General features: G+C 40.9%; 1 protein-coding gene and 1 pseudogene across 2 annotated transcripts; one reads left to right on the forward strand and one right to left on the reverse strand.

Moving 5' to 3' along the window:
- The first annotated feature begins 302 nt into the window (after positions 1 to 302).
- On the forward strand, positions 303 to 85,404 carry MSRB3 (methionine sulfoxide reductase B3). Of its 2 annotated transcripts, none has more exons than XM_056847208.1 (7): positions 303 to 351; positions 11,874 to 11,994; positions 28,125 to 28,233; positions 29,918 to 29,995; positions 49,286 to 49,314; positions 82,230 to 82,327; positions 85,225 to 85,404. In XM_056847208.1, the coding sequence occupies exons 2-7, from the start codon at positions 11,919 to 11,921 to the stop codon at positions 85,387 to 85,389; spliced, it is 555 nt and encodes a 184-aa protein (XP_056703186.1). In that variant the 5' UTR covers positions 303 to 351; positions 11,874 to 11,918; the 3' UTR covers positions 85,390 to 85,404. The 2 variants fall into 2 exon arrangements, with proteins under 2 accessions (XP_056703186.1, XP_056703187.1); XM_056847209.1 differs by lacking the exon at positions 303 to 351 and adding an exon at positions 9,210 to 9,331.
- A 20,122-nt stretch (positions 85,405 to 105,526) lies between these two features.
- LOC130474804 (uncharacterized protein K02A2.6-like) lies at positions 105,527 to 108,360 on the reverse strand (annotated as a pseudogene).
- Between the last annotated feature and the right edge of the window lie 35,819 nt (positions 108,361 to 144,179).

The following is a 144,179-nucleotide window of genomic DNA, read 5'->3' on the forward strand; positions in this document are numbered from 1 at the left end:
CGGCTCGCCCCGTCGGGCAGCGGTCCGGGCGCTGCCAAGCGGCGGGGCGGGCGCGGAGCTGGCCGGCTTCTCCGCCGCGGACTCCATGCTCATATTTGGAGCTGCCTGGGCAGCCGGTGCCCAGGAATGTCCCGTCATGCCTCCCTGGGAGGCTGCCGGCCCTGCCACGCCGCTGGGGCGCCGGACGGGGCTGCTGCTGCTGCCGGCCTCGCCGCCACTCCCCTCCCCTCCCCGCCCTGCCCTCCCCAGCCCTCCCCAGGCGCCGCCACCTCCCCCTCCCCGTCCCCCTGCTGCCGCTGCTGCTGCTGCTGCTCACCTCGCGCTTTCCGGCGGCCGCTGCGCTGGCAGCAGGTAAGAGGCGCCCTCGCCCGTCCTGCCAGGCAGGCCCTTGGCCCACTTGGCCCACCGGCGTCTTCCCCTCCGGCCCGCCTCGCTCGACGCCTCCTTCGCCTCCGACGCCAGGGGTGGGGTGGGGTGGGGCGGGAAGCGACAGAGGCGCCCCCGGGGCAGCGCCCTCCCCTTCCTGGCGAGGCTCCCGGCAGGGGAGTTTGGCCTCGGGGGGTTTGGGGGGCGGCGGGGTTGCCAGGGGTCGGGTCCCGCGCAGCCCCGCCTGCCGCTCGCCTCTGCCGGCGCCGGCGGGGGGCGGCCAGGGGGTCGCGGCGCTTGGTGGGGCTGGCTCGCTGGACGGCGCGGCGCTGGCGGAGGCGCCTGGGCAGAAGCCCCCGCTGCGCTGGGCCGCGCTTTGCGCCCGGGGGTGCCTCGGGAGCCTCTCTGCAAGCAGCCGGCTACTTACGGGAGGAGCTCGCCTTCCCTCCTGCCAGTGGGGCGGTGGGGGGCTTCCCCCCACCAAATAGTTGAACAGCACAGAGAGCGAATATGGCATCCCAGGGGGCAGAAAGAAGGTCGCTGACTTCGTTTGCCCCGGATCTGGAATGTCCAGGATTCTTTCCAGCTGACCCTGGAGCTCCCCCTCCCCTCCCCCCTCTTTCTCCCCCCTCCCCTCCCCCTCCATCCCCCTCTCCCCTCCCCCTTCCCTCCCTCTCTCTCCCCCTTTCCCTCTCCCCTCCCCCTCCCTCCCTCCCTCTCCCCCTTTTCCTCTCCCCCTTTTCCTCTCCCTCCCCCTCCCTCCCTCTCCCCCTCCGTCCCTCCCTCCCTCTTTCCCCCCTCTCCCCTCTCCCTCGCCCTCTGGCTAAATAATTTTATTTGTGGATGTTGAAGGTTATGTGATTTCAGTCTGTGGAACTGTTAAGGTCTTGGCCTCCTCTTCCCCTCTGGGTGTCCTGATTTGTGCTGTTGCATCCTGACACCAGGGAGATTGTGGCATTGCATAAGATGAGTGGGAAAACTGGGTCAGGGAATATATGTTGAAATCCCCTCCCCATCCTTTTCATGATATTGAAGCAAGGAGACAAGTATAGAGTGGCAAGAAAATGTTGTGTAGATTAACATTTCCATAACGTTTGTATTACAAAGCAAAACCGAAACAGACATCTTTAACTACAAGACAGGCCAAATAATCTTGCCTCCTAGACCCCTCTTTTCCCAAACAGTCAACATTAAGACACTACAACCTGGTGAATAGTGATATTCCAGGGGATCCCAATGTTCCTTTACTCCTTCCCTAGGAATAATGTCACTGCCTATATGCTTCCCAGTTGTGGGGGGCACGGAATGATAGATGCTTGTTTTTTAAAGTCACATTTGAAGGCTTTTTTCCCACTATACTACAGCGCATGGTTGAAGAGTACAGTTTGAAGGCTGGTATCATTAAGTAAATCATGCTGCTAATGTTAAAATATCTACTTGATTATCAATGTTGGACCCTGTCAGTCGGAGAACTGCCCTTAATATCACTAACAGTGAACTGTTTCTTGCTAGGAAATAGCAGCTACTGAAGGGATAGATCCAAAGTGCAGTGCATTATTATTCACCATCCAAGTTATAACTTCATAGTCATGGAAATACGCCAAAAATATAACAGTTTTATAAACAGTCATTGAAATAGTTGTTTTACTGCAAAAAAATTCAGGTTAGTTAAATTATGTTCAGATGACGTGGAGTGTGAGGTGATAGGCATGTTGGCGTGGAAGTATGTCCCACATATTAAAATGGGGCCTATTCAAAGGTTAGTGTACAATCATTGGAGGTTATGGTGAAGATCCAGGCTAAAATTCCATCTTGGTCATGGATGACATTCATAGCATGATAGGATACAGGCATCTCTCTCTCACACACACACATACTCTCTTCTTACCCATTGGTCATAGCAAGTTTGTTAGGAAGCTAAAATAATGCCAAGACCTCCTTAGAGAAACAGTAGAATAAAAATGTAACCATTTTAAAATGACCCATGTTAACCTGATCTCATCAGATCAGATCTTGGTAACTAAGCAGGATCGTCCTGGTTAGTACTTGAATGAAAGACTGCTATGGAAGTCCGGAGTTGTTATGCAGAGGCAGGCAATGGCAAAACACCTGTGAACATCCCTTGCCTTGAAAACCCTGCAGGGATTGCCATAAGTTGGCTGTGACTTGATGGCACTTCCCACCACCAAAATTGTAAGAAGCTGTTGCCCTGACTGAAAACGCAGTGTGTGTACATGGATCTCCTGCAAGAGTGCGCTGCTTTGTTCTGGGTTTGTGAAGTATTGTCCAAATAAAGCAGTTTTTTTTATAGGCGTTGCCTTGGTTTGTCAGTTGCATAAAACCTGTTCCTTATTATTATGACACTTTTAAATGGCCAAAGCTCTTGGGTACTGCCTATAGAGGATGATGATGAGATGGTGTGCTTTATCTAGCATGCATTTGTGTGCGTTTGATTTTCTCAGTAGTGATGGCCTGCAATCCACCTCTCCACAGTGGAAGTGGATTCATAGCCAGGATTTCATCCATATAAGGAAAATAGGAATCCTGCTGGGTGGTGGCATAATGTCAACTACTTTGACTCCAGGTCAAAGCCAAGGAACTTCTCGGAGTGCATTCTGTTGGTGCTGACTTATGGGACAGATAGTGTATTTGACTACTGCATATTTTCTGTTTGGCAGTGCTTTTCTGCCAATTATTTGCCTCCCTAGAAGAACACTTTGAGGTTTGACTCTGGGTTGTCATAAAGATAAAAAAGCATCTGAAATCTCTAGGATGCAGTTCAACCAGTTTAAGAAAACATATCTGGGTTATTTTCCACAGATCTGCCCATAGTCTTCATACATTATTATTGATCTTTTCCTTTAGGGGTTGAGTCCCTTGTACTTTAATATCTGAAGTGGCATGTTTATATCTAACCAGCAAAATGCTAGTTGTGATGGAGACCCTTGAAGTGGAGAAGGTACAAAACATCGCTGGGTGCTCTGTGTACAGATCTGCATTGTGCGTATGCCCCCACTGGGATTACTATCAATGAGGACAGGCCACCAAGTTTCACAAAAGTAGGGCAGGTTTTTGCTCTCGTCCTCAAGTGCAGTGCTTTGTTCTTCCTTGCAGCAGTGAATCGAACCATTTGTTTGTATGGGCGAAATTGAAACAGGCTCATTCAGGGACACTGTTGAAATGAGCCTAGCTCTGTTTTCTGACCTCAGCCCATGAAACTCAAGCCTACTGCTGTTCTGTCTGCACAGCCCCAGTTTGGATTCTTTTGCAAACTGCCCTCTACTGTGTTGCAAAGGGCATCATACCTAGAATATCTTTTCTATTTTGTTATGGTCATTTACCAACGCAGGCCACAAATCATTGCATGCTTATTTATACTGCATTAATTGTACTGGTTAAACTTAAAGAGTAGAATTAGTTTTGTGTATGATTGTTTAAATCAGTTTTACTCTAATCCTGTTTAAAATGGTAAGTAATTAGATTAAGTAAACCAATTAAGGCAGCTTCAAAGCAAGATAATCACCACTAACTTTGTACAAACAAACAAACAAACAAACAAACCCTTATTTAATCATTTGAGATTCCAAAAAGATATTGGTTTAATCTAGGCTATAACCATTGCTTTATACATAGCACGGGTCCATGCCTTCAGTTATAGAAGCAGACTTCCAGAAGATCAGAAATTGATCTTGTGTGGCCATGTAGCAGCTCCTATTATTAAATGACATTGAGCAAGTAGGGAGTTTCCCATACCACTGATTTATTGCATTCAAATGAGTGCACAATTGGACTAATATCCCCAGCACACTTTGTGTAATTTCTTCTATCGTCCACTCCATGTTTCTGCAACAAAACACATTTGCAAGTTGCTGCCACAGATCCTTTCTACAGTTGTAACTTCGCTGTGCCTTTTCTCCTCGTCGTGTATCTGCCCTCTGCCAACAAATGTGCTTCTTCTTGAGCCTCAGCAAGAACTTTTAATATCTTCTGCTCTTCCTATATCAGGGGTCCTGCACCATGAAAGATAGGTAGAATAGGGATTGAAGCCTTGGTCTACCAGATCCTTGTCCAGCACTCTTATCACTACAACACTTTGGCTCCATTGAAATCAATGGGGTTAGACTGGAGTAACTCTGCATAGGATTGCATAGTTTGATGCTTTGTGTCAAGTGGAAAGCCTGAACATTGGGCCAAATTAGATGTAACAGCATCCACGGGTTCGATTCATGGTTGCTGCCACCATTTTAGAGGTAAACTTGGGCCATTTAAAAATGCTGCAAGCGCCCTCAGCACAGTGGAACCCCGCAACCTGCGGCTTTTTGAATGCTGCAGCAGTTCCCTGTGGCTGTTTCAGCAATTGAAAAGGCACAGGGGAACAAGACTGCCTGGTCCCATTGCACTGTGGGTCTGATCAGGATTGGGCCATCATGGCATTTTTAAATGTCTCCAGTTCATCTCTAAAATGGTGGCAACATCAGTGGGTCAGACATGGTGGATGCCATAGTGTCTACTTTGGCCCACTGAGGGAGAAGCAGGAAAGAAAAGCTAGAAGAAGACTCAGTAAATCATCTGCTTCCTTTCCTACAATTTAATTTTAGTTGAAACGTACTGTTAGAAAACTCCTTCCTGAGCTTTACAATGAATTTGTTATTTCTTGGGAAACTTCAGATGCAGCTGGAGTTCAATCTTTCCTCATGGTAAGAGGATATGAAATCAATAATTAGGCTTTAAAAATATCCTTCAAGAATTGCAATGTCATTAGAAGACAAAAACAACATTTCTTATGCATGAGTTTATACTTTAGTATGCGGTTTTAAATCCCGTGGTGGAAGACATGACTTCTGACATTAGGGAAAAATTAGACAAGACTATCAAAGAGAACTGGTTTAGAGCATTGCCTAAGAGTGTGAACTTTTCTTAGTGCAAATCCTTCTTCAGACACACTTTGCCAGGCAACCCTAGAACTGTTCTCCTAGTCCCATCTTCAAAATGAGGATAATATTAATTATCTGCCCTAAGGCAGCATTGCTGGGAAAGTTTCTAAGATACCAAATGCTTTATACTAGTAGTTCCCAACCTTTTTTTGACCAGGGACCACTAGGACTTTTTTGTTCGGTGCAGGGACCCCAAGGTTCAAAATAAAAATTCTGAGAATTTGAAAATAAACTGTAATCATAACTGTTAGTTAAACATTAAACTTAGAATAATATTTGAATATATATATATATATATATATATATATATATATATATATATATATATTAGAGAACTTTTAATTGAAAATATTAATTTATTATTGGTTTATAACTTTGTTTCGTGGACCTTAATTTAGTTCTCGCGGACCCCTGGGGGTCCATGGACCCCCGGTTGGGAACCAGTGCTTTATACTAACTTCAAAATACTACATAAACGCTAAGTAGTATTATCATCATTATGAAGGTTTTTAATGCAGTTGCTTGCCAGAGTTGGCACTGTGAGCAGGAATTTTCCAGAATGTTTCTGCACCTAAAATTCGGACAAGTATTTTTTTTTGTGTGGAAATGTTATGGGCTGTTGGCTCCTAATATGTTGCCTCGGCACTTTCATTGACTTGATAGTTTGCTACAGCTTTGGGCGATGGTCGTTTTTTTACTGTGCTAATCGTTCACCAACAAGGACATCTAAAAAGTTCAGAACTGAGCATAACCTATTCCACTCTCAAAGACAATTTTCCATGCTGACATAAGCATATCTTCTGCAGACGTCTGCAGACTCTGTGTGTCTTCCCGTATAACTACTTGATGTGGTGGATGACTTGACAAAGGCTGTTACCGCACTAGGTATTCCCAGCAATGTATCAAGAGCTTGGAAATGTTATAAAAAATTCTGTTCGCACTTTCAATGTATTCCCACCGATGTATTAAGAGTTTGAAACTGTTATAAAAAATGCTGTTCACACTTTGTTTGGCCCCTTTAGCTGTGAAGACGTCTTCCAACCATTTTTTAGCCGTGGCATCCAAAAACCCTTTTAAAGCGATGTTTTTTATAACATTTCCAAACTCTTGATACATCGCTGGGAATACCTAGTGCGGTAACAGCCAATGCATGCTAAATAGCAAAACTGCATAGGGACTTAATCCACCTTTTCATGTTAATTCACCGGTCTCCTTTAAATAACACATCTGCAATTTTGACCATTCCATCACTTTAACACAGTGCTTAACTCAAAGTCTAAAGCAGAGTAACTGGCGCCAAAGAGGTTGGAGGAAGGAAGCAATCCATAAGAGAAGCTTATGCCACAATAAGTCTGTTAGTCTTTGAGGTGTCACTGAGATTCCTTTTTGTCTTTACTAAAGTAGAAGGGCTTCCTGAAGGTAGAGCCTCAGTCAGATAGAGCCTCTTCCCATTACATGTTCCCAGCATTCCTTGTAACACTGTTTGCTCTTTAGAAATGAGTGGAAAGTGCTCTAGTCCCAGGGATAGGCAGAAGGTCACTTGGGAGTGACTAGTTTCTGACCTGGATAGCTCCAGGCTAGCCTGATCTCATCAGATCTCAGAAGCTAAGCAGGGTGGTACTGGTTAGTATTTGAATGGGCAACCTTGTGATGCGAAGGCAAGCAATGGCAAACCACCTCCAGATGTCTCTTGCCTTCAAAACCCTACAGGGTCACCATAAGTAAGCTGTGACTTGACAGCACACACACACACACACACACACACACACACACAAAGCCACAGTCCAAGTCGTAAGTGCAGCTTTCCAACCATCCTGCAGAGCTGTTGTAACAATTTTCTTATTGTTCCCTTTCAAGCTACAGCAGCAGCTTTCCTCTTTCTCTTTCATGTGGAGGAAAAGGCGGCACAGGCAAGCACACACCTTTGCTCTGGGTAGGAAAATGACAGCATCCTTTCCCATATGCCTCTCCTCCTGCACGCACAGCACTCCCCCTTTGCTTTGGATGGGAAAGGAGTGTTCTTTTTATTATTTTCCCCTGTTTCAAAGCTGCTGTTTCCCTCTTCATAGAGACAACTGCATATTTTTCTCCTGTGGGACAAATTATAGTTTGGTGTGGTGGTTGTGGTTTGCTTTGAGAAAATAGCAGAGGAAAGGTTTGCCCACCTAGGCACCACAGACATGCCCTGTGTGTGTGCATGTGTGTGTATAAATTTTTGTACAAGCTGCCATTTCGTGATTGGCTCTACCCACTGAGCTGCCATCTCTAGACTACAGTGATCATTTTTCCTGGAGAAAATGGATGCTTTGGAGGGTAGAGTCTATGGCATTGTTACCCCACTGATGTCCAGGCTCCATCCCCAAATCTCCAGGAGTTTCCCTACTGGATCTGACAACGTGACACACACACCCCGGTGGCCTGACAGGACCTGGCAACTCTACTCCTGGGGATAATATCAGATCAGAAAAATGGTACTGGGGAAAGGCTGGAGTCCCTTCTGCATGAGTACCTGAGTCCCAATCCAAATCAGCCATCATACATGGAGGAACTGATGAGAACCTTCAGCTCTTGCTGACTGTTACACAGGTTGGGGTCCCAAAACCCAATATGTGTAATGTGTGTCAGCTACTGTGGGCTGGGCTTGATCCTTTCTTCCTGATGAGTTAAGTTTTTTTATATTTAACTTTACTGGCAGGTAGTTTTTTCAAATAGGACCCATTCAAAATGGTATGACCCACTAGTAGTCTGAATGGTAGATTTCCTCCCATTCTAACTCATTCTGCTTCATATGTTGATTATGCCTTAGATGTACCATGAGGTTGCTAGGCATGGCAGACCTGGCAACCAGTGGGAGATGGGGGGCAGGGAAATGCTGGCCCTGTCAGTGATGGTATGACATCATTTCTAGGGGGAAAACATGGAAGTGATGTCACACCTTTCTAGCAATTTCTGGCAAATCTGTGGTGTTGACAGTGACAGTGGTTATGTGGTGCTCCTGCTATCCAGGGTCATGTTTACCTGAAAATGGAGAGGGCTGAGCAATCCAATTCTGAATAAGTATCCTATCAGGAACTTCTGCCACTCTCTGTTGTTTTTGCAATGCAGGATACCATTTGGTCTGCAGAACAAAAGAGGGCATTGGTGTGTTATGAAAAACGTTTTCATTTTCTGAGCTAGAAGTATTTCTTTGGGTCTTCTAACTGGAATGGGAAGTATGGTAAAATAGCAATAAGGACTGACCCATATTCCTTAGAAAACCTGCAATCTTATTAGGCAACACTGTTCACTGCCCATATGAACCCTACATACACACTACACACATGTGCTTTTTCCCTTCTTTTTTCTTTTGTAACATCTGGTCCAGTGAAGAGTTCTGGGTAATTTGAAAGCTTGTACATTGTTATGTGTCATTGGGTTGGTCGTAATAAAATGTATTAAACAGATTGTGTTCTTGGTTTTTTGAATTTTTTCTTTTTGGACCAAAATAACTTGCACTACAGACATATGTTATTGCCAAATAATTGATATAATTATTTGGCAATAAAGTGTTCAGTTGTTTCCTGAAGGCAAAGGCCTACCTTTGTTTTAATTCTTCTTACAACTTTGGAAAGTTAAATAGTTTATTGTCCAGTTTTTGCAACACAAGCTGAACTCTCTTTTTGCTCACTCCTGATTTTTCTTGTAACCTTTTTGCTGAGCTATCCACACGGTGGTGCTCTGCTACTTAGCTAACAGGAAGAATCACATTATCTGTAAATTGCCAAGCAAAAAGCATGCGTGAGGCCTCTGTGGCTGGGGCACCTGGCTTTTTAAATGGTAGAATGCATCTTTGTTCTTTGCCTGACCTGAAGAGTGACATCACTGCCTTTCTTCCTGTTGTACTGTAGCTGCCTGACTCTCAGGCTCTGACACAAGCCAGATGGCTGCGATTGGTAGGCGCACAGGCTCCCTGGTACTACAGTTGATGAAACAGACTAGGAAGACGTTTTATGATCAGCTGCAGGAGCACAATAAGTCTGCAGCTTTGCTAGGTAATTACATTTTCACTGCACACTTTTGTTCCTTGAGGTAAAGGTTGCTAGGGGAGAAAATATCAATTTTTTTATTTGTGGTGTTGAGTATGCATAGGCCTTTGATCTTTTTATTAGTCAGTAGTCTGCTCCAGAGGAATGTTCTTTCCCTTTTTCCTTTTTTAAAAAAAAAGGAAACAAAAATGCTGCTCTGCAGTCACTCGTGAAAATGACATGTTTATTTATGTTTAATGGTTCTTTGAGTAGTGCTTACCCCCCCTTTGTCTCCATTTAGTAACTTGCAAATGTTTTGGTTTTGTAGTTGGATGAAGTCAGTGTTCCGGCATGTTAATACAACCAGTTTTTCTCTCCGACATATTCAAAATGATTTAATAACACATGTACTGATGCTTGCTATGGCGTAGCGTTCAGGGGACCAGAAGAGAGAACTCATGACTTCCTCTCTGCTTGAGGGGAGAAAAATGCAAGAAGTAATTATCTTTGTATCCTTTTACATGCATTTACATTGCATCTCACACATGTACATCTGTGCGCCAGTGCACACATTCTGATAGTTTTTCCAGAAGGGCCACAAAAATCTACTACTACCTATTAGGATCTTGTTTTTCACTTAGTTTAGCAGAAGTTCCACTGCAAAAACAAGTCTGGAACAAACTCAGTTATCTGATTACTATTCTTCTCTCCATAATTTCTTTGAATGTAGTGAGATAATCAGGTTTGTTGAAAGCCATACTCTCTTGTTATGTCAGATGCTGATGATCAGAATCAGCAAACTGTGGTTTGTGCTTACCCGACAAACCAGGATGTCAAGTTATGAGTTATTTACTGTTTGTAATTGTGATTTACAGGGCACACACCAAACGCAGGTTGCTAGCTTAAGTATAAACACAAGCTGTGTTTTCTATAAATCTGGTAATATTTAGTTGTCTTGCTGCATGAGAAGGGAGAGGAGGAATTATGTAAGAGCCAGGTCACTGCCATTCTCATTCTTATAGTAGCAAAGCATGGCTTGTTTAGTCTGAACCAAACATAGCATATAGGTGCTTGCAGGTGGCACATTTCTGGGTGGGGGCACATAGATTTAGTGCAGCTGGAACCCAGAAGCCACATGGTTGCTGCATCTATTCCCATGCCGATCGTTTTTGGCCAAAAGGCAAAAATTTAGCAAGATTATTATGATGGCACATTCCAAAAGGGGGGGGGGGTATTGCCCAGATCCTTGTACAAACCAATGAGAAAATTTGTACTTGTTTACATTGTTTCCTGAAATTCTGGTTTGGCTTTAAATCCTGCAGAAAGCTTTATAGAAAATTTCTTCATAAAATTTTCTGCTGCTTTCAGGAAAATATGTGAGATATGTGTGCATGAATGATCTAATGCAAATATGTAGACAAGCATATTAATACAGAAGCAGTACAAGAAAATGGATGTGGTCTTGCACAGCTCATTAATTTTGATTATTAGTGGTTGGATCCTATGACTCCCCATCTCCTGGGTTGGATCCTATGACTCCTTCCACCAAGACTTCCTCCATCAGATCCTTTCTCTGGCAGAAAAAGTCATTCTCTACCCTGTTGAGAGAAGACTTAGCAGAACAGAGTCATAGGATCCAATTTAATGAAAGGGAGTTGTTATAGGATTGCCAGCCAGGAGTCTTTTCAGGGCAGAAGCATTAGGGAGTGGGAACTGGGGGAAATCGGGGGAATTGCTAGAGTGTAGAACCCATGGAGATTAGGAGAATTCCTAGAGTGTCATGTGACTCCCCCCCCCCCCCGCAGTTTTACTCCCTCTTTTCCACTGAGCGGCGGCGGGGGGGTGGGTGAAGCTGTGGCAGCCAGACTCTAGACTCCAAAAGATCTAATGCTAGATTTCTGGTGTACTTCAGTGGCTGTGTTGTCTGTCTGAAGCAATGAATGGTTATCATGTGAAGCAGCTGCATTTCATCTACTTTGCTACTTCAACAATTTCTGTGATCTTGAATAACTTTCTACCTTGTATCCTTCTCTTCCCCCTTTTCCATGAACTCAGGGCAATAAACATGGTGTGAGTCCACTTGCATTTGAAGATGCATCTTGCTACACAGCTATTCTGTATTAGGGGGAAAATAAAATAATCCACAGTTAAGCTACCACTTGTCCGTGCAATGCTAGCTGCTCCATTATTTTGACAGTATCTTTCGTGGGACTCACATGCTATAATAAATAAAAACGACAGTTCCTTTGTTTACTTTCTGGGTTTTTCATGTAGTCCATTTCAGTCATCGATCGGCTGCCATTTTTTGGTTGTCCTGTTTTGAGTAAGATATGTCCTTGTTGGGTATAGTTCATATTTGTTGACTGTTTCAAACCATTGCATGTTGTATTAATTTAGTAAAGCATAAAGTTAATGACAGTTAAGTGAACTTGGTTACAAATGTGTGTATGAAACATTAGTTTTGTATTTTTCTTTCAATAAAAAAACCATAACCATCAGTTTTGCTATGAATTTGTCTAACATTTTTGGTGTTTTAATTTGTTTTCATCTTTTTTTTCTTCCTACTCAGCTCTTGCCCCTGTTCTTTGCCTCTGTTGGTGAGGACATTACAGTGATGTCTGCATTCAACTTACTGCATTTGGTGACCAAGAGCCAGCCAGTGGCCCTGCGAGCCTGTGGGCTTCCCTCAGGTTGAAGGGGGACTGCTTGTTGTGGTCATGCATACGGAAGGCCCGTTGAGTAAAGGGGGGTGTTTCTGCTACAGGAAATGAAATGTTACAGTTTGCTAAAATTTAAAAAAAAAATTAAACAATTTTTGAGCAGAAAGCCCTTGTTTGTTTACTGTATTAACAAATTAAGTTTTGTTAACTGAAAGAAAGAAAGATAGAAAGAGAGAGAGAGAGAAACTTGGGAGGCCTTTTTAAAAAAGTTATCAACCCTAGTACCTTTCTTAAATTTGATGCTATCTTTCATTCTCCAAATGGAAAACAAAGTGGTTAATCAGTAATTAATAACTGTTTAGATTATATCCCAAAATGCTATATTTATGTTAATATTATATTTCAGTAAAAACCAAAGGGGCGCCACAGTAGCCTGAGGGCCACAACATAAGATTGGGGGGGGGGGGGGAGAAGAAGAACTGCGAGGGGATCTAGAAAGGTTATCTGTTTGTTTACTGCTTTTATCCTGCTTTTGCTCATGGAGCTGAAGGCCCTGTACTTCAGGGTCCAAAGTAGTCTAGCATCCAGAGTCAGGTTGCCTCCACATGGCAACAGCTCTCCTTGGAGCTTTCATTGCTGCAAATGCAGAGGCCTTTGCTGTGGCAACAAAGCATCCACATGACGGTTTTCTGCTTACTTTGCTTGACTCGGCCCCCTCAACTCCTCAGAGGACTTTTTCAGGCTTGTGAAAAAAATTATCATTTACCGGATATGTCAGTTCCTCAGTTTCCGGTTAAACTTGGTTGTCAACATGTCTCTGTAGTCTAGAGCTCATCCTTACAGTTTAAACAGAGGCCCTTTTCAGGCCTCCGGTGCCATGTGGGGGAGAATGGAAGCCATGGGGGGAGTTGCTGGGGCAAGGAGAATGGTGCTGGGTTGGGTGGGACCTGCAAAAATGTGCACCTTCCTACTCCCACAGTAGGCAGGCACATGTTGACTGTGGCCTTTCTTGAAAGTTGATATCAAATAATGTTTGGGAAGAATCAGAGCAAAGCTGGGGAAAACCTGGACTGTGGACAATTAGGAGATGATACCATCTGGACACTAACACACAGTCAGACAGACAAACAAAAAACACTCCAGTTTGAATATGGAAGCGACCCCACTCTCCTTAGCTTCAGTATGGTTTCAGTTTCACATGTCGTCACACCATGCCCTGTGATTTGAAAGAATATAAAGGTTTACATAGGAATTAATAATAAAAGGAATAGGGAAATTGTTGTGTCATTGATCTTTTTGGAGAGAAAAGTTGGAAGAAAGTTTAATCAGTTCATCTTAGAACAGCTAGTAATTGTTTTACTAGAGATGTGCCTGTGTGGGATGGCAAAACCTCTAAATGAAGAATAGCATTGGATTGGATCCTGCCAAGGATTTCTGTCTGCAAAAGTCCAACTTCCTCCCTCCTGCCTTTAGATATTTAACTAGCCCACCTTTCTCCCCAGTGGGAACCCTCTCCTCCATTTTATCCTCACAGTAACCCTGTGAGGTAGATTAGACTGAGAATGTGTGACTGGCCCAAGGTCACCCAGCAAGCTTCCATAGCCCAAGAGGGAATTCAAACTTGAGTCTCCCAGATAATAGTCCAACACTCTTAACCACTGCGCCACGCTGGCTCTCCTTTGTGGTAGGTGAGCTCCAACCCTTCTGGATAACATAGTTACAGCTATTACAATATCAGGTCTTGTAGTCATATTGCTAAATATAGAAGCTTGCCTATTGCAGCTCTGTATGTATTGTTCCATCTTTGTGTCTGTTGTGAAGACAGGGATCAGCCTGGCCCTGTTTGAATCCCTGTCTGAGTAGCATTTTGTTTCATTTGGCATTCCAGGGCTCACTTAGCTTAAGTCCATAAAGCCCTTTCTGAAGTTTGCAGACTAGACGTTGATTCTTTTAATTTACAACCCCCTGTGATTGTCACATATATAATTCTTCCTGTTTCACTGAGTAGAGTAGAAATGCAGTCTTTATATCTAAAGGCTCTGGATGTTTCTTGATGCTGCTATGCTTAGGAGCATCCAGATTATGGAGTATTTTACAACTGGTGCAAAAGTTTGGTTCTAATCTGATGCCTTCCCCCATGCTGGTCCTGGGAAAGAGGTAATACCCCAGGAATAGCTTGGGGGGTGTTGAGAACCTCTAGTCCAAGGGGTGGTTCTGCAAGGCACAGAATTACAAAGCCTGGGCTATAAGTCCTTACACCTCAGTCTTGGTAGCTGCCACCAGCCACTTTGCACTACCCAAACAGCCAGAAGCCAAGGGGCAAGCTTCCACCTTCCTGGGATTAAAGTAAGAAAGTCACCCCTGCAAGGGGTGTTTCACAAAACAACCTGGTATGTGTGGCCATGTTGGCCTAGGAACTGGAATTAGATTGAAGCCACCTGAAGACAAAATACCACAAGATATAATTAAAGTGATTTAATAAAATAGTTGAAGAATATTACTAAAAGGAGAACAGTGAGCAGTGAGGAAGTAAACAACAAAACTAGATCAAAATGACTAACTACACAGTAAAAACATTAGTTCAATTTATCAGATGTTACCCTTCCAGCTGAAATCCTCCAGCAGTCAAAGTCCACTCTTTCCAGAGGCAGTATGGACAGACCGGGTATCTGAACCATAAAGCAAGCATGAAATCAAGAGATCCAAAGTTAGATCAAGGAGCCATGAATATAGCACCAACAAAATCAGAATGGAAATGCTAATCTTTTATGGCCATAGGCCAGGGTCTGAATTGGCCTGAGCTTATTGACCAATCAGATCTGTGGTTGAGGACCTCAATTAACAATGTTACCGTGTTACTAGCCAGGTGACCATGAGGATCAGCCAGCCCACTTCAGGCTAAGCCCTCCCATTTCTCACATGGCTCATAATTTTCTACTAATTAGATGGAATGTGGCTCCGCTGTTCTCAACCTTGGAGACCAAAAAGGGAGTCAGGATAGAAACTGTGCCCTCAGAGCACCTGGACTCTTATCTCGGTTGCAAAAAGTCACAGCTTTCTACATGCCAGGCACCTGCACAATTACAGTGAGGGAAAAAAGTATTTGATCCCCTGCTGAATTTGCCCATTTGCCCTCTGACAAAGAAATGACCAGTCCATAATTTTAATGGTAGGTTTATTGTAGCTGTGAGAGACAGAATAACAACAGGAAAACCCCCAGAAACCCAGAAGACAAAAGTCAGAGATTGATGTGCATTATAATGAGTGAAATAAGTATTTGATCCCTTTGCAAAAGATGACTTAGTACTTGGTGGCAAAACCCTTGTTGGCAATTACAGAGGTCAGACGTTTCTTGTAGGTGGCCACCAGGTTTGCACACATCTCAGGAGGTATTTTGTCCCACTCTTTGCAGATCCTCTCCAAGTCAGTAAGATTTCGAGGCTGATGTGTAGCTACTCGAACCTTCAGCTCCCTCCACAGATTTTCGATGGGATTAAGGTCTGGAGACTGGCTAGGCCACTCCAGGACCTTAATGTGCTTCTTCTTGAGCCACTCCTTGCCTTGGCCATGTGTTTTGGGTCATTGTCATGCTGGAATACCCATCCTCGACCCATTTTCAATGCCCTGGCTGAGGGAAGGAGGTGCTCACCCAAGATTTGACGATACATGGTCCCGTCCATCATCCCTTCGATGTGGTGAAGGTGTCCGGTCTCCTTAGCAGAAAAACACCCCCAAAGCATAATATGTCCCCCTCCATGTTTGACGGTGGGGATGGACCCCATGTTTGGGGTCGTAGGCAGCATTCCTCCTCCTCCAAACACAGCGAGTTGAGTTGATGCCAAAGAGCTCGATTTTGATCTCATCTGACCACAACACTTTCACCCAGTTCTCCTCTGGGTCATTCAGATGTGCATTGGCAAACTGCAGACGGGTCTGTACATGTGCTGTCTTGAGCAGGGGGACCTTGCGGGCTCTGCAAGATCTCAGTCCTTCACGGCGGTGTGTGTTACCAACTGTTTTCATGGTGGCTATGGTCCCAGCTGCCCTGAGATCATTGACAAGTTCCCCCCGTGTAGTTGTGGGCTGCTTCATCATCGTTCTCATTATCATTGCAACTCCACGAGATGAGATCTTGCATGGAGCCCCAGACCGAGGGCGGCTGACAGTTAGGGTTAGGGTTGTCACCTTCTCACCAAGCTGCTTGGCAGTAGTCTTGTAGCCCAGTCCAGCCTTGTGCAGGTCTACAATCTTGTCCCTGACATCCTTGGGCAGCTCTTTGGCCTTGGTCATGGTGGCTAGTTTGGAATCTGATGGATTGATTGCTTCTGTCGACAGTAGAACCCTAACCCTAACCCTAATCTGGCTGGTTGATAGCGGATCAAATATTTATTTCACTCATTATAATGCACATCAATCTCTGACTTTTGTCTTGTGGGTTTCTGGGGGTTTTCCTGTTGTTATTCTGTCTCTCACAGCTACAATAAACCTACCATTAAAATTATGGGCTGGTCGTTTCTTCGTCAGAGGGCAAACGGGCAAATTTAGCAGGGGATCAAATACTTTTTCCCCTCACTGTATATGCCAACTTAAATTTCTCTGTTTTTAGGCCTGAAGCCTAAACCAATGTTGTAAAAAACCAAGAAACTGTACTAAGAGACTCAGTTTCTTGACAGAGGGAATCAAGATATGTGTTGTGGGATGGGGGAAGTGGTACCCCCCCCTTGCACAGGCAGAAATTTTAGAAGCAATTCCGCCTAATATTTTTTAAAATATTTCAAGCTTAAATTCAATACAGCTTTACAAACTATTCTAAAATCTAAAAAGTGCAGAAATGGTCTAAATGATTATGCTAGAAATGATTGAATGACCATATTAAATCCATATTCCAATTGGCATAAACACTGGTTTCCTAAATGTTTACAAGACATCTTAACCTGTTTACTACAATCCTAGTGAGCTTTTTGTTTTTTTCTTCACTGCAAAATGTCCGAAGTCAGGAGCTTGCTGCTAGACAAAATGAAGGTGGGTATATGAATTCACTAGCTGCAGGAAGACCATAAGAAGTGCAAGGGCAGACTAGGATGCTAAAACACCCCTGGGGCAGGCTGAACTAAGTGCTGCCTGCAGTACTGGCAGCACTGTAGGGGCTGTTGGGATTGGACAATGCATTCAGGCTTATACTGCAGTGGTTGACTAGCATATCCTACTACTGGTGGCTGTTAGTCCTCCAGGGTGGCAGCTTTCCAGAATTTCCCCAGTTATTTAAAGGACAGTGTACCCCTAAAGAAGCAGCTTACTACACTTTACATTGTCATGCTTGGACCTCTACAGTCTCCTGTAGAGATGCACTTGTAACTGAATTATAAGTGCATATTAATTATATAATTAATAATATCATATGCCTAGTCTGTAAAGTTGGTTTACTTAAGAACAAGGCAGTTTGAGTATATACTAATTTTTATTGGGCAAGTAAGTCACAAATGCCTTTTTTGTCCTTTAATTTTTTATAGAGTTACAGTTTTGATAGCATATACTTCAGAACTATATGCTTTATGGCCTTTTATGCATGGGTTGTTCCCGTCATGGTCACCCCCAACTACTTGGGGGCTTTGTTTTAATTATGCATGTATTTTCTGACCTTCAGAAGTTGCCTTGCTGTCCCCTCAAGTTTTCCCTGCGTTTTCAGGATGCTGTTTTACCCTGCCTCGATCCCAAATCAAAAGCTGATCTTGTGCATACTTGTCACTATGAGTTTTTCTCCCCATTCCCGCTTTCCCCTCCCACATGTCGGTTCCCCTCATCCAACCCCTCTCCTCGAAGCCATTATGAAATGCACTAGCGAGAGAATAATGCTGGAATACCACGAGGCTGCTTATTTGTTCAGTTTTACAGCAAGTGTGGGTCAGTTTCAGATCAAACAGTTGAGGAAAAAGCTGAAATAATCACAAACAACCAATGCAGCTGCTTATTTGGTCAATTTCACAGTGAGTGTGGGTCAGTTTCAGTCAGCAGGATGGAACAGAGCTGGGCTGATTTGCTGCCCTCCCCTTAACCTCTTATAGGTATGAAAGACTACTGATGGAACTATGAATGTCACAAATGACCATGCAAATGTTTTTATGTTCTTATGACCCCTACATTGAGTTGTGCAGAAACAAATTGGTTGGTGTGTGTGTGTGTGTGTGTGTGTTGTTTGGACCCTTCTTTGTTTTGGCTGTAAAATGGCCACTTAGTTCAGATTAAATGAAAGAATCCCACTGCGGCGCTAGTGGGGGCTGGTAACATATATTTTTTAAAAAAATACACCATAACCAATTACAAAGCAGCCTTTTCGTGGGGAGGGATACACCTATGTCTTAGATGCATTCCCTAAATTCAGCCTTATGAACCACTGTGAGATGGCATTGAAAGTGTTGGAGACTCAAGTTCAAATCCCTACGCAAAAGTTTCTGATTTTTTTAGTCTAACCTACTTTACAGGGTGGTTTGACAATGGAAGGGTAGAAAGGCTATGTGAAACCCACCCCCAAGCTCCTTGGAAGAAGAGCAGGGTATAAAATAGAGGAAACATTTTTAGAACAGCAGTCTATGCTCCTTCTAACCCCTCCAGTGTTGCAGGTCATCTGCATTATATATGATTATTTCTGTACTAAATATTAGTGGTTATTTACACATGCACTTTATTCTTTATATGATTTTGATATGTAATTTTTAAATATAAATTAATTTGTTTTGAATGAAGGCACGATCTGCAGTTTTGCAGCCTAATAGTGAAATAAAACCATTATTCTGAATTTCCAGTAGGTGGCACTAACCATATATTCTTCTTAAAATCAGCTACCCCTGCAAACTAGGAAGCAGTCATGTGTAGGGAAAATGATATTTAGCTGAACTCTTAGACAACCTGATATGAAAAGGAAATTATTATAAAAATAATATCAATCTCTGGCACTTCTTTAAAATAATTTCTAATTATATTTGTAAATTCACTGTAGTTTTTTGCTTTAACCTTTTCTTGAAAATGTTAGATAAATGTTTTCAAAATTTTACATATGTATGGGAGAAGACAACTCTTAATTCTCCTTGCCAGCAAATATTTAATGCAGACCGTATTTATACAAAATTGGAAATATATTTTCTGTAGCAGAGCACCAACTTGTGTATTGGGGGTGGGGGACTTTGCTTTGCTGTGAGTTTGCATTGTATGAGCTCACATCTCTGAGAAACGTACTTTTTCCTTTAACACTTTGACTCCTGTTGGGTTGCTTGCATCACTGTTTTGCATGTGGTAGAAAGCTCTTTCTCTTCTGCTCTGTCTAGAAAAGTAGCATTGTGTGATTTTAATTATATTAATGCTCAAGGTTGTAAAAATATGGATGCTGTTAATGCTGAAGTGTTTGTTTTCCAAATAAAGTTTTAGATAAAATATTGTGCAGCATTTTATTATTGGGGTACTTAAATAACATTCATACAAATATTTTACTAACTTCAGAATTGTAATTACAGCACATCTATATGAAGGCATTGGGCATATCATGTTTATTATTTGTGTATATTTAATTCTAAATGTTGTTTAATTGTAGTAATAGTTTAATGTTAACTATGCAGTTTTAATGTGAAAATTTGGTATAATAATGAATGCCATGAAAATAATAATGGATTACTCTAATCTGGTTCAAATGTATGATATAATGTTTCTTCCTGACCTCTGAATACTGGAAATAATAATAGTGTCAATATGAACAGCGACTACACATAATCTTAAACAGATATATGTTCATTTACGAAGAACAGGTGCACATGAACATTGTGACGCCCTCTTGAGCATTCAACTAGCTGGATGTATCTTGTGATGCAAAGTGGGATGTGCATTCCTATCTGGATTGATTATTTGTTATGTCCAACTCTTTTCTGTCATAAGAGCTGGGTAGCTTCCATTGGTTTTGATGTTCCTTACCTAAATCATGTTTCATTTATATAGATTGTTCCTATTTAGATATTTTATAAATGCATAATATTGCATGGAATCTGCTAGAAATTGAAATTGTTTACCATTTAAGAATGTGCTGTGTTTTTTAAAATCAAGATATGGCTCATAATATTTCTAGCAATCAAACCGGTGTGCTCCTTATTTATAGATCATTTGAATGAGTTTCTCATTCACCTCACTGTAAATATCTCTGTAAGGGCTTAGAGCTGTCTCATATTTTAAGTTGCACATGATACCTGTTTTGTACCAGAGACCATAGAGCAAGGTCTGCTTGCAAAATTATTTAGATTAATGATACAAATATTTGGTGTTCTCCATTGCAACCAATTATGATGCCCCTTAGTTCACAGAATGTGTCCTATCATTACTCTCCTTTCCTTAAATTTAAAGTTGTACACTGTTGTATTTAGAATAAAATTTAACTTTCTCCTAGGCCTAGGTGCTGAGAGTTATATGGAGATTCCAGTATTTAAAAAAATTCAGTTATCAAGTGCATGGGCCCCAATTCTTCTCAGACTGTGTGGGAGAAAGGTTTTAAGCCCTTCCCTTCTGTGCCATTTTCCTAATGTAAAATGGTCCTGAGGAGCTGCTGTTTGCCTCATTGGGCAGGTACCCATATGGTTCCCAATGGGCAACTTGCAGTTCCCCAGGGCTGTTTTAGATTGGAAAATAGCACAGGCAAGAAGGCTTAACCCATCCCTTGCACCATAGTCCCAATTGGGATTGATACATGAAATGGAAAACTGTTGGCTCTAAAATATAAACTATTCTTCAGTAACCTTACTATATAAAGTGTATGGAACAAATACACCTGATCAACCTGGGGCAGAAGTGTGCATTTAGCTGTCCTCCTTCAGAAAAATGTAGTTGATGACGGGGTGATAGAACAGAACAATAGAAAGTTAGAAAGTGTCACAAAATTGTCATGTGCAGTTCATGTGCAGTGTCTTGCAACCATGCAGAATGGGACAGCTGAAGCTATAATACTGTTCCTTCTGTGACAATTTTTCAGTGCTGGATGAAGTAGCAGCCTCTAATGCTATCCATGCAATGCACAGGAATCCTCTGTCTTATTCAATATATCTTACTCCGCTCTCCCAAACAATTGGAATTCATACCACAGGTTGTTGTGATGATCATTAATTTAGCTGGCTTTAAGAGGGCATTAGACAAATTTCTTAGAGGCCAGGTCTATCAGTGGTGACTAAGCTATGGTGACTAACTGGATCTCCATGTTCAGAGGCAGTATCCTGGGAGAGACCTTGACCTCTATGCCTTGCTTATAGGCCTTCAGGAAGTTCTGAGTGACAAATTTTATTTTTTATTTAAAGTATTTATGTAATCCCATATCTCACTTTAGATTCCAGTGCGGTATCATTAAAGCATAGTGTAGTTATTAGAGTGTTGGATTAGGGTATGGGAGACCACTCTGCCACAGAAGGTTGCTGGGTGACCTTGGGCCAATCACTCTCTCTTAGATTAAACTATCTCACAGGGATGCTGTAAGGATAAAATAGAGAATGGTAGACTGATGTAAGCTGCTTTGGGTCCCAATTGGGAAGAAAATGTGTGGTATAAGTATTTAAATAAATACACAATCATTTGCTGGTACAACACAACGATGATTTTACAAAAGCTATACTGGTTAATTTACCAAGAATGTTGCCTCAAATCAACTTTCCAGGTTCTTTGTACTTCCCCCATTTTTGTTAGTCATGCTGATAGTATAGAGAGGTTGCCCCCCCCCCCCAATATCTGCCTGCATAAAAACTGTTTCTGGGAATTAGTGGAGGAAGCTGAAAGCAGGCTACCAGAGGGGAGAGAATAATGGCAGGGAAGTTTGGCTAGCAGCCCTTTTCAGTCTGCGGTCAACCACTCAACAGAATATCTAAAGATGATCTATCCATCTCTGAAATCTGCAATGCCTTCCAAAGGCTGGATTTGGTTTGTACCTGCAAGATAAAAATGGTCAAATGTACCACCCACAAGGTCAGAACTACAGTTTTGTCCCTACTCCAGAAATCTTATGCTGGATGTCTACTGCAAGTCCGGCTGCCATCCTTTCTCCTTTTTATTTTCTTGTGGAAAGTGATTGAATGAGGTGTCTTTTTGCAGCTCATGATACTTCTGAGTAATATCCCCAGATCCATACGATTCTGGTTTATGATCCAGAAATGATACTAGTTCTCTTTTTAATTTTCTGTTAACTGCAGACTCGGGTTCTCCATGATGCCTTGAAGCATCTCCCTCCACCTTCTTAGTTGTGAACATCTAGCCTGAGGAAAAGTTCTGAGGAAAATAAAAAATATGGTATTTTCAATGAACCTGATGAAAGAGTCTTATATGGAGGTGACATTTGGAATCCATGTGGTGAAAATATGGTGCCTTTCTCCAGCTACAAATACCTAGTAGGCATTATTCACGATTTTATCCATGAATTTGGTCTGGTGTGACTAGGGTTGTGCATATCGATATACCTGAACCAAAAATAAACCCTAAATTAGCGGTTTTGGTAATTTTTGGGTTTCAGGTTTATAGAACACCAAAACTTGGGGATCTGCCTGAAGCTCTGTGCTTTCTCCCATTTTTCTTTTTTTGACTGGTTTTGTTAGGGCCGCATAGTTGGGGCCTTTTTGAGGTAGGGGTCGTGTAATCAGAGCCAACTTGATCTGACCAACCTGTTGGTGGGCTGATTTGCACTTAAAAGACGGGGCTCACCCAGTCCCGTCCAGAGGGATATACCCTCTAACTAAAAAACACCAGCTTCTACAATTACTTATTGAGCTTCTGAAGAAGACTCTTCACCCACGCAAATGAGCAATCTCCTTCACAAGAGCAGCTTTGGTCATGACTTTGGCTGGCTCCGATATCGCAGCCCCCTGAAAACCTGCTCTTAAACTGAAGGTCGCCACGAGTAGAGGCTTTGTTTCCCCGCACTGTGACCATCTCTTGAAATAAAATTTTTGATTACTACAACGAAGAACTGTTCACAGGATGTCATTTCCCACCAAAATAAATGTTTTCCAGGCCTTATTTTTCTTGCATTTAAGCTGTTTCCCTCAGTTTGGAAGCTAATTTGCATGGACATCATGCAATGTGCCCCAAATACGAATGGAGCCCCCAGACTTTGAAGTGCCAGCCTGCCAATTGGCTCTTTCTGCCAGTCCTTGGCAATGCTGAACTTCTGAACTTGAAAACCGATTGACAGTTCAGTTCTCAAATGTCTGGAGGATGGGGGTGACCCCTTTGTAGGGCTATTAAATTGGACCCCCTGTCCCAACGTTCACCAAACTTTGGTGTCTGTCTCCTTAGACAGAGTCCCTTGCAGCTACACTGCAAATATGGGGACTCTAAAAATCCCCGTAGACTATAATGGGCCCGAAATTTCTGGTAAACTCAGAAATAAAGCTGAAATACAAATTTACCATTATGGGTATTCGGCTAATTCTGGGTCTACTGAACCCGAACCCGAAACCTGAACCCGAAACCTGAACCCGAAATTTACCGAAAATTTTTTTTGCCCAACCCTAGCTGTGACACACTTTATATGAAGTTCAGAAACTTCACCTGACTAGTAGTGTTCTTCCAAATTCACCATATATGTACCAGCTCAGGGCTTGCACAGATGTGGTCTTGATTATAGAATTCCTTTCTCCAGGAAATTTGGCAAATGTAAATGGATTTGGTTTCTAGAGATAAGGAGGGATAACACAGAGAAGAGGGATTTGTTCACTGGAATTCAATGTGTGTGCTACCTATCCTGACCCTCAGATGGGCAATGAATAGCCTAAAAATAGTAAATTCTCCTTTTCTTGCTAGTGGACTTACAGCACATGCCTAAGGACACTTTAGGGAGTAAATGGACCAGTCAATAGACCAGATTCTGGATAGAACTGCCTTGAAAATGGAAACACATTTGGGGTCTATAACAACTTAAATTCTAATTATTTAAAGTTTATATAGGAATATACTAAAATATTTTGTGGCTTTAAAGAAAAGACTTCAGATGAATGCTGCATTGCAATAGCTATGCACGTACAAATTAATGCAGCGTCTTCTTTTGCTTCTGGCATAAAGTGAAAGACTTATTAGTGCAAGAAAATAGCATAGCCTGAGAATATAAACCTTCATCACTTGACTTCTTAAAATAAGCAACAGAATGTTATAAACACAAACCTCACTTACAGTTTGGAAACAATATTTATATTTAAGGTTGAGAAGCCAGGATGTAGGAAAATCTTGCTAATTTGGGAGGTGACCTTTAAGTGCACCAAAGCCAAATAATTTGTCGGTTATGACACGGGGCACATTCCTGCAAAATTTGTGTGAGTACTCCTTTAGTGATTCTTGAAAGACAAACAAAGAAACCCTGAAATGAAATCTTTATCCCCCTCCAAAATAAGGTCTAATAATGGGGGAGTGACCATAATCTTTCAAAGCCTCCTATTAAAATGAGGGCTCTGCCACAGTTAATGAGAGAGCTCGCAGCAGAAAACAGTGGTTTTTAAGAATGTTTAGATCAAAAGTAATTTCTAATCTGTGCAATAGAAGTTTTTTTCAGTACCTTGCATTCGACAGCTAAGTTTTTAATGTCTGCAGTATTTATTTCAATCATGTGTTTTTGATTTTGCTTTTTTGGCCTGCAAATACTTATCAGGGTTAGTTGGTAGTGACCAGCAGTATGTTTTTTCCTTAAATAAGAAGATGGAGTTGGAATAAAGGGGAACATCTTGGGTTAAATTATTTTCAAGCATCTGTTATTTAAGCTACTTTTTATGAACACTCTGTAGTAATGACTGAAGGTAAAAAAGCAGAAAAACATCCAATGTTAGGAAATTGCAATCCAATACCATGTAATTTAAACCTGCCGTTTCTTCTCTTGTACTAAATGACATACAGATGGATAGCTCTACCTTGATGGTCACTCTACCTTGATATATGTCTATTTTTACCAAACTTTTAAAGATAAGACTGTTTATTTCTAATCAAGGATGATTCCATCAGTATTTTTAAAAAACCCTCACTTCTGAAAAATACTAATTTTTCAGATCTAGACAAACATAGTAATCTGCAGATAATCCTAAACAGAGTTATATCCTTCTCAGTTCATTGACTTCAATGGACTGAGAAGGAGGTAACTGTGCTTAGAATGGTGCTGTTGGGGAATCTGACTCTTCTGCATGCATTTCCATCCCCCCCCCCCAAATTTGTAACATCTGTTTTACACTGTGCAAAATTAATAAAATTTATACATTTTGCTTTGCTTCCTTATTCTTTATACTTGCCTATTTGTATCAATAGTAATTTTAAAATATCTTTGTCAGATTTTTTTTAAAATGGGACCAGTTCTTGCAGTGTGATCAGTGATGAGTGTTTGAAAGAGAAATGTCTGGAGTAAGATTTTAAAATATGGTCTACTTAGTACCAAGAGCCAAGACATAAATGATGTTCCAATCACCTTTTAGCCTGAGCACAACAGCCTGCAAATGTGGTGTGGTGGTCACCTTCAGCCCCCTCCCCTCAAAAGGTGGATATGAGGCCCAGTTTTCAAGAAAAGGACTAGGCAGTTAAAGAACGAAGTTATTTTTTTAAAGGCAAAACTTATTTGTTTACTTAAAGCACTTATAACTCCATGAGCTCGAGGGCAGTTTACAGTGAGCTAAGAACAGTTACTGGAAAAATCAGTACAAACCTAAAACAACAGATCCAGAGGATTATGTTTGTGAAATGTTTGGGTGCTGCTGATGATCAGGCCACCACTTGGGTGCGCTCTCTTATGTGAAAGAATGGTGCTGTATGGGAGCCCTCATTCTGTAAAACAAATCACATTTGAAGGTGCTAAGCCTTGTTCAGATTTTGGTATTCCAGTTATACATAATGAAACACCACACAATCCGACCAATATGCGCAGTAAATGGAGCAATGAGCATGTTTTCCAGCTTCAGTATGCACAAACATGTACCTTCAAAAGTCTGGGAATCTGATTGCTTAGGTGGCTGTATCAACAAAATCATAACAACTGACAAAGGCTATGAGGAGTAGGTACCACTCGTGATGTGTCAGAGAGATGCACTGTTTTATTAGTCCTTCATGGAGTAAAAAAAAACCCAGTATTTTATTATTTGTCTTTTATGGGAACTCAAGTGACATACATTGGATTTATAAGAGGGTTTGCCATCCAGGTGCTGACCAGATGAAGACCTGCCTAAGCAGCTTGGGAATGCATCATGTGCCTTCATAACTTGGTTATCCAATTCATGCACCAGTTGCTCACTATATTCCTGTACAGCAGTTGCAATAGAAATGGGTGCACTAGCTCCCACATTATGAAATAATCTGCCTGAGGCTATTAGGAAGGCCCCCCACACTTCAATTGTTTCTCAAAATGTGCAATACAGAAATGTTCAGGAGGGCATTTTTATAGAGCTGTGAGCTGTGGTGTAATGCATCAGTTCAGGAGGTGACATCTATTAGCGATAAAGTGTTTATTTCCCTCTTCTAGTCCTCTTTCCCTCTTCTAATTCCAACTCCACTGAATTATGTTGTTTTACTAGGAATATTGCTGGTAGACTCAAACATTATCATATTTTGTAATCTGTTTGATGACTGACTGAACAGCTTTGTTTTAAAAGGTAAAGGTCCCCTGTGCAAGCACTGGGTCATTCCTGACCCATGGGATGACGTCACATCCCGACGTTTTCTAGGCAGACTGTGTTTACGGGGTGGTTTGCCAGTGCCTTCCCCAGTCATCTTCCCTTTACCCCCAAGCAAGCTGGGTACTCATTTTACCAACCTCGGAAGGATGGAAGGCTGAGTCAACCTTGAGCCGGCTACCTGAAACCAACGTCCGTTGGGATTGAACTCAGGTCATGAGCAGAGCTTGGACTGCAGTACTGCAGCTTACCACTCTGCGCCATGGGGCTCTTAGCTTTGTTTTACTTGCTGTTAGATTCAGCTGTTGTTATCGTGCTAATGTTATCCTGCTTTGGTTTTTTGATTGACTGAATAATTCTATTGTACTTGTAATCCGCCTTGAGTCTTAGTGAGAAAGGTGGACTATAAATGAAAATAAAATATTTAGGATAAAAATTCTGGTTCCTCAAGTATTGATATTTAGTGCTGATAAAATGCTGATGGCCCTGATCCAGCTATAATTGCAGGTTAATTTGTAATTACTTATGCAAGAATGTCAGTGGCTGTAACGAAGATTAATAACATCATCACTCAGATGTGTATACAATGTGTATACAATTCCTGCCTATTCTTTCCCCTCTAAAAAGTTATAAGCACCATTTACAGTGATAAGAATGCATTCAGGGTTCCTATGTTGTTTTAAATATTTTTACTTAAGAATTTTGTGCACCTTAAATAAAAAAAGTTGGACAAATAATAATAATTTGAAAGTGGATATTTATGCTGACTTGTTATTTTAAAAATTCACAAGATCTGTAAAATGGCACGTTTGTTAGGACTGTCATCTTTTGTTTCTCAGGATGTTCTTTGACACAGTCTTCTAAATGTAGAAAATTCCAATTTTTAATTAATTTATTTTGGTGTAAATGCTGATTCTCAGAAGCATACATTCTGAGGAATGACAAAGTTCAAACGACTGTTTGCTTTTAAATGAACAACAATCAATTTACAAAGTTTTCTGTTCAGTGTTTGTTTTTCAAAGATTATTTTCTTATTTTGGTTAAACATCATATGCCCATTACCTTATGTCTGCAATATAGATGTCTTGTAAGTGTTAAATCCTAAACATATTTACAGAGAAGGTATGATTAAACATGTTTAGGATTACGACCACAACTTACTGTGATCATGTGAATTCTGAAAGTGGTTTTCATTTTTTTCTGTGTAGAAAAGGGTTTGGCTGTATCACATTATCGCTATGCCTGCAAGGTCACGTGCTTTGTGAACCTTTGTGAACCGCCCTGAGCCTGACTGCAGTCAGGAAAGGGCGGGGTATAAATCTAATAAAATAAAAAATAAAACAAAAAGACTTGCTGGATCTGAAGAAGCAATCAGCTGAGCCACTCTAATGCATTAGAATCGGATCTTGTCTTTGGAAAAGTTAGTGCAGAAGTTGTGCTTAGTCTGTCCGCCAAAGTGATGATTTAGGTTTTGAGCTTTTAAAAAGTTCCTTCTTCCATTATCCTCTCCTTTTGCAGGATCATGTAGGGATAAAAAGACCTGTAAGGTGGTCTTCTCCCAACAGGATTTGAAGAAGCGGCTGACACCCCTGCAGTACCATGTTACCCAGGAAAAAGGGACTGAAAGGTAAGGCAAGATGAGAGAAATATGGTCAGTATCCAGTAGATAAGTCTTCCCAGTGCTGCTGTTTCATCTCCTCTCCAGACACAGTTTTGAGGAGCTCGGTACTTGTTGACTAAGTCACACAAATTAACACCACTGAACAGACAGGAATTTGCTGCACGGAAGGTCATGGACTTTATAAATCGACTCTTCTGTTCTGAAACCTCCCAGCTTATGTTTAGGGTCTGTTTTCAGTTTGCCACAAAGTGTGTGGAAGTAATGGCAGTTAGAAAATTCTGGGTTTTTTGTTTGTTTATTTGTTTATTTTTTTTTTTTTGGGAAGACACCACATTAATCAGAACCATAAGGGAAATAAGCTGAAATTTTAAACATCGTCATTGCAAGTATAGATGTTTTGTTTGCATGAAGAAGGTAGCTGAGTTTAGCTCCTTACAATTCAGTTTCTTTTCTTTTTAAAGTACATGTGGAGAAAGTATTTATTAGCTCATTTGTGCCTGGAATGTCAAATATTTTCAATAACTGCCCTCACATGGCTTTAGCCCTTGGATGTGAGCTCTAAATCCTGGAGGAGGGTGAAAAGAAGACAGGACAGCTCACCAAGGCTGCTCTAGTGAACATAACTTTTCTCAGCTGTTCTTAGCTGCATCTTTGTCTAACGCCGTTTGGAGTTTTACTCAGGCCATGGAGGTTGGCATCAGACTGTTGCTTCCACTTCTGAGCCAACAGTATTAATGATGTAACTGCTTGGTTCCCTTCCAGACTCCAGAAGGCATCTTACCACATGTGGGGCCCAAGTTAATCAGCAACACTCTTCCTAAGACTTGACTTTTAACTGGACTTTGTCAATGGGGATCACTTGCACTAAGCTTATACCCTGACAAGGAACTGGTGGTGAACTACTCCTCACAACTCAAGAGGCCTTCCAGCCAAACAGTTATTTAACTGTTGTGTACAAGATTAGCAAAAAAGATTTAATGCACACAAACAACCATAGATTAGGTCATTTTAAAAAACCCTGTTTATAAAAAAAATTGGATCCCATAAAAAGGGTGAAAGGATAATAAAAACAAGCTGCAGAACACACGGACTTTTTGTTGGAGTAGCACAGCTGATTTGTATTAGATATATGACCTCCTAGCCTTTAAGATTGTTAACTGAGAAAAATATTCCCTTAAAGCAGTAATATTCCTCTTCAAATACAAATGCAGAGCTCACACAGCTTGAAATCAGAGGCCACTTATTTCAATTTCAGTTGGATTCTTTCAGTATTCAAATATATTTTGGTGCCCTGTCCAGGACCAACAAGCAAATACGAACACCATGATCTTGCACTTGTATTTTACCTGGGGTTATATGTAAGAAATCAGGAGGACTAACAAATAGGGTCTGAAAATGTAAAGTAAGAAAGATGTTTAGGTTGGAAAGCATTCTAAAGTAAAGCCTTAACAGCAGCTGCTAATTGAAGGGTTGAATTGGGGAACAAAATCTAAAATGTCCATAAGAGATTTTGTATTTTGACACTTTGTATTTTCCCAGACTGTTTATGTGGATTGTTTTGGTTTTATTTTATAAAGAGCAATGATGCCTACATTGCGAAATGTAGAAAATGCTAAGCCCTAGTCAAACCAATTCAGAGTTAGAAGAATCATGACTCAGTAGTGCTCATTGCTTTATTATTTTTCTCCAGTGCCTTTGAGGGAGAATACACATATCACAAAGCTCATGGAGTATACAAATGTGTGGTTTGCGGAACCCCTTTGTTCAAGTGAGTAGATCAAATAAGTTGCAAAGTAATGGCTTCTCTTGGGTTTTGAGCATTGCTTAAGGGCTAGACAGGCATGTGAAGATTTTAAAAGTTTTTTTTAATTACTTGTATCTATAAACAAAAAATACAGTCCAGTAAAATAGAATCTATAGAATACCATAAACAGAGGGTTTAATTTGAAAGTAAAATGTGTTACAAGAGGTAAGTTTAGGACTCCTTACTGATAGTCCATAAGCCCCAGATTTGGATATGAATTAACTGACATGTATCTATGAACTTGCAAAATCTATTCCATCTAGGCACTCATGTCACAGAGAGAAGAAGGAGGAAGAGAGAAATTAGTGTCCTGCCTGCTCTCACCCGCTATCTCTTCTCTGTGTGTAAAATGCTGTCAAGTCACACCCAACTTATGGCGACCCCTTTTTGGGGTTTTCATGGCAAGAGACTAACAGAGGTGGTTTGCCAGAGACTTCCTCTGCACAGCAACCCTGGTATTCCTTGGTGGTCTCCATTCAAATACTAACCAGGGCTGACCCTGCTTAGCTTCTGAGATCTGATGAGATCAGGCTAGCCTGGGCCATCCAGGTCAGGGCACTATTTTAACCCTCCAGAAAGGACAACCTTCCCCCCTCCTCAGATTTACTGGTCATGTCTAATTTGGCTCCTACTCAGGAAGAGATATCTTAACGCTTACATTAATTCTAAAATCTCTCTTACACACATACACATTTTGAGACCTTTTCAAATTAGGTCGCTCTTTCAGGGCTGCCACACAAAAATTGTAGTTGGAGGTTCTGTTTTGTTTGGTTCTTCCTTCATCATTTACTGTTCCTTCTTTCTGTGTATTCCACTATCTCTGCTGGGTAGAGGACGTATACATAAAGCTGCTTCATATCATCCCATTATTCCACCTGGCTCTGACTATCTGCTTTGAGTGGCAGTGGCAGTCCAGGCTACCAGGCCGAGAAGGTCTTTCCCTGCACATAGTACCAGAGATCTTTTTAACTAGATATGTCAAGTATTGAACTGGGTTCATGCAAAGTATACTTACTACTATTGAGGGCCTAACCATGCAATATACTTTTCCAGGTTGGGTCAACAGTAGGGTTGCCAGGTCCATCTTCGTTATCCGCGGGAGACTTTTGGGGTGGAGCTTGAGGAGGGCAGGGTTTGGGAGGGGAAGGACTTAAATGCCATAGAGTCCAATTGCCAAAGCGGCCATTTTCTCCAGGTGAACTGATCTCTATCGGCTGGAGATCAGTTGTAATATCAGGAGATCTTCTGCTATTACCTAGAGGTTATACTAACAAGAACTCACAAGAACTTATATACTATAAATCAAGTTTAAGCAAAGTAATAGTACTAGGCTGTAGGTATAATAATTCAAGTTCAAACAAATAAGTGTGTGTCAAAAACACGTTTAACTAAACATAACAACAACAAACAATAAGTGTGAAACAACAACTATGTACAGGGTATACACTAAAACAATACAAGCAAGACAAAGTGTGAAATATAACGAAATTATAAGGTGAGTATGAATACTTTTCTTTCTTTGTACTTAATTATTTCTTCTTCGTTACAGGTATTTCCAATTCATCACAGCTTATTCAATATCAGTCCTAAGACTTTTTGACATGGAACAAGAAGGGAACGTTGTCCGGATTAACTATCACGCTTTCACTACTATAGCGTAGCTTCATCAGCTAAAGTTCCAGTTCAGTGTTTCTTTCAAACTATAAATATACAAATAAATAAATTTAATAAGCCATTTAGTTTTGTCGGTGTCATTATTATTATATTTATACAATGAAAATATCTGTTGAAAAGTAGTGAGCATACCTTCAAATTAATGAATTTTTTCATAGATTTATCCTTTCACTTGTAAATAAAAATCTTGGCCGTAGCGAAATATGTTGTTCTAAAAAATACTGTCAGTGAGGTCCAAAAGGAAATGTGTAGGGGGTTGTGATGTAAAGCGTTGGTCTAGGCTGTCTGCAATAATGTTTCTAGCAGAATCCAAAGGGACATTTGTGTATAAGGCTATCACGTCTAATGTTGCCAGTACTGCGTTTGTTGGCAAAATTTGTCCCTCTATATATTGTATTAAATCTCTAGAATCTAATAGATATGATGGGGTATTTCTAGAAAAGGGTTTTAGATAAAAATCTATCATCTGAGAGATAGATTCTAATAGGCTATTATGGGATGATACTATAGGACGACCTGGTGGATTATTGGCATTTTTATGAATTTTTGGCAAAGTTTAAAAGACAGGTATTTTAGAATATGGTACTGTTAAAAAATCAGCTGTGTGTTGATCTATATAGCCAAGTGATAGGCCTTCTGAGATGACTGTCCTAATGATTTTTGTTATTTTGCTAGTGGGGTTACCTGGTAGCTTTTTGTAGAAAGACTCATTGCTGAGTTGTCTTAAATTCTCTGCGTGGTAGGATGCAAAATCAACACACACAGGCGCCTTCGAGGTAGCAGCAAAACAATTAACCACTGACTTAACACAGAGAGGTTATCCCACGTACGTTGTAAGAGAGGCTAAGCTAAAAGCAGACCGAACTGCTAAAAGCAGTTAGAACGAAGCACTATGTTGCAGAATAAAAATAAACGCAATTCTAACAATACTAGTTTGTTTTGTTCCTTGTCTTACTGCCAACATTCAGGAACGATACAAAAGATTATTAACAAACACTGGCACATTCTTTCCAGCATTCCAGGCTGTGCTGACAAACCTACCTTTGGCTTACGCAGGAGTAGCTCCATAAGACATTCATTGGTGCACTCTGATATTTTACCCCTCTGTTACCACAGTTGGACATTTTCCCTGTGGTTCCTGCACAGTATGCGCACTAAGCTTGCCATTCAAGGAATTTAGTTCCACTACCTCGACTTTTAGTTTCAAATTAACACATTTTTCTAACTGTTCAACTAGTAGGGTGGTTTATGCAATTCCTTGCAAATGTGCTAAACTTTACATTGGGAGTACGATTCAACCGGTGAAGCTCCGTATTGGGGAGCACAGATCCCGGATCAGGGCCCGGGTACTTGACGTGCCCCTGGTCACCCATTTTATTGAAAATAAACATAACAAGAATGATCTTCGTTTTTTCGTAGTCTGGGTGTATAAAGGAAACCAGTTTGAAATTAACAATGTTCAAAAAATTCTATTAAGACAGGAAATGAGATTCATACACCTGTTTAAACCATATGCCCCTTTTGGCTTGAATAATGAGTTAGACTTGTCTTACCTTCTTTGATTTCTTTTGTTCAGATCCTCTGGTTGTTTTCCTTGCATATTGGATAAGCTTAACATCATTCTGAGAATATACCTTTAGAGCCATTTTGAGCCTAGCACGCAGATCACCATTAGGTAGATTGACCAGTTACATAGCACACACCTGCGTCTCATTAAGCACACATCATGAGATGCAGAGGAGTAATGAACAGCAGCAGAGGCGCTTTGAGATCTCCAAATAACCTTGGATAAATCTATGGAAAAATTCATTAATTTGAAGGTATGCTCACTACTTTTCAACAGATATTTTCATTGTATAAATATAATAATAATGGCACCAACAACAAAACTAAATGGCTTATTAAATTTATTTATTTGTATATTTATAGTTTGAACGAAACACTGAATTGGAACTTTGGCTGATGAAGCTATGCTATAGTAGCGAAAGCGTGATAGTTAATCCGGACAATGTTCCCTTCTTGTTCCATGTTCCATTTCAAAAAGTCTTAGGACTGATATTGAATAAGCTGTGATGAATTGGAAATACCTGTAACGAAGAAGAAATAATTAAGTACAAAGAAAGAAAAGTATTCATACTCACCTTATAATTTCGTTATATTTCACACTTGTCTTGCTTGTATTGTTTTAGTGTATACCTGTACATAGTTGTTGTTTCACACTTATTGTTGGTTGTTGTTATGTTTAGTTAAACATGTTTTTGACACACACTTATTTGTTTGAACTTGAATTATTATACCTAGAGCCTAGTACTATTACTTTAATTACCTAGAGGTTGGCAACTCTAGTCAGCAGAGATGGTCTAGTTCCATGGTTCCCTGGTACATGGGGTGCGTGATTTGGATTGGGGTTATTGGACTGGAAGGCTTAAGTTTCCCTCCTGCACCATTTTCCTGACTTGAAACAGCCACAGGGAACTGCTACTTGCTCTGCTCAGGAAACTTATACAGATGGGCCAAATAGTGGCTGCCCAGGGCTATTTCTGGTCAGAAAATGAATTGGGGGAAGCCCCCTCTCCCTGGCTTCTCCAGTTCTGATCTGAATTGCACCCTCACATGCCTGGGAAACACAGAACATATCCAGGAAAAATGTACCATGTAGTTAGATTCTGACTCTGAGCTATTGCTCCCCCCCCTTTAACCATCAATCAAAAGCTTTACATTCTTTGCTTCCTGTATGCCCAGCTGAACTCCCATTTACAATCCTGTAGGATGAGAAATGGCTAAGTGGGCTGAAAGTTAATTGAGATGTTTTGTTTGTGGTGATGGGCCTGTTTTAAGAACTCAAATACTAGCCACATAAATTCAGTTCATGGCTGTAGCATGGGGGTGGGGAGAGAAAGGGTTTAATCCTTCCATCCTTTCCTGCTTTCATCAGTTATATTACAACCCCCTTCCCCCCACCCACCTTTTTTCCTCCCTCTAGGGCAAATAGACTGGGGGAAGGAGGAATTTGTTTGCTGAAACCATGCAGTGTGGGAATGGTTAAACTTCTTTTCTCTCCTAAAATGCAGCCCTGGTATAAAGTGGGGCCCTACACAGCTGCTCTTTGACTTTAAAAAAGTGCTCTGAAGATCCAGCCATGGATCTCCCTGCATCTCTTTCTATTTAGTCCCCCAGATATCTGGAATACATATGATCTTCCATCATGAAGATCTATACTGCATGTTCCTCTGTGGATATGGCATTTAGGTGTTTACTGGAATTGTAGACATTTAACACCTGTATTAAATTGAATTTCACACCTTGTAAACAGGGGCTCATATAGCAGTTGGTGAAACAGTATCTCTTTAAATTTCAAGAACATTCTCTTTTGCCTCAAATGCTGGGTAGCTGTAGCAACAGCTTGTGACCCTAAATAAATTTGTCAAAACTGTGTGTGGTGATGCATTTACCGGTATTTATTTATTTAAACTCTAGACTGGATCCTGTCCCTCCGCTCTGCTAGTGGTGGTGCTTTCCTCTGGTGCAAGGCACTTCCCCTTGTGTAAAAAGTTCGTCTGCTAACCTTGTACTAGAGGACCATGCCAATGTTAGCAGAACGGATCTGTGACTCAAGGTGTGTATAATTCTTTCAGCATTTTTGAAGGCAGGGTTTTTGCTGGCTCTTTGTGAATGTTTAAGGATACAGCATTAGAGTATATGAGTTAAACAGTAAGACAGAATTCTTACAGAGAGAATTGTGTCGTATAAAAGAGTGTTACATGTATGTTCAATGTTGTTAAACTTGGATCTGTTAATAGATTTGTGAAAAAATAGGGAAATGATATGGATGAAGTGAAACCACAGTTGAATGGGTCTGAATTTGGGAAAATGTCTGGTTAAGATTGATACTGAAGGACCTGAGGGAAAGTTTTATACAAATATAGTTCTAGTGGTACCTCCCTGCTCATCAAGGATTTATTCCAATTTATCAGGCATATGTTAGAGCTGCCTACTGATTAGGAAATTTTGGTCTATGATTATTGAGGCGATTCATAATATGACAGTATGTTTATCATCTAATTCTAAAGAAATAGTAATACGTTAAGTCAAAGGGAGAGCCACAGAGTTATATTTTGAAATTATTTTTATTTTACTAACAACAATGAAACTTTGCATAGTGACAAGACAGTAAAAATGAAATCCACCAAAAAATGAAAGAGTGCTATCTGAGATTATGAAAATACTCTTAATGATAAAATTAACATATTATACAAAGTCTAATGGCTCAGCTACCTCTGATAGATTTGTGGAGAAATGGTGCATGTTTGTTACATATTGGTTGTACCTTTTGTGTATTTGGGTCAAATATAATGGACTGAGATAATGGTATGGGTATGTGGAATAGAATGACTGGCTGTTCTGGTATATCTACTGTATGAATCACAAATCATTAGACAGAAGTATTGGTATTTTCTTTTTGATAGTTCTAAATGTATATATTATGGTATTGTTTTTTGTAAGTAGATTTATATAAAAATTAAATGTAAATTATTTTTAAAAGAATGAGAGAATATAGAGACTTACCTTGTCCCCCTGCTGTCCCTTCACTGGGCATTCCTGTCATACCATGGTAGCTATCATCACAAGGAGGCGCTGCAGCCCCTTGCTGAGATCCTAGATTGCAAAGAGTTTCTGTCTGTGGTGAAACAATTATTTTTAGACTTTCCACAGCCTGGCCAATGCCTTGTATAAGTTGCTGTGAGTGCTCCTGTGGGGTTGGGGAAGTGATTCATACATTTTAGAAATAAATAAAATTTGAGAGCTTTGTATAGGTAGCTGGATCCCTTATAAAGGGATTCAGGTAAGCGGCTTTTAGTTCCCCCCCAATTTCTTGGAGGAGGCTCTGCGGAGGCTTCAGTTTGTCTTTTCAGATACTTTTTTTGGTGTACCCCCTCTGATGGATTCCTAAAGGTGCTTGGCTCTTCATTCTCTCTTGTGATAAGGGTCCACATTGCTGTTTTGGTTTACATTGCCTACAATGCATTGCCCCAGTTTACTTTACGCATCCCATTCTCATATTTTTAACTCTATTTACCCAGCATCACTAGGGTTTACATCATTTATATGCCACCTTCCTCGACTGACTTCTGTGTTGGTGTTGTTTTAACTTTAAATCTAAGGTAATTTAACTCTGTCCAGAGGGACTTGATTTTTCTCTCCACTGAACAGCAGATTATTATGTCATATCATAAACAGCATTTTGAGATACCCAAGCCAAATGTAAATCTCAAATTAGCTGGTTTGGGTCAGTTTGGGGATATCCAAAATGATCTAAAATACTCCACTGCCATTGAAACTAATGGACCATTATTCACTATGGGCTGTAGAGAGACCATGTCTACCTTTAGAAAATAATAGCCCTATTATGTCTAACAGCGGGTAGACCTGCAGGAAAGTATGGCCTTATTAGTTCCAATGGCAGTAGACTGGGCCTCTGGTTTACCCAACTATCAGCTAGTACTTTTAAAATTTAAAGAGATGGGAGAAACTAACAGCTGTTGGATGGTGCCAGCTTCCTCTCCCCTCCCTCCCTGTTCCTGCTGCCTTGTGGGGTATAGGAAAAATATCTTCAGTTTTTGGAACCCCAAAAAGTACTTCCCCCCCAAAAAATCCCCAAACAGTCACAAGGTTCCAGAAACGTAGGTATAATGAACAGCATGGTCTCTTTGAGATCTGGATCTGTAGTTAATATGAAATTTTTTGAAGTGCAGATTTTTTTAAGTGGCAGAAAGGCAGGGTGTAAATATTGTAAATAATTCCTCATGCTCTAAATGGAAATACTATACTTGTTGCTGACATGGATTTTAGGAAGGATAACTCAAGCAATGCCAGTCGAGATGTAACTTGCACAAGTAAGATGTGTAATATATATTCAGTCCAATTGAGATTAATGCAAAGCAGTAGATCACTGTTGCTCTTAGAAGACATGATATTTCTAGAGCAGTGTTGCACAAACAAAAATGTTCAACATTTTAGACCTGAAGAACAAAACAAACAATATCAGCTCATTAATCTAACGGTAAAACTAAAAACAGAAGTTCAAGTCAACATTTGGCAAGTTTTTCCAACTCCAAGTCAGCATCATCAGTACAGCCTCTGAAATGTTAAATGCAACATAACTTGAAATTCAGGTAACAGAATTTAGGGCTCCCCCCCCCCCCAAGTCCATATGTTTCTATTAGTTTCTGCTGGGTGTTAGACGGGCATCCATTGATTTTTTCTCTCTGCATCACTGCTATGTGTAAATATATAATCGTGACCTGTGAACTAGTTAGTTTTGCCAGGAAGGGGAGAATGGAACTTCAGCACTAAGATTAACAAACTTCAAGTTTTAATAGGTCTGATTTATGCTGTTTCATTACCATGTGACATGTAAGGTCAAGGAACACATGAATTTTGCTCTGCTGATGAAAGACCAGAGGTATTTTGGGTACATAGTTAAGTCAGAACTCTATCTTTATCAGCTAGACAGATAAAAAAACCCATTGAAACCAAACATTGCTCTTCTTTTAACCTTCTCAGGGCATCCATTTGCAAAGCTACCAAGACTTAATGGGAGAACATGCCTCCCCCCCCCCCATTTTTTATGGTGGAATGTCGCACAGTCTTTAAAATATTACTAGTTGAATCCCGGTTTTTCCTTTGCCACAATACAATGGAACTGTTGCTAAGAAAAATTCCTCATGTGTGGCAATAAAAAAAAATAAGGTCATCCTTTTATTCTGCAGCTGGCCACTCCTTACTGTAGGTGTTATGTGTCTCACTCCTGAAATTCTTGATGTTTTGTTTCCTACCCACCAAGTTTGCAGAAAAATCTAAAACAAAACAAAACAAAAAAGCCAAGTGGAACATAAAAGTTAAATATAAAAGATTTCACAACATAAACTCATGAGATCTCAGCCACCATTATGGTCCAGGTGCTTTTTTTGGGGGGGGGGCACAGTCCTGTTGAGCGGGTGGTGGCTATGCAGGTTCAGGTGGTTTTGGAGGAGATAGATTATCTAGACCTATTTTAGCCCAGATTCAGGCCTGAGTTTGGGATGGAAATGGCCTTAGTCACTCTGACGGATGATCTTCACTGGGGCAGTGCATTCATGTTGATTCTCCTGGATCTCTCTGTGGCGTTCAGTACCATTGACCATGATTTCCTTCAGGACAGGCTGGTTGAGTTGGGAGTGGAGGGGGGGAACTGTGCTTCAGTGGTTCCACCCTTACTTGACTGATCAATTCCAGAAGGTGGTGCTGGGGTACTGCCATGCGGTTCCACAGGGTTGCATCTTGTCTCCCATGCTGTTTGACTTCTACATGAAACTGCTGGGAGAGATCATCAGGAGATTTGGAATAAGACACCATCAATTTCTTTTACAAAAATTATATCCCACCTTCCCCCCCCCCCACAATGGCCACCAAGGGGGCTAACAGATTAAAACACACATAACATTACATTTTAAAACCATTAAAATCAACCAAACAACACCACATCATTAAAACAATTAAAACCAAAGCTAAAAAACATACAAAGACATCAGAACAACAATTAAAATATTTAAAACAAAATATTGGGCAGGAAGGAGAGAACACCAAGGGAACATCAAATGTAACAAAAAAGTCTTCACCAGCTGGCAGAAGATGGCAACATAAAGGAATATGTGGAAGATACCCAGCTCTGTTTCTTAATAGCTGAGTCAGGTGAGTTTGTGGAAGTCCTGAACAGTTGCCTCAAGGTGTTAATGGGCTGGGTGACGAATGATAATCTGAAACTCAGTCCAGGCAAGACTGGGGTACTTTTCCTTGAAGGAACAGGGTTCGTAGCCTGGGGGTACTGCTGGATCTTGGCCTACAGTTGGAGGCCTAGAACTCCTCCATAGCATGTAGTGCCTTTTATCAGCTTCAGCTGATACACCAGCTATGGCCATTCCTTGAGAAACATGATCTGGTCATGGTGATTCATGCTGTGATTATATCCAGGTTCTGTTTTGTGCTTTACCTGAAGCTGCCTTTGAAAATGGTCCTTCAAGCTATATGTTTTTGGCTCAAGCTAATCCATCTGGATTATCTCCCTTAATTCTTTCGGATAGCTACTGCTCAGGTTGGGTGGATATGGTTGAGAATAAAATACAACTTCTCAACTTCTTCATCTTAGCAATATGCCATTTTGGGTTCTTAGGAGCTAAAGAAATACTTAAACAATGGATGCAGGATACAGCTCTTCAAGCTAATAGAGCTCAGGCATATCTCTATCTGACAGTAGGGAATCATAGCTAAAACAATGTGCCGGTGAACTATCTTTATGCTTTAGAATTTTCCATATGCAGCAGAGCTTTCACCTAGCCTATTTTAATTGCCTGCCCTCAGTGCTATTGGAAGGGAGACACTTAGATAATCCCTACCCTCAACCTTTTTGTTCCTGCCAATTGAATGCAGTCAAAACAATTATATTGTCCATTTTATAAGGACATCCGTTCCACATATCTCACCCCTACTCTATCCAAGTTCCCAGGAAGATCTGAAAAATTCTACATATATCTCCTCCTTGAAGATTGCGCCAATGAGACCTCCTCTAAACTGGCCAAATTCTGTGCTGAGGCTTTCTCCATAAGAAAGTAGATATTCCAAACTTTTAAATAACCTTTATGTATAATTAATTGCAGCACAGTAAAGACTATGAATTTTAATCTCTGTATATTAATTTTCAGTTAAGAGCCAGCGTGGTATAGTGGTTAAGAGCGGCAGACTCCAATCTGGAGAATTGGGTTCGATTCCCCACTTATCCACATGAAGCCTGCTGAGTGACCTTGGGCCAGTCACAGTTCTCTAAGAACTCTCTCAGCCCAGAGGAGGCAGGTAATGGCAAATCACCTCTGAACATCTCTTGCCTTGAAAACCCTACAGGGTCACCATAAGTCTGCTGTGACTTGACGGCACTTTCCACCATTACCTCATATTAGTTTTACATTTGTACGTAAACTATGCTGTTAAATTGTTATTGACTGATCTCTTGACCGTAATAAATTTTGATTGATTGAAAATGGTCCAGAAACTTCACCTAATTCAAAATGCAGCAGCCAGGCTATTGTTAGTGGTGGGATACAGGGGTTGTATTACCCTAGTTCTGAAAGATCTTCACTGGCTGCCTGTTTGTTTCTGGGCACTGGCTAGGGTTGCCAGGTCCCTCCTTGCAACCAGCAGGAGGTTTAGGGAGGCAGGGTTGGGAGCAGAGATCAGCGTCATCTATGTGATGACATCACGTCCGGTTTGTTGGGGTAGCCCCAACTGGGTTGCCAGAGAAAAAAAAGCAGCCCCAGATGATCACCCCAACGCGGGGAGTAACAAAAGCAAAACAGTCTGGCAAGCCGTGCCCCATCCTCCTGCCTTGCGCCAAATTGGGGGAAACAGCTGATCAGTGGTGAGGCTCTGGGAGGAGTGGGGAGGATAGCTAAAGGGGGGGGGAAAGGCGACTCGTTGCAGCAGCCACCTGGGATAGAGGTGTTTTGCGAATGCTGGAGCATCCCTCCAGCATGATGTTAAAGCTTCTGCATAAACCACTGGCGTCGGGAGCCACATGGAGGGCTGGGACGAGTTCTCCTGCCTTAGCAGCAAGCAGAGCTCCCTCGAGGTGTCTTTGCTTGCGGCAGGTAAGCACTTGCGCCTTGGGCATGGGCCTGGGTCTCCCCGGGAGGAGGACCCAGGACTGTGCTGGCTCATCAGGCTTCCTGGGCTGCTGCTGCTACGAGTCACCTTGTTTTCTCCCTTCCAGCTACCCTCCTTGCTCCTCCCAGAGCCTCACCACTGATCAGCTGTTTTTCCCAATCAGCTGTTTGGCATGAGGCAGGAGGATGGGGTGCTGCTTGGCAGCCTGTTTTGCCTTAGTTGCTCCCCTCATTGGGTTGGTCATGTGGGGCTGCTATTTTTCTCTGGTGCCCCAGTTGGGCCCATGATGTCATTGCGTGGATGATGCCAATGACTCCCCCTCCCTTCCCCAGCCTGCTGACCAACTGAGAGTCAGTGAGCAACAGGAGCAATGGGCGGTAGCTTGCCTGCCATAAGCAGGCAGTTGGGAACCCTAGCACTGGCTGCCCATTTGTTTCTGTCCATTCTTACCTTTAAATCCCTAAATGGCAAGTCCAGGGTATTTTGAGGACAGCCTCCTCCCAAATAGTTCAGCCCAGCAGTTAAGATCTTCCTCACAAACCCTTCTCTCTGTGCCCCCGTCTGCAGAGACAGAGAGCCTTAACGCACCAACAATTTGCAGCAGAGTATCATCGTGCTCGGTGTGTGTGTTTTGGATGCGTATTCTTCATTTCCGATTGCAAAGTGCCTGGGAAGACTGCTCCCAAGACGGTTTATCGTCATATCGTCACATCGTTATCACACCGTTGAGAGGAGCATGGGGTATAAAAACCAGCTCCTCCTCCTCCTCCTCCCTGGGACACGAGTCTCGTGCAGCCAAAGCCCCAGGGCGAGAGAAAGGTCTTTTTTTGGGGGGGGGGGGCTTAGCGAGTACCCGGGGTGTCCGCTCTGTTCCTGGCCGAGGCTGCCCGCTGCGCCCCTGTGCGCTCTCCCGTCCGGCTCCAGGCGCGCACGTGGCCGGGTGAGCGCCGCTCCCGCAGCTGCTGCTGCTGCGTCTGCAGGGTTCTGCCCGGCTGGCAGCCGTGGAGCCCCCACCCTGAGGCAGAGCGCCCTGGCCGGTTGGCCTGACCCAGTCCAGCCACCCAGCTGCCGAGGCGCGGGGAACGGCGTAGCGGGGAGCAGGATGAGCGGCGGGCAGCGGCTGGCCCTGCGCGGCCTGGGGCCCTGGGGCTTCCGCCTGGTGGGCGGCAAGGACTTTGAGTAGCCCCTCACTGTCTCCAGTGTAAGCAGTGGGGAGACCCCTGCCCTGCCCCGCAGCCCCGCAGGGGCATGCCGCCTCGCACCCCCCTCCGCTCTGCCGCCTTGCTGCTGGGGGACCCCCCCGGCAGAGGCTGCAAGAGACCCCCCCAGTTGCAAATGCCAGGCTTCGGCTTTGTGGGGGGGAGTGTCTCCTGTTTTGAAACGACATAAGGAAATACATCGTGGTATAGGCGTTTTGGGGAAAAACAGATGTCTGGCGCTTCCAAAGCATTTCCAAGCCAAATGGGAGGTCTGAGGTGCGATCTAACCGGGATAACACTTTTTTAAAACGTAGTATATACTGAGTGCGTTAGGCCCCAGAGTTTATTTTAGTGGTGGTACCCTTCTTATGGAATGCCCTTCTTTTGGGGCTCACCTTGAACCTACGTTGTTTTCTTTCAGATGCTGGGCCAAACCATTTCTGTTCACCAAGGCTTTTCATTAAGGGGTTGATCTTTCAACACTATTTTAGCTGGGAAACTATTACTTTACGCTATCAGTTTTTATGGTTATGTTTTTACACTGGCCTGGGTTTTTAATCCTGGATTTTAATTAATACATTTAATTGTTTTATTTTAATTATTTTTATTTTGTAAGCTGTTACAGGCAGGTTCCTGGAAAGGCAACATAATTTTTTTCTAAATAAATCAATAAGCAATACCACAACACATGCCAGCAGCAATGGAGAACAGGCTGTAGGCAGCTTCCTAACCCCTTTCGGCCCAGGAATGCCCCCTCATGTTGTGGCTTTGTTACACTAGCTATTTTGCTGGTGTAGCCTCGCTAAAGTGAATGGGGCTTATCCCTAGAGTTTTCTTTTTAAGAGCATTTATTTTTCTTTATTCTGGCCGAGAAGCCTCTATTGTGGTGGCATGGCTGCAACACTCCTGGCCGCTGCCTAACTGCCACCCCTTCTGGAATGGGCTGTAAGAGTAGCTATGATTGTAAGAGAGCTGACCCAAGATTGAAGAGGTCCTGGGTCAAATCCCCATGAAGCTCAATGGATCCTTTTGACCTAGTTGTTCTCCTTCAGCCTAACATTTCCCAGAGAGTTGTGTTGTGAGGATAAAATGGAAGGGGACAGAATCTTGTATGCTCCCCTGAATGAGGTCCCTCAAGAATAATGCTAAAAAGTAATAGTCATTAAATGTTCCCTTGACACTCATTGGTCACCTCCCAGTAATTCAAGGCAACCCAAGTAGATTAAATTTAATCCCTTGCATTGATATATATTTACCTGTCTTCTGGGCATCATAAATCATTCTATACTTTGCTTCTTGGCTACATCTATGCAAATATTAGAATGCTTTCTTTTCAGCGTGCTGTCCCAAAAAGCCTGGTACAAGGTTTCCCTCAGTCTTCATGTAAATAAAAGTTGTTAGCTGTTTATCATCCAAGTATGTTTAGTAAAGTGGTTGGTCTCTGTGAATATGATGAAAGCTGAAGAACTGGACTGCCCACATTCAAGGTCTCTGCATAAACAAGGGTTGCCCATGTACAGAAAAAAATTACTTTCCAAGCAGGGAATTGCAAGGACTTGCGCATGGTATCTCATCCCCCCCCACAATTCCCGTTGTTCCTTGCCTGAAAGTACCATAGCCTCACCCCTTTTCTTGCTTCTGTCTCTCCTTCCCACTCACCAGCCAACCTACCTTTTTTTCTCCCCACATTCTTCCACAATGGGGACTGAAACAAGCTCATCTCCTCCATTTTATTCTCATAACAATGATATGTGGTAAATTAGGCTAAGAATGTTCAATTGGCCCAAGGTCAACCAGTGGGCTTCCTTGGTCAAGTGGTGATTCAAATTTGGATCTCCCAGATCCTAATTTACAATATTTACAAATTTTATAACCCACCATTTTACTCTAACAAGGGCCACCGACATGGCTAACAGTTTAAAAATATAAGCATACATCATCCTAAAATGAAACTCTAACCACTACACAAACTGGCTTTCATGGGGTGGCTGCTGTTCAACAGTAGCAAACAGTCAAGCATGGGCGAGTCATGCCAGTTGGGTGGTAGTAAGTCAGTTCAGCTAGTTTAGCTGGGGCAGGGGTCATGCTGCCTCCTGAGGCCATTCACCCGCCCCCCCATCGAGGATTGCTCTGCCTGTGTACACTGAATAAGGTCCAAATTAGATGAAATTTTAGATCATGAGCTGGGTTGAGGTCCTCCTGACCAACTCACTTTCCCCACAGCCAGATGGTAACGGCAGGGAACTTTCCCCTTAAGCATTGCAGGACCCAGTTTGGACTGGGACCATAGTGCTGGAGGGGTAGAGAGAGGAGGGGCCAGGAAAATGGCATGGGGGAGTCAGAATCTCTTCCTTTACCCGTGAGGTGGTGCCAATGCTGTGGGTCCTGCAGCACTTGGGAAATAAGTTACCCAGCGCTGCTGTCTGGCTGTGGGGAAGACAAGTCAGGTCAGTAGAATCTTGACCCAACTTGATGACTAAAATCTCCCCTTCTCATCTAGTTTGGGCCTCAGTCTGGACAGTCTGTCTGTCTGATCCAGGGGCTGGATCTTGGTACTGTTGAAGGCTTTGATGACTTCCTAGTACCTATGTCAGCTCTCCAATGATAAATGTATGCACGGCATGTTGCATAGTGGCACAAGAAAGAACATACTTACTATTTGATCATATTTGTGTAAAGTTATCAAATAACATACAATGTGCCATTATTTAAATCAGAATTACAAACCATATTTATCTGGAAACTATAGGCACAATCCAGTCGCCCTTTGCTTCTTCCTTCCTCTCTCCCCATCTACAGCTCTGCATTTAAGACTTCTGTGCTGTCAGTCCCCTCTCCCTTCCAGATGTTTTGAGGGGAGCGCTATGCTCATGGGAGAGCTGTGTATGCCTAAGGGCACAAGTACAAATCTGACAAGATCAGGCCATATGTATGCTTAAAAGTGTATCCTCCTGGGTATGATAAATGCTCTTTTTAGTTGTCAGTCAACCTGGTTTAATCATTACAGCAATCAGTTAGTATGCATTTTCATTTAGGAAATGTCTGAGGCACAAATAGGAAACTTGATTTAAATAGCATTCATTTAGATCAATCCACCGTGCTCATCAGAGAGAGACTAGAAAATGGTCTTTCAGTGAGGCTTGTGCCAAGAGAACTTGCTGAAGGATCGTTCCTAAAACAAGCAGGGGTGGCAACAAAATGGGTAAGATGTTCAGGGCCCTTGTATTCACACTCCCTCTGCCTCTTTTGAGGCTCCATTTATACCTTACAAAATCTTCATGTTTCCTGGGCAACAACATGAGGGTTTTGAATCACACATGCAATGTGAGTTTTTTTGCTTCCCAGATGCATATACCAGCTCTTTTCTGTTTATGACCACATGCAAACAGAAGCAGTTTTAGTGTCCCTCTCCTTGTTGTTTTAGTAGCCACAAACATACCCAAGGAACCGCTGTTGGTCTGTTGTGAAACTTATGCGTAGCCATGTAAGTAACATGATTTTTACAGCGAAGCCAATAGCGGAACTATGGGGTGATTTGCTAGGATTGCCAACGTCTGGGTGGCACCTGGAGATCTCCCACTATTACAATTGATCTTCAGATCACCAAGATCAGTTCCCCTGGAGAAAATGGCTGCTTTGGAGGGTGGACTCTATGGCATGATACCCTACTGAGGTCCCTCCCCTCCCTATACCCTGCCCTCCACCCCCACCCCCCAAATCTCCAGGTATTCCCCAACTGCAACCCTGTGATTTGCAGATGGGAAAACAGCATTGGCAAGGAGGCTAAAGTGGCTCCGAGTGGCGGCAGGCAACAAAGGGTGCTGGTGGGAGGCCTCCTGGCAACCCTACCATCATCTGCTGCCCCTGGTGGCGGCGGCAGGCAGTACTTCTTTGGAGCAAGCCATTCCAAGTAGTGAAGCTGAACTGTGTCATTTGAGTGGTAGGATCATCAGGCTGGTGACTCAGGAATATTTCCTCCTCACCCCCCCCCTCATTTTAACATGTTGGGATTTCACTTTAAGAAGTGTTTTAAAACAAGGAAGCAACAAAGAGGAGAGATGTCTTTTCTCATATGAACTTTCTTCTTTCTCTTGTGCTTGTTGGGTTAGATTCTGCAATCCACTTGCCCAACGATTGAGGCTCTTCCCTTCTTTTTCCTTCCCCAGCAGGCCCTTTTGACCTAATGTTGATGCCTGGACTTATGGCACCTGGGTGGAGCCATGTGAGTTGAGGGCTCCCCTAAGCTGCTAGCATGTAACATCATGAGATGTAATATGACAGGAAAAGAGGTAGCCAGAGATGCAAGACCAGGACTATTTACAAATCCAAGCTGAGCAATAGCAGGTGTAATGTAATGAGGTACAAGCCTGCACAGGCAGGTTCAGGGATTTCCCCCTCCCCCAACAAAAGCAATCACCTTGCTTTTAGTTCCCACTAGAACAGCAACCCATTACCTAGCATTGTCAGGTTCCCCCTGGCTACTGGTGGGGGATGGGGGGTAAGGTTGCCAGATCCAGGTTGGAAAACTCCTGGAGATTTGAGGGTGGAGACTGGGGAGGACAGGGACCTCAGTGGGTTACAATGCCATAGAGTCTACCCTCCCAGCCATCCATTTTCTCCAGGGAAACTGATCTCTGCACAGAGAGCCAGCGTGGTGTGAGAGCCAGTGTGGTATAGTGGTTAAGAGCGGTGGTTTGGAGTGGTGGAGTCTGATCTGGAGAACCGGGTTTGATTCCCCACTCTTCCACATGAGGGGTGAAGGCTAATCTGGTGGACTGGGTTTGTTTCCCCACTCCTACACACGAAGCCAGCTGGTGACGTTGGGTGAGTCACGCTCTCTCAGCCCCACCTACCTCACAGGGAGTCTGTTGTGGGGAGGGGAGGGGAAGGTGGTTGTAAGCCGGTTTGAGTCCCCCTTAAGTGGTAGAGAAAGTCGGCATATAAAAACCAAGTCTTCTTCCTCTGTAGATGAGGTGTAATTCTAGGGGATCCCTTGGAGGCTGGCATCCCCACCCTTACCTCCCCCAGTTGTCCAGTACTTCTCACATAGGGTTATCAGGTCCCTCTTCGCAACTGGCGGGAGGTTTTTGGGGCGGAGCCTGAGGAGGGCAGGGTTTGAAGAGGGGAGCGTCTTCAATGCCAAAGAGTCCAATGGACAAAGCGGCCATTTTCAACAGGTGAACTGATTTCTGTCGGCTGGAGATCAGCTGTATTAGCAGGAGATCTCCAGCTAGTACCTGGAGGTTGGCAACCCTATTCTCACCCCTGCTTGCAGCACAGAGCCTTACTTACCTTCAGCTTTATCTGGAAGAGGTGGGTCCTTTTGTCTCAGGCCTGTGCACAGAGCCTCTTGCAGCACTAATTGGCAGGAATGGGAGGTGTGTGTGTGTAGGGGGGGGCTGGGCCAGGATGTGTCAGAAGGGAGAGAGAGAAGGCACGGGACAGCGTTGCAGGGAAGGGGTCTCTGAACCTGCCTGTACTCAACAAAGAATCCTCTCCCCCACGGAAAGGCCTGCCGTGCCTCTCAGCGTGTGAGCAGATCGAGGCTGCAGCCGAGGTGTCCCTTGCTTGCGTGCCAGCAGCATCTCCTTCCAAAAAGCAGAAACCCCCCTCCTCCCACCCAAAAAATCCCAACAGGCTCTTTCGAGACTCATTACCCAGCAAGGAGGAATCCATGCGCGGAAAACCACTGTCCTAGAAAATACAACTAACTAATGTAACATCCCTCATGAAGACTGTAGATTATTTATTGTTGGCAGCTGTGAAATATGATATATAATGAACACACACATACACTCTCATTGTTAATTTGTGATTATAAATCTGTCTGGAACATGACTACTAATTGGTTTGAGAGCTAGGTCGAAACAATGCTGTCTTATAGCCATTTGTCCGGGTAGGCCTAGTCGTAGGGTTAATTCTGCTTGACAGAACTTCAGCAGCATCTTGAAAGTAATTACCCAACTTAACGTTTTCCCACAGCTGAATTGAGAGCTTCAAAGGCTTCTCAGTTTAGAGCCATTATTAACCTATATCTGAAACATAATGTTCCCACAAAGGCTAATTTTCCCTTCCCCTTTCTCCCTTTTCTGCCTGTTATTAAATGTACAGCCCACTTGGGTTCATGGGTGATATGCTAAATACTTAAAACACCACTTATTAAACAGACAAAAAAAATGGTAGTATACAATGAATGTGATAATTGTATGTTTTGTATGTACTATTCCTTTGTTCAGTAAGAATTCACATGGAGGCTGGATCTCCTTCAGTTCTTAAGGGAAAGCCATTTATCGCTGAAAAAAAATATGAACACTCAAGCACCCATCCCATGATGGTGTTGAAGCATCTTAAAAAGAAAGTATAATAAAAAGGGGGAAAACTATGCTGCTGATTTGTTTGATTTAAATATAAATATACTTAACTAAAAGTGTTGTTTGAAATTGTATAGTTGTGTTTCTGTTTATAACTTTTCCTAGGCTTTTCCTCTGCCTTTGTCAGTATTGTAAACTAAAATGATTATTGATAAAGTTGTTAATGTAAAAATGCACTGGGGATTAAAATGTGTTTGTAGACCAGGTACATATATGGATGCTGGTTGCAATTAGATCATAGGTTTCTTATGGCAGTAAAAAATAAAGAATTCTCTCTTTTCTTTTCTTTTCTGTTCTTTTCTTTTCTTTGTTTTTAGGTCAGAGACAAAGTTTGACTCCGGTTCAGGTATGTTTAGGTTTACAATATGTTGAATATACTGTTTTCATGTTACTCTCTAAAGAGTAATTTATCAGCTCAAGTGCAATCTTAACTTTAAACAGTCTGGAACAGGCCAATCTTGAAAGGCATCTCAGGTTTCAGAATGCCTTAAACAGTGCTATTATTGTTAATGGCATTGCTTTTATTCCTTTCATTGGCTCAAATCTTTTTAATTTTACTCTTTCATGTTATGATGATTACAAGGAAACCATGTCAGTTCTGTATTAGGTTTTGAATGATCTGAGGAGAAGGGAAGTGGACTTTGGAAATATTGGTCACTTTAAAAGGATATTTTTCTTCCTGGAGGACAAAGCTGTTTCACGGCCTTGAAGCCGGAGCAGCCAATACATCAGGAAACTGGTTATTTGTCATCAGATTTTCATGACATGCGCATGTAGACTTGCATGCCAGACAAGGCGGTATTTTTCTCTTCAGATGGTTAACTTTGAATGTCAATTTCTTTCAGATTTATAAGAAATATTGATGCCACAGACTCCAAAAAGGAGAAACATTCAAAGGTTTATTTAAATCCAGCCAGGGGAAATATACATTATGGCAAACAAGCTGGCATTCTTAAATGGGGATGGAAGAAACTTATTGTTTTAACCACCTATACTTTCATGTTTAATGAAGTTAACTTTATGTTTTTCTATTACTGAAACATTCTTTTCATGTTGGGACATGAAGTGACTTCCCTAGAGCTAGTGTTGTTTGGCAGATGTTGTCTAGATAAAACCTTCTCAGGCATACCAGCAGCCTCCCATCTGTGCATAGATCCTCCCAACACATGTGATTGCCATGTTGTCTGAACAGGGACAACATGTGTGTAGCTTCAATATTCACAAACTAACCACTGGATATTTTTTTCAAGGTTATGGGTTGTACATACTGAACAGGGTGACAGTGCATGTTGAGAACATTGCAGGTAGTGCATGATCCTGATGCATGCGGTTATCAGGCTTCCAGTAGACATGGGTCTAACATCTGAAAAGGACTACAGTATCCCAGTAATGGGGTTCAGCTTTGCACAAGCTTCTTCCAGGCACATTCTGTTGGGGCCCACACACACTCATTTCAACTGATAACTTGCATATAGAATGCAGTACAGACCTTGCACCAATGCAGTCTAAATTCCTTCTAAAATGTCCCAGATATGTTGTTGGATTCAGAGAGTAGGCATAGAAAATGTTTGTAGGTACAAAATGCATAAATTCAAGAGAAGGCCTCAGGATTTTTGGGAGACGTAAACATTACTCACAGCTGGCCATTCTATCATTATGAAGATATTGCTTCAGTGGCCGCCTTGTTCCACAAACAGCAGCCTAGGAGACCAAGTCATTTTAACAAGAAATGTTTTTGAATATAGAGACGAATGCTTGATTTTGTATTCAGTTATTGTCCTCCTCTGGAAGTGTTACATCCAAAAGACTAGGTATTGTTGCCAGCCGGTACAGCAACCTTCCAATATTACTCTTCTGCAGTGTTAGTGCTGGGTCTAGGCTTCCCAACCTATGTTGTGAGTGTGATTTTTCCAACCTGAAACAGTCCCCAGGGGCAGTATTTGGGGATACTCACATGTATCCCTACAGGCCCAATAACACACATGCACATATCCCAGCTATGAAAATGGCTTCAGTGGAAGGCTGAGGTTTCTTTTCCATGTGCACCCTCATCCTGAACCTAATTGGGCACTGCAGGCATACACACTAATTAAGGAGAACCCACAATTCATGTGTGATTGTATTATATCTAACTTAAAGTACTAAACATGTGTTGTGTAGCCCCTCCCCCGCTGCCCATATAATGTAACAAGGCAGCCACAGAATACCTTGTGGTTTTAATATGGGTTAAGGAATCAACCAGATCCTGTGAAATTCTACTGATGGAGGTCTGTTTTCCTTTTCCTGCGCATGATGTCAGTGTCATAGAAGGCTCTCTAAACTTTTGGATACGTTACTTAGTCTGGTATCAAAGCCTTGCAGATAATTTAATTCATGAAAAAGACTCATGAGAGAATATGGCTTTGTCTTCTCCATTTCTGCACCCTATTCAAGAATGAACTTTGTCTCCTTCCTTGTACAAATGCTGCATGTGTGGAGAGGAAATGTACATGAAATCTACTTGCAAAGCACAAAAACCTTGAAGAGATCTTAAAGGTTCAAAAACTCTGAAGAAATCTTGATCTTTTCAGTGCATTTTTGAAAGAGAATAACATAGATCCATTTCCTGCAATAAAAGTAGAGCCTGGCATGTAGTGAGTTTTGAAAAGCCCGATTTATTAATTTTTAACTATAAAATCTGGAAACATCATATAGAACTGAAATACTGAGAAAGACATTGTCCAAACAACATGACTTTGAACCTGAACATTATGTTCAAAGTGAAACTAAAATGTAAATTAATGCTCAATATTCATCATGCAGATGGCTATAACATCTGTACAGAATGTACATTCTTCACCCTAATGATGGGAAGTTTACTTATTTTAGTCTGGTAATGGCTAGTTCTTTGGCTGAAAGAAATTCCCTTACTGCAGGTACTCCTATGTGAAAAAACAGTTATACTTTTTATATTTGCAACTTGATTACCGCAAAATAAAGTGCTCAAGTAATAGAATAGCACTTTTGACTAAAAGGCTATTGTAAGAAATTGGATTAATTGGTGTTACACAAACAGCTGGTTCTAGAAAAAGAAATTCTTCCATGGAAATCCAGGCTCTTGCGGGGAGAATGGTGAATTACTGTAGGTGAACAAAGAATGTTTGTTGCCTAACAGGAATTGTACAAATGGACTCTTGTTAAAAGGTCTGCATTTCATATAGGTGTATCCATGCATTTTGTAATATTATATTACTAAGATTTTACTGTTTATTACAATTTTCATAACAGTATAACTAAAAAGAATCTCTTGTATCAAATCCCTTCTGACCACATAGCCTGGCTCAGTATAGGCTATTATGGTTTTATTTTCTCTGTCTGTGTTGGAGTGGGTAAACTATGAATGCATGAAGCTTATACTGACTCAGACCATTGGTCTATCAAAGTCAGTATTGTCTGTTGGGACTGGCAGCTTCTCTTCAGACAGTGTATTCCTGAGGTGTGGGGCTGAAAGCTCTCTGGAGTGGTGTGACCCCGCCGCCAGTGTATGTGGCCTCTTATCACGGAATAAGAGGCACTTATGCTGGTGGTGGGGGCAGTTCTGTTGGCACCTGGGCACCACCCCTCTAATGCCGCAGAAGAGATATGCGGTGCTGGCGTGGGAGGGGGTCCCCTGGGGCGGAGCAGACGGTAGTCAGCTTCCAAAGCCCCTCCAGCCTGGGAACGCCCCCTCTAGCAACAGTGTTGCTGTGCCAGGTATTACTTAAGACAACCCCTCATGGGGTTTTTGAGGCAAGAGACAAGCAGAGGTGCTTTGCCATTGCCTTACTCTGAGTAGCAACCCTGGTCTTCTTTGTAGCTATATGGTTATGAGGTGAAGAGAGAGAGGAGCCTCAACAGCCATGGAAATGGTGGCTTTTTAGATCTAGCTCCTTGTGAAGTTAATATATATCTTGCTAGCTTAATAGTGTACACCTACAGGCTTGGTAAAAATACATAGATGCGCTTCTATGCATCTGAGGAAGTGAGCTCTCACTCATGAAAGCGCATGCCGAATTTTTTGTTAGTCTTAGGATGCTGCTAGACTTCTGTGTATTTCAAGAAGGCTGGTGGAATTTCTTACCACAGACTATTGCAAGATTACGAGGTTAAAATATATAGAGGAGATAGAGACAGAAGAGACTGTGGAGTAGGGTAGTCCTATACGACTGTGCATGGCTCATTAGATGACTTGCAAATTAATCAATTTAAAAAAAACTAATCAATTTTCAGAAGTCTGGTAATTTTTCCATATTAAGTACCATCCCTCTGAATGTTCTGCACTTCTCTGGGTGCCCACAGACATTAAGGTCCGTTAATGTTGGTGTATGGTATTGTTCCCAAATCTGAAAAATCAAGAACATGAATGGAGGAGATAGTTAATAGCCAATGCCTTTTTGGTTACTGCTACTTTTATTCTGGGATGCAGATGAAGATCTGTTGAAATAATATATGGTCTGGATTTTTGAGGTCCCTAGCCCTTTCATGTATTTTTAGAGCACAGAGATGATGTATTGCACAAGGTGGAGAAATGTTGACTCTTAGAGGCCTTGTTTGATACCTGCAAGGTCACAAGGTGTTCTGAGTGCTTTCTATGACATCTTTTCCTTGATGGTATACAGTGGCTTCTCTCTATGAAACAGCTTGCCTCGATGGCTCCTTTTGTTCCCTGCAGAGATATATGGACTTTATATTATCTCTTCAGGACTTTTATAGGAAGAATTATACTGAGGACACCTGGAGCTATAGACAATTACAACAGGAGCATGTGCAAAGCTTTTGGCAGACTCTGTGTTTTCAAGGGAGGGACAGGGAAAGAAGTGCTGTTTTAAGTGGATGCAGAAGTTTGTGGTTAAGAAATCCTTTCTCAGAGTGGACACAAGTGAAGAGCAGAATCAAACCCTGAGAAGGAACAAAGAAGGCTTAAAAAATAAGTGGTAATGATGAGCCTGTTGACCAAGAACTGGACCAAAATGCAATGGCGTTCAAGTTGGTTAGAGGTATCTAGTATTGTTTTCAAGACATCTTACCTAATTTTAGCACAGTATGGCTTATGATTGCTTTAGTTCTGCAGCAGAAGGAGTAAACACCTTCTAGTACAGGGGGAAATGACTCTATTTTATGATAATTTCAGAACAATGCTACAAATGTACTAAGTACAACGTCTGTAGGTTATATGTAGACTTTACTTCTGGAATAATAAACTAAAAATAATGTATGGCTGTGTCTTGCAGTGCAGAAAATTATTTTACACTTCATTAAACCTATTTTTCTTACCTGGGTACAAGTGATGATTGTAAAAGTTAAAAAAAACACAGATGAGGTGAAACACAGTATATTCTGAGCGTGAACATGCCACATACCTATTTTTAAAAGGTGACATTTTAAATAATGTATATGGCAGAAGTCGGCACTTCCACAGGGGATTTTAACTTATGCTATGACTTCTGAGGAATTATTTCCCTAGTGAAACCTGAACCTTTGGAAGTACCAGGCAGGCCCTAATGTTAGTCCCTATGAGCTGCCTGTTGTGATTTGCTCATCCTTGTGTATTTGCAGGTAACAGCAGTATGTTGTTTGTGCACAGTAACCTTTAAACAGAGTTCTCATGACCAAAATTTCAATGTGTTCTCTAATCTCTGTAGAGATGAGAACAGTGTGATGATGCCCCATGCCTCACACCTTAATGTCTGAGATGTGTTCTTTGGCAGGATCTTATATACACTTTGCAGTATGTGTGATTGCAGAGATAGCTGGAACTCTACCCTCCACTAAGGTGGTGGTTGTGTATTGAGTGTGTGTGAAGGGCAGACACAGAGGTTAACTGAGTTCAGTTCACAGACTTTCTACATTCAGACATCAAAGCAAATGTCTTCATTTATAAACCTGTGCAGATATTATGTTCATACGAACTGGCTGTCCACCAACTGTGTTTATAGGGAGTGTGCACTCCCCGCAATGCACCCAATACATGTAGTTGCTTTGTTGTGCAAATTGGGCAACGTGTAAATAACATGGTAAATAGCAATTACTGTCAAGTAAATGATGAGAAAAATGTCCTACAGCAAAACTCATGTTGACTTCCTATGTAGAAAACTTCACGCGACAGTCCACACAGCTGAGTTCTTTTTTCACCTTCCCACCCATGCGACACCTATTATTTTATAGAGATTTGGCCTGAGACATGATTCTACACACAGGCTTGCTGTTGTCATGTCTGCAAAGTGTTACTCCCTTTATGTTGGAAAGTCTCCTTTAATGAATGGTGGAAGTGAAGATAGTTGTTGATGAGAGAAATCTTGAGGATAACTGGAGGGAATTAAACAGCCTTCTCCCAGCTGCTGTTCTTCACAACATTTCTGGCAGTTAATATACATCACACATTCTTATGTCTGTATAATCTAAACATTACTGTTTTAAGAGGAGTCCAGAACTGGACCAAAATGCAACAGTATCGACAGTCAGAGAGGAAGTCAAGTTACAGATTAACACCTCTCTCCTAAAAATATTTGTTCACAAGCAAGCAACATGTCTAGATTTCAGTGAAACCTGTTTCCAAGTATATGGTCTCAGGATTCTGATGTAATGTGATACATTTTATGTCCTATGCACACTGTGGCCTAGTTCTTATAGATGTAGGAAACATATTTTTAGGCTCCTTTAATGAATCTGGGCTGTATCACTTCAGACTGTAGATGGGGTTCACATTGTTGAATGCTCCTCCTAACGAAAGAAAACTCCTCCATATATGTAGGACCACAGGCCTCGGCCATCATTCACCTGTACATGTTGAGCACCACCCTATTCCACCTTCTTTCATTCTACTTCCTTCTGAGTTCAGAGCTAGAACTGCTCTGCCCTCCTTTGCCTCCTCCATTAAGCCCAGGACATGCCCTGTGGCCTCCCTCTACCCAAAAGCCCTATGGGACATGGCCAAAGGACCAATAGGGCCTTCTGAGCAATTTCTGCCCCATCACTCTCTTTCCCTGTCCCCAGGGTGGAGCTTCCCAACAACTGATAGTCATACAAAGCTGTCAAAGGGCCAGCTGTCAGTAGCTGCCTGACTCTTAAAGGACCAGCCACCATTGATCAGCTGGCTGGTGTGAGGGTCTTTACAAGGTGTGTCTGTGATCCCACTTGGCATGGTGGATGCTGGGTTTGCCAATGTGGAGAGGCTGGGAGGGCTGGTGTTGTGTTCACCCCTGCCCCAGACAATATAGATAATTACAGGAAGACGTTCTAGCCTAGAAGATGTTCTAGCCTAGCCTTTGCCCTGACACTAGTTTTCTATGTGCAGATTTTTTTTTTAATAAAGTAATATCCAGTCATGTGTGCTTTCCCCCCCTGCAGACAGGCGTGTGACAAGCATTTTGACTGCATGGTAACTTGCCTGCTTGGTACGAAGGTTGTAGACATCATGTGCTATCTAGCTAGGTTGATAGATAGTGCTGGGGAAGAGCCAGCAGTTCTGGTAAACACTGGCACTAATGAAATTGGGAAATGTAATTGTCTGGTCTTGGAGGAAAAAAAATAGGTTACGAGGCAGAAAATTAAAGGCCAGAACCATTCTCACAATTGCTACCAGTTCAGCGCATGGGGACAGCTAAACAGGCACAGATGAGGGGTCTCAATGTGTGGATGATAAAGTGGTGCCAGGAGGAAGAGTTTAGATTTGTTAGGCACTGGGGAACTTTCTGGGACAAGCTGAACCTGTACAAAAAAGATGGGCTTCACTTGAACCAAAAGGGAACCAGGCTGCTGGCAATTAATATCAGAAAGGTGGCAGAGTAGCTTTTAAACTAATCCCAGGGAGGGAGCTGACAGGAGCTGGGGAGCCTCTGGTTCAGGTCAAGTCAGTCCAAAGGGACAATTGTGTAGACACGCAGGGTAATATCGATAGGAGTAGAATAGAACTTGGGAGTGAGGGTAAGATGGTGAAGGAGGGCCATGTATGGTGGCAAAGGGGCCAAGGGAGGCAAGGGTTGCTGGAGAAGGAAACATGTTATATGTGTCTATATGCCAATGCTAGAAGGCTTAGAGCCGAGATGGGGGAGCTGGAATACTTGGTGCTAAATAACAATTTAGATGTGGTGGATATCCCAGAAACATGGTGGAATGGAGAAAATATATGGGATACAGTCATCCCTGGGTATAAGCTCTGTAGGCAGGACAAGGGAGGGATGGGTTGGAGGAGGTGTTGCATTGTACATCAAAGAGGACGTAGAATGAAATAAATTGGAAAACATTAGGACTGGAGAATGAACTCCCCAACAGAAGCAATATGGGTGGAAATACTGGGCCCTAAGGGTTACTTAAAACTGGGGGTGTACTATTTTTAACCTGATCAAACTCTTGAGGCTGTTCTTGAGATGGAGAAAAAATAAGGGAGGTAACTAAAGCAGATAATGTTGTGATACTGGGAGACTTCCCTCGCATTTACTGGGTAAACATGTGCTCGAATCATGCTACAGAAATGAGATTCCCAGACATCGTAAATAACTGTGCACTGAAACAGTTGGTCACAGCCAATGAAAGAGGAAGTGATCTTGTACTTGGTTCTGAGCGGGTCTCAAGACCTGGTGAGAGAGGTAGAGGTTGTTGCATCAATTGGGAACAGAGACCACTATGATATTAAATTCAGCATTCATGTCAATGGACAGTTACCCCTAAAGTCCAAAATTGTAACATTTGATCTCAAAAGAGAGAACTTTACAAAAATGAGAATAGTTAAAAGGAAGCTGAAAGGGAAACACAAGGGAGTCAGATCCCCAGATAATGCTTGTAAGCTATTTAAAACCACACTAATTGAAGGCCAGTTAGAATGCATTCCCCAGGTTAGGAAAGGCACTGCCAAGTCTAAAAGAATGCCTGCATGGTTAACAACACAAATGAAGGCAGGCATAAAAAGTAGAGGCTTCTTATCAAAAGTGGAAGGTCTGACCCAATGAATTAAACAGAAGGGACCATAGGCTCTGGCAAAAGAAATTTAAGTCAATAATTAGTCATGCAAAAAGAAAATTTAAGAAGCAGGTAGCTAAAAGCATCAAGACAAACAATAAAAATTTCTTTAAATATATCCGAAGCAGGAAACCAGCCAGAGAAGCAGTTGGGCCTGGGAATAAAGGGATTGCTAAAGGAAGATAAGGAGATGGCAGAGAAGCTCAATGAAGTTCTATACCTACTGGGGAAATTAAAAATCAGTCTCCAGGTCATGATGGCATATATCCAAGAAATCTCAGGGGATTCAAATGTGAGATGGTTTATCTACTAACCTGAATTCAGCTACTGTACCAGAAGACTGAAGAGTAGCAAATGTTACACCGATTTTTAAAAAGGGGTCCAGAGGGGAACTAGGAAATTACAGTTCAATTAGCCTAATGTCTGTCCTAGGCAAATTAGTAGAAACTGTAATTAAAGATATTGGGCACATAGAGGAACAAAGCTTGCTGAGGGAAAATCAGCATGGTTTCTGCAAAGGGAAAGCCTACCTCAACCTTTTGGAGTCACCTGAGAAAGAAAACAAGCAGGTAGACAACAATGACCTGAATAGAGGTTATATACTTGGATGTTTAGAAGGCTTTTGACAAGTTACCTCACTAAAGATTACTGAGTAAACTTTGGAGTCATGGGATAAGAGGATGGGTTCTTTTTGGATTAAAAATTAGTTACATGACAAGAAGCAAAGAGTAGGAATAAATGGATAGTTCTCACAATGGATGGAAGTAAGCAGTGGGGTCCCACAAGGATCGGTATTGGGGCCAGTACTATTTAATTTGTTCATAAATTATCTGGAACTAGGGGTGAGTAGTGTAGTGGCCAAGTTTGCAGATGACACAAAACTATTCAGGATGCTGAAAACCAAGGATGACTGTGAAGAGCTCCAGAAGGATCTCTACAAATTGGGAGAGTGGGCAGCAATGTAGCAGATGAAGTTCAGTGTTGGTAAGTGTAACGTGATATATATTGGAACAAAAGATCCCAGCTTCAAGTATTGGCTAATGGAGTCTGAACTTGCTGATACAGAGAGGGGGAAAGATCTTGGGGTCATAGTAGATAGCTCAATGAAAGTGTCAACCCAGTGTGCTGCAGTGATGAAAACTGAAAACTATATTAGGGATAATTAGGGATTGCAAAATAAAGCAGCCAATATTTTAATGCCCCTGTATAGATCTATAGTATGGCCTCATTTGGAATACTGTGTGCAGTTCTGGTCACTGCAGAAGAGGGCAACTAAGATGATCAGGGGGTTGGAGCACCTTCTATAAGAGGAAAGGCTGAAGAGTCTGGGACTTTTCTGTTTGGAAAAGAGACAACTAAGGGGGGACATGATGAAGGTTTGTAAAATTATGCATAGGGTGGAGAGCTGACAAAGAGAACTTTTTCTCCCTCTTCCAAAATACTAGAACTCAAAGACATCCAGTGAAGCTGATAGGCAGTAGATTCAGGATGGACAAAAGGAAATACTTCTTTACACAGCGAGTGATTAAAATGTGGACTTCGCTTCCAGAGGATATAGTCATGGCTCAGGCATGTACAGCTTTAAAAGGAAATTAGACAGATTCATGGATGATAGGTCTATGTGGCTTCTAGCCATGGTGACTAAAGGGAACATCCATGTTCAGAGGCAGCCAACCTCTAAATCCCAGTGCCAGGAGGCAACATCAGAGGAAGGCCCCAGCCTCTATGCCCTATTGTTGGACCTCCAGAGGAACTGGTTGGCCGCTGTGTGAAACAGTATGCTGGACTAGATGGACCACAGGTCTGATCCAGCAGGAATGTTCTGTTTTTGTTCTGAAGTGATACATGCCAGACACAGATTTACCACCTTAGTGACAGCCAAGTCTTATGTATAAGCAAATCCATTGAACTCAGTGTGACTTATTTCAGAGTAAATGTAATAGGATCAAGCAGATAAGTTAACAGAAGTTAGTTATTTCTTTCCCTAAGTATTATTTTTATTATTTATGAATGATAATTATTTTTCTTTCTAAAATGACTTAGGTGCTTTCCTTGTTTTTAATATCACTTATTCTGTTTATGTACCTCTTCATTTTGCTGTAGCATGATTTAATATTTAAAACTGCCATGTTAAAAATTGTTCCAAAATATGCACTTTTCTGTTTAAAATTGCTAAGCATGGCATGTGAATTAATAAACACATACTGACAGTCATTAGAGTCAAATGCCCTCATTAAAGAATTGCTTTGATGATGTGTTCAGTTTCCCAGAAGGTATTATTGTGCTGTCAGTTGTTGGCTCAATCAGAATTGAATTTTTTATTGCTCTGGGAATATGTTATCTCAGAGCAGTCTTCCAAATGGTTATGATTTTATTACTGAGGTCTGTTATCTGTAACAAGTATCACAGTTGACTCTGGGTAACCAGCCCACTTGCCTGTCACTCGCTGAACGACTGTGTTTGCGTAGCTAAGCAGAAGTATTCAGCAAGATGTTCATGCAGTGTAGTTATGCCAAGTTTTAGTTGTGCAGCAAAAACAACTGTGCATCCCTATCAAAGGACAGGTTTCCAACTGGCAGTGTGGGTCTGGTTTTGATATGGTGAATAGGATTCCAACCAAGCTGGCAGTTTTCCATACATTTACTTTTGTATCTAGAGTTGGTGTTTTGCTACATAGCCGAGCTGGCATAGCTACATAGCATAAATGTTTTGAAGCACACTTTTTGTTTGTGGTGGAAACACACAAAGTAGTTCTGCATCTCTCTCTTTATACACAGAGAGACTACTAAAACAGCAGCTTCAGGTGGAATACGTATTTCCTCTAAAACAAGTAAGGGCAACCTAAAATTTGTTCAAGTTGGTCTGATTTCCTGTTGTGCTTTAAATTCTTTCTCCCCTACACTAAATGCATCAACCTCCTTTCCTGGCAATAGCTCATTAGATTAGTTCAGTATTCATGGAGATTTTCATCTTCTGAGTCATACAACTCCGTTATTCCCTGAAGAATTTCCTGTGTCTAACTGGAATGTCATGTCTTTGTAGTTTTAGCTGGGATCATTCGCTGAAGCAGTTACTTTCTAAAATGACACTGTTCCTGAGGTTTTCTTGTTCCTTCCTGAGGTTTCCTGGGGACACAGGTCATCGATTGACTCCTGCTTCTCAATAAAGTTGATCCCTTTTGGTGTCTCTCCCATCGTAATTTTATTCAGATTTGCTCTTAATCTTTTTCCAAATACTTCCTTTCAGTGACATCTTGATGGGTTCCCAGGAAATTTCTGAGTACCAAAAATGCATGTATTTTGGTCTGATTCCATGAATGCACCACAATCATTATGGTTAGTATGTGAAATGCAGACTTGCCCTGCGGGTTTTTTGTCATTTCCTTGCAGTAAATGAAGAAGATAAAATACACATATATTGAACCATTCACCAATCAATGAAGAATGTCTTTATCCTCCTTACTCTTCCCTTTCTAAAAATCTTTTTTGAACAGTGTAAAATTCAGATTATGTTTGTTTTTTTTTATAATAATTTTATTGGTTTTTATAATACAAATTTTCCATGATAATAAACAACAGTAAAAGCAATATGAAATTCAAAATTCTAACTCTATGTTGTTATGGTTTCTTGAATTCATAGCAAAAAAACAAATTAAAGGAAAATTTATGACTTCCCCATCACCTCTCTCCGCCTCTTAATAAAGTATTCATCCCATCGTAATTGGTCTGATCTTAACTATCATAAATTCATTTAACTTTCATAAAACATCTTCTATTAATATAAATGATTATCACTCTTAATATTAATTGTGTCCTCTAGATCAGATTAATAAGTATTCTTCCATTTTCCCCAGTTTTAATTCATATTCACAATATTTCATCCAATCCTCCCATTCCCCTAAAAATCGAACATTGTCTTTTTCATTTAAAATGGCTGTAAGTTTTGCCATTTCCACCAATTCAAACATTTTCCCAATCCAGTCTTTTTTCTCAGGAATTTCTGCCCCTTTCCATTTTGCTGCATAAAGCAGTATCGCAGCTGTTGTAGCATAGATCAAAAAAGTTCTTTGTATTAGCAAATCGTCAGGTATCATACTTAATAGCATCATTTCTGGTGTTTTGGGTATATTTTTTTGTACTATTAATCTCAATTCGTTGTATATCATATCCCAAAAATCTTTAGCTTTATCACAAGTCCACCACATATGATAGAAGGAACCAATTTCCTTATTACATTTCCAACACTTAGGGGATGTCACTTTATATATCTTTGCAATCTTCTTAGGTGTTAAATGCCATCTATACATCATTTTATAAATGTTTTCTCGAATTGATTGTGCATTTATTCCTTTCAAATCTTTTGACCATAGTCTTTCCCATTTATTTAAGGCAATATCATGTCCCATGTTTTGAGCCCAGTCGATCATAGTTGGTTTAATTGTCTCCTGCTCACAATATATTGTTAAAAGTAGATTATACATTTTCGATATCAGTTTCAAATTGTTATCCAATAACATCTTGTGGAAAGGGGACTTTTCTTTAGAAAATCTATTTTTCATATCTTGTACAAAAACTAATTTAATCTGACAGTATTGCAACCATTGTAGATCCTCTTTAAAAAATTGAAATTCCTTTAATGAGCATTTTTTCCCCTCCCATTTTATTAATTCCTGGTAGATTATAAATTTGTCCGGTCTAAGTGGACGTAGTGTTAGCATTTCTTGCGGTGAAATCCACATCGGTGTTGCTGGTTCTAAAATATGTTTATATTTCATCCAAATACGCAATAAAGAGGACCTGATTATATGATTCCTAAATGATGCTTGTATCTTGATTTTGTCATACCATAAATAGCCATGCCATCCACTAATATTATTAAAGCCTTCAAGCTCCAGTAAACGTGTATTTGATAAGGTTATCCAGTATTTTAGCCATGTTAAGGCTACCGCTTCAGCGTAAAGTTGAAAGTTTGGTAATGCTAAACCTCCTCTGACTTTAAGGTCCACCAAATATTTATAAGCAATCCTCGGTTTTTTCCCTTGCCAGATGAAGTTTAAAATGTCCTTCCTCCAAATGTCAAAGTATTTAACATGTGATATTATAGGCAAGTTTTGGAATAAGAAGAGCATCCTTGGTAACACATTCATTTGAATTATTGAAATACGTCCCAGTAGTGACAACTTTTTATTTGACCAAATGATCATATCAGTTTTTATTTTACCCCATAGTTTAAAGTAGTTGTTAATTAACAATTCTTTGTTCTTCGCTGAGATCCAGATTCCCAAATATTTAATTTTGTTGGCCTTCTCCCAACCTGTGAACGAGATGAATTCCTGTTGCTCTATTTCTGGTAAATTCTTGAATATTGTCTTTGTTTTTTCTTGATTAACTTTAAATCCCGATATCTCCCCAAAGTCGTCCAGAGTTTCTTGTAGTATCTTCATTGATTGTGTTGGGTTTTCTAGAATTAACAGGAGGTCATCCGCGAAAGCTCTCAATTTAAATTCATGTTTTTTAATTTTTAGACCACATATGTCCTCCATACTCCTTAATTTACAACATAATGTTTCCAACACCAACAAAAATAATAACGGAGACAAAGGACAGCCTTGTCTAGTTCCTTTCTTAATTTGACAATTTTCCGACATTGATTCATTCACCAAAATTTTCGCTTGTTGGGATGTGTAAATAGCCGATATACCTTTCAAAAAACGGTCTCCAAAATTTAATTTTTCCAATGTTTTTTCCATAAAGTCCCATGAGACCATATCAAAGGCTTTTTCCGCATCCAAAAATACAAAGGCGGCTGATCGTTGAATATTCTGATCATAATATTCTAATGAGTCCAATAAGATTCTTATATTGTCTTTAATTTGCCTTCCTGGAACAAAGCCTGCCTGATCTTCATGTATAAGGTCTTTAATAAATTTTCTTATCCTATTCGATAAGACCGAGGCATAAATCTTATAGTCCACATTTAACAACGAAATAGGTCTATAGTTTGATGTTTTTTCTGGATCTCTTCCTTCCTTGGGTATCAACGATATGTATGCATGCGACCAAGTCTCTGGGGCTACTCCCTTATCCAAAATTGTATTGCAAAGTGATACAAAAAAGTCTGCTAAGTTGTCACTAAATGTTCTATAAAATAGTGCAGTAATTCCAGGTGTCTTGTCCGGTTTTTGTTTCATTATTGCTTCTTGTATTTCTTCCCTTGTAATTGGAGCATCTATCCATTCACGTTGGTCTATTGAAAGAATATTCATCTGTATTGAACTTAAGAACTTATCTATTTTCTGTTTTGAAATATTTTCTTTCTGATACAGCTTAGTGTAAAATGAAACAAATTCTTTTTGTATATCTGTAGTTGAATGAACTGGTCCTTTAACAGTTTGAATTTTTGTTATAATCTTCTTCTGAAATGAGTCTTTCAGTTGTGTTGCTAAAAATTTCCCAGGTTTATTAGCATGTTCAAAATATTTTTGTTTGGCAAATTTTAAGTTTTTGTTCATTTCCTCCATTATGACCAAATTTAATTGGTGTTTAGATACAGAAATCTTCATTTGTATTTCCTTTTTCTCTTCTTCTTGTGACGCCATAACAAGTTTTTGTTCCAAATTTTGTAAATCCCAAAGTATATTATTGGTAAATTGTAATTGAGTTTTCCTCCACGCTGCATGTTTCTGCATCATAAATCCTCTTAGAACTGCTTTAAATGCATCCCACACTATGTTCAGCGTAGTTTCTCCATTAAGATTAACTTCAAAAAAGTCTTTAATCAAATCATATAATTCTTTTTGAATCTTATTTTCCTTTAAAAGTTTATCATTCAATCGCCATCTAAATGCTTGTTTATTGTTCCACTCAAATGTAACCGGATTGTGATCAGAAAAAGTTCTTGGTAAAATATGTATTTTAAGTAGTTGCGTAAAAATTGATTTACTAGCCCAAATCATGTCTATTCTGGAGTGTGAGTCATGTCTCGCTGAATAAAAGGTATATTCTTTGGCTGTAGTGTTCATTGTTCTCCAGATGTCTTGTAGTTTCAATTCTGTAGCCATGGTGAAGAAGGTTTTAGGTAAACATCCTTCATTTTCGTCTTTTGCTTTTGATTTTTTATCCAAAGTTGGGAGAATAACGCCATTTAGGTCACCCATCAATAGAATTTGGTCATTGGCATACTGAGAGATCAGTTCATGCAGTTGTCCATAAAATTTTGTTTTTCCTTCATTGGGAGCATATATTCCTACCACAATCGTCTTTTGCCCCAATATTTTGGTTTTTATAATTACAATTCTCCCTTCATTGTCTTTATATAGTAATTCAGGACTGAGGCTAGAATGAGCATATATTACTACTCCCTTAGTTTTTGTTTTGGCCGATGCCACAAATGCTTGTCCAAGCATTTGCCTATCCAAATATTTTTTGTGTTTTTTTGCTATATGAGTCTCTTGTAAACAAATTAGGGAGTATTTGTATTTCTGTAGATATTTGAAAATTCTAGCCCTTTTAGTTTTTTCATTCAAACCGTTCACATTCCAAGAAATTACTTTTGCCATGGTACAATGATTATTGAAGCAAAATATGCAGTCTATAATTTAGTTCCTCCTGCTGCTCCCTGTGATTCTTCTTCTTCTTGTTGTTCTTCTTCCTCTTCCTTTTGATCCCCAGTTAATCCTTTAAGATCTGATTTATATTTCCTCAGAAATTTTCCCACATCTGCTGTAGATGTAATTGTCATTTTCATTTCTTTGTAGGTAAAAGCCAAGCCTTGTGGCATAATCCAGCGATATTTGATACCATTAGCTTTCAAAACAGACACAAATTCTTTGTAATTATTCCTCTGTGAGAGTAGATGTCTTGGTATGTCCTTTAATAAAATTAGAGGGGCATCTCCTGTTGACACCGGGTTGTCATAATGCATCTTCATGATCTTATCCTTAATCCTAGTGTCATAGAACACTATCATCAAGTCTCTTGGCTTAGACCTTTTCATTCTAGCAGGTAATGGTATTCTGTATACTCTGTTAATAGCTTGGTTCAATTCTTGTTCGTCCATTTGAAACAGGTAGGCCAGATTTGGAACTACAGTTTCTTTGTTATCTCCCATCATATCTGGAAAATTGCGCAGACGAAGGTTGGTCTCTCTCACTCTCATCTCCATCATGGCTATTTGATCTTTTACAGCTGTCTGATTTAATTGTATTGTTTCAATCTGTTTTTCTTGGCTTGCTAATTTTTTCTTTGTATCCTTATGCTCTTCCATCACTTTCTTTATTGATGAGTCCATTGCTTGCATATCTGACTGCATAGTGCTCATTTGAGTTTTTACTTCTTTAAGGTCTCCTGTTACCACATCCAATTTGTGGTTAATAGCTTGAGATGCTTGGCCAAGATTTGTCATCATAGAAGTTAGCTGTGCCATCTGTGTAGACATCTGTTCAAACTGCTTGGTTGTTGCCTCTGTTTGTTTGGCTAACATATCCTGTAATTTCTTATCCATAGGTGAAACTTGTGCTGACTCCTTCAGTTTAGTATAGGCAGGGCTATGCAGTGAGCCAGAACGGGGCCGAGTTCCAGACATTTACATTGGAAAAAAGCTGGTAAAAATCATGTCCTCAGACAGGGCCCTCCAATTGGTGATTAATAGAGGGTAATTCAATGATCAGCTTAATAATTTTTTCGGGTTGAAAAGAGCCAAATTTGGCTTTAAAACAGCTTAATAAAGTTTTGAAATACCAACGAGTTTTACTGGACGCTCTAGGTCGGATCTACCAGGAAGTATTCCGGAAGTTGAATTTGCCGTGGACCTTCTACCGCCTCATCTCGATGGTTGTTTCCTTCAGGAATTGTTTCTGTGTTACTCAAGTGCGATGCGTTTCCGGTCCTACGACTTGTTTCCTGTTGTTGTGACTCAGATGATAGAGAGGGTGGTATGGAGGGGCTTCCGGTCTGATGAATCCCTTGCTGCTAACGTGGCAGGAAATTCTTTTTCACCAGAGAATCAGGAAGAAATTCACCCTCCCCTTCCCTCAAAGTTGCTTCTCATTGGTGGAAATTTTAGTCCATCATCTAAGCGTCCTTCCAACTCTTTGTTTTGGTTTAAGCTGATCTATTTGATAAGGCTCCTGCCGCTAATCCTGATGGAATTTACAAATCAAACTTTCCCGATTGAAATAAGGGAGGAGCAGAGGTACTGGGAATATCTTCATCTACCCCCCGGTTATTCGGTAATGCCAGTAAAAGACGAAGGGTTCTTTGTACTCACTTAGGCATCGAGAGGTGAGGTTCTTTTCTTAAAATAGTCCTTATGTTGGTATTAAGGTGGTGGAGGGTAGAGCCTTGTGCCAAAGTTGCGTTTTGGCGATTCCTTTCCCTAATTGCCCTCGCAGGACCGGCGTCCAAAGCTCTGGGGGACTTATAAAGCTCCCTCAGAGTCTTTGGGAGGTCAAACTGCGTTTGCGGGCTGCAGGGAATTCCTGCTGTCCGACCCACTTGCAAGGGTCGGATTGGGGTGCATATATCACCCCTAAATTAGCGCAAACTTGGATTTCCCCCAGGACAACCTGAGGGAACGTCGTACTCGTCCCAGCGCACCACCGGAAGCCAAATTCAGATTATGTTTGAATGGCAAAACTTCATTTGTTTGTAAGGCTAGGTGACTTGAAGATGATACTTCTCAACATGTGAGTTACTGAAATGTATAAGCTGATAGTTGTATGAGCAAGTCTTGCATATACAAGGAATTTTGTGGATGGCTTCTCTGGGTTCATCAGGTGAAAATTAATAGCTGCTGTTAACTTATCAGATGTGTGACATACGTAAACATCTTTGAATTTAATTTGATGGAGTTGCAAGTAATTGCTCATACATTTTTGAAATGGACAATCCAAATTATCTTGACAAAAGAAAACTTCTAAAAGAACCATAACATTCTGCTTCATATTATATTGCTTTTCTGCTAGGCAAAGCAAAGTCAGTTAGTTGACTCAAGTACCAACAGTTGGCTGTGTATTCATCAAAGAAGGTGAACTTGCCTTGAAGCCTTCTGAATGGCACACAATCCTAACACTATCCAGATTTGGAAAATATCATAAATGGTGTACCCTCTTGCAGTTATTTGGGATTTTAAGAGATGTTTCTCCCTGGAAAGAAATAGAGTAGAACCAACATATCATGTGTTATGATGGGACAGGCTGGGAATCATTGGTGTTTTTGTACAAATATTATTTGATAAAAGGATACACATAATAAAAAGAGAATTCGTAACAGTCACAAGATGAAAGTAAAAGAGACCTACACACTGGTAAAACTAATTGCCTACCAGCAAAATAGAGACACTTTTAGATTATAGTCAAGGATTGTGTAGGGAATGGAACTTGTGGCAAAATGTGAGGAACAGAATTCTTAATTTCACAGGGTTTGTATAGTTTGAGAGTCTGAGTGGACATGTTGGCCTTGTACCCCTTACACTTGTGTTTTATGCTCACAACATTCAAATGGCTTTCTAAAACGACCTGATTTCTAAATCAGGTCCCATGATTCCCAACATAGCTTTTTTGGTGGTCGAAGAAGACCCTCTTTTGTTATTTTCTTGTTACTTTGTATACTTATTAAATGAACTGAATTGAGCTCAACTACAATAACTTTCCCCTATCATGATAATCTTGCAAACATGTCTGTCTCTCAAAGCTGTTGATCTAATGTTTAGTGGTGAATTGCCTTAAAAATCCTGCACTGCGCTGGATGAATGGATTTTATTTCTCTATCAGCAGGTGGAGACAGGAACACAGACATTGAACATAAGACACCTTTAGTAGGATGCTTTCATTCTGAACTGTAATCTGTTGCCACCAGATGGAAGCAGTTCTGTTCTAGCTATTTATGAAATGATGAAGTGTTCTTAGCTTTCAGATTATGTTGCACAGCATTGTCTCACTTGCTAACAAAGTACTGCTAAGCCGTCAGTGGAAATACCTGCTGGTGGCTGAATTGGTTATTACGGGACCAAGAAGCTGGCAATGTGGGCGGTGTCACTTGCGAGTCCAGGGTCTCCAGAAATAACCTTACTGGAGGCTACTAATACAGTTAGGTTACAATGCTAAACAAAACAAACCACTTTCCTGAGAGTAAGCCCCATTTAATATAATGGGATCCATTTCTGAGTAGGATTGCCTAGGATTTACTCCCATAGAAATCAAGCTGTACATTTTGTTTTCCTCACTACTTGAGAAAGAGATGTTCCATCTTGCTTTGCGCTTTAGAAGTAATTCCCCTGTTTTAGAGAAAGTTATGAGATCATCCTAAATAGATGACATAGATTAATTCTACAGTATCTGTCAATTTTGGGGCTGCAAGGTGGTTGTTCCTAGCCCTATCACAATACCAGTGTTTTACAGTTAATTATGTTAATTTACAATTAACTAGTCAATAATTAATTTTGACTTTAATGTCACCATACATCATGATTTTTGGGAATCACCCCAAAAAGTTTGATGAGAAGGGCAAAGATCTTGACACACTGAACTGAATTTTAACATTGGACACAGGCAGTAGGTTTAGAGATATATAAATATGGTGTGATCAGAGGTGCTATTGCTTCTCTGGCTGGCATAGTTGTTGCTTTTATCTCCACTTGTCATCTCTTATCAAACATGTTTTGAAGGTTTTTGAAGCACTAGAAATGAGTGCTTCGAAATGTATTTTATTAAAACTGATTTAATGTATACCACAAAAGCTATAGGCATCTTCACATCTGTTCTTACACCCATTTGTATTTATTAAATTGGTCTATAATGAAAACATTAACCACCTTGGATAAATTATACATTTGATTTTCAAGACAATTTGAAAGCTAAAGAAAAATTCTGAAAATACGTAATTTTTCCATCAAACAATTGACATGTGTGATACGAAATCTACTTTATAATAAGCACCAACATGCCAGCAGAGAAAAACTAAGCCACATGTAGTCAGAATTCAGGTTCTGTGTGACTTATCTCCTTCCTGTGCCTGAAGCCTCAGCTTGGGCAAATGTGAAATGCAGTAACAGCCAGGAATTCATGTCTGAAAACAGGACAAGCTCACAAGCAGTATAACATTCTTCAAATGCAGAGGCATGCAAGTTGGTGATGGACCTTCTACACACCAGTGTTTTCTGCACTTTCCTCTCTTTTTTTCTGACTTCCTTTTCACGTGTGCTTCACAGGAATTGCACATTGGCTCATGGTGGTGAAGACGTCACAGCTGCTACAGTGACACACTGACCCTGTTTTTTCCTCTTTCATTCATGCATGCACTATAGTAGTATAAAACTATATTAAATAAGTGGTAATAGACCATTATAGTGCTACAGTAAAAGCAATTTTGTTTAAAACGTTTCTAGTGGCATGACTGGTGGGGGAAACTTGGAAAGTGGTCTGTGAGGGGCTGACAATGAGAAAATGGTGCCAATGTGATCAGAACATTTAGAGGGCAGGAAAATTTGCACCCTTCCTTCCAGATACCATGCTAATGTGCTTGGACTGTATTATTTCCAAAATGAATAGAATAAAGCAGGTTTTTTAATTTTATTTTTAATTTATTATTTAAAAAAACAGGAAAAAGAACAAGGGGATAAAACTCAAAAAAGGAAAAAACTTATCTATCTAGCTATATAAATAGATATAGCTATACATATAGAGATATTTGGAAATGTTTTATAGAAACGTATGTGTAGATCTTCTACCACCGTTGTTTTATAGTAGAAACAAAAATATAACAATGGTGGTGGAAGATCTACACATACAATTCTATAAAACATTTCCAAATATCTAAAAATAAGTCCATACGCAATTGTCACCTATATGCCATGTGTTTAAATATTGATTAAGTCGTAAGGTCCTCGATCCATTAATTTACATGAGGTGGACATTTATCTCTCCCATGTTGTAATACAAGTCTTTTAGTTGTAGTAAGGACATGGAGGGTCCATTTTATTCAGTTAGCCCCCAAGAGACAAGCAGATAGTTTAAAAGTACATAAGCATCCTCAAAAGTCAGTGAACATTCTAATTCAGAACTGATGTGAGTAACAACTTCCTCCCCGAAAAATCGAATGACTGGACATGCCCAAAGCTTGTTTAAGGGACACATCCTGTGAGTCACAACACTAACAATTAGATACTTTATTCAATTCTTTGCTAAAGAAGTTGTTGTGCTGTCTAATATAACTTTAACATATTTTTTTGCTGAATAAGTCACAACTTAGAGCGGGTATAAACTTTAAGGCCATATCCCATTGCTTTGGCAAAACAGGGTGATTAAGCTCTTTATTCCATTTATTCCTAAGACACTGCATGTTGAATTTACATCAAATATTTATAAACAAATATTGTAGGTTTTGTTTTCTACATCGATTCAATTAGATTTTCCAGAAGCAAAGGGGATTCTGGGAAACTTAATGCTGCAGGGCCATATTTAGATAACAACAGATGTTGCAATTGTAGATATTACTATTCAACAGAAGTTGACAAGTCATATCTAGACCTCAGCTGTGAAAATGAAAAAAATCCATCATCACAGTCTATCAACTAGTCCAAACTAAAAATCCTCCCATTGATCCAAGCTTTCCATGAAAAAGATTTCTTCCAAATGTTTAGCTCTGCATTAGCCCATAATTAGTGCTGTCAAAAAAGATCGGTTCGGGTGCAGGTGGCTTTGATTCGGTTCAGGAATACCGATTCCCAAATTGCCCCAATTCAGATTCGGGGCGATTCGGCTGAAATTCGGCATTCCCGAATCGATTCGGACATTTAAATGGCATTTAAAGCCATTCACAGATTTCTGCGGCTCTGGGGGGGCATCTTTTGAGGTAGAGGTCCCAAACGTTCAGGGTAGCTTGAGGGGACCCTCCTTGCAAGAACCTCCACGTTTGGTGCAGTTTGGGTCAGGGGGTCCGGAGTTATGGGGTCTGGAAGGGGGCAACCCCCCTTCTCCATTAAAACCAATGCAAAAAAAAAAAAACTCCAGACTCCCTGACCCAATCCTCACCAAACGCGGGGGTTCTTGCAAGGAGGGTCTGCTCAAGCCACCCTGAAAGTTTGGGACCTCTACCTCCAAAAATGCCCCCCCAGAGCCGTGGGAAAAAACCTCCCATTGGTTTTCTATGGGAGTCAAGGCTTCCTCTCCTTTTCACACCTAGCGTGTGAAAGTAGGCCCACGAACGCACTAGCAACTTACCTCGCAATTTAAACGTGTCCAGTACACAAGCATCCAACACAACTTAAAATTTCTGTTCCCACTGCGACGCCTTCCTCCTCTGTATTAGATAAAATTCGTATGTTTTCCCCTCGCACTCCCTGATTTAGAGCGTATTTTTGGGAAGAGAAACGGGGACAGCGTTTCCGCTATCACAGTAATGACTGCTGTCAAATTGCCATGCATGTGCTGCAGCATTCACATGCCAGCTTGAAGGAGCATTGTGATTGGCTGAGGTGGTAGTCTGCCACGCATGCCCACTCGGTGCTCAAAACAAGGATGGCGACTGGTCCAGCATCAGCGCCAGGGAAAATTAAGGAAAATTTGTGGGGCACTTCATAGCGGTTGCAGGAAAGCCAGGTTAAAAAATGGCGGCAAAAAGGGGACAAACAAAACCTGTGATTGTAATGCAGGGAAGGAGTTTTACTTTGGGAAAGCAAAACATGCTGCCATCCCACCACTCACATCTGCCTTTGCCTAAGCGGTCAAAAATAAAGAGATGTTGCATATCGCCTCCACAAACCCTCCCGATCAAACGACATGACATGGGCATATGCGCAAGCTGCAGACATTCCATTTATTTTGAGCAGAGGAAAGATGACACAACCTCATGGCATTTCGTGCAAGCAATGAAAAAATACCCTTTGCAATTGATGAGGCGGTAGCGAACTTGCGGCTGCTCGCACAAACGACTGTGGGCAATTAGGTGGGGGAGGAGTGGGGGGTGGACTGGCAGCAGGAAGTGGAGTGAAGACCAGTCTGTTCGCATTTTAAGGCTCTGGGCGAGGAAAACATTTCATTTCTATTAATTTGCTGTATAAGCAAATGCTCTTAACGCGGAGAAATTGTGCTCTGGAGACATCTCCGGAATCTTTCGGTTGAGATGAAGAGCGAACATGCAAGGAAAGCCCACAGAAATTGGAGCTGCAAACACAAAGTGCGGACATGGTCTAGGTCAGTCTAATTACTCTCTCTCATTTCTTCCCAAGATTGGATTGCATTGAGGTTTTTTTTTGCATTTGGGAGTTTTTTTTTAACAGCTCCTTGGGGGCAATTTTTTGGGTAGAGGCCCCAAACTTTCAGTGTAGCTTGGAGGGACCTCCTTGCAAGAACCCCCAGGTTTGGTGCTGATTGGGTCAGGGGGTCCCGGGTTATGGGGTCTGAAGGGGGCGCCCTCCCAGACCCCATAACTCCGGACCCCCTTACCCAATCCTCATCAAACTTGGGTGCTCTTGCAAGGAGAATCCCCACAAGCCACCCTGAATGTTTGGGACCTCTACCTCCAAAAATGCCCCCCCCCAGGAGATGTGCAAACAAAACCTCCCATGCATAAATAGCCAAGGAGAAACAAGGGGAGGGTTTGCCTTGGATTTGCCACTCTCTAGATGCACATTTCCCCCATGCACATTTCCCCCAGCCAAATTCTCAAAACTCAACAATAAGCCCCCATGCAGAGTTTTGAGAATCTGGCTGGGGAAAATGTGCATCTAGAGAGTGGCAAATCCAAGGCAAAACCTCCCATTGTTTCTCCTTGGCTATTTATGCATGGAAAGTTTTGCATTGGATTTGCCGCTCTCTAGATGCACATTTCCCCCAGCCAGAGTCTCAAAACTCTGCATGGGGGCTTATTGTTGAGTGTTGAGAAAAGTTTAGAATGTATCTATTATCATCCTCTCCTATGGCAAACCTTTCAATTTTGTGGCACATCTGAAGAAAAGATTGTGTAAACTGCTGTAGATATTATCAGTGACATCATAAAAGGCAGCCAGGTGGGTCTTTAAAAAGATCCCCGCTCCTATTCGCCCGGGAGAGTGGGGGGGTGGGGAAGGCAAGGCGATCCTTTCCCCCGCCGGAGCCAGGAGCCCCCGGGAGAGTGGGGGGGGGGGTGGCGGGGGTGGAGGGAGGCAGCCGGGTGGATCTTCAAAAAGACCTGCACTGCCTGGCTTAGCAGCGCAGATCTTTTTAAAGGTCCACCCGGCTGCCTCCCCAGAACTTCCCGCAGAGCTCTTTCTTTTTTTGGGGGGGAAAGCGGGAAACTGCTGAATCTGCCGAATCAGGCCAGATCGCCGAATCGGCCTGATTCAGATTTGGTGGTTTCCCGCCTTTGTTTGGTTCGGCTGCTCCCGAACCAAAAAACAGCCAAATCAGGCAAAATTCAGCTGTTTTTTGGTTCGGGAACACCCGAATCAACAGCCGCACCCATAATGTTAATTTAGCTTGTGGAAAATAGATCAAATTGATATTGTCATGACATTATGCACCAATCTTCTCTAGCTGCAGAAATTGCAGTTGCAACAGGGTCCACTCTAGCACAAGGGTCCCCAACGTGGTGCCTGTGGTTGCCATGGCACCAGGGGCCACCTTTTTGGGCACTCTCCAAGTGTTTTGAGGAAATGGGTGGGACCAGGTAGGGGTTTGACCCAGCAAGGCTTCTGATTGACTATTGGAGATTTGATTGGTTATGCTATAAGGAAGAGTATCTGAGGGTTGCTACTCACTGTAGGTCAGCCACCAGAGATGCGAAAGCTCGAGTGAGCTGAGGCTGGCCAGGAAGGCTCGCTACAACAAGAAAAGCTTTTTCAGATATGTGAGGAGCACACTCAAGGTAAAAGAGGCAATAGGCCCACTGTTGGGTAAGAATGAAGAAACTCTGACAGAGGACAAAGAGAAAGCAGAAAGGCTCAATGCCTATTTTGTCTCAGTTTTTTCCCTGAAGAAGAAAACAGGCTCATCTAGAGATGATAGTAGGCAAGCCTCGGCATCCGGGCTGCTGATTGACATAGACAGAGAAGTTGTTGAGAGGAACCCGGCTGCACTGGATGATCCCCTGGGCTGGATGGTATGGACCTAAGAGTGCTCAAAGAAATTTCTAAAGAGCTTATAGAACCTTTGGCCATGATGTTTAAGGTCTCTTGGAGGATGGGAGATGTACCACAAGACTGGAGGAGGGCCAATGCTATCCCAGTCTTCAAAAGAGAGAGGCAGGATGACCCAGGAAACTGTACTAAATGTTTCACAAAGATTCTTGGATAAATTATTGGGGACTGTGGACTATTTTTATTTATTTTTTGCTGTCAAGTCACAACTGACTTAAGGCAACCCCTGGTGTAGTTTTGGAGGCAAGAGACATTCAGAGGTAGTTTGCCATTGCCTGCCTCTGCATCACAACCCTGGTATTCCTTGGAGGTCTCCCATCCAAATATTTTGTCACTATGTGTTTCCCTAATGTATGAACGTTAGATCCTTTACTGCCTTTTTGTGTAGTTCGGCTTCTTCAGATAGCAGGTGTTCCTGTCAAACCCAAGCTCTTCTGAGGCTGTTTCTACAGGGGAATTTCTCCTATGTGGAATGCTAGAAGCCTCTGAATTAAAAGAGTGTATCTCATGACATCATACTAATTCTGAGCCTGGTTTATCTTACTAGGGCTTTCCACTTTAAATAAAATCAAACAAAAAAAATCCCCTAATCCATTCCAAAGGGGGAACTGCAGGATGGCTGCAGGTGGAGTGTGCGTGTGGATTCTCCACCCATAGCCATGACAGGGAGGGAGCAGAGGTAACATAGAATCATAGAGTTGGAAGGGACCACCATCTGCCTTCAAAATGGCAGCTCTAAACTCTTCATTTCCTCCCCTCCTTTTGGCCCTTTAAAGGGCTCCCCCCACTTTCCCAGCTGAGCCAAACTGCAGCTTCACAGCATGGCTCAGCTGGGAAAAGGAAAGAGAAGGGAAAGCAGGTGTTTCCAGGCCGGGGGTGCCGAGTGCAATCCTCTAATGAGTAATGACAGGGAAGTGGGGAAGGGTGAGGGGTTGGGGAGTGGCAACAGCCACAAGCAGCACTGGAAATGGGAATGTGTGTGCTTTCCCCACCCATCTTGCTGCTGTGGCAGGGGCGTGTTTTTGTGCCCCCATGCAGATGCAGCCTGAGTACCTTTGATTTCACTTGGGAGAGCTTTTTTTACATGTATGTGTGTTTAGGTCTTTCCCACAAAATTAATAAACTGTTTAATTTTGGCTGGATTAATGTCCCCAATGAATAGTTGCAAACGTTAATGAGACTCTTACAGAATTAGGTTTCTCACTAATTGCTCAGAATAATAAAAACTTTGGCTTGTCTGCCCTGTTGTGTTGTGTCAATAGTGTGGCTCAAATAACTGCAGAGAGTCCTGTAGTCAGTGTTTAATACAGACACTTTTAACCACACAGATTGCAGTTTTATAGCATCCTGGAGCTAGTGAGTAATTTATTAAAAAAATAAACACTGGCAGTGTGTGAAAATTTTATTGAACTACTTTTTGGGATAGCAACAACAATATTATTCAACATTGAATGCTTTTGGATTGAGGTTACTAGGTCACTAGTAAATTTTTAGAACTATTTGAAACATTTTTAAATGGCATTTCAAAATTATAGCTTAAGGTTATACTTCTGCGCAATGCCATTCAGATCCTTTGATGCTGAAGATCTACAACTGACTTATGTGTTAGAAGATCTATTTCCAAAAACATTCTCTGTGATTTAAAGGAACACAGATCAAACAGAGGTGGAAAAGGGAAAAATAAAATGTTTCAGCTGAAGTAAGGCATGTTCAATAGCTTTATTCAGCCTGAACTATAAAGGAATATTATTAATGGCAGAATCTTAACTGGCACGCTATTTTCTCTCTGTCCTCAACCTGATTACTGCATTTTAATAAAGGTTGATGTTGGGATAAATCTTGGATATTTGTGATGCAAGTTCTAATACACTTGAAAAAATGTGGAGAAGCCACTTTGAGTCCTCGGAGAAATGTTTTAATAGATATAATAAAATTTTCAGAATGTTCGTTTATTAAAGGCACTAGAATAGCATTGGCTGTTTTCAGACACATTATGTTTTCATGCTTTAAGGGCTGAGTTTCTCTGTTGAATATCATTTTTCTGAGCAAATGAAATGTAAAATCTTGCATTTTAAGTTGCTTTTAAAACAAGCTGATTATTCTGGAAATTGAGGAAGAAACCTGTCCTGGCAAGCTGGTATTGTAAGGTCTTTTTGTGCATTCATTAGGAAAAGAAGAGATGACAGAAACACAATCTGAGCAATTGCTGTTTCCTTGTTTCTCAGATGGGAGACGCTAAAATGGAACTTCCTCATAAAATATGAGATTCAAAAGTACAGATAAAATTTAAGGTTGTTTCTCTACCAGTGCAAGTCTCAAGAGAAAAACTGCCTACTCAGTTCTCACTGCTTCCCTCCAATTCAAACCTTTAACTCCCCCCACATTCTTTTTCTGAGTGATTTTATCTGTTGGGGAAATTAATCACTTTGGAGTGAGATTCAGGATGTTTGCCATGTAACTATCTAGTGCTTAAATGTCTACCAGTCACAGCAGGGGCACAGTCCAAGTTTCCTAGTGTTGCATGGAAAGTGCTTAATGATTGAATAGTGCTGTGCTCGAGCCTTGGAAACATTACTGAGTCCTGGCCCATGCTGGTGTTTGTGGGCTCATACTTGCTTCTCAGTTACACAGCAGGTACTGCGCAGCTGAGATAGCCCAGGGTCATGTCTCTTTCCTTCATGTGACAGAACTGGATGTATACCTTGGTCTCAAAGTACAAGTGTAGCTGCCACAGTACTGCACTACTCTTTGCCTTGCTGAAAGCTGCAGTACAGCTCCTGTGAGAGTGGCTTTTTAAATGGCCAGAACAGGTTGCAGGAATGAAGCTCATACAGATGGAGAGGGGGAAGGACAGAAAGACCAGGAAATTGGTGGGGAGGGAAACCCTTGGTAGAACCCTGAAACTTGCAATTTTCAGCACTTAGAGGCAAAAGGACTGGGGCAAGAAGAACCCCGCCCTTCTCAATCTCTGCTTGTACTTACAACCACATAACACTTGATCACAATGGAAAATTCTTCTTCCAAGCTGTAGAGGAAATGTTTATCCTTGAAACTAAGCAGATGTTGTGCATGATTAAAGAACTCTGAATCATCACACCTGCCCCAAGGAGCATCATCACAGAGAAGAACTTCTGGCTGCTTCTCTGTAAGGGCAATAATACCAGAAAATGGGAGTGTTCGATTTTTAGAATCATCCTATTGTCTTGCAAGCTGTAGGTCAAGAAAAATTAAAATAACAAAAGCTTTCAAGATCAATTTGGTGTTTTCAAGTTGGGTTATCTTTCTATTTAAATACTGTCACTTGTGGTGGAAAGTGCCACCAAGTTGCAATCGACATGGCAACCACACAAGGTTTTAAGGTAAGAGATGAGGAATCTGTACTCAATAAAGTTGTGGCTTTATACCCCACTCTAATGTTCTTCTTACCATCCCTTCTGGCTGATCTCAACTCCAGGTATAATTTTCAGTATTATGGGTGCCACTCTGTAGTACACAACATTATCCATCATGCCGTACTACCTGTAAATAGCTTTCTCTGAGATATGTTTCTAATAATTACCGAAAATGGGAAAGATACACTGAGTCTCTTTTTAAAATAATTTATTAAATACAAAACTACCAAACTGTGCTTTTAGGAGCCGACTGGGTATTTCCAGTCCTCAGGTTTGAGAATAGGGTGCTAAGTTAAAAGCATTGGATGTAGATCAATTGTGCTAGTGTCCTACAGTAGTCATGATAAAGCATTAATATTGGAACCCACTGTAAATAAGGTTATAAAGTTCTTTTTTTAATTAAAAATACCAAAGTGTGATAAACCAAATGGTGATTGGAAAAAAGGACCACAATGGAACAGCTTGCTTGAACATGGACAATATGGATTCCCTACCAAGATTTCCAACCTGTGTTGTAATTCATGCCTTGAAAGGGCAGGTGCCTCATTAACTGAAGAAAAAGAATGAGCAATAAAATATGGAAGAGCTACAGTAGAATATAATAGGCTAAATTCAAGTTGTTTAGCAAAGGCAATGTAGGATTGGACAGGGGATGAGCTGTTCTGATACAGGTTTTCATCAGATTTTGCTTTCAGGAAGTACATGGGATAATAAATGGGCTAATAAATAATCGGTTTTCTTTATGATGGGGAGGAGCGTCCAAAGAAAGAGCCTGTAGGAAGGATGATGAACGATTGATGATTAATATCAAAACTAGAAAGGAACATCCCTCCAACCTTTTTTTGCACAATATAACTTTTCCCATAAGGCAAAGATTGTTTCAGTCTTTTCATATCCGTCTTTGAAGCTTGCCGCTTATTGTTGTATAGTGAGGGAGGATCTCTTTGAGGATTTCTTCAGCAATGAACAGTTCTGCCTCCCAAGACTCTTTCTAATGATAACGTTGCTCTTTTTTGAAAGACTATTGACTGTTTATAGTGATAAAGCATAGGGCCCGTCCAGAAGCTCTTAGTAGGCACACTTTATCCTTCTAGAAAATATGAATGCTTACGGAAGGTTTCTCTGGTTTCTCTCTATTGGCTTGGCAGGAAAAGAGAAATCTCTAAAGATGCTAATATTGCAGGATGTTTGTTTTGTCCAGTCATTTGGTCTGCATCTTTTTCTGCTACCCAACTGACCCCTACTGCTCTCAATCTGATGTGTTTACAGGAGGTTTCTATACTAAAATGTGCCCAGTGGTACACAAAATGGGTTGTTCTAAATAAGATTTGTGGTGTTCTAAGAGGAAATGGGTGTACATGGGAATCAGGAGAGAAAGAAAGAAGCAGCAAATTATTCCTTTAATTTACAAACATGTTGGATCACTTCTTCTTTTTTGACTGTGTGAGCCCACCAAATGGCTTGGCTTTTATCTTCGGCTTGGAGTTCCTCCTGGCCATGCCCTCAGAGGATGGCTCTGGTTATCCAGTAGTGATAAAGGAAATGCACCCTGCATCCCTCCCCCCCTGTCAAGTCACTGTTGACCCAGTTGACCCAGTGGGGTTTTCAAGGCAAGAGACATTCAGAAGTGGTTTGCCATTGCCTGCCTCGGCATCATGACTCTGCTATTCCTTGGTGGTCTCCCTTCCAAATACTGACCAGGGCCAGCACTGCTTAGCTTCCAAGATCTGATGAGATTGGGCTAGCTTGGACTATCCAGGTCAGGGCATCTATGTTCAGAAAAATTCCGGAAAAGGTAATGTAGGTGTCTGGTGAAAAGAGCTTTGCACTGAAGTGGCTGAAAGATGTGAAGCTTTTTTGAACAGCAAGGTGCCCTCTTTGCTGAATGGCCTGCCTGAGGAGGCCAGGAAGGCTCCCACATTTCTGTCATTCCGCAAGTTGTGTACAACAGAATTATTGAGAAGGGCGTTTTTGTAAAGAGAATATAACAAAATGGTTCAGGAGGATGCCTTCATAACAGGAGCAGTATTGTAGTCTGTTCCCCTGCTTATTCTATGTATTATCTGGCTCTTAATGGATTGTTTTCTACTTTTTTTAATTACTTTTTTTGCATTGTCTAACATTGTTGCTAATTTTTTGTAAACCCAGTCCTATTGCTATGGTTATTGGATGTCTCTTGCTATCTGGTTGCATTATTTTACACTATGTAATCCGCTGTGAGTCTCATTGGGGAAGATGGGCTAGAAATACAGTAAATGGCATTTTCCCACCTTCGCGAAGCCCTACCTGTCCTGATCTAGCCAAAGTGATCCATGCAACAGTCACCTCCAGATTAGACTACTGTAACTCACTCTGTGCAGGGCTACCCTTGAAATTGCTCCAGAAACTTCAATTGGTCCACAGTGCAGTGGTGCGGGTCCTTACAGGGACCCCTTGGAGAGTGCACATTCAATCAGTGCTCCACTAGCTGCACTGGCTCTAAATTGAATACTGGATCAGATTAAAAAAAATTGTGTTGACCTTTAAAGCCCTAAATGGTCTGGAACCATTGTATCTGCAGGACTGTCTCTCCTGCTATGCCCTCCAGAGAGCATTGCACTCAGCCGGTAACAACTTACTGGTGGTCCTCTCTATCAAATGAGACCCGGGCCCTGCGGGTTTTAAAAACTATCTAACAATAGTTAGATGTCCCACTTGATCACGGCACACATTCTTGGCTGACTAATTCTCCATGATCGTTTTGGTCAAGGCCAGCAACTGTTCCCCTATATTTCCGGCCATATCCATGACAAGACACACACACATATATGCAGCGTATATGTGCACTCACTGTAACAGGGCTATACTAATGTTGAACATAAGAAAATACTAGGACTTAGTGGCGCAGGAGCCACATGTGGCTGTCTGACATGCCATTTGTGGCTGGCTCCTCTAAACCCCATTCCCATTGGCACTCGCCCCATATTCCATGAAAGTTGGCAATTTCTTTAGAAAGTGGGATGATTTCATTATTTAGAGTGGGCCCAAGATTAACAGTTTTATTTTTAAACACAGCACAATTTATAAAGGTTCTGGAGGTGAAGTCAACATATGCAGATGAATGAGATGGTAGAATCGGGTGTATCAATGTTAAATGCTAGCCCATAAACAAAACTCCTTCCAAGTAGAGGATTTAGCATGGAGAGAGGTTCTAACCAACACTCCTTCTGCATAACTAGAGTGGTATTTTAAAGGAACTTTTAACATATAGAAGCATTTTTTCAACATTCAACCTAATAAAGAAAGCTTCCATATACATCCCTGCTGTGCTTCCTCCTGAAACTAAACCCAAGCTTCACAACCAATATGGAATAGGCAACTTTAGCACATGTAGATGGAAGCTGTAGGCAAAACATGGCTAGAATCTGCTTAAAGTTGTAACTTCTTAATTTTTGTTTATGGTATGGCCAGTTCTTTTTGGGGGCTCTTGTTAACTTTCTGTTTCCTGATTAGTTTTTATTTTATTTTTTAAGTGAAGGAATCCAAAATTATTCATTTGTTGAATAGACTGTGCTTGCAAGTTGATGGAGGTTTGTAAACTTTCAGATTACACAGAAATCTTTTTCCAGGCATGTGAAAGGATATTTTTACAACTTGCTGCTTCACTTTGCCAATATTAGATCCATCTGGAGTATTCATTTCTATGACAACCACATTTGTGGTTAAAATTTTCAAAATGTTATCTGACACAAGAATCCTCCCAGCCAAGTTTGTACTCTCTTATCCCCCCCCCCCTATTTTTCAGGCTGGCCTTCATTCTGCGATGTGATTGCTTCTGACACAATTACGTTCACTGATGACTACTCCTTTGGGATGCACAGAGTTGAGACAAGCTGCAGTCAGGTCAGTTTAGAGAAAAAAGGCCATTCTTATGTTAAAGGTGGCAGAAATAGTTGTACTCACTATACAGTCTCTCTTCTCATCTAAAGACCTCCAAACCCCTTGGTTGCTCAAGTACTAATTAGGGTTTTGTGATGGGTCACAGGCATGACAGCTGGTGGATATAAGCTGAAGTCAAAGTGCTAATGAGAATATGTGTTGCTATCTAGGTTAAGTATTATTTAACAGAGCATACCGAAATAGCTTGAATCAGAGGACTCTGTTCTGCAGCAATTGTATTCTGAGGGGCATCTTTTCTAGGATCACCTCTGAACTCTGCTCTCTTAAGTCTAAATGCAAATAACTTGGATGTTGGGAGCACTGAACTGACTATATATATGCTGAGTCCATCACTGCGGATTGCTGCGGAGTACCCTACTAGAAATCCAATAGAAGAGCCCATAGTATCTTCCCAGCCGTCAGGTAACATTGCCAGCTTTACACCCTTCCAGTTTTCCATTATCTGTTGCTTCTTATTCTTTTGTAATAAATAGCTTTCTGTGGTGTTAATGAATCAGTTCTAACCTATCAGGGAGCACATATTGCTGACCTGACATAGTGGGAAGGTCCCATCTTGCTCACAACTGTTGCACCAGTTTTAATCAATAGTTTAAATGTGTTCTTTTGTTGGGAATTTTTTTAGACCAAAATGTAGTTGGGGAATCTTGTAAACACATGCACACACACACACAGACACACAGCTTGAACAAGAACTGATAATTCAGGATTGATTGAGGACTGCTGTACCAACAGTGTGTGAACAAGTAACTACAAAGCAGAAACTGCCAATTCTAAAGAGGCCGTTTCAGGGAGAAGTAAACCTTGTGTTGAGCAGGACTTACTTCCAAGTAAATATATATTAGAATCTTTCCCATGGAGACGGCCACTGCCAGATTTCTATAAGGAATTTGTTGTCATAATATGTATCACGTAGAACCACAATTTTATTTCTGTATCTTTATCTTTAATAAATAAAATTTAATAAACAGCCCTTTGATTACTGCTCTTACCTTTATATAGATGTTGGGTTGAGGCTGAGAAATAGTGGTTTAGTTTCCTGGCTCACAACTTCCATTCTGTCATTATGTTCACTTGCTGCCTTCTCCCTTTGTGTTGCTTATAGGGTTAAACATCCTTAACTTCAGTAATACGATTGCATTGATATACCTGTAGGTTGTTCCCTGGCTTCTACCTTTCCTATAAAGAATTGTCTAATTAACGGACTGCTTTCAATGGTGTAGTATTATTTATTTTGCTGGGGCTATACCAGTGTAGATGGTCTGTGTTCTCCTCCTCTAAAGGCACTAATACCACCACAAAGTATATTCATAATGCAATCATTCCCCCCTTCTCTATGGGCCTAACAGTGTGAATTGTTTTTCCAGCTGCTGAATTCCACAGTTTTATTACAGGCAAGAATTGCATTGGAAGTTTACTTTGTTCAACTGAGAACAAAATCTATTTTTAAACAAAAAACAAAACAAAAACCCCAAACGGTGAAAAATTAACTAGTCTTTTCAGCACCTGTTTTGCTCCAGTGTGAACATCCCTCTTTAAAATGCCATTGATTTAGGGAATAGAGTTGCCTCACTCTAAAACAAAAGCATCTCAGGTATTAACTGTGAAACAGCTTTCAGAGTTTTGTTAGAAATACATCATTGTGGAAGTTTATAAAACGGCAGATATTTGTGACAAGTGAATGTTAATTGAAGAGGCATTGAGGGAATAATATGAAGTTGGTTGCACTTTCTCTATTCTTTTTTCCTTTCCTGTTTGGTGACGAATTCCCTTGGTAATCTCTGCAGCTATTCAGTTGTATCTGTAGAAGTCAATCGTACTGCTTAATCACTAAAAGATGGGTCGTACATTGATGTTCTGTGTTTAAATCACTGGCAACTGTCTGTGCAGTCCTTTCTTCAGCTTGTAGCAATTGTCTTATTTTCTCTATCTCCAGGAGCTCAAAAATGGTGAAGTGTGCTCATAATTGGCTGTGGGCAGCAATAATCCTACAGGGCCAATTTACACGAGCACATTGGCATGCGGAGAATATGGGCTGAGAGCCAAGTTTGGAACATGGTAGAGCAATCATGGAATTGTTTTACTGCACTAAATGTTCAGCCCACTTCGGCAGCTTGCCAGCAAGTGTGACCCAGGTTGCAAGCTGGAAGATGGTAAAACAGTCGCATTAAGTTGTCTGCAGTTTCAAGTCTGTGCAATTTCATGTTCTCAGCATGCTACTTAAGGAGCAAACAAGACATGACAGAGATCACAGATCGCTGTTAGTCTTGTATAGGCAAATTATCGCCTTACAAAGCCCCTGTTTTGATTGAGGCCATGCAGAAGAGGATGTAATCCTTTCAATTCCTCATGGTTTTATGAACTAACCTGCCTCCTGTACAGTAATTAGCCCTTTAAAGAGGAAAAAAGACCCATCATTTGCCTTTTTTATTTATAGGGCTATAGCAACAGAGGGCAACCAGATTTTGATTTGCAAAACCGAGTGAGGTTAAATATTTCTTTGCCATTCTCACATGGCCTGGATCCAAACTGGGGTTGTAAATGGTTGTAATTGAACTGAAAAAGAGATGGGGAGGATAGGATCATGATAATTACGTGTATGAATTAGGCCCAGATAAAAAACAGCAGTTATGCATTTATCAGTCTGTCATTTAGATTCAATTTGTCCCAAGACCAAGGTAGCCTGTAAACACTGCGTTGTCTGCCTGTGATACAGAGTGCAGATTTTGTAAGCTGTTAGGCCTGATCCTTACATGCTAAATCCCCTATCAGGTTACAAGTGGCATCTTTGTTTTTCATTAAGATTCCAACGAATGCAAATCACTTGTGCTCTTTTGTTTCAGTGTGGCTCTCATCTTGGGCATATATTTGATGACGGCCCTCGTCCAACCGGTAAACGATATTGCATAAACTCAGCTTCGTTGTCTTTTGAGTCTGCCGACACGAAACAGCCCGGAGAAGGAAGCGTTAGCTCTACTTCTGTCCAAGCAGATAAGACTGAGCTGTAGAAGGAAGTCATTTCTCAGAAAGCTCATCTAACTAGATGAAGAATGTTATTCAAAGTCACCTTCTATTCTATATGGGTTTTTTTAAGTGTAAAGATATTCTGCACTATCAGCATATTTTTCTAAATTAAAATGGGGCCCTTGTGTGCCAATATAATTTTGTTTTATTATTGCATCTAAATAATTATGAATTCCTGATCTTTGGAAGAATCCCACAACAAGAGGCTTGGGCATTATTGGATTGCTGCCTGCCTACTGCTTTGTTACAGAAGGTTCAAATAAAAACACTCATTTTTTTTGAGATGGAAGAGGAATTACAGTTTCCCACAGTCAATACAGACTGCAGTACAAACAGCATTCTGATATCTTTCATGATTTATTCTGATTTACATGTCTGTGGTCATGTATAGTCAATTACCTGTTTGAAAACAACCACATCCTTGAGTGATGGGTTGTATCCAGACTATCGTTTGGCTGAGATTTTTGCCAACATCCACAATAGCTGGTAGCTGATCACCCTAAATGTGATTTAGTATTTTATTGGCAGTACTAAATCTTATTCAAAATGTTGAGCTCACTTATGTTAAGGCCCATTAGAGCAGCTGGCAGATTTTTGTCTTTTTTTGTGAGTCTGTTACTTTCCAATATAACAGATTAAATTAAAGCCAAAATTTAAATAAAGATGAATAGATATGAATAGAGGCAACAGCAAGTTGACCTTTGTAGAGCCCAATTTTTCAGAAGAAGTAGGGCAGTCGCTAATGGGGCATTTGTTAAACTGTGCCCCTAGTAAGGGTCATGAAAAAATATAAATAATAATATCCAGAACAGCCAAAGAGGGTTTGCAGGATAATCTGAATTAGCTTTGTGTGGGTGGGTTGGTCACAACACACAGCATGCAGTAAACAACGGATGTCATCTATATTGCATCTCTGATTCTGAAATCACTTTCCAGTTTATCCTGGGAAGGTTAGCACCTCATCAGAGAACTACTCAACTTCCCACAATTAGAAGATATATTGGTTTCTTTTCTTTCAAGCCATGGCCAGTGTGCCATTTGAAGCAACCAGCTGCTATACCTGCTCATATACAAGTCTATGACAGAGACAGCAATGACCTTCTTGAAAGACAATCATTTATCCTCTCCTATGTTACTATATTAGAGCTTCTGTGTTTGCACAGTCCTCTTCTTGTATACTTTATTTATTCCAGAAAGCAATATCTGTAAGGGATGCATAGTCAGGATTGAGTGTGTTTTAATTTAAAATTTATCCAGATTGTAGCTGGATGTGAAATGAGGTGAAAACAGTTCTCAAGGAAATGATTGTTTTTTTGTGCTGAAATATGCTTTTTACACTGTAGTGCGATAAGTATGACTGCTCTGAGCATTTGTCTTTAAGTGGTGGTTATAACGATAGTTCTAAAGTTTTCTAAACTATAGCACTACAGTACCATTCAAGATAATTTTGCGATGGTATATTCAATATCAAAGATACTACCTTAAATGGCAGCCTTATAAAATAGGGCAAAATTACCACCATTGTTAGCCTTACTACGCAAAGGAGGAAAACTGTGTGGTAATAATTAACAAATATACTTGAATAATAGACAGCTGTAGAACTTCAGAATGCAATGTAACCATATACATTAGAGAACAATTACTGCTGTTAGCATCTCTGTTCATGTATGCAGTTACTTTCCAGTTAGTGAAATTCTTGGTGCAATTTCACTCTTGTCATGTCACTCTTGGTTTTATTTTTTTTGCGAAAGGGCTGTTGTTGTTTCTTGCTTTTTTCCTGACATAAATCTCTGAAGATGCAACATCAGTAACAATGCAGGGACACACTATGCAGTTTACTTTTTCAGATGGCCGATGTAGTTGAGGGTTATCAAATTTCAGCATATTTACGCCTTGTATTAAAGAAATATATTATGAAAACCTCAATAAGCAGTCATGTCAGCTGTCCATTGGTAGATTTATATTTGCAAGATTGGAATGCAGTGAAGTTAGTCAATACGGCTAGGTGTATGGGAATCTGTAGGAGTTGCACCATTAACATAGGAAAGCCATTGTTCTTTCTCTGCTCACAACACTGGGCTGTGTTTTTCTGTCTGCTCTGCTCACAACACTGGGCTGTGTTTTTCTGTCTGCTAATGTTGATAAAGGACGCAAGCACGACTGGTACTGAAAAGCCAAAACACAGGTCACTTTGTTTATGGCCTTGACAGAGGATCTTGAAAGCTGAGCACAATATATAGCCGGGGAGAATATTGCTATATTTTTATTCTTTGTACTATGTGGATATGTACAACTATGTGGATATGTACAACTACTGACTGAAAATGTTGTTAGAACCAGAGAATTATACTTTGTCTCTATTATATAGAAGTTTGCAGAATACATACTTTATATATAGAAAGAGAGATAAATAGAATGATTATTTTATCATTCAATACGATTTTAAATATATGAACCTTTCTTCAGAGTTGTTTTTGCTTTTAAGATATCAGTGATGGATTTTTCAATGGAGATATCTTTTAATATGTTTCTAATATATAAAGTTGCAATAATATAATTATAAATAAAGGCTCTTCTGTTTTGACTGTTCTGAATCTCAGCATTTCTGGCAGTTACACCGTACCACCTCTCAACTGACACACACAGTGATTTGTGGTTTGGATATCATACATCCAAATCATCAGTTTCAGCATCTTTCATAAAATGAAAATGAGAAAAGTGATAGAGCATTCTCAAATTCCCTGGGTGTAACATGGTCCTGTGAAAATATTTCAGAGATCCAGATTTTAGCTGAGGGGAGGAAGCCTTTACAAAAGTGCCCAGTCTTCACCTAGGTAAAAAACAAATAAACGAAAAACAACCCCCCCCATACAAAAACCCTTAGCCTTTTGGGAACTTTCTTGTGTTTTGTGGAAATATCTGGGTTGTTCTACAGAGAAAGCACATTGCATATTATACAAATTCTGTCAGAGAAGTCCTAAACTACAAATGAATAATTGGGCTGGAAACATTTTTTTTTTTTTGAGGATTGGTGTCTAGGGAAACAGGTTTGGAATTTCCTATTGTGTTTGCACATAAGCTCAGTTTGATAAATCAGCTAAACAAAAATAGTGTGAAAAGAGAGCTTTTCTGTTGTACTCAATCCAGTTTTCTTGTTGACATTCCCTGAGAATTCCTGGTGCTGCCATTCAGTTGTTAATTGTCAAATATTAAAGGGGCTACCAAGGGGCATCTAAGAGCAAAGCATGCAGCCGGTGATTGTAATGCCAGGTGATGATTTGGCTCATTTGCCAGCTTCAGGATCTATTAAGGAAATAAAAGCAGTTGATGAACCCTAACTTATTTGGTTGATTATAGTACTTCTTCATGTCAGTTCTTGTGCAGAGGTACTGGAACATGTTAGACCTTCTTTATGCTGCAGTCCTTTGTTGAGTAAATGCAGGAAAAAATAAGGATGATTCTTGCTTATTGTTGGGAACACACAATGCATAGTGCCTACCATTCCTGTGTGGCAGATCTGACCCTTAATTTTTATTTTTTATACGATTGCTGTTTTATAACCATGCTAATCTAATAATATATAATGAAATAAAATAATGGTCAGTCTAGCAGAACACACATTGAAGAGCAATATTTATGACCCTCCCCTGAACAAGAACTGATAATTAACCATTGGGTCATGGATGTGAGAACAGGGAGTAATTAATTAGGCTGATAACAAAGGAATGAAAGGAACATATCCAGGATGAAGCTGAACTTTTGCTGCCATCTAGAAGTTATTTGTGAGCAGAGAGTAATAGTAATATCTTCAAATGGGGAAAATATTTTTATGGGAAGTATTACATTATATTAAGTGCCAGTTAGAACCCCAGTTTCATTTTTGCCACCAGTTGATCTTCACCTTTAGAAGAAGAAGAAGAGTTGGTTTTTATATGCTGATTTTCTGTACCTTTTAAGGAAAATGAAACTGGCTTACAATCTCCTTCCCTTCCTCTCCCTACAACAGACACCTTGTGAGGTAGGTGAAGATGAGAAAGCTCTAATAAAACTGTGACTAGCCCAAGGTCACCCAGCTGCCTTCATATGGAGGCGTGGGGAAACCAACCCAGTTCACCAGATTAGTTCGCTACTCATGTGGAAGAGTGGGGAATCAACCTGGTTCTCCAGATTAGAGACCACCGCTCTTAACCACTACACCACGCTGGCTCTCTTTAGCAGCATAAAACAAAACATATATGTTCAGACTCTAGAAAGTATTATATGCTGCTCTATGCCATAAAATTGTAGTGACTCAAAATTCAAATAGTGTTTCCTAAGTTGTTCTTTTTTCCCTTGGCCATCTTCACAACATTATTTAGGAACTTTCCAAGTACTCAGTGGTGGTTTCTTTGTCACATTGATCTAGCCATTTTCCTTTGAAGAAGTTCTTTGGTTGCATTTTGTCAGCACCCAAACATATAGTTGCTGGGAACATGAGGCTCTCTGTCTCTCTCTTTCTCTCTTCACCTTACATGGTTTTTGGGCTTTGAAAAGTTATCTGAAAAGTGGTTGAGTGTGCTTCATTGACTTTTCCATCATCTGGTTACTCTGTCACTGCTGTGTCTGTTCAGTCCTTTTCTGGAGGAAAAAGGACCCCTTGAATATAGTCTGCCACCCATATGCCTGTAGTAACTTTCCTATGTACAGCATCAATATGTCTACTGTGACACATTTGCTGAGCATTTCTCAGACAAAACCACTTGCATCTGCTCTGACTTGGTAGAAGACAGTATACCCAGCATTGGGATAGTGTCAGCATGTTTTTCCAATAGGAACAATACAGGAATACATTAAACTACCTTTTACCAAGCCAGGTCATTAGTCTATCTTGGTCAGTATTGTCTGCTCTGACTGGCAATGGCACTCTAGCATCTAAGATGCCTGGGATTGAACCTAGAATCTTCTTCATATAGAACAGATGCTCTACCACTGAACCATGCCCTCTTCCTAAACAGGATCCAGTCACTAGAAGAAAATAAAGGAAAGATTCAAGTAGATCCCCTGACCCCTGGTGGCTTTACCTGCTTTCATCTTTCTCAGGTAGCAGTGCATGGCATCTCCCCATGCCAAGCACAATTTTTGTGTGATGCTAAGAGTATGATGGATGGAACCCTGGCAACTGATGTGTGTGCATGTGCATGTATTGTTTTTTGTGCTTTGTTACAAGTGTTATGTAATTATTATTTTTGTCTTCATGGTACAGTGTATCATTACCTCAATATATTTTCTTCTGTAGAATGTCATTGTATTTTAAAAACCATGTTTCCTTTTGTGTTTCCTTTTTTTCTTCATGTCATAAATTTCAGAAACATAGTAGTGATCCAATTTAATCTCAATTTGAAATTTACTGCAAGAAGACTATTCAGAAATGAATGAAAGGGGAAACTGCTTTATTTCAATGCCCATCAGTGCACCAAATATCTTGGTTTACTCTTAGGACCAAGGAGAGACTTGTTTATCTTCTTGATGAGTCGTATGCTGATACTGAAAGTCTTTCAGTGATGTTCTTTCAGTTCACCAGTGTTTTGTTGTTGTTGCTTCACCACAATCGCCCAGATTGGATCTGGCTACAGGTGGGTGAAATGAATGATCATCCGATACTGGCTGTTGGCTTGGACTTTGTTTTGATTGATAGCTTGAGTAACATTGATACAGATGGTGAGGAATGATCAGCTCTAGAAAGCACTAGTATGGACCTAGAAACTGATGAGGCAAGCTATTTCATCTAAGGTATGACCTAGTATTTGATATTTTAAAAAAAAAAAAAAACACCTGTTTGCCACTGCATAGGCCAAAGAAAAGGCTCTATATTTTTATTTCCCAAATGCCCATGGTTTCCTGTGCATATAATTTCAATGTGTTTACTATTATGCAAAGAACAGTTACAATTTTACTGTACTTATTTCAGGAATCAAACAGCTTGTTCTTATCAGGTTAGCAGACAGCTTCAAGAGTCTTGTAAAATATCATATCTGGGATTGTTTACAAGGTACTGTTTTGGCATCCACTGGAATCAGCTGTGGGAATCACTGCTTTACATGACTAGATATTGGCTAAGAATACACTTTCTGCCTGGGAGTAGCAGGATAACTTAGCATCACATACGAAACTTGTAAAATGTTTTGGAATCGACTTTATATTCTTTCTTCAGAACTTCTGAGAGAAATCACCCGTTTGGCTGGAAGAGATGCATGAAGAATTGTACTGTAAAATATTTCTTTTGATTTTTTAAAAGCTAATTGAAAACAACTAAAATGTTGGCCATAAAGATATACAACATTTTTCAAGAAGCTTTGTTCCCCTTAGACAAATGTTTTCATAAAAAATAGTCTGTCCTTCATAACCACTGTTATTGAAAAGACCTCCCAAGGTTACTGCATGGAAATACTTTAAATATTTTCTGAAATTCAATCTAATATAATTTCAACATTAGGGCTCATTCATAATATTGTATTAAAAGCCAATGCAATTTTCATGAAATATATCTGCCTGTGTAATCATGAATGCTGAATATTGTCATGGTTTCCTAGGAATTTTGAACCTTAGTGCTTAGGGTTTTTTGTTTTTTTTTAACCCAACTGGCCTTTAAAACCACCAAGAAGAAATAACAACTCAAAAATTTTAAATAAACATTTCTGGAAAAACACTGTCCTTAAAAAGAGGCTCTAATCTTAATTTAGTGCTACCTTGAACATGTCACAGTGGCCTTGGTTGCGTACTTAATTATAACCCTTTGTATGGACTGGAGGCACGCAGATTCAATGAAGGATTTGTTAAACTGGATCTGCCACTTTAAAATGCAGATGCAAAATAATCTGAGCAGGCATATGAACTTAAAGGTGCAATAATAGCTATATATTATACTTTAATGAAATTATTTTGATGTCAAAAAGCACTAAATCCCATTACAGTATTTACAAACAAGGTGTTCTGGCTCAGAAATAATATGAAACTAAGAACCTTAATTTTGTTTGAAAGAGCTTTCACCTAACACTAAAAGCCAGCTGTAAGTACTGTATTCCAGGTTTTTTTCCCTCAGGTATGCCATAAAAAAGAGGTGGGGCTGTCTTAAATTCTTATACAAATTACAGTTATGCCCAATAATACATTTTTTGGGGTGTGTATAACATATTTATGAGGGGGGTCATCTTACATTTACGATCATCTTCCTTCCCTGTAAATATGACAATTGCTAACAATTACTGTCTCTAGATCTGAATGCTGATTAGCATAGAGACCAATCCTGGCCTAAATTAAATATATTATACACATCTGTTACATAAAAAGAAACCTATCAGGATTTAGAGGTACATGGATTTATACAAATTTAAGGAGATTACTTTTATCTCTTTTTCATGTTTATTTACGTTATATATAAATCTGACACAATTAAAAACAATGTACCCCAATTAGAAGAGAAGAGGTTATAAACAGGCAGTACAAGTGGGATCCCACAGTCATGTGGTATCAAGTGGCCCAGTAGTTGCTGCTGTGGCTCTGATGAATCCTGATGAGTCCTCCTTCAAAGGCCAAAACAGACCTGAAAAGGGCCCTGCCTTCTCCCCCTGCCTTTTACTCACAGCAACAAAGCCTGTTGGGTTTGCCCAGTAAAGGCCACTGAGGGAATTTGTTTCTTAAAACTATGGACACTTCTTTGGGAGTGTTTTAACACCCCCCCATGTGTTCTTTTTTTTTTTTTTTTTTTAAGATTTCAGTTTTTTTCTGCAAACTTGGGATGTTTTTCAGGTTTGTAGAAAGATGTGTCTTGTTCATTCACGGGCATAGTCTCCAGATTTAAGTATCCTGAGATTTGGCTGAGTTGGCTATTAGAACATACAAGTTGGAGCCTCTGAAATTTGCAGGAGAGGGAATCCCATCCCCGCCCCCCCTCCGCTCACCTTCCAGCCTGGCTGCAGCCACTGCCGCGGACAGGGCCCAGAGCAGCTCCTGGGCGCCACCACTGTGGATGGGCCTGCCAGCAGCCCCTGGGCTCTGATGCTGTCACAGATGGGTCAGGAGTGGATGGCTGGTGGGGATTTGAGGCAGGAACTCTGTGTCCAGCTGGGCTGGCAGGGGACAGAGGCAGCCACAAAAGGTATTTTTAAATTTTGGAGTGAATTTAAATCCTGTTTCCTTTTTTTTTTAGTTTTCAGATTTTTTTGAAGACCTGAGGATTACCCCAAGTTTGAAGAAACATCTGTTTGGGGGTAAGTGTGCCCCCATCTATGGATTTAAGTATCCCCAGATAGGGGGGCACAGTGGGAATTAGAAATAACCTGGAATTGGCAACCCTAGCCACGCTTAGCCCCAATGAGTCCTCCCTCAAAGGCTAAAATAAGCCTTGAAAGAGCCCTCCCCTCCCCCCCTGCCTTTTACTGACAGAACAAAGCCTGGAATCGATGGTTGCCTAGTAACAGCCACTGAGGGAATCAACTGCTTAAAGCTACAGGATCTCTGTTTATCGTTTTTTTTAAAAAACAAACTCCCCAATCTTTTTGTTTGTTTGTTTCACATTTTTTCTGCAAACTTGGGGCCATTTTCAGGTTTGTATAAAGATCTGTCTTGCCCGTTCACAGCTCCAGTCATCAGATTTAAGTATCCTCAGATTTGGCCAACATAGCTATTAGTATAGAGATATTAGTGGTGACCCTTGAAAAACTCACAGGAAAATTCCCTCATTGTGATGCTTACTCTTCTGGCTTCCAACACCCCAAGCCACCTTTCTGTACCCTTTCCTCTCACTGTCACTTCACTGCTCTGTACACCTACTCCCCCTTTCCTTGGCACTCTACCCACTCTCACTGCTCTGCCTACCTACCTTCTCGCTGCTCTACCCCCCCCATTGTTCTGCCCCCTGTCATGAACCAGGAGATGAAAGTGCTTTGAAGCTCACCAGTAGTCTTCTGAGACCTTGACAGCCACTTGCTTTCCCAGGGAAAACTGCCATAAAATGCACCAAGAGCCAAGATGCTTTCTGCAAAGAGACAACCATTTTTTCTATCTGCCCGGAAGGGCAAGATCAATAGCTGTTTTAAAACATGGTCTAGGTATTGAGATGTGTGGAATGTGAGCCCTTGGATGATTGGGAGATAGGGTTCAAAATCCCCCATGGGAGCGAGCTTGGGTAAGAGACTTCCAGCCAGCTAGGGCAGGAAGGATTAAAAGGCTGGAACATCTAGTTAACATTGTTCAAATGCTAGGAATAGGATTCCCCAGTATGAAGCAGGTGGGGTCAGGATTTGCATTTGCTCCATCTAATAGTCATGATAGTTATTTTCTCTTGTCTTATGCTCTAGTTTAAGAACCTGTAGCAATAAAGTTTTCCTGTTTAAGAGAGCAGACTGTGTTTCAAACTCCTCCCTGTGCACCTGACCCATCATTCACTCTAACACACATGCACAGGGAAAGGGATGAAGTAATTGGGAAACTCTGCCCTTTGTAAATGCTTAGAGGCACCCTTTACTCATGTTCCCCAAGCACTGGTAATGTGGGAGGCTAGATTTAGTTTTGGATGGTGGCACCAAAGAAGAGCATGCTTAAATGCATGCAAACATGCTTAGACACAGGTAAACACAAATAGTCCCAAGGCGGGTTGATGACACACACACCCCGGCCTCGCTGCTTTGCCTGACTGCCCTCCCTCCACTCCATCTCTTACTTAGCTACTGCAGCAGCCTCGGTGGTGACTTCCCTACCAAGTCATCCATCCAGCTGCCTGTCCTACCTGTTCACTGCTGCAGCAGCCCCCCACCCTTCTAGCTGCTTTGCCACCTCAACTGCAGTGGCAGTGGCTTCCCTACCAGCCTAGTCACACCCAGCAGGGACTCCCCCGCCCACTCAGCCATTTTGCTGCCTAGGGTAGTGGCTGGAGATCTCCCACTATTAAAACTGATCTCCAGCCGATAGAGATCATTTCACCTGGAGAAAATGGCTGCTTTGGCCATTAGACTCTATGGCATTGAAGTCCCTCCCCTCTCCAAACCCTGACCTCCTCAGGCTCCACCCCCAAAATCTCCCGGTAATTCTCAACCCAGAGCTAGCAACCCTATTGCTGCCTCAACAGTGGCTCACAGTGAGGGTGCCAAGTTGTATCCAAAGAACTATGAATGAAAGACGACTAGCACTAGTTCTGCGCTATGAAGTGCATGAGTTCATGGACTGCGATAATAGGAGGGTTTATACTAGTTCTCCTGCTTCTGCTTGTGCCTTCTGCATCTGGGAATACACATCTGGAACCAACACTATACCTTTTTGATTTGTAATATTTTAAATTTTAAATTAAAGTTGTAAAGAATATGCCTGCTCACATCTGGATTTAGAAAATTGTTCTTTTCAGGTGGATCTGACTAGGAATACAATTGTGTTTTTTTTCTTCAGATCACTTTTCTTATAAAAAAACAGAAGTGGTTGTTACTCCAATTATCTAATCTCAGCAAGCTGCTACTTGCCACTTTGTCTTGGTGTAAAATTCTCTGCGTAGTATAAAACCAGATCCAAGAAACGGAAGTGTAAATGGAAACTTCATGCTCCATCCGTCTTTCTCCATCACACAAACATTACTGACTCTTTAGCTTCACTGTCAGAATAGCTTAGGAACTCTCCAGGGGTCAGCGAATTGAAATGAAAATAATATGTACAGTGTGCTGCATGTCCAGTTTTTCTTTATTATTATTATAATTATTATAAAATAATATTAGATCATCTCAATGAACAAACTGCTGACACTCCTTAAACTTCCCCGCCCATTTACCCTTAGGACCGAATCTGGCTGACTCTGTGGTCTGATTCTTCTGTTACAGGAATGGTGTGGCTCCTCCTCCCTTGGGGTTCCAGCCCACGTCATTCTCATTAACATAAGATGATATAAAACATGAAAGAGGGACAGAATGGTGTGAGAACTGCAATTCTAGTATCGGGAAGCTAGACCAGGAAGGGAGTTACTTTTTTCCCATGTGATCATCCTCTTCCCACAGGTTTCCATTTTCTCACATTTACAGGAATAACATGGGAAGGTACGTCAATTGTGTGAATCCTGTAACATAAGAGAATAACTATATATTTTTCAGATTGTTCGGACTTTCAAAGATAGGACTTCAAAGAGGATATGCAAAGGTTTCCAAAACCTTAGCAGAGCTTGTGAATCAAAACCCATATTTTGATTTAGCCATCCCCCCACTTTTCTTAATTATTTTGTTTCCATCTTTGGGACCAAATGCTCCGTGTGACTGGCCCTGGTGTTACATCCATAAACTTTTTAATGGTTTGAGAACTTCTATTTGGACACCACAAGACAGTTGTAATAACACTAGGAATTTAGCCATGCAAATTGAGAGTACTTTTGTAACTGCACTGTATGTTCAGCTTACATCATGTTAATGTGGGCCTATAGCTAGAAAGAAGAAAAAAATACCAGAAGCTAGGGAAATCAGGTAAGCTATGGGCATCAGTTGCCCTATTAACCAGAGGGCATTCAAAGCAAGAAGTGTGGTTGAGTAGGTTGAGCTGGTCCTGCCACAATGGCTCAGGTCTCCCCTCTCTTCCAGTGGGAGGTTTTTGGGGCAGGGGTGAGGAAATGCGATCGCATCATTCTGGTTTACACCCAGAAGTGCCGCATCGCAGGGGGCCTTTACCACTCAAACTGGGAATTTGAGTGGCAAAAGGCCTGTTGTGATGCGGCATTTCCAGGTGTAAACCAGACGTTTGCTTCTGACTCATGGAAACCCTATGAATTAATGTCCTCCATAACGTCCCACAGCCTTGCTCAGACCTTACCAACTGAGGGCCGTGGCTTCCTTTATAGAGTCAATCCATTGCATGTTGGGTCTTCCTCTTTTCATGCTGCCTTCAACTTTTCCTACCATTATTGTTTTTTCCAGTGACTCTTGTTTTCTCATAATGTGGCCAAAGGATGATAGCCTCCATTTAATCATTTTAGCTTCTAGGGAGAGTTTAGGCTTGATTTGATCTAGAACCCACTTATTTGTCTTTTTGGCAGTCCACAGTATCCGTAAAACTCTCCTCCAATATCACATTTCAAAGGAATCTACTTTCTTCCTGTCATCTTTCTTCATTGTCCATCTTTCACCCCCATACATAGTAATAGGGAATACTATGGCATGAATTAACTTGATCTTGGTCACCAGTGACACATCCTTACACTTAAGAACCTTTTCTAGTTCCTTTGTTGCTTGATCGGTTAAATTCTGATATTTCCAAAGCTGGTTAAAAAAGTCCAAAGAAAAATCCAAAACAAAGGCCATGTAATATATTTTTGTAAGATCAAGCAAAATAGTGCATGAGCTTTCAAGTTCTCCCCTGAACCCTTCATCAGGTAGGATGTTAAAAAGGGAGAGGAGAGGAGATGTCAGGCTGTGAAATTAAGTTAAATTGAATTTGTGTGGTATTTTGCTTTTCTCCTGTAGAGGGCAACACTATTTGTTTGCTGGCTTCTGTTCAATGAGAACTGCAGATTTTGCTAGAGGTTCAGTTGTTAAATATTTACAAGTTTACCTCTATATTTCAGATTCAGTGGCTGCTTCACTCGATATTCAGTTTGTGTGTGCTGGAAAAAAATGGCCTTTTACTGACAATTGTCCATGAGAGAGAGAGACAGAGAGAGAGAGAGAGAGAGAGAGAGAGAGAGAGAGAGAGAGAGAGAGAGAGAGAGATCAATTCAGAGGCATATTAATGTTTGCTAAGGAAATCCAGTCACACATTATTATATATACTTTTACTCACTGTAATTTTCATTTGCAAGTCCAGACTGAATGTATACACAGTATAGAAGTCATCTGGCCTCCACCACCAAATACTTGTTCCTATGTACTCTGGCCTTCGCTTCCAATGTATGAAGTCAACAGAAATTTGATATGGCAAAGTTATGAGATTTGATACGTAGTTTAATGGAGCAAAGGAGGTGATTAAAATACAGAACAAGCCTTGTCTTCAATCATCACGAAACTCCTTAAAGAAAAATCACAGTATGTTCAATATAAACATAAAGTATCTGGAAAGTCTGTCAAAAATTTCTCAGCGGTATTTCAGCTTTTCATGGTCTTTTTATATATTCACTTCCCGTTCTGATTACTTGCAAAGTTCAGCAACAGCGCTGCTCAAAGTTTTTCCATACAAAATCTTGGTTATGTTTGCAAAATTTACCTTATAATATTTTAGGCCAGGGTACGTGTTTAGAATCCCGTTGAGGAAAGTCCTCATATTTCACACATTCAAATTGTAAGTTTACACACCACAAAATTTGTGAATGCTAATTTTAAATGTAAAGGTCCCCTGTGCAAGCACCGGGTCATTCCTGAGTCCCATGGGGTGACGTCACATCCCGATGTTTACTAGGCAGACTTTGTTTACAGGGTGGTTTGCCAGTGCCTTCCCCAGGCATCTCCCCTTTACCCCCAGCAAGCTGGGTACTCATTTTACCAACCTCGGAAGGATGGGAGGCTGAGTCAACCTTGAGCCGGCTACCTGAAACCAACTTCCGTCGGGATCGAACTCAGGTCGTGAGCAGAGCTTGGACTGCAGTACTGCAGCTTACCACTCTGTGCCACGGGGCTCTTAATGTTAATTTCAGATGCTCATTAATTAACATTTGCATGTTTGACAGTGCCTCAGCTGACTCTTGCAGCCCAATTTTCTTCTACTGGAACTGACTTTCTGAAGAGAAGACATAAAGTTTTGGTTTAGGGTTGCTAACCCCCAGGTAGCAGCTGGAGATCTCCCGGGATTACAACTGATCTCCAGACAGCAGTTCCCTGGAGAAAATGGCAGCTCTGGAGGGTGAACTCTATGTCATTATACTCTGTTGAGCTCCCATTCCAGCCCAAACCCCACCCTTCCCAGGCTCTGCCTCCAAAATCTCTAGGTATTACCCACGAGGGAGTTGGCAAGCCTATTTTGGTTCTCCAACCCCATGTTATGCACAATTTGGTATGTTGCAAACATGTTCCCTCAAAAATCTAGGGTGCTGTTTGTGTATACTGAAGACTCATGGAAAATATGCACATTGCCTCATTCATACAAAATGGTGACTGCGCATAGTGGGAGGATCGCACGTAGGGCATGTTCCCATTAGATATGACTGCAGTGCCAAAATCGAAGGCTGAAAAGGGCTAATATAGTTTTCCTTTCCAAAGCCTATAAGTACACACAATTTTTTTCATGACATTAGTTAGGGGCCTGCCTATGCAAAACACTAGCTTTATGGCTGAGAGATTTCTGCTCGGCTGCTTTATATCAATTTCTTTTTGCAGAGGCTGGCTTCAGGCATACCTTGCAGCATGGAACAATGAACACTGGTACACACTTGTGTAGAATTTTCAGAGCAAGGATATAAATCACCAAATGTCATGTGCATACCTGACCATGCCAGCATTGTATTTACTTTACACTTCTGGAATCTGGGCTTGATGTTTCCTAAGCAATGGCTTGCTTGTGCTGGAGAATCAAAGGACCAAGTCACTTGGGACAGTGTTTTAACTGTTTTATCAATGAATAGCTGTATTCCAGCTGGCAGTTATTTAAACTGATCCAAGCAGGAGGTACTTTTGCACACACAAAAAAGAAAAGAAAAAAGGAGGAGGCAAGGGGATTCTTTCTCATCTGACAGACATAAGAGAGTCTTATAGGGGGCCCGATTAATGGTCCATGTAGGCCAGCGCTGTCAAATCTGAATTGCAGGTCCCCAAGGTCTCAAGCAAAGAGATTTACCAGCCCTGTTGCACGACAGTGTTTAATTGGAGCCATCAGATATTGGACATAATGTTTCAAATAATGAGATAAAGTCACTCCCTAGTTGTTTCCCAAAGAACCAGATTCCGGGCTTTAAATTTTTACCCTTGAGATCAAAGGCTTTTGCCATTTCCTAGAGCAGATTTTGAATGAAAACCTACACTGGTCATAGTGTATGTTTAGTTTGTTTTAAACATGGATCACCGGGTGCCAACTGCATTGGCAAAGACCCGTATAATCCTCTCCATGTGGCTGTGATACACACATGCCCATCAGTTGTTTGGCATCACACCATAGAAAAGTGACTTCCATATGGCTGTGACTCCATGGGAGAAGCACCTAAGTTTCACATCATTTAAGCCTCTATATAGCACAGATTGTAACACAGTGTAAAATGCAAGGAGAGAAAAAATCATCTAATTGCTGCATTTCCGTCCTATTATCTCTGTTCAGAAGTAATGGATCACACTGATTACCAGCAATTAGGACTAGCTTGAGAAGAAGGGGCTCAAGTCTCTTCAGCCAGCCCAAAGAAGCCTGGCATGGTGATAGGTTCTAGACAATTCTGCAGGAGCAGGAACGAGAACAAGCCCAGAGAAGGCAACAGCCACAGTGGCTTGCCCTCTTGACTACTCAATGATGTATGAAACTTCACTGGCAGTGACAGGTCCAGATCTAACCAGACATGCATGACATGTACTTGTTAGTCTACATGTGGCAAATATAACATCTAGTTCATCCCCTATGCAGACCTGATCCCTGGTGTGTCTCTGTGTAATAAGTATCTTTAGGAAACATTTCTTTTGTTTGATGGAGATGGGAGGCCCTAGGCGAGGCAGATCTTTAAAATGAGATTGTGTCCTTAAATAAAGAGCAGATGGAAACCATAAACAGCACTCTTATCAGCTCCAGTATTTTCTTTAAAAATAAAGGGTACGATCCAAAGAATGAGTTTGCACTCATGAAAGTCATAGCATTTTTGAGTTTTTATTTTGAATGGGAGATTACTTCCCCCCAAGTGATTTCATAAACCACTTACGACATTCTCCTCAGTTTCTAAAGGGGCTTACTATGTGGAAGTTTGAAAAAACACTACTCCAAAATTCCTTTGGTGCATAGAACTCATCCCACATTTCTTTGGATTCAAGCCAGGTAGATCCATAATGATACTTTAATTCCACCAGACAAATTTGATTACAAGATGAACTGCTCTGTGTTTGACTTCTGTTTTAGGAAATGTTTTGTGATGATTTTATGATGCTTTGTTATGATTTAGTGTAAATTGTTTTGGAACCAACTAGCAGTTATTACATAATTTTAAATTCTGTTCATTGTTGGGCTCTATAAAATATTTAATCCTTTAGATAATATTCACAAAGTAAGTGATTTCAAATGGGTTACATTTCCTACACTTCTATTCTGGTTGGTCCCGTTCTAAACACATCCCATATCTGCCAAGTATACCTGTTTACAGAATCCTAAATCTGTTTTTAAGATGTCTGTACAGACTGCTGATGTATGCTCCAATTGTATTGTTTTTGAACCTTGGCTGTATACCAGTCTGGCTTTTCTGTACATCCCGTCTCACTTGAGAATTGCATGTTGTAATTTTGCTTGAGTTTACTGAACTTTGAAATTCTTCCTAGAGAGAAGGAAGGCTACATGATATCACTTATCTCCACTAAATATAACAATGTATATTCTAGATTATAGGGAAATAATATGCTATGAACATTTCAAAATATTATTTGGTATGCTACTATCTCTAGTTTATTCATTTGGCTTGCTCACTGACATATTGGGAATCCTGCACACTGATTTAACTTGATGTGTACATGTATTTTACTTTATCAAACATTCAATGTATGTGTAAACCAATATTTAGCTCGATCAGCATTTGCATTTGCCCTACTCCTACCCTTATTTCCATTCCCTTAGTTATTTTCTGTTTATAGTTGTTCCTTCCGTTCCCTCCTTTGCTTTTCTCCCCCTCTTGTTTGTGGCTTCCTAGAGGCACCTGGTTGGCCACTGTGTGAACAGACTGCTGGACTTGATGGGCCTTGGTCTGATCCAGCAGGGCCTTTCTTATGTTCTTATGTTCTCCTTGACTGGTTATCTCTGTTCTTGCATTTTGATATTAAGGGCACCAATTGGAAATTTTAAAACTTAATAAGGTTTTAACTATGTTTTATATATTGTAACTACCATTTTATTGAATTGTGTTTTTTGGTTGTTAGCTGTCCTGAGCCTGACTATAGATGGGAAAGGGAGGGATAGAAATGGAATAAACAAAATAAAATACATATTCATAGAGCATGGTTCTCCAGTTTTTCTTCCCTATTCTCTTGTATACTCTGAGCCCGGCCTTGGCTGGGATGAGCAGGATATAAATTATTATTATTATTAACAATAACAATAACAATAATAATACCCGCCATTCCCCCTTCACCATCACTGCAGGGCTTATTGTTGGTTTTCCTTTTTAAAAGGTAGTATGTCTACTATTATAGCCTTACAGTGAAAATCCTACTACCATTTTTTTAAATGGTAGCCCTCTAGTATGGGGGAAGAAATGGTGAGTGTAAAAGGATGGGGAGAGGCAACAGTGCTTGATGTGGGTGGGGAAGTTGGGAAATCTACACTTTGCCATCCACACATGAACTAATCTATTTTGTCTCTGATGTTTCCAGAAAGACTGGATCAAAGCAGGTTCTAGAAACATACAGTGAAGAAGGAAAAATGGCAGAAAGTGATGAAAGAAGAATGGGAGGAGAAGAATGTTGTATGGATACTCCAAACCCTCCTGCTGCAGTTTGAGAGCTGGGGCACAGCAAATCCTCACTGTGGGTGCAGACCAGATCTTAACATATTTATGTGGTTGCCATTATGTGTGTATGCTTTGATTGGTGGCTTTGCTTCCTGTTTTATGCCATTTCAAAGGCTCCACCCATGAAGATACTTTTGAGCAGGGAGTTATATTCCTTCTGTTCTTAGGGAGGGCTAGTTGGGATGGAAAGTTTCCAGAAGAACACTGTCATAACCAGACAGGTTTTGCAATTAACAAAAGGAATGTAGTGATGAGTACTGAAGGATTTTTCCTGTTCTTTCTGTGAATGCATTCACCGTGGGTGGCTTAAATTAACAAGGGGGCTCGGGTGGGGCTGGGAAGCTATCAAGTGTCCTTGCTACCAGTATATCACAGCCTAGAGTTAACAGCATTATACTCCTGCTTTGTATACTGTAGCTCTCAAACAATTACCCCTGAAATGAAAGGGCCCTGTTTTCAATCAAAGTGTATTTAAAGCTCGGTCATAAGCCAAACACTGGGAAAGATGCCTTTACACCTTGTGCACACAGTCTGTTTTTAGATTCCTCTCCTACACCATTGCCTGGCCTTCTCCATTTGCTATTGTTTTTTGTGTGAAGACCTTTGCAAGTTAATGCTCATATCATGAAATCTTTTTGAAGACTGCATGAGATGCAGTGCCTAGTTCACAACAACACTGCAGGTCAATCTTGATCATTTCCCCATCTCATTACTGAATATGGTGCATTGCATTCTGCAGGACAGACCAGGCAGGTAAATAGAAGGGCTAGAGAAGGTAAATAGAGGCTAGCTGTGGGTAGCCATGTATATCAATTACCACTGAAAGCCCTTCCCAGAATGTTTTTTTTAAAGTGTGTAGGTAAGTGGCTGAATGTTGGAATGTCAGATAAAAGCTTGAGATCATGATGTGAAGTTCCCAAAGTCTCCATGGCTCCAGCTTGGCTGCTACCGTATTACAGAGATGTGCTTAGCTACTCTCTGTCTGCTCTTCAAAATGCAATCCGGGAAACAGATTGTCAGTCCTGAGCAGGATATGCCCTTTGTGTATCTGCATGTGTGCTACTGACTGGCTTAGGGAGAGGCTCATCATTTGTTACCTGAGCCTGCCTACTGCATTCTAGCCAAACCATCTCTCCCGGGTTGGAAATGGATGCCACTTGCACTCAAACATCTTGCAGGTTATTAGGTCCACCTTTAATTTTCAATATGCAAGTCAGTTATTGCCTCACTTTAAATTTGCTGAATGGTTCAAGCAAGCTGCCTGAAGGATTTCAGAAGGAACTCTTCAATATTAAGATTCTTATTCTTGTGTAGAAATATGTATTCACCATTTCTCCCGCCAGGAGGATTAAGGCTGTATTTCTATCCATACTTCCTAGGTAGTAAGTAGCATTAAATTCAGGGCTTTGTATGTCTTTATAAATACTTTGTAACTGCTTTAAATTCTGAGAAACTGGTTGTCCAAGAACTCTTTCGCACATAGGGTTGTCAGCCTCCAGGTACTAGCTGGATATCTCCTGCTATTACAACTGATCTCCAGCCGATAGAGATGGCAACCCTATCCACACAGTAGAAGTGGCTATAGCAGACGAATGCACCTTGGAAAGAGTGGGAAAGTCTCTTAATTCTACTACTACTCTGTAGTATTTTTGGTTGAAGCACAGACACACAAGCAAGGAGCCTGGAAGGACTTGCAAAAGGCATCTCACTTTCCCCTCCCTTGCTATTTCTTCTTTCCTTTTTCATGGCAGCCCACATGCTCTCATTTTTCCCTGCTTCCTTCTCTCCTTCCCACCCTCCCACCAACCTACCTTTTATATGCCACCCATCTTCAGCTATATTTATTATTTATTTACTACATTAATACCCCTCCTTTCTCCACAGTGTGGACCCAAAGCAGCATACACCTTCCCTTCCATTTTATCTTCACAGCTGTAGTATCGTGAACACAGGACACATCAGCTTTGCTTAACTTAAGAAGAGTTTTATTTAAGTTCTTTGGGGCTGTCTCACTTTCTACTCGGCCTTCTCTCAGTCGGCCTCTCCATTAGCTGCCTCAGCCATCATCTAACTTCAGGAGCCCTGCAGGGCCAAAACTGACAAACATGCAAATCAGAACTCACCCCCTAGAGGTTTCTTGTATACATTACAACATTCTCCCTCCATTAAGTTGTAACTAAACCCCCCAAATCAGAATATAATAACAATAATAGTAATGGGAAAAACATGAAGAACTTTATACAACATAATCTTTCAAATGAGTTGGTGTAAATCTCTGTCGTGTAGAACGACGTAGTGGCAACTCCACAGGTGGTGGTGTTTTCAGTATGTCTGTAATAGTGGGAGGCACAGGATGATCAGAGTCCCCCTCATTGTGAACAACAGGAGACACTGTTTCTTCCAACTTCTCACTGTTAGTGACCTTGCTCCCAGGTGGATGTATAATTGGTCTGTTTAAGTCTGCAAGAGAACCCAGACAGTTAGGGCCGATGGCTTGCTCCTGGGATGCGATGCTAGGTGCTGTTGGAGACAAGACAACATGCCTTCTCATGTCTCCGTACAATCCTTCCATCTTGTAAGGTGACAGAATAAGACACAGGGCCTGTAACAGTTCTCACAGTAGCAGGTATCCACAAAGGACCTGAGCCAAAGTTTTTAACATAGACTGTATCTCCAAGCATAAAAAAACATTGTTTCGCTTGTCTGTCATGTTGCTGTTTCTGTTGCTGTTGTTTATGATGCATACGTCCTGTCAGGCATGGGTGTAACAAATCAAACCTGGACCTCAATTTCCTGCCATTAGCATTTCAGCTGGAGATAAACCTGTGGTAGAATGTGGCGAAATTCTATAATTGAACAAATACCGTGCAAGCTTTATGTTTAGACTGTCACCTTTTATTTGTGAAATGCCTTCTTTAAAAGACTGCACTGCACGTTCTGCTAGGCCATTTGATGCTGGATGGTATGGGGCAGAGGTAACATGCTGAATGCCATTCTGTTCCATAAACTGTTTGAACTGTTGACTAGTAAAGGAACTTCCATTATCTGTCACAAGCATTTCCGGTAGCCCATGCATACTGAAACACATTCTTAACTTTTCAGTAGTAGCTTCACTAGTTGCTGTAGACATAGGAAAAATCTCCACCCATTTCAAATGTTCATCTACCAATACTAGAAACATCTTACCCAGAAAAGGACCTGCATAGTCTACATGTAATCGCCTCCAAGGTTGATCTGGCCACTCCCAAGGGTGGAGGGGAGCCACAGCAGGCATTTTACAGCTTTCCTGGCAAACATCACATGCCTGTACCCTGTGCTCAATTTCATAGTCCATTCCTGGCCACCACAAGTAGCTTCTAGCCAAGCCTTTCATCTTAGTGATTCCAGGGTGGGCCTGGTGTAGGTCTTGTAATATGGTCTCACGTCCTTGTTTTGGAATCACCACACGGGCACCCCACAATACACATCCATCATAGACACTCAGTTCCCATCGACGCTACAAGTTCTTTGTCCTTCAAAAACTGTGGCCATCCCCTTAATATAAATTCTCTGACTTTGGCCAATACGGGATCTGTATCAGTCCATTACTTTATTTGCCTGGCTGTCACTGGCGGAGTGGCAAGGCAGTCCATTAGTAAGACACAATCGTCATCATGTACTGTTGTAGGCACTTCAGGTAATGGTAGGCGGCTCAAGGCATTTGCATTGCCCAGTTCTTTTCCAGCTCTATATACAATATTATACTCATAGGCTTGCAAGGTGACCGCCCATCTCTAGATCCTAGGTGAAGCCATCTGTGGTACTGCTTTCATTTCATTAAATAATGAAATCAGAGGTTTGTGGTCTGTGCAAATTGTAAAATTCCTCCTTCAGTCTGTGTAAAACTTCAGCCAAATTTAGTAAATGTTCATGCGTTGTGGTTCCAGTGACTAATATGTCATCCAAGTAAACAACTACGTGAGGGATCCCTTGAAGTAATCCTTCCATAGTCCTCTGGAAGATAGCTGGGGCTGATGAGACCCCAAAAGGTAGGTGATGATACCTGAACAGACCTTTGTGTGTGTTTATGGTAACATAGTCCTTTGAGTCTTCATCCAGCACAAGTTGTTGGTAGGCATGACTCATGTCTAATTTTGTAAACAGCCGACCTCCTGCTAATATAGCAAAAAGATCTTCTATTTTAGGGATAGGGTATTGTTCCAGTAGTGCTACCCTGTTAACAGTCAATTTGTAATCTCCACATATGCGCATAGAACCATCCGGTTTTAATACAGGCACAATTGGTGCTGCCCATTCTGAAAACTTGACTGGTTCAATAATACCCGCTTTTAATAATCTTGCCAATTCCATTTCAACTTTTTGTCTCATTGCAAAAGGAACAGATCTGGGCTTAAAGTAACGAGGTGTACTGTTCGGTTTAACATATATTTTTGCCACTACCCTTCATAGCACCCAACTCTTCCTTGAAAACTTCCTGGTGCATAGATAATATATCTTCCAAAGAAAATCTTTCCTCCTGGTTGAAAACCTGACACTGTTGTTCAAAATTTAAACCCAGATCAGCTAACCAGTCCCTGCCCAGTAAGTTGGGACCACTCCCTGCAACCACTACCTGTGGTAACAGTTTTACTTTATCTTTGTAGGATACAGTTACCAAAGCTTCATCTAGTAGCTTAAGTGTTTCTCCTGTATATGTTCTTAATTGAATGGTACTAGGCTGCAACAAAGATGCCCTCCCATCCTGCCCTAAAGCCTCAAATGAAGCTTGACTCACAAGAGTTATACTGCAACCTGTGTCTAATTCAAAGGACACCTTCTTGTTGTTTACATCCAATGTAATGCGAATAGGATCCACCTTGGAAAGTTTTGTTCCAGTCAGACTGTAAATTGTATATACCACCTCCTCATCTACACTTACAGGACTTTCCTCTTCCATTGCATACATCCTAAGAGTTGTGGATTGACGGTCCATGTTATTTTGCTTGGCAGCACTCTGTGCCTTATTCTTACAGACTCTTCTAATATGGCCAATCAGACCACAGTTGAAACATTTTTCATTTTTAAATCTACAGGTTGAGGAGGAATGGAATCCAGCACAATGGTAACAGTTCTCCCTAAGTTTGTTTTCCCTTCTGTATTCTTTGACAACTTTGAGTACGTGTCCAGGTGTCCCCTGCATGAGATCCTGCTTCCCCTGTTGTAGGGTTGGTGCCTGCAAATTCTTAGTTGCTGATTCCATAGCCAGGGCCAACGTTAGTGCAGAATCAAAGGTTAAGGAAGATTCAGACAGTAGTCGCCTCTGTATTTTTGCATCATTTATTCCACATACTAACCGATCCCTTAACATCTGTGTCAGAGTGGTACCATAATTGCAGTTCTGAGAAAGCTTCCTCAGTTCAGCTATGAACTCCCCTATAGACTCCCCAGACTTTCTGGATCATTAATTAAATTTAAAACGCTTCACTGTCTCACTGGGAGTGGGGTTAAAGTGGTTCTGCAACAGATTCATTAATTCTCCAAATGTTTTATCACTGGGTTTTTCAGGAAGTAAGAGATTTCTCATTAAACTATAAGTGGAAGGTCCCACACTGCTGAGCAAAATTGCTCTCTTCTTTCCCTCATCTGTGACATCATTTGCAGTGGAAAACTGTGAGAATTTCAGAGTATTCCTCCCAAGTTTGTTGCTGCTGATCAAATTGTGATACAGTCCCCAGGGTGGTGGCCATTTTCTCTCAGCTTCAGGAATACTCACGAAGGAAAAGCAGCTGCTTCTTTGCCAAAATGCCTTCAGTTTATCCTTGTCGCCAAATGTAGTATTGTGAACACAGGACACATCAGCTTTGCTTAACTTAAGAAGAGTTTTATTTAAGTTCTTTGGGGCTGTCTCACTTTCTACTCGGCCTTCTCTCAGTCGGCCTCTCCATTAGCTGCCTCAGCCATCATCTAACTTCAGGAGCCCTGCAGGGCCAAAACTGACAAACATGCAAATCAGAACTCACTCCTAGAGGTTTCTTGTATACATTACAACAACAGCAACCCTGTGAGGTAAGTTAGGTTGAGAGTGTGTGACTGGCCCAGGGTCACCCAGTAAGCTTCAGTTGCAGAGAGGGGATTCGAATCTGGGTATCTCAGATTCTTGCCTGAAACACTAACCCGGGGTCCCCAGCATGGTTCCCGACACCTTTCTTGGTATCCACCAAGTTTTAAAACATGGGGGGGACAAAGGGGGGGGGGGCTCTTGCCCAGCAGGGCTTCTGGTTGGATACTGGAGAACTGATTGTCTGGGCAGATTAAAATAATGTTTCAGTAGCAGCTGTCACCACAGTGTTAGTTTTATTCCCTCTCACTCCCCTTTTCCAATGTATTTATTAAATTACCCCTCTTTCCCCCTACATGTGGGCTTCAGCTATTTTGTGATTGTGCCGATTACCATGTGTCAGGATTCTAAGGGTGTCCACAGACTCAGAAAGGTTGGGGACCACTGCTCTAGCCACTACACAACGCTGGCTTTCATGTGGTGGCTGCTGTTGAATGGTAGTGAGCAGCTGGGTCTGGATAAGTCATGGAACTGGTGTAGTATCAAGTCACCCAGTGGTTGCTGGTATGTCTGGCCCCAGTGGCGGACTGGGTCTAAAAATATTGGTTGCCAGGAGACAAAGGTCATTTATGCATAGTTGATTTAACCTCCTTTATTCCCTGTTTCAGCCAGGATCAATTTTTTTCTGTATGCATGTTACCTCATTCCTTGTCGGCTCAACCCTGTTTCAATGCAAAATGAGCCCGGCTTTCCCCGTTCCTCTTCTGGCCCGAATTAAACCATTCATCCCGGCTCATTCCAGAATCACTGAGCGAGAGTACAACTTTCTCAGGTTGAGCTTCGCCCCACCCTTTTCCAAACCCCTCTTCAAGGCAGCATACAGATAGCCAAACAGGGGACGCACAGAAGATTGGCTTCTCTCACAGCCAATCACGAAGCAGTGTAAAGAGGCAGGGATTCAAGTGCTTCCTGCTACCTCGGAATTCTTTCTGAGCAAAATAAAAGCTTTTTTTAAAAGGAGGCTTGGATTTCTCCCCCTCCCTTCTTTCAGATTGCTCCGTTTTTTGTTTTTTGTTCTTAGAATGCTTTTTTATGTGGCAGTTGGGTTTGGAGGGAAGGAAATCTTCTGTACTAGCCGGGCAGGCAGGCGAGACTGCAGCACGGTGCAGAGAGACCTGAGGAAGGGTGTGACAGGACGCTGAGGGGGAGAGACTGAAGCTGCTGCTGCTTCTGCAGCCGGCTGTCTGCACTGGGTGAGAGAGAGAGCAGGGAAAGCAAAGGTCAAGTCCAGTCCAGAAGTCAAGCTGGGGAAGTATTTGTTAGGAGTTAGGCAATAGCTTCGTTGAGTGGCAGTCCGTGGTCAAGGTCATTGGCAAGGCAGTCCGTAGTTCCAAATCCAGGCCAAAGTTACAAGCAGGCAAGGCAATCCGAGAGTGGAGCGTCTGATACCGGAAGTCAGTAAGTTGCTTCCACAACAGCGTTATCTCCGTCTGCTCCTTAAATCAGGCTGGTTCTCAGAACGAGGCAGGCCTGGCAATTAATCACTCTCCTCCTCGTCAGCAGCTGTTAAATCGCGCCTCGCTTAAAGATGTGCTGATTTACGCCTTTCACTCATTAGCTGCCTCATCTTTCTCCGTCTTTGTTCTCCCGGAGAGCATTGCTCTGTTTGCTGGCCTCCCGAGGGGCCCTGCAGCCCTTCTGTCTGCTTTGTTGTTTCCATCGGCACTCTCCCATCATCTGATGTTTCAGGAGGTTCTGCCACTGCAGTCTCTGGAGGGGCTGCTACTCGTTCCGGTTCTTCCTCAGATGAGCCAGAATCTTGGGCCACGACATCTTCTCTCACAAGGTAAGCCAATTATAGAGCTGCATTTAAAGGGGTGGGACTTGATTTGAACTTGGGAGACTGCTTTTCTGTATTCATGCCTCCATTAGCACACAGTTTTATCCATGATCATTCCAGCCAATGCATACAGTTTTCCCTAACCCAGGTTACATTGATCCTGGCTGAAACGGGGAATAAAGGAGATTAAAGTGACCATGCATAAATGACCAAAGGGAGCCCACCCACAACTACAAGGCTATAGTTTAATTTTTATTAATTTTTATTTTTAACAAATTGTCTAATGTTTAAGGGGGCCCACTTCATCAGGGGCCCACAGGGCCCACTTGCCATTGGGCAAGCTAACACAATGGCCAGTCCACCACTGTCTGGCACCAATGACTCCTTCCTCAAAGGCCAAAAAAAGTGGATAGAGACCTGCCCCTCCCCCTGTCTTCACTGACAGAAAAGTCTTGATCCTTCTATCATTTCACTTAAATTAATCGAATTGTAAAATTGTTTCTAAAGCTGAGTTAGGTGTTGATATTAACACAGTTTCCCAGTCAGTTTCTGTGTTTCCCACATGCAGATTGTAAGAGCCCAGCAGACAGGTGTGAACCTGTGTCAACGGTCAGAATAGAAAAAAATGCTACTTGCACAAAGATTAAAGGGTTGATGTGGTGAAGAACAAAATGTAGTGCTGCAATTGTGTGGCTTGACTGGGTTTGTAGGAGAGATATGAAAAAGTACCTTTAATTGGATTGGAAAGTAGACAGGAAACTAGTAAAAACTAGCAAAGAGCTTTAAAAAGGGCAGTATGAGGTTGGAATGACAACTGGTTTAAACAACTTCGGTGCAGAGTTCTGCGTTATGGAAATCTTAGTTTCTCTGGAAATTTGACAAAACTAATGTCAGGCACCATTGCTGAACTGGAGTCTTAACAGGGGGGAAAAGGCTGTTGAGACCCTTCAAAAACCTTTTTACAATAACTATTAGAAAGCAATGACTCCAAATCCAAACCAACATGACAAGCCAAAATGGCTGCAAGGTGAACTTTAATTGAAGCATTGGATAAACCATCCTGTTTTAAAATTAACAAATACGCAAACAAGTGCATTAACTGACAACGTTAAGGTTGTTTTGATCTGCCTTTATCGAGAATCAATGCCATTTGGTGTTATAAGATTTCCTTGTTGCATGGTTGTGAGATGCCAACAATAGTTTGGCTACCTCATCTGACCAATTTATCTCATGTTGATTAACCAGGCAGTCAGATGTAATGACTGAACATTGTGGTGGTAAACCTGATCCACCCGATAGAAGGTCTGCCCGATAGGGGAGGCAAATATGTTTCTCTCTCGCCAAATTCCATAGGGTTGGGAACCAAGCTCTTTTTGGCCAGAACAGGGCAACGAGAATCGCTCATGCCCTGTCTTCCCTGATTTTGCTGATTGCCCAACAGTGGAATTGGGGGGAAAGCATAAGCCAGAAAGCCCCTCCAGGTAAACTGAAAAGTGTTTCCTATGGAATATGCATCCCAGGCAACCCTGGAGCAGAATGTGAGGCATCTTGCATTGAGACTTGAAGCAAACAGATCTATGCTGGGGCTGCATCTGTTGACAACATGAATAATGAGAGTGATGCTCCCAATAAGATCACCCATGGCTTCCCCATAGGAACAGGGTTGGTGATGGACCTGCGACTCCGTGTTCGATGCCAGTAAAGGAATCTCTACCACATTGTCTTCAGATGAGGAGAAATAAATGTTGCCCAAAGATGGAGATGGGATTCTAAGTTTCCTTCTGTGTACAGACAACTCCATCCGACCTCCTTGAGATCTCCTCAGCACCGACTCCAACCAAGATTCTCGACGTCAAGGCAATGGATGCCCCTTCGACAAGATGGAATGACGTTGAGGTGAACACGAATGATGGACACCCTTCCTCCGCAACGGAGACTGACATTGGGGTGATAGTGATGGCCAATGTCAAGATACCAAAGGCAGGGTATGAAAAGTCCCTACCCCTCTCAGAAGCAGGTGAGTATCTGCCCAATTGACACTGTGAGGTGTGGATGTCTCCCCCTTCGGTTCTGAGTGCCTCCAGTGCTGCCGGACCAGGCTTGTCTGCCAAGGCCTCCTTTGGCCCTGACAAGTGCTTGGCCTTCTTCTTGGCCTTCTTACCAACTGGTTCTGAGGCAGCCCTCTTCGAGGGTTGTGCCTTATCCTGACCCTGTTTTGACACCTGTGGTGGCACCGAAGCAGCCGTTGATGACCAGGCTACCTCAGGTCTTTCCTCTGCCCTGTCAGTAGCTTTCAGGGCCCATTCCCAAAGTGACACCTTGAGCCTAGAAGCTCTTTCCTGGCAAGCTTTTGGAATGAACAGGCTGCAAGCCTGACAAGTTGAGGGGACATGATGGCCCTCACCCAAACACAGAAGGCAATCCTCATGTTCATCATTTTGGGCCATTTTCATCCCACACTGAACACATTTTTTAAACAGCACCATGAAGTCAAAGCTCCTCAATCCATCCAACAACGAAGATGAGTAAAAAAGTCCAAATCCAAAAGAACTCTTCACTGAGGAGAAAAACTTTTAAAGCTCCATCCGACCTCCTTGAGATCTCCTCAGCACCGACTCCAACCAAGATTCTCGACGTCAAGGCAATGGATACCCCTTCGACAAGATGGAATGACGTTGAGGTGAACACGAACGATAGACACCCTTACTCCGCAACGGAGACTGACTTTGGGGTGATAGTGATGGCCAATGTCAAGACACCAAAGGCAGGGTATGAAAAGTCCCTACCCCTCTCAGAAGCAGGTGAGTATCTGCCCAATTGACACTGTGAGGTGTGGATGCCTCCCCCTTCGGTTCTGAGTGCTGCCTTGTAAAAAAAGTCCAAATCCAAAAGAACTCCACTGAGGAGAAAAACTTGCAAAGCTCACTAACACGTCCTCTCACCACGGTGGCAGAAAGAGAAACGAGGGAATGTCGCTTCCCCCGCCCCTCCATCACGTGCCCTTTGGGCAGGAAGAGACGTTGGCACCAGGTGGCATGAGGCAGAGGGGAGGGGGAAAGCGAGACTTAGATACAGACCGTGGCTGGTCTGCATAAGCCTAGTTCCCATGTGGGACTGCACAGAAGCCATGATGATGAACAGGCACACAGGAAGCCAAATAAAAATTGCAAAAGGAGAAAATATGGGCAAATTCACTTTATGTGCACATTTCATATTGATCACAGCATCCAGACTACAAAATTATACTTATTTCTCCTTTCTGGCACAGCACAACAGTGCTGAGCCTCACCTCCTCGAATAAGGGTCACTTTCTAACCATAAGACTGGAGCCCACACAAGAGAGTAAGCAAGTGCTTTCCTCTTCAGCTAAAGGCTAAGTTTAAAATTGGTGCCAAGACAAACAAACAGTACACAACAGGGTGCAGTGCTGGAATACCCACAGAATGAACAGAAAAAAACAAATCAAAAACTCAAAATCCAAACTTTTCTGCCATAATCTCATGAAAAAGATGAAGGAAGCCAAATGCCTGAAGGGGGTTACAGAGAGGGAGAGAAAACATCCCACAACACAACAAGTGTGTCACTGGAGATTGTAATCTTTTAACTGCTGGAAGTGAGAGAAACTGAAGGAAGTGACCAGCCCACCAAGAACATCCTCTGAGAGCTAGAATCAGTTTAATTTCTCTCTCAGCTTCTGGTGGGAGTGTGAGAAGCAGACAGAACTAGAAAACAAACATGACATCAAGACAACTGGACTTCCTTCATTCAAACATAGTCAATGATAAGCTATAGGCCTGCTAGGTGTGTTAGCATTAATCATGTGTGGTAGCTCCCAGTGTTATAAAGCAGAACCCTGTTCCAAGCTTTGAAAGGGCCCTTTCATTTTTCACCAAGTAGAAATGTTTCTAGAATGATGGACAGTGAACATTTTGAATTTTTAATCTTTTATTACATTTATATCCCACCCTACTCCCTTCATAGGATTCAAGGAGCCTTACATCCCGCAGAGACCCAGACCTTCTTCGCTTTAGTAAGGTTGCTGCATCACGAGCCTACCTTGGAAAGTAGTACAATTGAAAAGTGGTGGCATTTCTAGAATGAGAAAAAGCCCTATCCCGTCAACATTTTATAGCATTTCCATTGGTTTTTATTTTTATTTATTTATTTATTTATTTATTTATTTATATATTTAGGGGGTACAAAAAGGAAAAAAAGGGAAAGGGTAAATCGTTGAATATATAAAAACAACATTACAATTTCCATTAAAAAATAAGCTTGGTCGAATACAACCAAAGTATCAGTCAAGTACAGTACTATTTGTCTAAATAGAAAATAATTATAAAGTAAGAATATCATTCAAATTATCTTATTGTTATCCTTTTAAGATATAACATATGAAGACCCGAAATTTACTTAACTCAAGGTTAAAACATATATAGTATAATATAGTAAAGTATTGCCTATTTACTTAGCTAGAAATCATATAAGTATAAAATGACTCCCACTTTTCATCAAATTGTTCTGGAGATTCGTTAAGCTTTGGATTTAAAGCAAAAGTCATTTTAGCCATACTGGCATAGTCTAAAAGTTTTTCTTTCCAGTCTTCGATTTCGGGAATGTGCATTTGCTTCCAAGTTCTTGCTAGAACCGTTCTGGCTGCTGATGTAGCATATTTAAAAACATCATGGAATTTCAAAGGCAAGTTTGGTGGTACCATGCTGAGTAGATAATATTTGGGATCTAGTGTTATCTTCATTTTTAGTATCATCTGAAGTTCTCGATGAATCTTTTTCCAATACAGTTGTAATTTGGGACATGTCCACCAAACATGAAAGTAGGAACCGTCTGTGTCTTGACATTTCCAGCAGACACCTTTTTCCCCGGGAGTTGTCATCTGAGAAAGCATATTTGGAGTCAAATACCATCTCGAAAATGTTTTGTACCAGTTTTCTTTGACTTCTTGGCAGACAGTGTACTTAAGTTCAGAGGTACAAAGTTTTTCCCAGGATTCCATATTGATCATTTCGCCAAAGTTTTGCATCCACTTAATCATATTCGTTTTCACTTGTTCTTCTTCTGTATCGTATTTCAAGAGAAGTTTGTAGATTTTACCTAATAGATGGCAATCATTCTTAGATATTATCAATTCAAACTCTGTCAGTTCTCGAAATGGCCGAGGATATGAACAGTCTTTCTGTAAATTGGACCTCAATTGAAGATAGGTTAGCCATTTTTCTTGAAGTTCAGTTACACTTTTAATTTCACCCGTGGACTCTATCATATCTTTATAAGTAAAATGAACAGCCGGTTTCAGTTTAACGTTGTCATGATATGCTTCCGTCGGGGACATCATAGATGGTGGAGTTGGACATTCTTTTTTTGTACTTTTAATATCGCCATCTTAATGTCACAATCTTCTGGTACTTTATCCTTTTTAATTATTGCTGTAGGGTCCCACAAAACTTTGTGGAATCCGTGTCCAAGATCTGCTTGTTCTAAAATAACATGTCTATCCTTTGGATATTTTATCCATTCTGCAGTTCAGGTTAAGCAGGCTGCGTGATAATATAATTTAAGATTGGGTAGTGCCAAACCTCCTCTTTTCTTTTCATCTTGTAAGACTTTAAATCTAATTCTCGGCTTTTTCGCAGCCCATACAAACCGATTGATTTGTTTTTGCCAGTTTTCTATTATTCTATCTGGTATATAGATCAGAAGAAATTGAAATAGAAAATTCAATCTCGGGAGTACATTCATCTTTATCACCGATATTCTTCCCAACCAAGAAATATTCATTTTAGACCATAAACTCAAATCTCTTTCTATGTCTCCCCAAGTTTTCAGATAATTTGATCTTAAAAGTGTCTTATTTTGTGATGATATTCTAACATCCAGATATTTAATTGACTCTTTCGTAATTTGACATCCGGTGATTCCTTGAATATACTTATCTTCGTTGACTGTAGTATTAAAGGTCAAAATTTTTGTCTTTGTTTTGTTCAATTTATAACCAGAATACTTTGCAAATTCCATAATATGGTGATGAACGTTTGGAAGAGTTTGTTCAGGATTTTGACAAATCAACACAACATCGTCTGCGTAACTTTTAATTTTATGTTCTTCACTTCCTACTGTGAGACCTTTAATTTTTGAATCATTTCTTATATAGTTCGCAAGAACCTCCATTGATAAATCAAAAAGAAGTGGAGAGAGTGGACATCCTTGTCTAGTGCCTTTGGTGATATTAAATTCTGTTGACAGACAACCATTTATCAGGAGACGTGCCTTTTGAGTCGAATATATTGTGTTGAAAACCGTGAGAAGAGTGTCTCCACAATTCATTTGTTGTAATGTTTTTGAAATAAAATGCCAAGACACATTGTCAAAAGCTTTTTCTGCATCTAAAAAAATCATAGCAGTTTTTATTGATTTTGACTTTATATATTTAATTGCACTAAGGACCAACCGTACATTGTCTCTCATAAGTCTCTTTGGTATAAAACCGGTTTGATCTGGGTGCACCAGTTTAGTAATGTATTTTTGAAATCTTTTGGTAATTATGGAAACAAAGATTTTATAATCAATATTCAACAAAGAGATTGGTCTATATGCCTGAGGGAGATAATGATCAGTACCTTCTTTTGGTATCAAGGATATATGAGCTTCTTGTCAGGACGGTGGAATCTTTCCATGTTCAATTACTTCATTGTACAAAGAGAGTAAAATGGGCGTTAATTGTTGTTCAAAGAGTTTGTAAAATTGTGGTGTGATCCCATCCGGACCTGGTGCTTTATCTGATTTCAAATTGTTTATGGCATCTACAATTTCTTGTGTTGATATCTTCTGATTAAGGCTCTCCTGTTCCTCTGGTAATAGCTTAGGTAGTTGTGCATCTGATAAGTATCTTATTAGCCCCTGTTCTTGCAAATCATCCTTCGCATATAATTGCTTGTAATAGTCAACAAATATTTTTTCAATTTCACCTTGTTTATTATAAGTTATCCCATTAACTTTTGCTCCGGTTATCTTTCTTTTCTTCTCTTGTTGTCGGAGTTGGCTAGCTAGGAATCGGCCAGGTTTGTTTGCTTTTTCAAAAAATCTTTGCTTGGCATATTTAACTTTCATTTCAATCTCTTCTATCACCTCAATTTGGTGTTTGGTCATCTTGATGTCCCGGAGAATGGTTTTGTCTGACTTAACTTGAATTCCCCCCCCCCCCCAGTATTCTTAGTTGATCTTGAAGATCTTTAAGTTTCTTTTGCTTGTCTTTTCTGATCTTGGAATTTAAAGCTATCATTTCCCCTTTGATAAATGCTTTACTGGCATCCCATACAACAAAATCATTTTGAGATCCACCTGGAAAGAGGGTAGCCTCACATTGTGAGGACGACTGGCTCTGGGCCTATGTGTACAGTTTCTCAGAAAACATGCAGGATGCAAGAGTGCCAAGCAAATGTATCTGACTCAGGAATCTGGCCCATTTTTAGCACATTTAGAGCTGCCAAGAACCTGCTTCAAGAAATCCAGGTGTGGCATGACTAGCCACCACTGCTAGCCAGGTGTGGCATCTCCACTGACTAATCAGGGCAGAGAACATAGAGAACCTGCACAAAACAGATACTATCACAGTTACCTTTTAAACAGCAAAACCATTTTAAAAATCCAGGGATAACATAGCAGTTGAGAAGTAGTCTTCTAGGCTCCTAACGTTTTAGGGCTCCCAACCAAAGGAGCTAAGCTTTTAACATCAGCCACTTCAAAGAGTTCTTTCATGTACCACATATTTTTACCTCTACAGTATGAGCAATGAGAAGACAGATCTAGCAGGAACTAATCTTATTACTGCTCACAACTTGGGTGGCCTTCGCTGTATGGAACATAAGGTGTTGCTGGTATCTATGGTGGGCATGTGTCACACATATAGTCTCTTCCTAACATCCAGAGTTAGAACTGAAAACAAATGGTGGTTTGTTTCTCTCAAATGTTACATGCAGCTGATTCTATGCATTCTGATTTGGCTGGTGAAAGGTACAACAATTGCACTAGAATAGGAAGATCAGATAAAAAGAAGACCAATACTCCTGTATAAATGCATGTTGGTTAATTCAGCTATATACTGTGGCTGTCAGAATGCTCCATGTTCTCATCCACTACATAGAGATACCTTGCACTGAACCTAATACATTGTGCATGCAAAACATGAGTTCTATGAGTGAGCTACATCCCCATTCCTGATCCTGAACTGTAAACAAGAAGAGATTTGGCAGGTGTAACTGGTCACACAGGGAAGAGAATTGCTTTATTTGCTGAAATATCCTTCCTCTTGGAAAAAATTTCAGTCCTGGAATGTTGATGTCTGCACACCTTCTTTGGTTATCTGAACTCTTTGTCAGACAGGAGGAAGGTACAATCTGTCTGCTATAAAGGTCTTAAGAGGACCAACTTCTGTCACCACTAACACTTCTTAAGGTTGTCAGGGTCCCATTTAGATAGATGTACAATTCCTCCTTTCAATGCATTGCTTCCCTGTTCTGCAGGGTGTGTACACAAAGGTCGGTGAATGTGTCTGGCTAAGAGTGAGCTTTCATCAGAAGAATAAAAAGTAGTTGCCCTTCTTACAGAATGAAGAACACAGTAATAGGAGGATTGCTCTGCTTCTAGAAGTCCACCTGAACCCTGGATAAACATGAGGAACCAGTACAACCAGCCAAAGGGTTGAGTTTCTAATAATTCTGAGATTCCTAATGTTGAGGTTATGCAGTACATAAGACTGAGATGTTAACTTTATGTTCTTCTACCAAAAAGTTACCATAACAACAACATGCTCATGAAATATTCACAATGGTAGTCTGGTAGTCTGTTTCAATTTTCTTATTTCCTGATCATTGTAGATCAGGTTGCAAGTAAGAATTGATCCCATAGGAACACATACTGGCTTTTACTGTGGAGCAAAACCCAGAATGTTTCCTTTAAACAACTGATCCTCTTTGATTTTACATTTCTAAAAAAGACAAAACCTGGAAGAACTAATATAATTTGAATGTGTTCAGCTCACAAATGGCTATGATCACATCCATTACCAAAGCCACTTGAAGTGCAATTGGAGCCAAAGGAGAGATTTCTGCAGACCATATACTTTTTGGTTACATAGTAGGAACATTTTCAAAGTCTGTCTGTGCTTTTCTCATCTGTTTGCCCAAATCCTCTCCCTATTTAATCATGAAGGAATGTTTCTCAGAAGATGTCAGGTCATAAGTGCTCAATAAATCAATCCAGATTCACCCCTAATGAGTGGCAAATTAAACAGCATTTGTTTTAAGTTCAGAGGTCCCCCTGGGAGATTCCTTTTTAGTTGCAAGCAATGTTTCAGTTGCAGGTATATGAGGAGGATGGGAATTCAAGAATGTTGAGCTTGGATCTCAGCTCTGTGAGATATGCCACTCTTATCCATCCAGCTGGGACTACTAAAAGAAGATTCACTTCTTCCACTTTACTACCTCATTTGCAGTGGAATGTTTAGCAGATTCAACTTATCTTCATCACAGTCTTTTATTTATTTATTTTTAGTAAGCTTCTGAAGTCACTATGGGTGTACCATCTGCCTACCTTCTGCACAATAGTTTGTACATATTTCAAATGTATAATAAATTTGTACTCATGGATGAAAGTACCAACTGCAAGGGGTTATTTGTGTGTGTTTATAGTAGACTAACAGCAGGGCCAGATCTAGGGTGGGTGAAGGAGAGCACCTGCCCTGGGCAGCATGCAGAGACAATGGCAGCTTGCCTGTGCTCCTGCACCTTAGTTGGGGCCTGGGCAAAGAGAGCCCTGTCCCGGGAGGGAGAATCCTGTTGCCCACAGCAGAGCCCACTTCCAAGCCCTTCCCTCCTGTCTCTTGGCAGGCCCACCTGCAGTCTCTCCCAGCAGAGAGCAGAGGACTTGCCGAGCCACTGAAGAGCACTGAGCACCAGCCAATTGTCGCAGTTTGAATCACTGTTGAAGCCGTGCCATGGTACTGTCAAGACACTGACTGGTTTATTCACTTTATTCATGCTCTGCTTTTCTCACTGAAGGATCCAAAGTGGCTCACATTGTTCTCCTCTCTTCTATTTTATCATCACAACAACCCTGTGAGGTAGGTTAGGCTGAGAGGGTATGACTGGCCTAAGGTCAACCAGCAAGCTCACATGGCAGAGTAAGGATTCTATTAGTTCTTCCAGGGTTTTTTTTTTTTTTTTTAGAATTGTAAAATCAAAGAGGATCAGAAACTTAAAGGAAACATTCTGGGTTTTACTTGACAGTAAAAGCCAATATGTGTTCCTATGCATTTGATTATTACTTGCAACCTGATCTACAATGATCAGGAAATAAGAAAATTGAAACAGACCCCCAGATCCATGCTGGTTCTCTGTATATCCCTCTTTTCTACTTGTTGGGGACTGAAAGCTATTAAAACATGGTTGCTTCCTCCTCAGTTTTACCCTGGCAACAACCATCCTGTGAGGTAGGCTAGGCTAAGAGTAAGGTCATCCAGCGAGCTTCTTTGGCAGAGTGGGGATTTGTACTTGCATTTCCAAGCTGTCTCAGGGAAGGTTAATGCCAATTGTCCAGCACTTTGGGGAAGGGGGAAGGGCCTTGCTCATGTGCTAGGCGGTACATGGGAAAGCATGAAGGTGACACAGGCACACACTGTAACACCTAACCCTCCCTCCCAAGTCACCCTTTGAATCAATAAGGTACTTAGTAGTATTTGCTTCTAATTATGCATGTTAGCATGCATGTATGCCACAGGCTTCAATTTACAAGAAGGCTGTTAATGACATCAGAGGGTCACCATACGTTTGAAGCTACTTGACAGCAGTAGCACACACATGCATGGTTAGGATTGCACTGTTAGTAATTTAAATGGTGAATATAAGCCAGTATTTGGTTCTTGAGATTTAGAGTGAACCCCAACACACCATGAAATTATTCATTATGTCAACATGGAGGTACCAGTCCTCAAGTATACAAATTTCTAATTTCACTGGGGTTCCCTAAATTTCAATATTATTGGACGAACAGGAGAGAAAATTCTATTTTCTCTGCACACTAATTTGGGAGTAAGCCCCATGCATGCATGCATGCATGCATGCATTGTATTTACACCCCCACCCACCCGCCACTACTTGGGGTCTTACTCCAACACAAACTATGGCTGAATTGCAGCTTCACTTGCAAGCAAACACATTTTGGATCAGGATGGAAATTAAGAAGTAATATAGCCCAGTGCTTCAGAATAAACAATCGGAGAGAAATTGAACTGAACATCTGGGGGTTTATGAACTACTTCAAAAAGAATGAATAAGAAATGCCGCTAAAGCTTGAACAGTATCTGAGGAGAATTCTCTACCACATGTCCATCTGACTGGAATACTTATGGCTTGAGCTTGCAAGAGGTCTAGTTTTAGGAGAGCCCACCATTCACTTGTTCCTCTCCCTCTGCAGGATTGTTGCCATGGAATGAATCTCATCATGCCTCTGAGTTCATTAAAGCCTGTCTTCCTAAAATCTGGCTGTGAACTCCCTTGGCTCCCAACAGCAAAAGGAATTCTAGGAGGGCATGGTCACTTCCCCCTGAAGCCCCCACCAGATAAATAAGATAATGCAAAAATGTAATTATTCATTAACTATTCATAGAGGTCAACACAATGTATTCTATCATTTAAAAGAGTTGTTGATTATATATGTATATTATATAATTGATTATATACATACATAAAGGAATATATATAATATGGGGAGCATCATTGTGTATTTTTGACCCCCCCCCCTTCAAAAAATGTAGATTTGGCCCTGGCTAACACAGAGGGTAATCAGAAAAAAGAATTCTAAAAGCTAAATTTTAAAAATCATGCATTGATAATATCTTCCCTGAAAAAGAAAATGTGAATTTGTATGTGACTATCTGACATTATATTAATAGATCTTTGTTCCAGGAGCTTCACAGAGTAGCTTTTGGCATTATTTAACTCAAAGCTAGAAGGACTGCAGTAGACGTTTCTGTATGGCCTTTTATGCATGGCTGTTTCCCTCAAGGTCACCCCTCCAATGACTTTGCATCTTTGTTTTGATTATGCATGCTGTTTCCAACCTTCAGAGGTCACTACGCTCTCCCCCTGCTCTTCCCCACATTTTGTCCGCATTTACAAATTTGAGATAAAACAGGTCCCTGAAAACTTGGGCAAAATGCAGAGGGAGAGCGAGGCGACCTCTGACGGTTGGAAACAACATGAACAATCAAAACAAAGACCCAAAGTCGTCGGAGGGGTGACGGCGAGGGAAACAGCCATAAAAGGCATAAAAGGCCTTTGTGGCTAATTTTCAGGGTAAGAACTGTTGTCCTGGTTCAGACCAAGGGTCCTAATGAGTCTGTTTCTTATAGAGGCCCATTAGCACCCACTATGGCAATAACTATTCCCTGTTGTTTGTACCCAGTATCCAGTAATCAAAGAAATCCCTCCAAAGTTAGATTTCTCCATGTATGATTTGTAATTGGTCTGTTAAAAACTGATGAATAGGGAAACCACTGGATTTCCATAATTAACCAGCAATTTAAAATTACATACAGTCACAGAGGCTTGTCATTTCCAGTATGCTCTTGATGACATCTTCATCTATCATATTAGTTTCCAGAGGTGGGGCATGAGTGGGTGGCAAAGAGAATCCATGCAGGCCAAGTTTCTGGGAGGCATAAATACTCTTGCACCTGCATGGTGTGTCTAAGACACCTGGGATCATGTGTGTGCGTGTCAAATCAGACTGCAAATATAACCATATCAGTGAAGGCAGAGTATTTAGAGAAGATTAATTTGTGCTTGTGCTTCTTAGGGGGGCAGGGTCACTGATAGTGGCTGTCCAGTTTGGGTTTCAAATTAATTTATGTTTTCCTACCTAAGTATAGATACCTGAAGGATTTAAAGGTATATTTCATATTTATTTTACTCATGGCTAAGGTATGGGTAAATCTTCTGCCAGTGACTTTGAAAATCCCAGCTGTACCCACTTCAATTTGCTGTTTGCAGATATATTTGTCCCATGTTGTTCATTACAGTTTCTTTTTAAATCCTGGTTGAAGGAGATATACTGTCAGTGGTGTTTAGAAATACTGAACAACCAAAGAGTTTAAATCTCAATCAACAGAGGAGAAATTTGGGTAAAGAGTGTAGGAAAGAAATGTAAACAACTCACCAGTTAAATCGCTGCCTGCTCTTCAAATGTTACACTTGCTACAGACCATCAGACTTGGCCTGTCTCAGCTTCAAGCATGTCTTTCTGGAACAGGTCCCTACTGAAGATTTTTTTTAAATGGCTGCATATTGAGAACTGGACTGACAGAATGATAATAGGAGTTGAGTGAGGGAATTCTGAGTTATTCAAGTGTTTTACTTATGTTATTGTACTACTGTGTTCTAAGTATAGGTCCCCAGTTAGTTGAGGGGAACTTAGTTAAGTTGGGTATCTGCATTCATATGCCATGGATAAATACAGTGAGTTCTGATCTGCCTTTGTAAAAGAAGGGAGAGCAGAGGATGAGGTTCTTGCAAGCCTGGCAACCAAAAGTTTTTTTTGTACACATTCACTTTATTATAATGAATGACTTAAAAGGAAATAATAATTTGGTACCTATTAAGAAGAGCTGGATGGAATGTTTTTTAATTCTTGCCTCTTATGTTTGTCTTATATTGAGGAAGAAGCATTACATATCTTATCTGTGGAGGAGTTACTCATAAACCTTAGTAGATGGATGCTCAAACTTTACTGTTGGAAAAGGGATATTATAAAACTAGAGCAAATTTTGTTAGTCATGTATCCACACCAGTCTAATACTGAAAGATGAAACACATACCGGGGGGATTACAGAATCAGCAAACACCTTTTATAGGAAAGCCAACCGAGTGAATCATTTTAAGGGGGGGGAGTGTTGACATGCTAAACAAGTGCTTTCTTGATAGAGTACTGTTGTTAATTATAGAAGGAATTCATGAGAATGGAGACAAGTTAAGGCTCATAATGATGTTAGAGAACAAATATTTAAAAGAGAGAATAATGGAAGTTGCTAACATTCACTGCCCTTCAATGAAGGAAGAATGTTGTGCAGGATATTTTCATTCTCACAATGCTCTAGAGGTCTCAGCACCATGCCCAGTAAATGGCAGATGCAGGCTGGTTGGTGTGTGGCACAACATGTGAGAAACTACAAATATAGATGTCTAGATCTTACTTGAACTCTACCGCCACCTAAATAAGCTGTTAAGGTATGTATAGTTTGCAAGAATGTACATGGGGATTTGCATTTGAAAACTCATTAGAACGTACGTCCCTATGGTGCTCATAGTTTCCATTCCTACTGGGAAGCATATTAATTATGAATTACATTTAGGAATTATTTATGGTTCCTAATCCAGAAAGTAATATGTACATGAAAACCTGTTTGCATGAACAGATGCCATCAAGGCAGTAGGCTGATTTTATCAAAGACCTGGTTCTATGTTTTCTAGGCTACTGGACAACTCAGGTGACCAGTACCACAAATCCTGCTTTCATGACACCTTGGATTCTGATAATTCTGTTATATTCTATCCACTTTCAGGGACAGTACTACCTGGGTTGGTTCCCAGAGAGTGATGGATACATATAGCATTAATGTCTCTCCTAACAATTAGTGCCCACTGAAGAACATTAGCGGGCCATTCTGAGTTAGGCCAGATAGTAGCTGAAGCATTGTTTTATCCAGTGCCGATTTATGTGGACCTGGCACTTGAGTTCATTTTGTACAATTTGATCTATGACTGAAAAACTTATTTAACTCCTATCAGGTAATTTAACATTTTAAGCCCTTTTTATTCAGCTATGATCTTAATAGAGGTTGGAGCACCAGAAACAGGTCTCTTCTATTACATCTGATTAGGCAGTTCTGAACAAGGGATGAGCCAAATGTCATAGCAGAAATCCATTCCTCTCTCCAACCAGTGTTGTACCTCTGATGAATATGCCTCCCCCTTCTAAAGTTAAAAAGGGACTCTCTGTGCATTTAGTTTCTTGTGTTACGTGTCTATATAATGACATCACTGTTGACCCATTAGAATTATTGCTCCAGTCAAATGTAAAAACCGGCATTGAGCAGGGCTGCATAATCAAGTTGTCTTTAAGAACCTAAGAAGTCTTGGTTAGTTTCTGGAACCTCGTTTGAGTAATCTGTGTGGCCACCCAAACTGAAATGGAACTCAGTGGAACAGCTCCAAGCCCATTTTCTGCTCAAGTGACAGCTGTCAGCTCTGCAGACCAATTAGCCAGTAAATGCCTATGGTTGCAAGGAGATTTTCAGCAGATTGTATGGCCTGGCATTGATTTCTGTGGGCTCACAGCCCAGGTTTTTGCCTTTTATTCCAATGCCAAGGTCTCCAAAGGTCCTTCTGTTTTCAAACTGTTGTTGTCATCACTCTAGGGCGCAGTGCTATGCACCTGGCACTGTGTGTTAACACAGTTGAAACTTCCTACAAAAACAGCAGATACTTAAGCTTGGCCAACAGGAATCGGCCAAATGTGTTGAATAACCATTGGGAAATAGAACCCAAGGCCTTATTTCAACAGATTGAATCTACTAGCTTTTTGCCTGGTGCAAAAGAGAGGAAGGATCCCCTTTGGCAATCCCCCCATTCTATGCCAAGGCTCTTGCGATCCAGATGGACAAAAGCTGTGCAAGATGGGGTCTGCAGCAAGGAGAGAAATAAGGAGGAATCACTCCTCCATCCTCCTGCACCAGTGGAAAAGTTGATAAGATCAAATCAGTGGAAAAGCTGATAAGATCAAATCCAATGTTTCTATTTGTAATAAATTATTACGTTTACTCTTGAACAGTTGGTGACAGAAGATGAAGAAAAAAGTGGGAGGTGGGAAGAAGTCAGCTACAACATCTTTCCTGAAACAGAGCCCTTTATCTGACAGAAGTCAAACGAGTGATTAATTAGCTTGTGGTCCAGTGGCATGTCCTTAAGAGCCAGTGTTGTGTAGTGGTTAGAATGTCAAACTAGAATCTGGAAGACCCAAGTTCAAATCCCTGTGCTGCCTCAGAAGCTTGCTGGGTGAACTTGGGCCAGTCACACACTGGAGCCAGTGATATTTATTTCATTTGTGCCCCCCTTTCTCCCCAATGCACCCCAAAGCAAATTACATTATCATCCTCACCTCTATGTTATCCTCAAAACACTGTGTGAGATAGCTTAGTCTGAAAGGTGGGGTATAATTGAAGTAAACAAACAAACAAACAAACAAACAAACATTTCCTGTCAATTCAAACTTTATTATATAGAATAATATACATTTCCAAGTATGATGCCAACACAGTAAAGCAAGCAGGCAATATACCTGTTCAGTAGGTATCGTTAATTGATGAACAATGTGCAGCTTGAGAATTTTGTGCTCTTTCTACATTTATATTTATTTATTTAAAACATTTTTATGCTGCTTTCCCACACAATCAGGGTCCCTGAGGCAGTGAGCATAAAAACACTAAAATGTTTAAACAATTAAAAGTACAGTTAAAATTATAAAATACATTTAAAAGTACATAAACATCCAACACCAGAAGGGGGGGCAATAACCGTTACTGGGGATATGCCAGATGAAACAAACAAGTATTTACCTGTAGGGCTGTTGGAAAAAGAAATTCAGGAAAATTCGGGTTTGGGTTTAATTGGCCCTTTTCCCCGGGAAAATCCAAATGCCGAATTCCCCTATACTGGTAAAGGTAGGAATTCAGCTTTAAATTCGGGATTCCCAAAAAATTCAGCCATTTAAACCCATTAAACCCATTTTGCGGATTTCCGCAGCTCCTGGGGGGGGGGACATTTTTGCAGGTAGATGTCCCAAATTTTCAGGGTAGCTTGAAGGGACTCTCCATGCAAGAGCCCCCATGTTTGGTGAAGATTGGGTCAGGGGGTCCAAATTATGGGGTCTGGAAGGGGTCGCCCCCTTCCTCCATTGAAACCAATACAAACGGTTTTTAATGCGTTCCTATGGAGAAAGGGGGTGACCCCTTTCAGACCTCATTACTTTGGACCCCCTGACCCAATCTTCACCAAACTTGGGGTTCTTGCAAGGAGAGTCCCTTCAAGCTACCCTGAAAATTTGGGACCTCTACCTGCAAAAATGCCCCCCCCAGGAGCTTTGAAAAAAAAAATCCCACTGCTTATCATTACTGAGAAAAAAGTTGCCAGCTTAATTGCAGTGACCCAGTTCTCACGCCTAGGTGTGAAGAGAAGGAGGAAATGCTAATAAGTTCTTTCTCACCAGTGATAAGCAATGGGAATTTTTTTTTGCAAAGCTCTTGGGGGGCATTTTTGCAGGTAGAGGTCCCAAATTTACAGGGTAGCAGGAAGGGGACTCTCCTTGCAAGAACCCTTAAGTTTGGTGAAGATTGGGTCAGGGGGTCCTGAGTTGTGGGGTCTGGAAGGGGTCACCCCCATCCTCCTCTTTTGAAATGCATTGGCAAAGTGGCTGTGTTCAGAATCTTTAGTGTGATCTTTGCAATGTATCTTTGCAAAGTTCGCGCCTTGCCTCCATAATGATACAATGTAGACACAGTGATAGTGCAAACCTTTAGGATTACACTGTAAGCCTCTAGCCCACCTGGGTTCTAAGATCAAGATGTCAACCCTGCAAGGTAGGATGCTTGCGAGGTGAGTTTCAGAAAACAATTACTGTAGTAGCTGAAGCCAATATGGGTTATAGTACTGGATTCAGATTTAAGCCCTAAAACCCAAAAACACTACAAAATATAAGTAAAGTGATTTATTATAAAATTGTGCAGGAATATACAATAAAAGAGCATGAACAGTGAGGACAAAATAATCAAGCTATATATCTAAGCTAAGCGCATTTAAAAGCATTGGTTCAAGATTCATATGTTTCCCAGACATGACATTCACACATTGCTCAGTGTCGCATACATCCCTTGCCCCATCTCCAAAGCTCCAGGGGGTGCCAGGTGGCCTGGAATCTCAATGACCAGTATAGCTTCAAGAATTTGTTCATGATGTAGATTATCAATTTCAATTCACTGTCTAGCCTGATGTTTACTGTCTTGGTTGACCTGATGGTTGTTATAGTTGTTATAGCCCCCAACTCACTCCAGTGGTTTCCCATGTGTGAGCTACAACATGAGAATCAGCCCTAAAAACTCAAAATCAGTGTTTTAATGTTGGTCTGGGCACCTACGTCTCATAAATAATGTATGATGTATGATTCAAAAGCTTGTAATTTTATTTGAGCAACTGGCATTTGTCCATGAAAGGATATCACCTGAACTTATTTTATAGCTATAATTCTTTTCCATACATGAATCATAGGCTGGAACCTTAATGGAAGGAAATACATGACTGTAGCAATTATCATACCTTTAGCCTTTTGTGGATTTTCTGTGATCTGTGTACCGTATGTGTAACTAGAAAACTATAGCCAACCATGAAGCTTGCCAGTTTGAATTCTGGTGAACAAGCCAAACCTGAGCTCCCATACAAATTGTTAGGAAAAACTGTAATGAAAATGGATGATTTTCTATTACGCTGTGAATAGTTTCAGTATCAGTCAGTGATAGTGCAAACATTTCCTATTGCTTGACAAATTGCCTTGTACCTATTGGCTGGGTTGGTTTGGGGGTAAGAGGATAAATCCAATCTGCTTTATTTCTGATTTGAGTATACAGATATGGAAAGGGAAGATCCATTATTTAATGGATTTGTGGCTATAGATCAACTCTGAGTGGAATTATCAAAATGCTATTAAACAAAGCCTTTCCCCACTATCTCTATAATTTTAGCTGCTTTGTCACTGGTTCAAATCCACTGATTTGACAATCCAAGCTTATGCTGCCAGAATATGCAATGATAAGAATGAGGGATTCTTTGCTTTTATGAGGAAGAAATAATGCAACGTTAATAATTATATTTAAAGCTTTCCTTTAAATGTTTTTAATTTCTTGTATCTCTGCCTTTTAGCTGTACTTTCAGTTTTCTATAATTAATTATCGAAGGTCAAATTTTTCAGGATGCTGATCCTGCTTTACTGGCTAGATGCAGAGGGCCTGAAGTGTAATTTTAAACAGAGTTATTTAATCCTTTAAATCTATTGACTTCAATGGACTTAGAAGGATACAACTGCTCAGAATTCCTCTGTTAGTTTCTTAACATATCATTGGAGAATAATTAAAGTACGATGTTTATGGGGAATACCTTTTAGATTGTTACCTGTTATGATAGAGTTATTAAGAATTTAATGAGAGGGCTTTTCTGTAGTGGCACTTTGATTATTAAAAGAAATAGAATAGAAAAGCTAGGCAGCTTTCTAGGCCCTGAAGGACACTGAAGTAATGTGATCAGAAATCTTTTGTATTTAGAAATAGAGTGCAAATCTGGAAACGTTAACAGTATTTATTTAGCTATTAAACACTTTTGTAATGTATAAACGTGAATATAAAATGGGCCCTACTGGATCAGACAAAAGGGCCAGCTAGTCTAGCATTATGTACCACACAACTGTAGCCCTCGTCTTCTGCTTCCTCTTGGCAAATGGTAGCCAGTGGCACTTTGCCTCTGAATTTGGAAATTTCAGTAACCTCTCATGGCTAACAGTCACTGATAGATCTGTTCCTCGTGAATGTGTTTAGTCTCCTTTCTAAGGTATCTGAGTCAACTTTTTTTTCTTGGCTAGAGTAAATACCTTGCCACTTGCAGAACTCTCCGGTCGCTGCAAGGGCATGAGCCATCCCCAGAGACTCTGCCCTTGTTGAAGAGCTGTAATTGAAAGTTTACCTCATTTTGTATTTAGTTGTTATTTGTATTCGTCTATAAGAGCTAAATATATATTGCCTTTATTAAGCATTTTCCCTTGCTGTTCACATTATTTTTATCTGTTATATCTTTTGACTGGTGATGATAGGCATATTACTTTGTCTATGGTAAACTTTATATTCTGTGCCCTTAGAATTAGACAGCCATATGTTAAAAATATCCCTGGGGTCAAGTGTTAGCGAGGTTTTCTTTTTAAAAGTTTCACCAAGGTGCTTGGGGATACGTAGGCACTCTGATTTTGAAACAGGAACAAGAAACAAGTTAATATTGTTAATTTGATTTTTTCCCTTACAAGTTTGCTCTGTATTGATTTCCCTTCTGTTGCTGATCTTTTGGTAGGCTTTTTCATAATGTTGTTAAATTTTACTTTTTTTATTGTTAGACAGGATTTTAAAAAAATAATAACTTTGTCTACATTCTCTAGTGAAATAAACAGAATAAATGGTAATATTTTTCATATTTATTTCTATTATCTATATTTCTTAATGTGAATCAAGGCAAATTACTGAATTATAAAATAATACAATTAGACCAGTATAATACATACAATAAAGTGCAGTAAGTCTGGACTACATAGAGAAACAATGGAATAAAGACCGCATGATACATCCAATAAACCACAATGAAATACCCTTATTTATATTAATATTAAACCCTATGCTTTTTTTTTAAGTGCCCTCCTGAACAATTCTGTTTTACTACATCCCTATTCCCTTTATAAAAATGTATTTTACACATTCTACAGTTTTGGCACCCTTCTAATCTCATCAGGCAGGCTATTCCACCAGGTGGGAGCCACAGCAGTGAATGCTCAGGTACAGGTAGCTGTTCTTACCTTGCCTCAGGGTGGGCCCCTTCAGAAGCCTTCACTATGATCAGTAAAGCTGTTTCAGCAGAGCATATCGAGAAAGGAGACCCTGCAGATGTATGGGCCCTAGCCTATGATGGGTAGGTATTAAGCTGCACCTTGAACTGAATCTAGAAACTAATCTGTAACCAATGGAATGACTGCAGGATAGGTGTAATATGCATACTCCACCTAGCTCTCAATTGGAAATAAGCTGGGGCATTCTCTACCAGCTCATTGTGTTTTCTATATAAACTTTTACTTCTCTGTGATGGACATACCTACAGACAAAAGAATATTAGGAAAATACTTGGCTCTCAAATGTAAATTTTAATGCCATAAAATTGTAATTGGTTAATGCTTCAATGGTTGCCTCTTGGCTCATTTAGTTCTGATGCCATTGTGAGGCTATATTGTTCAGGCAACTTTTTCCTGACTTGGCTTTAATAGTGTTCAGTTTGTGTTAACATTTTCATGTATCAGGCTCTGGTTGGTTTTCATTTGTTTTTAAGAGCAATTAATAGCTTTGACCAATTAGGAAAAAATGGTATAGAAATGTAAAAAGCAAACAAATAAATTCAGTGTGGGAAGGGGTGCTCTTGGCTGCCTTGTATTCTTGGTTCAGTGTAAAAAAAAAATTGACCAGTGACTAACCCTTCCCTTTTTGGGCAAAGTGCTGCAACAGGTGATGGTGGTGGCGGCAGCAGCGGATCCTCAACCACACACTTTCCAGGATACAGATTGTCTGGATCTGTTTCAGTCCCGCTTTTGTTGTGTGTGTGTGTGTGTGGGAGGGGGTGTTTCCCCTCTGGCAGGAGAGAGGTTGAGGGAATCTGATGCCATTAATTCTGTATGATTGCTCCGCAGTTTTCATACAATAAACCAAGATATCCTTCTGGATGACAACAGGGGCCGCTGTGGTTTGGTGATTCTACTCCCATCTGTCAGGAAGATGACTGAAGGTGTTGCAGAAGAAATTCTGTTCCACTTATGGTTCTCATGCTATGGGGTGCAGCAAGGCTCTGTCCTTTTCTCCGTGATGTTTAAAGTCTTTGTGAAACCACAAGAGAAGTCATTGGAGCATTGGGGCTTTAAGGATGCTGACTGATGATAACCAGCTTTTTTCCTCCTTTCCATCTGGTCTATTCAGGTGATGCAGTTGATGTACTGAATATCTGACATTGGTAATGAGCTGGATGAGGACTGATAAATTCGTTCATACAAAATAAAAGTATGTTGGTATGCCAACAAGTTATTTTTTACTGGGCAAAACAGAGCTGTTGGAGTTTATGTTCACATGTTTCCTTCAGTATATAGTTGGGCCGTAATATTATCTTGTTGCAGAAGTCAGTGAAGAACAGGTAATGCAAAATAAATGGATGAAGCAGGAAGAGGAAAAATCACTTCGTAATTATGTCCACTTTGTGGACATAAGACAGGGATGTTAAAATACTTTAAAGAGGCAGGTTGCAGTTAGGGGCATTGGTCCAATTCAAAATTCAAAAACAAAAGCTTTTATTGGGTCCAACCTAAGACATGGTGCAAGCACTGGAGTTTTCCTGAACTCTTTTTTTTCTTTTCCCCGCCTTTCAAAAATAATCCTACCCTGATGAGGCATTCTGAAGAACTCAGAAATTTGCACAATTGTTTGGGTTATTTTGGTTGCTCCTAATAAAAGGTATTGCATGACTTTTGTTTTTGGATAAACACTTCAGGATGTCCCTATTTTCATTTCTCTAATGGCTGATGGTAGGAATCTAGTAGTAAAACCAGCTGCACTTTATCTTAACTGCAGTGATAGATAAACCTTGTCACACTTCATTAGCAAAGTTTGATTGATTAGAAGAAAATAAACATCCAGGCTTTGTTTGCTGTTTGTTTGCCTGACATATGAAAAGAGAAGATATGCAAGGGCACTAAAGGTCATCCACCTCTTGATCATTTGTTTCCTACTACTGGTGATGAAAAAGGCTTGATGACCAAAGGGAAAGAAAACCCATCAAGGCAGGGTTAAAGTCTTCTTTACATGACAGAGATAAATGTTGCCACTGAGAACACTAAAGCATTTTTTGTTAAGCACTGATTTATATAATATTTTTTTCTGTGGGCATGCAAACCTCATAGCCTGTATTTAGGCTTTAGGCATATGAGAATATGAGGCCTACATGCTCGCAAATCTTTGCCTCAGTTCTGTCTGGGCTGTACATGTGGAAGCAGAATTCTCCACATACATCCCTATCTGAAGGAGAACTATGGGCACAATTAGGTAATGTGTGTGAGGTTCTCTGTAGCAGCCACTGCAGGTACACACATAACCTGTTGAACCAAGCTGGAATTCTGCCAGATTTTGGGGGTGGGGAGGAGGGCTAGATAAACTTACAGCAGAAGTGCAACCAAAGAGTTACACTTGATCTTAATCTCTAAAACAAAAACATCATATCTAATCTTCTTTATAGTAAACCCCTGCAAAAAGCAGGGTAAGGGAAGATGTGGTTTTCAAAAAATATTGCTGTGAACTAGCAACAAGGTACTACTACATTTTGTTATTTTTCAGCAGATCAAAAAACAATCATTAAGGAATAATGACTAAAGAATTAAATGAAGATGTAGAGTTCTTAATACTTTTACTTGCTTTCCTGTGCTTTGATCCTTTGCTTTGTTCTTTTTCTTTTCCATTTGGGGAGAGCGTATGGCTTTTGGATTGACAGTTTAGAGCACTGGTTCAATTTTACATCTAAGTAACAAACTATGCATTATGGTAGCCTGGACTCGACTCATTAAAAATGTTATAGGTATGTTGGCCCCAAATTTATATACATTGGTTTGGATCCACAGTTTGGTTTCCATTAATGGAAGGCACTTTTCTGCCTTCCTTCACCCACAGCAGACTACTGAGCTCCCCCAAATTACCTCTTGGCTCCCCAGAAGTAGCATTTTGGGGAGACCAGTAATTGTCAGCAGGAGACAGATAAATTCCATTCCACTGAACTTTTGCCTCTAGGGATCAAGATAGGGTGCAACTGTTTGGGTACACTTCTCATTTTGAAAGTGCTCTCTGAACAAATAAAGGAATCACTTATGTAGGAGCCAAGGCATGATACTGCACGGTCAATCAACCAACAATTTATTAGGGTCATAGATCAGCAGGAGATTTCATCACATATATCCCATGTAACATGGTGCTTGGCCAAAACATACAGCTTTGTATCTTTAAAAGAGTTAACAGTTTTAGGGTACAGTGGTGCCTGAGAGTCAGTTCAATGCTCTTTCTTAAGATCAGAAAGCCTATATGTTGTCAGAATGCACATGGACAGGGGATGATATAAATTAATTGCTTGTTTGGAAAGGTCAACAAGTCAACATTTTCCTAAAAGTGGATAGTTAAAACATTAGGGAAAAGCTGTCTTTATGTGGGAGAAAAGCAAAGATGATGTACACAATCCCACGAGAGGACTATACCAAGTGTCAAGCAGGGAATTGGTTCCAAATGTGAACTTGTCCAACTGACAGATACTCTCAAACAGCTAGCATTGCTTGCTGATATAAAACTGCTGTTATGCAAAAGCCTAAGGAAACTTGAAGGACTGGAACATATCTCCAGCACTCAGCTGACAATACTTCTTGCATCAGATCTCAAACTGCCAGGGTATATTTAGGCAATGAATGATTTTTCATTCTCAGTGGAACAAGTACTCAGAATTGTGTCAATAACAAGATTTTTGGAAAGTCAGCAATTTCACTTTCTCTGTCATGGCTGTAGAACAGAAAAGAGTAGACAGTAGGCCTCCAATTGACGCAAAGTGCTGGGATTCAAAGAAATGAGCTATCTATGTGTAAACACTTGCTGACTCAGTTTCTGTAGGAAAGATGTTGTCAAAGAGCGAACATACTCTCTCTTTTGAGGAAGTCATCCTAGTCTGGGGTGGTGGGGGTGGTGGAGAAAATCTGGTATCCATATGTGCCTGCAGGTGGCTGGAGGACAGCACCTTAGCCTTTGACTAGGTTCTACAACAAAAGGGGGGGAGTTCAACCAGGTGGAGCTATCAGGGAAGAACAGATAAGTGTGTAAAATGAAGACCTGACAGCCAAAGAAAGGATGCTGGTCCTACAGTGTCAGTGAGTGAGAGACAGAAAAAAAGAACAGAAAATGAAAATATGAGGAGACTGACTCTGAAACTGGGAAGAACAACAATTTGCAAGTGTAAGATATGTTATTTTAGCCCATAATTAGGCACACAATTATACTTTTACAATATGCACAACAAATGAAAATAATTCAGTATTAAAGTAGCAAATGGAGGCAACAGTGGAAACCTGTCCAAAATAGAATTGTATGGATTCATCAGTGAGCCTCTGCCATGCTGCTTTGAGAAGGAACTAGTTGCCCAGAAGATCTAGCACTCTGTCCTTGCATGTTTGCAGGTCTTATGCAAGGGAATGAGAGGTTCCCAACATATAGGTTAATTCTAAGAACACTCTCAACAGATAATATATCAATAGATACTATGGAAAAGGTTGAGGGCTAAGCGTATGTAATCGAGATGTTCTCTTTTACTGGATCACTCACTAAGGTTCCTGCTCTTGGGTTATCACAGCACAGATAAGTGTGTTCAAGACAACATCCATTTACTAACAATACACAAAGATGAGAGCTACTGATTTCATGACAAGGGAACACGCAGTCTTCAATTCTAACTAACAAACAAAGCTAAGGAGCAAGGACTCCACCCCTTGAGACTAAACCAGCACACACAAATATCAAAGGGGAAACAGACTGCTCCATTGTAATGCATACAATAAATACATCTTTTTGTTTGGGTATTTTTCAAAAAGAGAATGCCATTTTTAGACTCTGCCTTAAAATGTAGGTACATCTTTGCAAGAGTCTCCATTTCATCCCTTGATCATATTTTTAAGCAACAGATGTCACATGAATCTACATAGTTTTAAGATGAGGAGTATAAATTCATGAAACTTTAAGAATATTAACAGGTTACATACATTCATATCTTTGCACATGCAGGTGTTCACCTTATGCTATGTGCATACTGTACATATTTTAGGGGCCTCCATAATGGAGATCAGGTACTTCTCACCACAGACTGGATTTATTTTTTCCTTGTATATTGCTTTCGCCTAGAATGATCCCAGACCTCTCTTTTTTCTTTTGAAGAATAAAACAGTTTACAAATTACAGAGGAGAATCTACAATTGTGGATTTGTGAAAATAATTGTTCTAAATTTCGGCATCCTCATTGCTTCTTTATCATATGAGACAGTGCTTGGTTATCCAATAATGACACTGGGGACAGGTCTGTTTTGTTCCATTCTGCATCCCTCCCTGCTGAAATGTACATAAGGAAATGATATCTGTGCCTGGAAAGTGGAGAATATCTTTTGTTTAAATCACAATAGCCATGAAAACTTGTGAATTTTACCTATTTTTGTTCTTTTACACTCTACTCTGCATCCCAGCAACTTAAAACCATTGAATCGTAGCCCTATATGTACACAGGCTTTCTCCATTGTGGCCCACCTTATGGAATGGCCCATCTGATGAGGTCAGGAAGGCTCCCACTCTCCTGGCTTTCTGCAAACTATGCAAAACCGAATTAATCAAGAGGGCTTTTCTACAGAGGTAATAAGCTTATATTTTACAAAATTGTTCAGAAAGTTACTTGGGTAAAGGGTTAGAGATTGTGGTCTATAATACTGTGTATAGCTCATACTGCTTGTTGCTTTAAGTAAGATACTGCTATGTAATTTTTGCATTGTTCAACATGTCATTTTAGTACTTATGTTTTGCTTCAGTTCTGTTTTCAGATTTCTGGTCCGTTCCAGATTTCTAAAATCAAAATCCTATTGCATTATTTATTGCATGTCCCATCCTGTTGGTGTGTTTACTCTGTGACTAAAGGAAGCATTCATGTTAGGGTTGCCAACCTCCTGGTGGGGCCTGGAGACCTCCCAGAATTACAACTGGTCTTCAGACTACAAAGATATAATCTTTCAAAGATCCATTTCTCATTCCCAGTTTTATTTTGATAATATAGTGACAACACACAAACAGTTTGATAGATATCCCTTGCCATAAGGGTATATTTACAGCTTATTCTATATCAGCAGTTAATATGTTCAGTTTTCACAGAGGGCTTGCCACCCCCAACAAAATAAACCAAGACCTTTCCTTGAATTATCATCTTTCATTAAAGAAAGGATTAAGTTTCTATCCCATTTATTTTTGGAGACAAATGTGCAGACAATTGTGTGGTAAAAAGTGATCCTGTTCCTGCCTTCCAGTGTTTTGGCCAATGGTATAAGGACACTGCTATGACTGGCAACTCCTCCTTGCATCCTTGCATTTTTAATGTTATTAAAATTATATAATAGGCTTTAACAGAAATGTGTTTTGTCACCAGTGTTTAGATTATTGCAGTTTAGCATTTATTTATGACCCCCTCTCCCCTTGCAACAATTCTGGCTGCAAGTCTGGTTTGTGCCAGATTGTTGGATGTGTTGTTATACTGGAACTAATTGCAAATCGGGCTCCTACATGCAGTCCAGTGGATTCCACAGACTATGCATGCAAAAAGAGAGAGAGAGAAAGCAGGGGAAATTTAGGGTAAGCAACTGATGTTCTGAATCCCCTTGTATTGCTTTCTGGTTCAGGTTGTTACTAACCAGCACTCAGTACTGCTTGTTTATTTGCTTCATTTGTTTGTAATTGCCTTTACAAATATCTGCTCTCATAAGCCCTCCTTTATCTGTGTTGAGCGACCACTAGGTAAAGGCACCAATGCACTAGTTCCTCAAGATTACAAATGAGGGCCATCTGTAGCACTGAGTATTTGCCGAGATGAAAAGGAGGCTTAACTTAATGCACTCTGGCAGAGTAATAGGAAAACATCAATCAAGTGGTGGCATGTTAGTGCATAGGCACCAATTGGCTCATGTTTGCAGCTGAGCACATTAAGTGGATCTGCTCCTTTGCAGATGAGTCCATCACTTAGGGGCACACATTCAAGTCTCATGAATACAAGGCACTTTTAAGAGCAACTTGATAAAGAATTGGAAAATGTTGGTGGTGTGAAGTTAAGTTCTTCCTCAGTTTTCTGGAGGTTTCTTATTAAAATAAGATTCAGAGTTGAAACTGGGGTCACTTAGACAGTAATTTTAGCTAAAACAGATGGCGTTCCAGTGGTTGTTACTAAAAAGACCACTTTTACCAACAGCTATTCCATAATGGTTTCTGAGATACAAGGTTATTTCCTATGTTGTGTTATCTCAGGATTATGCAGTGGGCTATTGGGTAAAGTCTGCATTTTTAACTAGAAACATGCCTTCATATTTTTTTTTCTGTCACTGAAAGGTAATTATTTCTTATAATTATTTTGTCACTATATGGCTATGAATTAGGGTTGCCGGCTCCGGGTTGGAAAATACCTGGAGATTTTAGGGGTGGAGAGTCAGGAGGGCAGGGTTTGGGGAGGGGAGGGACTTCAGTGGGGTATAATGCCACAGAGACCACTTTCCAAAGTGGCCATTTTCTCCAGGTGAATTGATCTCTGTCACCTGGAGATCAGTTGTTATAGTAGGAGATCTCCAGCCACTACCTGGAGGTTTCCAATGAAAAAATAACACCTATGCTGAAAACAATGCAAATGACAAACAAAAAAACTGTAGCTAAGTCAGGACAGGACAGGTAGGGCATCAGCTGCCTAGCCTGGTGAAGGTGGAAAAATGCCAGGCTAGCTACATTCGTGACCTGTGCCTCCATTGAGAGGGAGGCATCCAGAGTAATGCCCAGGCTCTCAGCGGTTGGTGCAGGTGTTAATTGGACCCCATCAAGAGTTGGAAGCCAATGTCCCATTTCTGACCCACCCCGGTCCAGCCACAGGACCTCCATCTGGCTCTGTGCAAAGAAAAGAACTGAAAACAAAACCTGATCAGTGATGGCTGGGAATGTTTCAGCCTGTGGAAATCACAAGTTGAAGTAAATTCTTGAATGTTATATTCAAGTAAAAGAAGGTAACTTAGTTAACAGATATCTCTGGTTCATGCTAGCTTTTTTTCTCCACCATGGCAAATTTAGAAATGGTGGACTAGATTTTAGTATTACAGAATGGTGTGGTTATTAAAGCATATTTCTTGGGCAGGATCCCTCCCACATTTGAGTATTATGGGAATGGTGAGGGACAGAGTGTATTCTGTAAGCTATGAGGTTGCCTGTAGTTTGCAAAGAATAAGTATAAAGGCAGCCTAAGAATGAGGGGTGTCTTTTGAGTGGGTGATGCAAACTCTGTTGACTTTTTCCTGTCAGTGTGTTGCCTAGATTAATCTGGAAGAAGCACCTAGTCAGTCCAATAAAGATAGATGGGTGATGTGTTCTCTCCCTCTCCTCTGTTTACCTATGGTCTCAAGGGGACTTTGTTTAATGCTTCATTAGCCCTAAACAAGACTGAGTACTGTATTCAACTCATATGTAATTAGTAATGTAGTGTAAATTGTGTGTGCTAAGTGACGTCAAGTCGCTTCCAACTGAATGTCCTCCAAAACATCCTAGCGTTGCTCAAGTCTTGCAGACTGAGGGCTGTGGCTTCCTTTATAGAGTCAATCTATCTCATGTTGGGTCATGTCTCTTTTCCTGCTGCCTTCAACTTTTCCTACCATTATTGTTTTCCAGTGACTCTTGTCTTCTCATAATGTGAGCAATGTAAATTAGGGATGCTTTAAACTCTAAAGATGTTAAATCTACATTGGAAGGAAAGAGAAAAAAATAATCCAACTATTTCTATTCTCTCTATCCTTCAAGATGCTGAAGGCACTATAATGGGTCTGCGCGATTCTGTTATCAAAACAGCTGCATGTGGTAAATTAGGCTGGAGCTAATGATGAGACCAAGGTGACCCAGTGAGTTTCATGAGATGAGCAAGGTGTGAAGCCAGCACTATTCATTACATCACATTTGGTTTTATGTAAATGTTGACTTTGAATACCAGTATCTACTTCCCAAGTATTTGGTGACCAAATGGAAAGACAGTAGTGCTGAACAGAAATACTTTCATTGTGATAAAACTGAAAGAGGGACAGCAGGATGTTAATATTTCCAGAACACACATAAGGAAGACTTAGGGAAATAGAACTAACTGAGAACTGTTATTTGCTTCAGAAGGCCCATGTGATTTTCAGCATTAGGAACAAAACCTGTTCCACCTGTTAGACACGAGGGACCAATACAGCTCAGTAGGAATAATGTCCAGAATGTACTCACAAAACATAAGCATCTTTAGGTCTTAGTCACATAGACTGATAGTAAAACTGTTGAGGTCCAAATTGTAATTTTATGGTCCATCAAAACTTCCCTTTTTGGTTGCAAGACGTGTTTTATTATTTCTGGAGAAGATCTGGAAATTAAAACTCAAGGTTAGTTTTAATAATGGAAGTAATTCAAATTGTTTTCGGGTGTTCTGAAAGGTAAATGTCAGAAGAGAAGTAACTGATGTGCTATCAAGTTCCGTGCTGTGGTTTCTATATTCCTAGGACAAAATACAGATGTGGTGATGAAAAGCTGCAAGTTACTCTGAATATAATGTATAAAATTTCTCAATAGTTTAAAAAATTATATATATATGGTTGATGTTGGAGGCCTGGGACAGTCTGGGGATTGTGTTGCTGCACTGGCTACTCCACTAAAAATGGGTTCTTTGACTGAACTTATAGGTCTTGATTTAGTGATGACATTGAGGTAATCCAGATATTTATTTATTTATTGACTATAGTTATAGCCTGTCTTTCTCACTAAGACTCAAAGTGGATTACACAGTGGAAGTTGATACAATCAACGTGATAAGACAACTAATAAGCAATGTTTTAGGACTATGACAGGAGTAATGAAATTTGAACAAACATATTAGACATGACACAGAGTGCAGATACAATGTAGAAAAATGATGTTACATCAGTGGAAAAGAATGCAGTGTCAACGGAATACCCACAGCAATCAGATAATAGGTCCTGTACACAGTGATCATATACACATTCCCTTTCCCTTTATAGAGTGCCTTCCTGAACTATTCTGTTATAGTATATTCCTATTACCTTTTCAGAAAAGCCCTCCTGAACAACTCCATTTTATATAGGTTGCAGAATGCATGGGAACGTCTACGGGCAGTTATTAATCTTGCTTATTTGCAGAGTGGCACACACATAAGGCCTGAATAGATGAGTGAAGCTGTCATGTTGCAACACAGGAGGAGAGGTAATCCTGCAGATATGAGGGTCTAAGGCCATGCAGGGCTCAGTATGTCATAGTCGGTACCTTGTATTGAACCTGGTAACTGACAGGCAGCCAGTAGAATGATTGCTGAATGAGTGTAATATGCATGCTTCACCTAGCTCCTAATAACCAAGCTGCAGCATTCTGTACCAACTGGAATCTTTTGAAAGATTTGGCCTTGGTTTTGAAGACAGGTTCACCCCCCCCCTTCTGCCATTGCATCTGTGGAGTTCTGTTCTGCAGAGATGGTCTGCACGATGAATGGCCTGACATATCCAGACTACATCCATCCAGAGATTCTGAGAATACTGATATGAATGCAACTGCCAGTCAAATTTACTGTAATTGAAATCCTTGTTGACATGTGAGTGTAGCTCTGGCACTGAATTGTTTCAATGCTTTTGCTTGAAGTTCGATTTGAATGCCACGTCAAGGAGTTCTGTACATGTGCTGGGGATGCTTGTGCTACAGGATCTTAGCCATGTTGTACCTAGTAACTTATGTCTTGCAAATTGTAGCTACTTTTGCACCTACACAGGTCAGCAAGTTAAATCTTCTTGTTCACTTGAAAATAATGTAAATATTTCCCCAAGGCTAGGGTGAGATCATTAAACTCAAGTATAGAATCACTTGCAGTTCACCACTGTGCTTGCAGTCAGAGGCATAATCCAAATGATCTGCAAGTGGAGACAAATTTATCTAGATCAGGACAGAGTGGCTGAATTTCCTTTTAGTTTTCAGTGTGGCAGTGTGTGTATGTGCCAGTGATATCAGTGGTAAAACCAGCCTTGAGATGCATCATTTTTATGAATACGAAAGCTTGAAAAACAAGATTTTTGTGGATACAAAGATAGGGGAAAGCGATAATTTTCATAAGGCAGTGCAAGAGCATGTAAGTATGAATTTTTCTGGATCTGGCCAGCTTGGAAGCCATTAACTAAAACTTAGTGATGCTGCCATAAGGGACACAGAGAAACCTAACAAGTAAGTCTCATGTTAATGTGAAACATTACCTATTTTTGCTTTTAATAATGAGCCTTTTAACAAGTGGAGGTGGGAGATGTGAACGCAGAGAGGTGGATAAGAGGAGGCAGCTGTGGCAAAGCAGTATGTAATTGTGCATGTGGAATCATTTTTTTCCACAATTTAATGTGTTTGAGCTTTTTGGACATAGATGAATAATATGTCAGATGTTCAGTTCCTATGATCACAACTAGTGAGCAGGCAGCAGTCCAGTTCTCTTTAGATATGCTGAAAATGAAAGACTAGCAGTGCAATCCTATGCAGAATTAAGTAAAAGTTTAGGACTGCGCTGTAAGATAGCTTGGAAAATATTGCCAAGCATTTCTGCTCTTCTTCCATTCAATCCACTTCCGCTCTGCACCGACTTCCATTCTGAACCGATCCCGACGGAAGTTAGTCTCAGGTAGCCAGCTCAAGGTTGACTCTATTCTTCCAAGGTCGGTAAAATGAGTACCCAACTTGTTGGGGGTAAAGTGTAGATGACTGGGAAAGGCAATGGCAAACCGCCCCATAAAAATAGTCTGCCTAGCAAATGTCATGATGTGACATTACCCCTGGGTCAGTAATGACCCAGTAGAACTCCTACTAGAATAAATAATTGATCTCACAGTGCTTAACATGCAGGCCAAAAAATAGCATAAGAACCATAGCTCAGTAACAAAAGTAAAGTTTTTAAAATTTCAGGTTTAATCCCCGGTATCTCTCAGATAAAGGCTACTAGTGTTACCAAGGACCCCATTCCTAGATGTGTACTGTCTCCACAAACCCCATCTTTCCTAAATTCACTTTATCAGCAATCTTTTGAGTTAGCTATGCCTGTGAGGAGGTGAGGAGAAAGCTCTCCTTAGGCAATGCCAGTGAGCGGCCAAAACTTGGTGGGAGATTGATTCATTGACGGAACATTAACATGTCTACCCGTCTGATTATGTGGGAGCTTCTAATGCCTAGAAAATCTGGGTACCCACCTCATTCTATTGGTGTAATTTTATCAGCAAATACAAGTCTTCCAGAGTGCAAATTCTAATTAGTATCAAGCCACCCTTACCTGAAATGTCTCCCATGAGCCTGCCTCAGGCAGGGGTGAAGCCTCCACCCTGCCAGCCCTCTTGTCCACACAGGATATTCACCTGAATGGATGCAATCACCTTTTGTTGCCCTTCTTGGAAGCCCCCCTCCTTTACTGTGTGAGAACTATGAAATCTATAGAGGTTCTTCCTGGACTCATCCCCAAATTTCTGGACTTTACAATTATTT

This window comes from Euleptes europaea, chromosome 3 (genome assembly GCF_029931775.1).
Source record: "Euleptes europaea isolate rEulEur1 chromosome 3, rEulEur1.hap1, whole genome shotgun sequence".
Taxonomy (NCBI): Eukaryota; Metazoa; Chordata; class Lepidosauria; order Squamata; family Sphaerodactylidae; genus Euleptes; species Euleptes europaea.

Excerpts from the sequence above, each read along its gene's own strand:
- MSRB3 (XM_056847208.1), top strand. The coding sequence starts at position 11,919 with ATGTCTGCATTCAACTTACTGCATTTGGTGACCAAGAGCCAGCCAGTG. Across the intron at positions 29,996-49,285 it reads TGCGGAACCCCTTTGTTCAA|GTCAGAGACAAAGTTTGACT; the intron begins GTGAGTAGATCA and ends CTTTGTTTTTAG. Across the intron at positions 82,328-85,224 it reads TTGAGACAAGCTGCAGTCAG|TGTGGCTCTCATCTTGGGCA; the intron begins GTCAGTTTAGAG and ends CTTTTGTTTCAG.